At 35.2% G+C, this 144,179-nt stretch overlaps 3 protein-coding genes across 7 annotated transcripts; all 3 read left to right on the top strand.

The window, feature by feature from the left end:
- Nucleotides 1-12,340: 12,340 nt before the first annotated feature.
- On the top strand, nt 12,341-42,089 carry ints1 (integrator complex subunit 1). Its single transcript, XM_030141385.1, is given in 48 exon segments — nt 12,341-12,395; nt 12,988-13,278; nt 13,358-13,554; nt 14,181-14,318; nt 14,425-14,584; nt 14,693-14,798; nt 14,956-15,142; nt 15,872-16,017; nt 16,590-16,731; nt 16,833-17,009; nt 18,653-18,761; nt 19,957-20,077; nt 20,170-20,247; nt 20,340-20,497; nt 20,767-20,863; nt 20,955-21,046; nt 21,708-21,768; nt 21,847-22,044; nt 23,100-23,229; nt 23,438-23,617; nt 24,454-24,603; nt 24,705-24,884; nt 26,041-26,145; nt 26,252-26,419; nt 26,552-26,663; nt 26,777-26,935; nt 27,393-27,539; nt 27,626-27,724; nt 27,892-28,013; nt 28,829-29,083; nt 29,175-29,334; nt 30,724-30,855; nt 30,958-31,126; nt 32,943-33,069; nt 33,189-33,304; nt 33,436-33,523; nt 33,626-33,876; nt 35,593-35,692; nt 35,694-35,723; nt 37,168-37,301; nt 37,396-37,588; nt 38,278-38,402; nt 38,529-38,638; nt 39,194-39,307; nt 39,385-39,455; nt 39,554-39,645; nt 40,986-41,095; nt 41,251-42,089. Coding segments are annotated over 48 exon segments (6,558 nt in total). The 3' UTR covers nt 41,367-42,089.
- Nucleotides 42,090-63,128: 21,039 nt separating this feature from the next.
- LOC115423501 (paired mesoderm homeobox protein 2) lies at nt 63,129-71,287 on the top strand. 4 transcript variants are annotated; one of them, XM_030140346.1, is made up of 5 exons: nt 63,129-63,769; nt 63,900-63,941; nt 64,086-64,231; nt 64,519-64,676; nt 70,809-71,287. In XM_030140346.1, the coding sequence occupies exons 3-5, from the start codon at nt 64,207-64,209 to the stop codon at nt 71,226-71,228; spliced, it is 603 nt and encodes a 200-aa protein (XP_029996206.1). In that variant the 5' UTR covers nt 63,129-63,769; nt 63,900-63,941; nt 64,086-64,206; the 3' UTR covers nt 71,229-71,287. The 4 variants fall into 4 exon arrangements, with proteins under 4 accessions (XP_029996206.1, XP_029996204.1, XP_029996205.1 ...); XM_030140344.1 differs by having other exon boundaries at nt 63,900-64,231; XM_030140345.1 differs by having other exon boundaries at nt 63,129-63,941.
- Nucleotides 71,288-89,744: 18,457 nt separating this feature from the next.
- micall2a (mical-like 2a) lies at nt 89,745-129,379 on the top strand. Of its 2 annotated transcripts, none has more exons than XM_030140160.1 (17): nt 89,745-89,887; nt 96,464-96,512; nt 101,314-101,455; nt 101,779-101,945; nt 102,086-102,213; nt 105,292-105,789; nt 105,917-106,101; nt 106,783-106,840; nt 110,012-110,199; nt 116,925-117,032; nt 117,220-117,284; nt 117,463-117,586; nt 126,411-126,513; nt 128,102-128,175; nt 128,259-128,373; nt 128,490-128,536; nt 128,626-129,379. In XM_030140160.1, exons 1-17 carry the CDS (start codon nt 89,745-89,747, stop codon nt 128,703-128,705), a joined length of 2,274 nt encoding a protein of 757 aa, XP_029996020.1. In that variant the 3' UTR covers nt 128,706-129,379. The 2 variants fall into 2 exon arrangements, with proteins under 2 accessions (XP_029996020.1, XP_029996019.1); XM_030140159.1 differs by having other exon boundaries at nt 102,083-102,213.
- Nucleotides 129,380-144,179: the final 14,800 nt, after the last annotated feature.

The following is a 144,179-nucleotide window of genomic DNA, read 5'->3' as shown; positions in this document are numbered from 1 at the left end:
GTTACTGCAGATCAGGTTTATCCAGAACAGCAAAGTTACATGATGCATAAGTGTCCACTGTGTTGGCTGATATGGAACTAAAACAACAAAATCCATGAATATACGAGAGAGCAGCTTTGAATAGTTGTCCACTGTAGTGACCACTATGCATGACAGGGTTAATGACCTGCAGATGTTCTGTTAATTAATCAATTTTATTTATTTATTAGTTTGTACATGAAAAAAACACAGATTAAAACACAAAAGAATGTGTAGGTGAGACCAAAAATGTCAAAAGGTTGATAAAATTATCTAATCTGAGGAGGCGGAAACAAAAAAGACACACATTTTAAGGAAATGCAAAGTAAATAAAACACATACAAGACTGGAGATTATGCAAGAAAAGCCAAATATGTACAGATATACGACATATAGACACATATAACCTGAAATACACTCGTTGTGTCCAGCTCAACAAAAGCAGCCAACCATGTGTGGCAAAGCTGTCGGGTTCGCGTTAGATCAACTTACTGTGGGGTCTGGGTACTTAAAGGTCGTTTTGGATTACAGGAAGCAACATTGAGTCACTAATCTAGCTTCTTTCTGACTCAGACGGTTGAACTCAGAAATCTGATCTGGTACAAAGAGGCCCCCTGTTGTAAGGATGGAGAGCTTTCTTCTTTTTTTTTCCTCTAACAAACGTTCCAAATTATTAGCAAGTTAAAGGTTGATACAAACCATACTGATTTCATTTACTGAAATAAACCAGCGAGCCAAGTCTAAAAAGCAAAAACATCAAAAAAGTCAAATCACATGTTCTTGCCTCCAGATGTTTTTACATTGTTCAGGAATAGCAAATTGAGAATGCCTGACACATTAGACAGCTCCCACTGGCAGGACTCGGGCTGCGTACGTAATTTCACAAGTAAAAAGGATTGTTTTTGCAGATTTCTGGTCTTCCCATATGACACAAGATTTAATTTGGAACATTGACTGAACATTCCACTGACTTCACCAAAATGTGTTTCATATGAAAACACTTTACGTAACCAGCTGGCAGGTCGGAGCCGCATGGAAAACGAAACATGGTGAAGTTACAGTAGTAGTGGTGGAAGCAGCTGTTGGGCCTCTTTGTCATCTCAGAGTGAAGAAAAGAGTTTATTTAGCAAAAATTTTTAAAATTAAGGTTTGAGGAAACACTCAAGAGGAGCTCAACCCTTAAAAGCCTACTTTTTTTTTTTTTTTTTTTTTTGTGGCGACTTCTACATGAATTTTCCTCTATATCTAACCTTTCCTACAGTAAAAAAAACAAAACAAAACAATGTGTCAATTTAACTCTTAGAGAGTTGAATTTAACTCTGTTTCAGATAACATTTGGTCCCACTCAAAAATACAGTAAAATAAACTCTATGGCCAGTGTCAAATTTTCAGAGTTGATTCGACTCAGTTCAGTGTCAAAATTAGCAACGAAATGTGTTAAAATATTTAACACTTTGGTGTTTTTCACACTGTTGAGAGTAATATGATTATAGTTACTTAGCTATACTTAGCTATTTTTACTCCAAATTTTGTTTAAAAATGACTCCATAATGTTTTTAGTATTTATTTCTCTGCAGCATCATTTGTTTGCACCTTCTACTAATACTGAAACAACATAGAATTTTGGGGGGTTCCTGCGGGGGGGGGGGGGGGGGGGTTCAGGAAGGGCATATTTTTGCTCTATGGGAATTAATCACCCTACAATTTGCTTCTCCATTGACAGAGAAAAGTCCTCCGTATATTTATGGCAATTATAACATTATACACAGTAAATTTGCCGGTGTAAAAAATGCAGTGTCAAAGTATTTTAGTTCTTTTGGAGTTATTCCAACAATGGACAGAGTAAAATTTAACAAGATAACTTCCAGTGTTGGTGAAAATAATTGGAGTTTACAGAGGTTTTACACTGTCAGTGTCATATATTCAGTGTTAAAGTAAATTGACTCTCTCAAAGTTAATTCAACACCGATAAGAGCAAGATACCTTTCAGTGTTAAAAAATACTGACTCTGAAAAGCCCCGCCCACCAACCTCCGTGCTCAAACTGAGTGAGAAGTTGGACTCTGGCATCGCCATCTTCCTCGCAATCGAAAAATTGTGTTTGTAAGTTTGTGTAAATAAACTATTGCTTTTATTATTTCATCCAAGCAGATTCTGTGTGCAAGAATAAAGTTACATCGTCGTTGTCAATGTTGGGTACAAATTCAAATACCAAATTTCAAATGGAAAACATGATATCGGGTCGGTAGCTTTCATTTTACATGTCATTTTATGTTTACTTTTAATTGCAATATTTCATTTTTACTTAGAATAAATTGGGTCCAGAAATAATAGTATCTTTTTTTCACCCCTGCAGACACTGGGACTATAGTACATCACATGTAACACCGGTAGGAGGCAGTTAGAAATCAACACTCTTTGGAGTAATTTATTTATCAACATGTAGTGTTAAGTAGGTTTAACACTGGAAAAGTTATTTCTTAAAACTTAATTCTTCAGTGTTGAATGTGAATAACACTATGGGTGTTACTTCTCACATAGTGTAAAACTTGATTGACACTAAGTAGTGTAGTGTAGTGTAAAATATTAACTCTTACTAGAGTAAAGTTGACTCTGGAAATGTAACTCTATGTTCAGTGTAAATTTTACACTTTGTAGATAGGGACCATATGTTCACTGAGGTAGTGTTAAAATGAACTCGATAAGTGTTATATAAACACTGGCGATTTCACTGTGTATTGACAATCAGGTTTTGGATTGTTCTGCCTACAGGTTTGGCTAACGGTGTCACATTAATAAAAAATAATATATATATATATATTAAAAGGCCAATAAATGCTGTAAAACAGACACATTAACCTAAATAAACATTAGCATAAAACCTCCTTGAACCCCTGCACATAAAACAGAACACAAATACTAAAATGTCCAGTACCCACAATGCAATGCGGCAGACTGGTACTAATCATCACTCTGTTGAGTTGAATTTAACACTGCGTCTGTCCAGAACTTTACACTGACTTTTAACTCTACTGTTAGAGCTGGTTTACTCTCCATAGAGCCAAAAATACTCTAGGTTAACCCTTAAGGACCCAGTGTGACTTTTATGGCAGTTCTCAAATGAATTTTTCTCTCTATTTAACCTTTCCTAAGCGATTTATCACTATTTATTATAATATTATTCTCTGAATTTTGCATTTTTTCCAGTGAAAACCATCTATTTTCCTATTTTTCATTGACTGATCATGTAGCTGTCCATAAAAGTGCAGAGTAAATTCAAAGATTATTAGATCAAAACAGAAAAAAACTGAATAAAAGGTGACTTTTCAGTAAAATCTATCATTAACTGAACATAAAACAAACATTTCCATCCACTGTCATTGATTCAACTCCATGGGTTTTACTGATGAATCAATGTAGTAGAAGATGATGGTGTTTCCATGGTAACTACGGAGCCTCTGAATGTCCAAATGGGTCATATCTGATGACCATGAAAAGATGACAAACTGTATTTTACACCAATTATTTACACGTATTGATAGGATTAATGGATGAACAGTTTAGATCAGTAGATGTCTTTGGTCGACAGTGGATGTTTGGGTCTTTATGGGTTAAAATAGCTTGATTCTGAAATACTGACACTACATTTTTTACTATAACACTATTTATTGCTTTATTCTTTGCATTTTTCAGTCAAAATCTGTTATTTTCCTTATATTTCATTCACTGATCATGTAGATGTTCATAAAATCCAGAATAAATTCAAAGTTTATCCTATCAAACTAGAGAAAACTGAAGAAAAAGTGACTTTTTCAGTAAAATATATCATGAATTGAGCATAAAAACAAGTGTTATTTGTCAAACTCCGTGGTTTTTACCAGTGAATCAATGTTGCAGAAGATGACGGTGTTTTCAAGTTTACTACGGAGCCTCTGAACGTCCAAATGGGTCATATCTGACGAGCATGAAAAGACGACAAACTGCATTTTACACCAATTATATACATGTATTGATAGGATTAATGGTTAAACAGGTAATAAACATTTTAGATCAGTCGATGCTTCAGGTTTTTGAGGTTTAATTCATTCAAATTAATAAAGATGTATCAAGTCTCACTGTCACAGACATAGGTGGGACTGAAAATGGACACTTCTTTAATTGTTAATAATAATAATACATTTAAATATAAAGGTTACATAGGAGTTGACATAGAAAACGCGCTAAAGTAACATAAAAAACACAATAAAAAAAGGATAAAAGAGGCAAAGACGGAAAAACAGAAGCGAATAGCAGAGGTTTCTGTGAAGCAGCAGCGTGTTTCTGTCATGACAGTAGAAAAAGGTCTTTAAAGCAGGGAGTGTTTCAGGAGGAGTGATGTTGGAGGTGTTAAACTTCTTGCCAACTCTTGACTCTAGCTCTTAACTGACTTGGTTTTGTATCTGGTCCCTGTCTCAGTCCCGCCCTGGTCTTAGTCTTGTTTGGTCTGGTTTTGGTTCAGATGATGTTGACTTCATGGATCATGTTTGTTTTCAAACTGCCATGTAAAATTAGACAAAAGTGAAATTAACCCATAAGGACCCAGGGTGACTTTTGTGTCAGTTCCCAAATGATTTTTTTCCTCTATATTTAACCTTTCTTAAGTGATTTATCACCATTTATTATGATTTTATCCTCTGAATTTTGCACTTTTTCCAGTGAAAATCATTTATTTTCTTATGTTTAATTCACTGATCATGTACAGGGTGGGGAAGCAAAATTTACAATGAACATTTAGTTGTTTTTTTTTCTCAGCAGGCACTACGTCAATTTTTCTGAAACCAAACATATATTGATGTCATAATCATACCTAACACTATTATCCATACCTTTTCAGAAACTTTTGTCCATATGAGTAATCAGGAAAACAAACGTCAGAGAGTGTGTGATTTGCTGAATGCACTCGTCACACCAAAGGAGATTTCAAAAATAGTTGGAGTGTCCATAAAGACTGTTTATAATGGAAAGAAGAGAATGACTATGAGCAAAACTATTACGAGAAAGTCTGGAAGATACTATTAAAGAAGAATGGGAGAAGTTGTCACCCGAATATTTGAGGAACACTTGCGCAAGTTTCAGGAAGCGTGTGAAGGCAGTTATTGAGAAAGAAGGAGGACACATAGAATAAAAACATTTTCTATTATGTACATTTTCTTGTGGCAAATAAATTCTCATGACTTTCAATAAACTAATTGGTCATACACTGTCTTTCAATCCCTGCCTCAAAATATTGTAAATTTTGCTTCCCCACCCTGTAGATGTTCATAAAAGCTTAGGGTAAAGTCAAAGGTTATTCTATCAAAACAGAAAAAAATGAAGAAAAAGTGACTTTTCCAGTAAAATCTATCATTAACTGAACATAAATCCAGTGTCTCCATCCACTGTCACTGATCAAACTCATGGGTTTTACTAATGAATTAATGTTGTAGAAGATGACGGTGTTTCCATGTTCACTACAGACCCTCTGAATGTACAAATGGGTCATATCTGATGACCGTGAAAAGACGACAAACTGTATTTTACAATTATTTACATGGATTGATAGGATTAGTGGATCAACAGCTTAGATCAAGTGGATGCTTTTGTTCAACGGTGGATGTTTGGGTCTTTATGGGTTAAATATAAATACACAGTGAAATCTATTTTTGTATCACTAAGCTCTCTCGATGTAGAACTTCTCTGATGACTGATAGAAATCTGCATTTTTGAGTCATTTTGTTGATGAGTAGTATTTGAGTCCTGTGTGTCATTTGTGTTAGATATTAATCATGAGGTGTGTGATCTTTAACAGGTCAACACTAAGCATGTTTAAATCATATCTGTGTTTCTTTATGGTTTGTTTATTGAGGTTTATGTTCATTTTTATAAGATAAACTTCCAGTAAGACATCTTCAACCCACCCTGCACTAAGTCAAAAAAAAAGAAACCATTCAGCTGAATGAAGGAGGCTGCTGCCATCCAGTGTTCAACCAGAAGATCTGACTCAGAGTTCCGGTAAAAAAAAAAAAAAAAAAAAAAAAAAAAAAAGAGGGAGAGAGAGATTAGGTAATTCATCTTGACATTATTTAAATTTCCCCAAAGGTTAGTCATAAAACAGGACAAAATGTTTTCCACTGAACATGTATAACTATATAGAATAAGTATGAAATGATATCCAAAAAGTTACAAAATGATAAATGTTACTCATTTCAAAAAGTATTAAAACACATAAAATATTTTTGATCTGTGACTATTATATCACAATATTATTAAGATATAACACAAGTAATATAAGAGGATAATAAAGTCTGTGTATTGATCAAAATGTTCAGTTGGGAAAAAAGAATGAAACAAACCTAGTTTCAGGCTGAATTATACTGATATAAAATACATAATTTCTGTCTTTTTTTTTTTTTTTCTCATTTTGGATCAGTCTGGAGCTGTACTAAGATAAATGTAGGTCTACTGAATGATTACAAACCATGATAATGATCAGATATAGGGGTATTAGGTTTGGTTACTGACAAAACGGACAAAAGAAAGTGTTTTTTCCAAGCAAACATCGACTGAAATTCCGTAAAGCAATCATGTTTAATTAAAAGCATATGATGCCGTCAATATAACTACGTCTTCATGTTGCATTTGTTCACGAATACAGGAAATTACATCAAAACTCCCAAAAGGTTAGTCATAAAACAGGAAAAAATGTTTTCCACTGAACATGTATAACTATATAGAATAAGTATGAAATTATATCCAAAAAGTTACAAAAAGATAAATGTTACTCATTTCAAAAAATATTAAAACACATAAAACATTTTTGATCTATGACTATTATATCACAATATTATTAAGATATAACACAAGTAATATAAGAGGATGATAAAGTCTGTGTATTGATCAAAATGTTCAAATGGGAAAAAAGAATGAAACAAACCTAGTTTTAGACTGAATTATAATGATATGAAATACATAATTTCTGTCTTTTTTTTTTTTTTTCTCATTTTGGATCAGTCTGGAGCTGTACTAAGATAAATGTAGGTCTACTGAATGATTACAAACCATGATAATGATCAGATATAGGGGTATTAGGTTTGATTACTGACAAAACGGACAAAAGAAAGTACTTTTTCCAAGCAAACACTGACTGAAATTCCGTAAAGCAATCATGTTTAATTAAAAGCATATGATGCTGTCAATATAACTACGTCTTTGTTACATTTGTTCACGAATACAGGAAATTACATCAAAACTCCCAAAAGGTTAGTCATAAAACAGGAAAAAATGTTTTCCACTGAACATGTATAACTATATAGAATAAGTATGAAATTATATCCAAAAAGTTACAAAAAGATAAATGTCACTCATTTCAAAAAATATTAAAACACATAAAACATTTTTGAACTATGATTATTATATCACAATATTATTAAGATATAACACAAGTAATATAAGAGGATAATAAAGTCTGTGTATTGATCAAAATGTTCAGTTGGGAAAAAAGAATGAAACAAACCTAGTTTCAGGCTGAATTATACTGATATAAAATACATAATTTCTGTCTTTTTTTTTTTTTTTTCTCATTTTGGATCAGTCTGGAGCTGTACTAAGATAAATGTAGGTCTACTGAATGATTACAAACCATGATAATGATCAGATATAGGGGTATTAGGTTTGATTACTGACAAAACGGACAAAAGAAAGTACTTTTTCCAAGCAAACACTGACTGAAATTCCGTAAAGCAATCATGTTTAATTAAAAGCATATGATGCTGTCAATATAACTACGTCTTTGTTACATTTGTTCACGAATACAGGAAATTACATCAAAACTCCCAAAAGGTTAGTCATAAAACAGGAAAAAATGTTTTCCACTGAACATGTATAACTATATAGAATAAGTATGAAATTATATCCAAAAAGTTACAAAAAGATAAATGTCACTCATTTCAAAAAATATTAAAACACATAAAACATTTTTGAACTATGATTATTATATAACAATATTATCAAGATATAACACAAGTAATGTAAGAGGATAACAGAGTCTGTATATTGATCAAAACATTCAAATGGGAAAAAAGAATGAAACAAACCTAGTTTTAGACTGAATTATAATGATATGAAATACATGATTTCTGTCTTTTTTTTTTTTTTTCTCATTTTGGATCAGTCTGGAGCTGTACTAAGATAAATGTAGGTCTACTGAATGATTACAAACCATGATAATGATCAGATATAGGGGTATTAGGTTTGATTACTGACAAAACGGACAAAAGAAAGTGTTTTTTCCAAGCAAACACTGACTGAAATTCCGTAAAGCAATCCTGTTTAATTAAAAGCATATGATGCTGTCAATATAACTACGTCTTTGTTACATTTGTTCACGAATACAGGAAATTACATCAAAACTCCCAAAAGGTTAGTCATAAAACAGGAAAAAATGTTTTCCACTGAACATGTATAACTATATAGAATAAGTATGAAATTATATCCAAAAAGTTACAAAAAGATAAATGTTACTCATTTCAAAAAATATTAAAACACATAAAACATTTTTGACCTATGACTATTATATCACAATATTATTAAGATATAACACAAGTAATATAAGAGGATAATAAAGTCTGTGTATTGATCAAAATGTTCAAATGGGAAAAAAGAATGAAACAAACCTAATTTTAGGCTGAATTATAATGATATGAAATACATAATTTCCGTCTTTTTTGTCTTTTTTTTTTTTTCTTCATTTTGTCTCAGTCTGGAGCAGTACTAAGATGAATGTAGATAAATGATAATGATCAGATATAGGGGTATTAGGTTTGATTACTGACAAAACGGACAAAAGAAAGTGCTTTTTCCAAGCAAACATCGACTGAAATTCCGTAAAGCAATCCTGTTTAATTAAAAGCATATGATGCTGTCAATATAACTACATCTTTATGCTGCATTTGTTCATGAATACAGGAAATTACATCAAAACTCAAAAAGGAGTACTGTCCTAGATTTGAAGGGACAGCAATATGATTCATACTGATGATTATGTCATGTTGATGTGAGGTAATTATTTTTATTACAACTCAGGCCAAAAATAATGAATGTTTTATGAGCGGAAATGATGAGCAAATGGTCCAGAGAGACGACAAAAAGACGTGTCTGTGTTATGAAAGCAACTCAATCAATGGGGATTGAATTTTCTTTTCATTTTTGGTAATGTGTGATATTTATTAAACGTGTCTAATCGAATTATTTCCTGGACATTTTGATCCTGTTTTGTTATGGTCATTTCACTTCTAAATTCAAAGTGACCTTCATTCTTAAGTTGACTGTAAACACTGTCCTCTAACGTTAAAAAATCAGAACTACAGCTATTTTATATTTTTAATTACATATTTTTATCATCACTGTTGCGTACCTCTATCAGTATTTATGCAAGTACTTTAGCTTTACTAGTAGTTAGGGATGTAACAATATGAAAATTTCATGTCACGGTTATTGTGACCAAAATTATCATGGTTATCATTATTATCGCGGTATTATTGAAATTGTGCTCAAAATGTTCAAAAAGTACTAATGCACACACTGAAAGAATTTAACCAAGTTGTATTTAAAAATAAATAAATAAATAAAATAATCGGCACAATGTACCTTCTGTTGGCAGAAACATTCAAATATTAACCCTTAGTGGTCTGAGCCTATTTTGTCTGTTTTTCAGTACTTTTGATTTTGCCTTTATATACTATATAAACAAATGTTTACTGTGCCCATGTTTGGTATCTTTTTTTTCAGCACAACTTCATCTATATCATCTACATATTATTTTTTCACTTTAACCTACTATATCAACATAAAAGGCCAGAAAACACACAAAAATATATAAATCCGATTTGAAAAATGTATATAATTTATTGCATAAATAACACAAAGATGCTTAACGAACCTTATCAAAGACTTGAACCCTTTCATGCATGAATTATGAGAACCTTAGTCAAGATTTTTTTCTTGAGTGTTTTTATTCCTCCTTAGGCATAAAAAAAAAAAAAAAAAAACAAGGTGATTGAGTTTTTTTTTCTATAGAGTTACAAAAATATCCATGCATTTAATTTTTGAAGTAAAGAAAGATGTTTAAAACCCAATATCAGAAAGTGATATGAAAACAATGAAAAAAAAAAACATTTTTAACGCTGCTAATCTGATGTCTTCTCACATTTTAACATATTCTAATGCTAGTAATTACTCACTTCATAGGGATAATATGCAAAAAAAAACAACAACAACTTTTTGTCTAACAAATAACAATTGATTTCTACTCAAACATGTTACTGCAGATCAGGTTTATCAAGAACAATAAAGTTACAGTAATGATCTGAATTACAGTGTATGGGATGGTGCATAAGCGTCCACTGTGTTGGCTGATATGGAACTAAAACAACAAAACCCATGAATATACAAGAGAACAGCTGGAGAAGAACTGTCCACTGTAGTGACTTATGCATGAAAGGGTTAAAAGTGAATATTGATTCCAAATATTAGGTACATAAAATCAAAATTGTAATAAATTAAAACTATACTAAAATATTTGACATAAAATCATAGCTTTACATAGGGTTTTTCCCCTAAAAGTGCGATAATCAAACACGGTTATCATGATAATTAGAATTTAACCCTTTCATGTGTTAATTATGAGAACCTTAGTTAAGATTTTTTTCTTGAGTGTTTATATTCCTCCATAGGCATGAAAAAAAAAAAAAAATGTGATCAAGTTGTTTCTTTTTTTTTTTCATGGAGTTACAAAAATGTCCATGCATTTAATTTTAAAGTAAAGAAACGTGGTTAAAACCCAATAACAATGAAATAAAATCTGATGTTTTCTCACATTTTAACATATTCTAATGCTGATTATTACTCTTTTCATGGAGATAATATGCAAAAAAAAAAAAAAAACACTTTTTTTCTAACAAATAACAATTGATTTCCACTCAAACATGTAACTGCAGATCAGGTTTATCAAGAACAGCAAAGTTACAGTAATGGTATGATTTACAGTGTGTGGGATGATGCATAAGTGTCCACTGTGTTGGCTGATGTGGAACTAAAACAACAAAACCCATGAATATACAAGAGAACAACTGGAGAATAACTGTCCACTGGAGTGACTTATGCATGAAAGGGTTAAAAGTGAATATTGGTTCCAAATATTAGGTACATAAAATCAAAATTGTAATAAATTAAAACTATACTCAAATATTTGACATAAAATCATAGCTTTACATAGGGTTTTTCCCCTAAAAGTGCGATAATCAAACATGGTTATCATGATAATTAGAATTTAAAGGGTAATACTAACCGTCTTCAATTTTACCATAGTTTAACATTATACTGATAATCGTTACATCTCTATCAGTAGTATAATTATAACATTGTATAAAGGTGTTTTATTATATTGTTCTCTGTGTTTACATGGGAGTATGTAGAATTATAGGTTCTGTCGCCATCTGGTGGTTTTATCTAGAAACTACAACTACACTAGTTCAAGTTACAGTGCACTTCTGGTTGATTTATGGGGTTAAACTCTATCCTGTGGCCGCTTTAGGAACTTAAGATTCATAGTTTTACTTTTAAAAGCTTATTTTACACAAACACATAGTTGAATCTTCCATAAAATGCCCCCAGTGGCTTAAATTTTTCTCTGAACCAGACAGTACCTGGATTTAGCGGTAGGTGGCGGTATACATTCCTGCAGCTGCCGAATTATAGTCAACGAAGAAGAAGAAGGAGCCAAAGAAGGAGGAGAAGAAGAAGAATGGCTCAGACTGAATGGTACTTCATAGTAGTGATGATAATTGTTCATAAAGTACATCGTTCTGGCTAATTATTTACAGTTTTATAACAAACAAAAACAATCAAAGACGTGCATTGATTTTAAGTTTGTTTATTTGTGATAAAGCTCTGTTTCGATGAGCGCTGTTAGCTGCTATCATTAGCTTTAACGCTACCTAAGCTAACCTAAAGTTGCTAACCGGTAGCTTTAGCATCGCTCACTGTTGTTAGCCGAAGACTGTCCACTCCCTAGTTAGCAGAAAACTAGAAACTCACAGACTGTCAGCTGAGACCGGATAATATCCGTCTCTGTCTTTTGTCTTTATTGTCACAGCTCAGCCAGTTAGCTAGCTTTTCTTCGCTTTAATGTTAGCATCACGCTGCTGTGTTTCGTGTTTGTTTATTGTTTTTCCTGCATTCACAGATTTAGAAATGCTGTCTTTTTAAGCTGCTGAGAACCTGGTTTTCACTTGTGCAACTCCTTAAAGATGAATCGTCCAAAGCCTACAACTCTCAGACGCCCTAGTGCAGCAAAACCCTCAGGTATGTTTGGTGTAGAAGGCATGTAAGCATTGATGGTTGTAATAAATGTATTTGTATTTATTTATTTAGCACAATAAAAACAGTGCAGGGAGAGAATGAAGCCCAAAGGGCTTGCACAGAGTTCCACTCCCATCATCTACTATAATTAGAAAATAAAATGTACAAACAGAAGAAAACAATAATTAAACAACAAATAACAATATAGAAAATACTGAAAAAGTCAGGACAGGAGATGTTATTTCAGTGAGTTTTTGAAAGATGTAAATGACAATATAGACTTCAGAGACATGTCTAGATTGTTCCACAATTTAGGACATCTAAATAAAATATTAAATTGATGACCAGATGTTCGACAGAAGGGTAAATGAAGATTGTCGCTATGTCTAGTTGAGTATAAATGTAAATTGGATGAAAAATTTAAAAAAATTATGATAAGTATCCGGAAGATCTTGATTATTATTGATAAACTTGTGCACAAATAAACATGGGTGATAAACACTGAGTTCATGAACGGGTAGTATTGAATATTTCCTAAAAATTGGTGCAGATGCAAAAAATTACCTTAACTTACTCTTGATGCCTTATTTCACAGGTCATCCTCCACCAGGGGACTTCATAGCTCTGGGGTCAAAGAGTCAAGGTGGAGAACCCAAGGCCCCGGCTGTCCTCCTGAAGCCAGCATCCACAGGTTTACCCCCAGACCGTAAGAGAGAGGCTGCCTCATCTCTGCCCTCCTCATCAGGTCTATCCAGCCTTGCCAAGAGGCCAAAACTCTCCACTACCCCCCCAGTCAGTGCCCTGGGACGACTCGCTGATGTTGCAGCTGTTGACAAGAGGGCGATATCACCCTCAATAAAGGAGCCATCAGTGGTTCCTATCGAAGGTATGTTTTCTTTCCTCAGCTTTTTTAAAGCATGAAAATGGTTACATGTATGCGTTACAGTCTTTGTTTTTCATTGTAGTGTCTCCTGCTTTGCTGTTGGATGAGATTGAGGCAGCAGAGTCAGAAGGAAATGATGACCGCATTGAGGGACTGCTGTGTGGAGCAGTGAAACAACTCAAGATGAACAGAGCCAAGCCAGACATCACTCTGTATCTCAGCCTCATGTTTCTCGCCAAAATTAAACCCAATGTTTTTGCTACAGAAGGAATTATAGAGGTAAGAGTGAAATTCAGGGATGCATCAATAAATCAAAACTAATAGATCATCATATATAGCTACTAGTTCATGTTGCTCTTTTGTAACACTTTATTGTTTAAGGTTTTCACATGTTCAGACATTTTTAAAGTCTAATTCTAAAGTAATTTGATGTCTTAAAACCTTTAAAATGTCTTAAAAATGGGTCAAATCAGGACATTATTTTTAAGTATGAAGTCAGTAGAGTTGCATTGAAAGTGAGAAAAACATAAAGGTGTCATAAAAAGCCATTGAAAGGTACCTGCCATCACACAGTATTGTTTTTTCTTCATATTTGGAGTGTCATTAAATGTGGTTCCAGTGTGAAGGGATTTGAAATGGGTTTCAAATTGTATTGAAAGTCTCAAATTTAACTTACTGAAATCTGCAGAATCATTGTTTTTATGTTAATTTGCTCTCGAATCTCCCTCATGAAACTAATGTCTTTTGGAGGGAACATATATTACTTAGTATAAAAATGAGTAAAATAGTTGTTATGGAATACAGGAGTTGATAATTTTGCAAAGAAAATGCAATACATTTCTCTAAATTATCCACTGTTCTGTTGGGTTGTTCCTAACTTTCTACTTGTTTCATTCCCGTTCAAGGCCTTGTGCAGCCTCCTGCGTCGAGATGCTTCTATCAACTTCAAAGCAAAGGGAAACAGCCTTGTTTCTGTTCTTGCTTGCAATCTGCTTATGGCAGCCTATGAGGAGGATGAAAACTGGCCTGAAATCTTTGTCAAAGTGAGAATCTCTCACATTTTCAGTATACCTCAGACATTTGTTTTCTTGTTATAGTCAAGTGTGAATGATTCTCTAAAACCTCTTTTGATCTAAATTATATTTTCAGGTGTACATTGAAGACTCTTTGGGGGAAAGAATCTGGGTGGATAGTTCTCACTGTAAGAATTTTGTTGACAACATACAAACTGCTTTTGGCACCAAAATGCCTCCAAAGAGTATGCTGCTGCAGGCAGACACTGGCCGCACCGGTGGAGATCTCAGTGCAGGTAATTGAAGAAAAGTAACTGCTATTTTGGGGGTTAGAATTGCTTGTGTGGGAAATTACTTTTTTAGTTAAGCTGCTCTGGTTTTTCCGTCTTAAATTTTATATTTAGGAAGCAGTCCTCATCCTTCAACCCCAGATGAGGATGACAGCCAGACTGAATTACTGATAGCAGAAGAGAAACTCAGCCCAGAGGATGAAGGGCAGGTGATGCCAAGGTATGAAAATAAAGAAACATGTCACATTGGTGCTTTTAGAAGTTTTATTCAGATGTAAATTGTGATCTTGGATGATAAGACTATGGCATTTTATTCCTTATTTTTCCAAGGCTGTGAGCTGACACTTGTTTTTGTCCTATCCTCTCGTGTCTTTAAGGTATGACGAACTGGCAGAGAGCGTGGAAGATTATGTGCTCGATGTCCTCAGAGATCAGTTGAACCGAAGGCAGCCAATGGACAATGTCTCCCGCAACCTGCTACGTTTACTCACCGCCACATGTGGCTACAAAGAAGCCCGGCTCATGGCTGTGCAGAGGCTGGAGATGTGGCTCCAGAACCCAAAGGTATGCCTAATACATAGCGGTCAAAATATTATATGACAATCTTTGGGGTAGAATCATAATCCATGATCTGAAACCAATTTCATAGGGCAGTTTCACTTAATTTCCGGAGAGAGTTTTAGCTTTTTTGTTGTTTAACTTAGACCATCGAAAAATACTGGACTGTTATTAATATGCAGCATTAAGTAATTAGTTCGGAGAAACAAAAACATTGTAGTAGGCTCATATCCACATTTTCCAGGCTCATAGTATTTTACATTAATTACTTTGCTGTAGAGGCCTGTCATAGTTGAGTTTGTTCTGTCACAATTTCATAATAAACAGAAAATATTCACATTTCCCACAATGACATAAAAAATTACCTTAATGATTTGTGCCAAAACATTTGCACTAAATCAGACTTAGTCTATGCTTAGTTGTCCTGTAATCATGAATTTATCTCTTTAGTGTCAGCAAAAACACATCTCACACACTTCATTAGGGTCAACTGGACTAACTGACCACTTATATTACTGATATGTTATAAACTAAATATATGGGCTGATAATACAACTCTCTCTGTATAATACAATAATTTCAGTGGTACTTGAGCCTTTAAAATGAATATTTCTGTAGCTGGAAAGTTAAGATAATGGTTATTTATTTATTTATTTATTTAATAACCCTTTGTGTACCATTCTTCTGAATCGCATAACAGTGAACATCATGTTTTTTTATTTTTTGTTTTAACAGCTGACTCGACCTGCTCAGGACCTTCTCATGTCTTTGTGTATGAACTGCAACACACACGGAGCAGATGACATGGAGGTGATCTCCAACCTGATCAAGATCCGACTCAAACCCAAAGTTCTCCTAAACCACTACATGCTCTGCGTCAGGTCTGTGCTGTCACTTTTACAGGGTCCTTGCATAGGTCTTGAAAGTCTTAAAAAGTATGGAATTTTGAAACGCTGTTTTCCAGGCCTTGAAAAGTCCGGAATTTTGTGTGAAAGTCTCGATAAAGTATGGAAAAAGTTTCTCTCATAGTCAAATTTTAGAGTGTGGTCAAAGGCACATAAGAGATACATGAGGAAAGCATATAAAAACTTGATATGATATCACTAACTGGTCAGTACTGGAATAATTCTAGTGAAATTTGTTTGTGTGATATTCATGCACTTCTGTGATTTTCATGTTTTGAAAATGTTTCTGTCAGTAAAATATAATTTCCTGCCAATTATGCATTCATTCATTCATACATTTATTAAGATAAACTTTTCTTCTACACACAACAGGTACAATCTCAGCCAAAAAAGTAGACATTATGTATAAAAGTACATAAAATCAAGGTCTTGTGGAAGCAAATAGCAGTTTTGAAAAAGTCTGGCATTTTTTTTGATAAAGAGCAAGCACCGTTTTACCTCTGTCATTGTTTCATGCTCAGGGACTTAAACTAACTGTTGTTCACCAGGGAGCTTCTAAACGCACACAGAGACAACCTTGGCACAATGGTGAAACTGGTGATCTTCAATGAACTGTCCAATGCCAGGAATCCAAACAACATGCAAGTCCTCCACACGGTGCTGCAGCACAGCCCAGAACAGGCTCCGAAGGTGAAACTGAAACAATGGCTACATGGAAGTACCAATTACCTGTTTTAGCTGTTACATTTTTTTCACTTCTGTCGTTTCCTCCTGTTTCTTTGTGTGTCTAGTTCTTGGCGATGGTGTTCCAGGATCTGCTCACCAATAAGGATGATTACCTCCGTGCTTCCCGAGCGTTGCTGAGAGAAATCATCAAACAGACCAAGCACGAGATTAACTTCCAGTCCTTCTGCTTTGGTTTAATGCAGGAGCGGAAGGAGGCCAGTTACATTGACATGGAATTCAAAGTAAGAGCATCTAAAAATCCCTATATTCATCCCTTGCTTAAATATAGTTTTGTTGGTTGGAGAAGCAAACAAAATTAAGAGCGTGGAAAGTAAACAATGTACGGCTAAGGAAGGATGCAGCAGGTAAATGTATTATATAAAAAACCTCTCAAGTGCAGATATAGAGTATTTTCACTCCTTTCTGATCAGTCTGAATAAGGTGGATTTGTTCTTTTACAAGCCATCTTACTATTACTGCACCAAATGGTTAGTTTTTTATAGGTACTGCCTCATTCTGGTGTTTTATTATGCCAAACCTGTAGCTTTGTTGGGGCCTGGTCAGAAGACACGGAACCCTATAAATTCAACACTGGTTCAGGAATTGGTAGTTAAGTCAATACCTGTGATTTTTTTTACCTTTTGTTAGTGAAGGATTTGTTTCTCTTGTTGGTGGAGCTAAAATCCCAGTTAAGATACTTAGAGACACCACATCTTCAAATTCCTTTATAGTTGAGTCTGTATTACCATTTTTGCAAGAGTCAGATACAGGAGATAGTGCGTTAGCCCGAGGTTTTGGTTTGACTGTCTTGGTTGTCTTGTCTTCACTTGACAAAAAGCAACAAACAGAAGGTAAAGCCATGCAAATGTACTAAATGTAGTATCCACTAATACAGTTCTATATGTAAGATTTATATCTACCGGTACTTGTGTGAAATTTGTGTTGGGGTCTGTTTTACACTGCAATCTTGTCATTTATTGATGTTGAGTAACTTCATTACCATGCTAACAACTATTTCTATTGCCTACATCCATGATTATAGCCAAAATACACTGATTTCAATTTTGAGGTAGGGCATGGCAGTATTCATTCATTTTCTGAGCCTGCTTTATTCTCACTTGGGTCACGGGGATCGCTGGAGCCTATCTCAGCTACTTATGGGCAAAGGTGGTGTACACCCTGGACATGTCGCCAGTTCATCACAGGGCTGACATATGGAGATAAACAGTCCCTCTCACATTCACACCTATGGGCGATTTAGATTAACCAACCTATCTGTGCATGCCTTTGGATGGTGGGAGGAAGCCGGAGTATTGGTGTTGGAATCGAACCCAGGACCTTCTTGTTGTGAGGATATTATGAGTGCTCTCCACTGCACCACCGTGTTGGGCTGGGCAATGCATTGAATTAATTAGATTAATCAAAATTTTCCTCTGAAAATCGTTTAAAATGCCTAAAACGCAAATTTGAGATTATTCCCATGGAGACCTTTCTTGCTCAACAAAAATTAAAAATGCAACATGTTTGCTTCTTGGAATATGTTAATTGTGAATGTGTTTGTCCAGTCATTTAAGGCATATAGGTTTATTAAAGAATGTTTATTTGTGTTTTGTCTTCCATTCTTGAAGCCAAAAAACAAGTGATTAAATGAATGTAAATTACCCATATCTTTGAAAAGAAATCAAGATTTAATTTTCTGTCTTAATTGCCCAGCTTTAGGTAAAGGAGCAGCTCCCATCACAACAGGACACATGTCACTTAAACACACTGTCTTATAAAATCCCACATGGCGCATGTAAAATGACACTAATTCTAAACCTAAAGATCTAACCTTTAAATCTGTTTCCATTTACCATTGAACTGTTTCTCCTTGTTTCATCCTTAGGAGCGTTTTGTCATCCAGGTGACAGATTTGCTGACCGTCTCCATGATGCTGGGAATTACCGCTCAGGTCAAAGAAGCTGGAATTGCATGGGACAAAGGAGAGAAAAAGAGTGAGTAATGTTTATTTGTTGGGATGCAGCACAAAGTACAGGGACTTTCTTAATACAATTATACAATTCCTAAGTAATTCATAAGTGTACAGTCCCTGCACGGACTTAAAAAAATCTTAAAAATGTGCATTTAATACCTAAAAAAAGTCTTTAAAAGGTATTAAATTTGATGTGGTAGGTTTAAGTTATGTTTCCATAAACTTGTCCACTGTATTGTGTTTAAATGTGTCTGGAAAATGTCCTAGCTGGGAGAAAGTAACGTTAGTCTACTCAGTTCCACTTGTTCCGACCTGACAGTTTATATTGAAATTAGGAACCAATTATCGCTACCTTTGCAGCCCTCAGTGAGAAATGATTACAGATGTGAAAAAAATGAAAAGTAAGCATGAGGAAGTCCAAATTTAATAGTGCCTGGTTGGAGAAAAGATCATTCCCGAGCTGGTTGACGTGAGTGGAGGGGAACATGTTTAAAGCTCACGGCACCTTGTACAAGGAGTAAATGAGTATATTTTCCTAAATTCTAGGAGTCACAAATTTTTGCCAGTATGGCCATGAAATTAGATTGTGAAATGGGCATTAAATTCTAAGTAGTTTTTAAAAGTCTTATATTTAACTTGTAGAAACCTGTAGGAACCCTGGAAATAAACATTTTACGGTTTATGCAGTTACAGAAAAAATTATTAGACCACCCTTGTTTTCTTCAGTTTCTTGTTCATTTTAATGCCTGGTACAACTAAAGGTACATTTATTTGGACAAATATAATGATAACAACAATAATAGCTCATAAGTGTTTAATTTCAGAGCTGATATCTAGCCATTTTCCATGGTTTTCTTGATAATAACCAAAATTACTTCAGTTCTTACATCAGTAGCTATGGCATTGTACTGACAAAAACAGTGCTGTTAGGCATTCCATGTTTTCTTTTGTCTGTTTTAGTCGCACGATACACACAGGAGTTAGCACTTGATTACATAACCATTATGGTCTAATAATTTTTTTTGCAACTGTATTTTCCTAAATTCTAGGAATCACAAATTTTTCGCCAGCATGGTCATGAAATGAGCATTAAATTCTGTTCTAAGTAGTCTTAAAAAGTCTTATATTTAACTAGGAACACTGCAAATAAACATTTTACTGTTTATATTTACATGTATTATTAAATTTGTCTTGATTATGTCTTTGTTTACCTTCAGATCTGGAGGTCCTGAGGTCTTTTCAGAATCAAATAGCTGCCATCCAGAGAGATGCAGTATGGTGGCTTCACACTGTGGTTCCAACCATCAGCAAAGTTGGCTCAAAAGACTACGTTCACTGGTCAGTACAGGCACAATGTGATGTTAATGAAAAGGCACAAGGGTATTATGTATTCAGCTGAACTTAATATGAGATTTAATTCCTCTCCATAGCCTTCACAAAGTTCTTTTCACTGAGCAGCCGGAGACGTATTACAAGTGGGACAACTGGCCTCCAGAGAGTGACAGAAAGTGAGTCTTTCCCGGTGTTGACTGGTCACTTATTTTCCTCTGACTGTGAGAGTTCACTTACCTTTACCTTTTTTTTTTTCCCCATTTCCTAGTTTCTTCCTTCGTCTTTGCTCTGAGGTTCCTCTGCTGGAGGACACACTGATGCGCATTCTAGTGATCGGCTTGTCACGAGATTTACCTCTGGGCCCGGCCGATGCCATGGAGCTGGCAGATCACCTGGTGAAGAGGGCTGCCGGAGTTCAGTCTGACGGTGTGTTAAGATCCACGTCAGCTGTTTATTATTACAGTAAAAGCTGTATATATTAGTCACTGGCAGAGTATTTGTACATTTGTTAAACACATGTTCATCAGTTTAATGAACTGTCACAGATCCGTTAAGGGGCATATTCTTGTTTACATATCAACAGAGTGACTTCAGTATGACTGAAGGAAATGTGGGAATAGTTTGTATGTTTCCTTGGATGACTTTTGTCAGAAGGGTTTGCGGCCTCGGCGTTCACTGTCTGTTTTGTTTAACAGATCTCGAGGTCCTGAAAGTAGAGAGGATCCAACTCATTGATGCCGTGTTGAATCTGTGTACATACCATCACCCGGAGAACATTCAGCTGCCTGCGGGGTATGCCATCTTAACTTAACGGGCGTTCAGAAACAGTTACACCTCATGCATTTTACAGCCTTAAAATAACAAATGTCTCTTAATGTTTAAGGTACCAACCACCAAATTTGGCAATATCCACACTGTATTGGAAGGCATGGCTTCTCTTACTTGTGGTGGCTGCTTTCAATCCACAAAAAATAGGTAAATCAATGTATATATAATATCTACAGAGTGGGGAAGCAAAATTTACAATGAACATTTAGTTGTTTTTTCTCAGCAGGCACTACGTCAATTGTTTTGAAACCAAACATATATTGATGTCATAATCATACCTAACACTATTATCCATACCTTTTCAGAAACTTTTGCCCATATGAGTAATCAGGAAAGCAAACGTCAAAGAGTGTGTGATTTGCTGAATGCACTCGTCACACCAAAGGAGATTTCAAAAATAGTTGGAGTGTCCATAAAGACTGTTTATAATGGAAAGAAGAGAATGACTATGAGCAAAACTATTACGAGAAAGTCTGGAAGATACTATTAAAGAAGAATGGGAGAAGTTGTCACCCGAATATTTGAGGAACACTTGCGCAAGTTTCAGGAAGCGTGTGAAGGCAGTTATTGAGAAAGAAGGAGGACACATAGAATAAAAACATTTTCTATTATGTCAATTTTCTTGTGGCAAATAAATTCTCATGACTTTCAATAAACTAACTGATCATACACTGTATTTCAATCCCTGCCTCAAAATATTGTAAATGTTGCTTCCCCACCCTGTACATATACCATGTTTGTAGTTAAGCTTATATTTATGTTTTAACTATTTCTAAATGAATAAAAATTGGATATTTTTTACCTGTAGGGCTGGCTGCCTGGGATGGCTATCCTACACTCAAAATGCTCATGGAGATGGTTATGACAAAGTAGGTAAACATTTTCTCTATCAAAATAAATCATTTAAAGATGATAAAGGTTTAACACATTTCTCTCTGGCTTTCTAGTAACTATACGTACCCACCTTGTACTATTGCGGATGAGGACACAAAGAATGAGATGATCAACAGAGAGCTGCAGATTTCCCAAAGGGAGAAGCAGGAGATCCTGGCCTTTGAGAGTCATTTGGCTGCTGCGTCCACTAAACAGACCATCACAGAGAGTAACAGCTTGCTGTTGTCTCAGTTAACCAGTCTGGACCCACAGTAAGAGGAACTGCTGAATGTGACGTGTAACTTCAATGACAAATTTTATTGTAGACCAAGAAAGCTACTCACATACCTCGTTTTACCAGTGCAAGCCTCGTGCTTATTCTGCTACTTGTGCTTGTTAGAAGTTGGTTCAACAGGCTAGAAGCCAAGAGAACCATGGAACAGCTGAACCATTGTCTTACTAGTTAACATAGACTAGGGCTGGGCGATAAAACAATAACGATATATATCACGATATAACTTTTTCTCGATAGAAATATGACACATGCTTGATACAATTTCAATAGAATTCATTCGTCCATATTTTGACAGACGTGAGAAGAGCCAAACATAATTAAGTAGCGCCACACTGAACCAATCACGCCAGAGCCACGTCAAGTTAGGTTGACACACACAGCACAGGCGTAAGAGCCAGCCACAGCAGGGAGGGAGGGACTTCTCCATAAGTACTGACACATATGTATTTCTTTCTTCCTCTCTCTCTGATGTCTTTACAGCTGACTTATGATTAACAGAAAATTACACTTGACAAAAAATAGTGATTTGATTTATATCATGATACATATCGATATCGTCTGATTTGGAAAAAAAAAAAAAATTACTGTGATATGATATTTTTTTCCATATCGCCCACATATTACCTTTCCAAACAACCATACAGAAACCTACAGGTACAAGAAATTGGATAATTGAGGATATCTCTTTTTTTTTCCCCCTTGTTTTTTGACCAGGCAGACTAGACAGGACATTTAAGCATCACTTTAGTTGGCCTTGGTGGTCATGATAATTCTGCCTTAAATTAAGCAGTTCTTGACTAGCAAAGTGTTGGGGTCACTCTGTAACTAGTTTTACTTGCGAAGAGGAGGTTGTTTCAGTATCAAAACAGAATTTAGAGCCGTACAAGGTTAGGAGCTGGCGTTATACCGGCCTGGAACATGATGGTCTTGTTATTTACGCAGCTGTAAGTCAACAAGTCCTGTATTACTTTCATTGCATTTCAGGTGGGCGACTGCAATAATTTGTTTCTTGTGTTTTTTTTTTTCCCGCAGGGGTCCTCCTCGTCGACCTCCACCTCAGGTTCAGGAGCAGGTAAAAAGCCTGAACCAGTCTCTGCGTCTTGGCCATCTCCTGTGCCGTAGCCGCAACCCAGACTTCCTCCTCAACATCATCCAAAGACAGGTAATGCACATATCTCTTTAGTTTTAACAGTGCAGTTTTTCTTTTGTCTATTGGTGAGACAGAGAGATGTGTTAGCTGCTACATCTGTGGCCAGTGACAGATGTACTGACCCTAGATGGCCTGGCTCATGCAAGTGGAAATATAACATTACCTTTTTGTCAGATGACGGCTTTTCCAGTGACTGTACTCCATGTTCTATCGTTCACAGGCCTCCTCTCAATCCATGCCGTGGTTGGCTGATTTGGTTCAGTCCAGTGAAGGGTCCTTAGATGTTCTTCCAGTGCAGTGTCTGTGTGAATTCCTTCTGCATGACGCTGCAGATGACAGCCTGACGGTAGACGACGATGATGAGGGAGAGAGCAAAGAGCAGAAGGCCAAGAAGAGACAAGTACGTCAGTTCTTTTTTTTTTTTTTTTTTTGAAAAAGGTGACAAAATATCTCCATTATCATTCATGCAGATGTTATCTATTAGAGCCCTTTTCGTATTTCCTGTTTTATACATACGAAAGTATAAAAACAAAAAATGAACATATGAACTGGATACTTATAATTTTGGTATTTCTCACTGAAAAACAATCATAGTGTTACAATACCTCTGGGTTTATGCAGAAAAACATAAAACAAAGAATAAATACTGGGAAATTATAAAAAACAGAACATTTTTAGAGGAGTGATATAAATTGTGGGCGGCTAGAGGATACAAATTTGATCCACTTGTCCCAAATATAAAATTTATCCCTCTGGATTCTGATAGAGTAAGTCAATTGTTCCATTTTGAATATCTGCAAGATGATCTCGTACCAATCTTCTATTGTTGCTGGAGTTGGGTTTAACCACCCTCTTGTAATAGATTTCTTGCTGGCTACTAAAAGTGCCTGTAATAATTTTGTATCCTCCCTCCATTCTAGAATAGTGACATCACCAAGATATAGATTTACAAAGATATGTAATAGTTAGGTAATATGAAACTTAAAGACCGATTTTAAAGTTCCGTGGGTACCACTCCAATATTGGTGCATCTTGGGGCAGTCCCAGAGCACATGATAACAAGTCTGTCAATTCAAACCTCATATCTTACTTTTTGAGGCCATGAACCTAAAATAGTTATTATATTTTTAACATGACGTCTTTCTTTGCTATCTAAATCATTAATCATGCTTACTTGCTGCTGGGTGTAAAGTAGATGGGAGTCATTTCTAATCATAAATCCAAATTTCCTGTTAGAGACAACAAAAGCAAAGGCAGCTGCTCGGACGGCTCCAGGATCTCTTGTTAGGCCCCAAAGCTGATGAACAGACGACGTGTGAAGTGCTGGATTACTTCCTGCGCCGTCTCAGCTCTTCTCAAGTAGCATCCAGAGTCCTTGCTATGAAGGTGCAGTACTGAAATCAAATGATCCACACTCGCGTTGTGTTGTTTATAAAAAAAAATATATTCTAATTACATTGTATCTATTTATCTATATATGTGTATAGGGTTTGTCATTAGTACTGAGTGAAGGAGGATTAAAGGATGGAGAAGAGCGGGACCAGCCCATGGAAGAGGACTCAACTGATGCAGAGCTCTTGCCGGGGTATCAGTGGCTTCTCCAAGACCTTCCTAAACTCCCGTTGTTCGATAGTGTCAGGGGCATGACTTCCACCGCTCTGCAGCAGGTCAGTGTTTGTCACAGTTGGCTGTTAATGATGGCCATAGTATGTAAACAGTAAGGTAAAACGAGGCTATTTTTCACTCTGGACCAAGATTTATTATTTATGATAGATTCACTATTCATGACTGTGAGCTGTAATCTACAACTGGCAGACCCTCTTTGTAAGATGCGATATACATTGCACTTTATTTATTCATAAGGCCTCTAATGATGTAAAGTTAACCCATAAAGACCCAAATATCCACCGGTGACCAAAAGCATCTACTGATCTAAAATGTTTAATAACTTTAGACCCACTAAACCTATCAATATGTTGAAACAATTCAGGTAAAATTCAGTTTGTTGTCTTTTCATGGTCATTAGGTAAGACCCATTTGGAGGCTCTGTAGTGAACGTGGAAACACCGTCATCTTCTACAACAGTGATTCAACAGGAAAACCCATGGAGTTTGATAAATGACAGTAGCTGGAGACTCTTGTTTTTATGTTCAGTTAATGATATATTTTACTAAAAAAAGTCACTTTTTCTTAAGCTTGTGCTGTTTTTGATTCAGTAACCCTCAAATGTGTTGTGAGCATGATGATAAAAGTATGTGACCTGTAAATTAAATATAGAAAAATACCAGATTTTCACTGAAAAATGCAAAATACAGAAGATAATATTGTGATATATGGTGATAAATCACTTAATGATGGGTAAATTGTGAAAAATTAATTTAAGAACTGCCACAAAAGTAGCACTGGGTCTTTATGGGTTAATATAGGCCCCTATACAATGTCCTCAAATTAAAGTGTTATGTTGCAGGTGCCAGAAAATCAAGTTTTAGTCACTGTGCATTTTCACATTAAAACAAACTGCAGAATGATTTTATACTCATGTCATTTTTATTTTTGAAGTATTATATTTCTTTGTATGTATCACCTTTTACTTCACAATCTTCTTGTTTCATTTGGCTGTTTTGTGTGCATTTACTGCAGTTATTCTGAAAGTTTTATTATTTTACTGAATTTGGTTTATTTTGTTGTATTTTGATCATTTAACTCTGCTGTTTTTGAAACAAGAATTGCTCCAAAAATGTTGAATATAAGTCTGATCAGGATTCTGTAAGTAAAGAATAAGTTGTTGGTATTTTTTTTTTTTTTTTTACTTCTCCCCTGAAGGCCATTCACATGGAAACGGATCCACAGACGATCAGTGCTTATCTCATCTACCTATCCCAGCATGCACCAGTGGAGGAACAAGCTTCACATAACGATCTGGCTCTGGTAATGATGGCTTCTTTAAACTACAGCATACCATGATGTTTTTTTACTTACACTGATATTATTTTCCTGCTCTGTGTCTTCTTTTGCCAATACTAACTCTCTGCAGGACGTCGCACGGCTTATTGTTGAGCGTTCCACCATCATGAACAACCTGTTCTCCAAACACTCCTGCAGACCCGAGTCCGACGCTGTGCTCTGTGCTTTCCTCACCATTTTCTCCGCTTACATCAGGAGGATGAGGAAGACGAAGGAGGGAGAGGATCTATACAGCTGGGTAAACTATGCTTAGTCATGTTTCTAGCTATACTTTTAACATTTTTGGATCTTGTTTGATGACTATAGGGGGAACTGTAACTATTATAATCTTTTGATTGTTCTTGTACTTCTGTATGTCTTTGTTTTTCAGTCTGAATCTCAGGACCAGGTTTTTCTGCGTTGGACCACAGGAGAGACTGCTACGATGCACATCCTTGTAGTCCATGCCATGGTTATCCTTCTGACTCTGGGGCCACCCAAAGGTAGGTTTGTTCATTTTACAGTCTTCAGTTTGAAGTCTTTTCTGTGATGAAGATATAGAGACAACAGACTGTACTTCTGTCAATATGTGTTTTTTGTCCTCTTCTTATCACAGGAGAGAGTGACTTCTACAACCTTCTGGACATTTGGTTTCCAGACAAAAAGCCTCTACCCACTGCTTTTCTGGTCGACACCTCAGAGGAGGCACTTCTGCTCCCTGATTGGTTAAAACTGAGAATGATCCGATCAGAAGTCTCAAGACTGGTTGACGCAGGTATCCCTTTGTTATCCACAAACATGCAGTCGCAGAAAAAATTCTTAGACTACTCCTTGTTTTCTACAATTAATTGTTCATTTTAATGCGTGGTACAACTAAAGGTACATTTGTTTGGACAAATATAATGTTAACAACAAAAATAGCTCATAAGAGTTTAATTTAAGAGCTGATCTATCTATCTGTTTTCCATGGTTTTCTTGATAATAACCAAAATCACTTCAGTTTTTACATCAGTTGTTATGGCATTGTACTGCCAAAAACAGTGTTTTTAGGCATTCCCTGTTTTCTTTTCTGTCTGTTTTAGTCACACGATACACACAGGAGTTAGTACTTGATTCCATAACCATTGTTTTTGATGACTTTTGATGGTTTAATAATTTTTTCCGCAACTGTACATATTCAGTATAGGAAGACAATGTTACTTTTCCTGTACCAATGTGCCTGTTTCTTTCAGCTTTGCAGGACCTGGAGCCTCAGCAGCTGCTACTGTTTGTTCAGTCCTTCGGTATTCCTGTGTCCAGTATGAGTAAACTGTTGCAGTATCTGGATCAAGCTGTTTCACATGACCCACAGACGCTAGAACAAAACATCATGGACAAACGTAAGAGCCTGCTCTTCTGTTCTTGGAAAAAAAAGTGAATTTAAAAGGCTTGTATCATTTCTTACCATATGTTTGATTTTTAACAGACTACATGGCCCACCTGGTAGAGGTGCAGCATGAGCGAGGGGCCACTGGGGGGCACACTTTCCATGCATTACTGAGCTCCTCTCTTCCTCCACGCAGAGGTTTGTGTCTTTATCTAAAACTATTTGCTAAAAATAAGTATCACCTGGCTCATTTTACAGTCTAAAATAATTGTTTTTGTTTTTTTTAAGCATGATTAATTAAAATGACTTGTACTAGAATATATGCTGTAATCTGTTCCATGACCTGAATACATTCATCCTGACAGACTCTGCTGAAGCAAGTAAGGCCAAAGTTACAGTGGAAACACCCCACAGCTCGGTGAAGATGAGAGCCGCCAATCAGCTCGCTGTTGGGCCTGAGGATGATCTAACTGGCATGTTGCTTCAGGTATGACTCATGTTTTATGCATTCTATATTTGATTGTGTGTCTTTTTGTAACCTAAATGTTAATTTAATATTTTGATAAAACATTATACTATAATTATATACTTAGTGTTTGTTTCCACCTTCAATCTACGTCTCAAAAATCTCATAATCAGAATTTTATATGAAACAAATTAAACAGAGCTTGACGTGTCTAAAATTTAATTGGACTAGTGAGTTAGTATTACTTTTATGATGCTACTTTAAATTCAGTTTTTTAGGGGAAAATTACAATTGATCACATTTTAATAAATGCAAACTGTGCAGCCTTGTCAGAATTTAGCTTTTGCGTAGCAAAGTAGTGTGTGGGTAAACATACCATCTTCTGTCATCAAAAATAGCTACTTCTAGTCGTGATAAGTTAGTTATTTCTGTTAGTGTTACTTTCATCTAATGTGGGTAGATTGAACAAGATGTTGCTGAAGAACAGAGCATTAGTCCATGGTTGAATCCTGCTCTGTTTAGATTTGGAAGAATGAGTTGAAAAGCATTAGAATCTCAAGGGAAGTCAGAAAAATATAAAAAGCCTCCAGTAATACCTACTATTGTTCTGTATTTACATACTTAACTCCCACATACACAAGTAATTCTGGATTTTCCTTTATACACTTTATGCTTTATTTTGCCTTTATGGGTGTAAAATAAGAATAAGTCTTTAGTTGCATTTATAATCCATCCTGAAACCATCTCTTCTCTAAGATTTTGTCCTTTAATTTTTTTTTTTTTACTCTGTTTTCTCAATAAAGCTGAATAATATTTTTCTGCCCACATTCCCACAGATCTTCCCCTTAAAAGTCGACCCTCGCTGGCCTGGTCCTCCTCCCAGCCAACTCTCTCTGGCCTTGCAGCAGTCTCTGGCTAAAGAACTGATGAGGGCGAAGAAGGGCCACATCCAACAGGGTGGTTTGGCATTCTGCCTCCTACAGGCCATCGCAGCCCTGCTCACCTCTGCCCACGCAGGACCCATCGTCATGTCGATGCACCGTAACCACGCTCTCTCCTGTCCTCTCATGCGACAACTTTACCTCTACCAGGTACAGCAGAAAAAAGACGGCCGAAGCCTCGATTCAAGAAAGGTTGGACAGTAATATTTGTTACTTATTTCTGCTGCTTGGTTCTTTTCAGCGTCTCGTGTCCCAGGACATTGCTTTCTCCTCGCTGTTCCTCAAAGTCATTGTTGAGATGTTGATCTGGTTAGATAATCCAACTGTGGAACCAGGACCGCTGAAGACCCTGCTCAAATCCTTCGCTGGTCAGAACTCGCACAAACACAGGCACAGTGATGGTGAGTGAGCATTTCACTAAATATCTCGCTGTTTATTCACCAAATTCATGTAATGTGTAGATTAAACAGTTTTTGAAAGCCTCGTACATTTGTAATATACTGCATTAAGAATCAGTCTTAAAGTGTACATGTACTGGTCATGCTTACGACATTTATTGTGCTTTGTGTATTACTTATCAGCGAGAGAGGAACAAATTTAGTAAAAAATCGCAATACATGCACCACACTGGGCGTTTTCATTACATGAATTACATGTGGGGGCAGAACCTATGGTGATCAGCCATTGCCGGTGATCAAGTGTGAGTAAACAAGCAGCAGTCAGTGAGCAAAATTGAGTGGAAAGTACAAGTTCAAGAAGCAAACTGTGACTAGCAATTTTGAGGAAATGGGTGTAAATGGTTACCTCTTTCATCCAATAATGTCATCTTAGAGGTGGTGTCTACTGCAAGGGGTCAGTGATCGGTTCATCTCATCCCAGGTAAATCGGGCTAATCAACAAGTCTGCATCACTACCGGTGTTTGAACAGCCCATGAAGGAGGCAACATGTCTCTGATGATGCCTGACTGACAGAGAAGTGACACTGTACTCGTGCGGTACTTGACAACAGGCTATGATGAAAGTTACCTGACGGAACCGCTAGTATTATATGGGATCTTTTGAAATGGCTAGCAATGAAAATTCACTACAGGTCCCCTTTAAGTCACTGAACTCTGCCAGGTATTATTCCGTTCTCCATATCCTCCCTTCTGTTCCTTCGAGGTCAAAATTGGATGTTTCAGCAAAATAATGAAACACATCCAGGACATGACATATTGAAACTGTCAAGAATTTAGCTTTATTTTTGTCTTGTTACCAACAAGCAAAAAAAATTATTTGCACTTGTTTGTGTCCATCAGATGCAGCCCCACCTTTAGGAACATAAAAAAAGGTTATCCCGCCAATACAGAAAAAATTATTAGACCACCCTTGTTTTCTTCAATTTCTTGTTCATTTTAATGCCTGGTACAACTTAAGGTACATTTTTCTGGACAAATACAATGATAACAACAAAAATAGCTCATTAGACTTTAATTTAAGAGCTGATATCTATCCATTTTCCATGTTTTCTTGATAATAACCAATTACTTCGGTCCTTACGTCAATAGCTATGGCATTGTACTGACAAAAACAGTGCTTTTAGGCATTCCATGTTTTCTTTTCTGTCTGTTTTAGCCACATGATACACACAGAAGTTGCTTAACCATTGTTTTTGATGACTTTTGATGGTCTAATAATTTTTTCCATGACTATATTTCGTGATAATATTTGAGATGCGTAAAAGTTTAAGGGTGTCCAAAAACTTTTTCCACCTGTGTAAACACTGACTGAGGAGTGTCTTTGTCCTGCAGTACGTACAGGTTTCCTCCACCTTGCCGAGGCTTTGGCGTATCGTAGAGACACTGAAGTGCCCGTCAGAGCTGTCATAGCGATGCTGAAAGCTGGAGAGAGATGTAATGCAGAAGCTGAGCTCATTGGCAAAGGTATTAATGGAATCACCATGTTTATATTTAAATGCAAGAGAAAGTTAATGTCGATATGAGCAGCCCAAGTCGTCTTACTCAGCATTCTATCCCTTATTTCAGTGTTACAAGGGCTGATAGAGGTGAGGTCACCGTATCTGGAGGAGCTACTATCTCTGCTGATGTCCGTCAGTACACAGAATGGGACAGCCGGCCCTGTTGCCATGGTGATCTCCCTGTTGCTTCAAGAAAGTGAGGAGCGAGCCGTGAAAAAGGAAGCAGACTCAAACAAGTGAGCGGCACAATTCTATTTCTTTCTCAAGCCATGCAAGAAACGTTTTATATCCGACACGACTAAATGACAAACATCGCTGCCTGTGACAAAAATGGCAAAACGGCGCTCCCTGTCTGCAGCCTCGTACCGCTGTTGGATTTGGTTGAGGAAGGTTTAATTGGTTTTGAAGTTCTACCTTTGCTTTACAGATTTTCATGCTGCGGAAAACACGAAATGCACTATATGTTGAATTCACAGAAACACAGTCCAGCAGTGGCATGTGAACAGTTCTGTGTGCTCTGCAGAAACTGGATGTTTTAATCCAGCAGTAGAAGTCAGGCAGCTATAGTCAACTGAATATTTAAATATTTATTATGATGGTGTGAACTAAGTGAGACAAGTTCAAAGAGGTCAGAGAATGCTTTTTTTTTTTCCTAGAAATTGGGTCGTCAAGGGTGGGTAATCTGGCTAGAAGATCTCATCCTATTGTTTTCTCTAAATTTTGATTTTGATTACAGACAGATGGAAACAGATGATACTTTTTACCTTTTATTTGTACAATTAAATCACACTGTTACATTCAAGATACCACTATAGGTCATCATTTTGGTAGTAAAACAGTGATTTATATCTGGGTTGGATAATCAAAATAAAAAGTTACAGAGGTGTAACTGATGTTGGAAAAAACTGAATAATGAAAGTTAATTTAAGAGTTCTTTAAAAGTAGATTTGCAAATTATATCTGACCTTTCACTTTTTACATCTGACCTTCTATCAGGCATTTTTCCAGTGATCTTTTGTCAACACTCGGCATAAAAAAACTTTTAGTATAGTTTGTCATCTCATGAATCTGCTATCCTCTCCATAGACCATCCATGAAGGGTTGACAGCCTTGGGTCACATATATTTGTTGGTCTTACTTTGTCAATTTCTAAACACATCAGTTAGCAATAACCATTTTAGTTTTATAAGCAGGTCTTTGTCTAACACTCGATTCAAGATATGTTGTTTTCATCTACGTTGTATTAGAGAAGAAAGAGACACAAAGTAATGTTTCTAATCAGCAGAGCAATTAAATCAAGTTATATTCAGCTTCACAGGTGCATTATATGGACAAAAATACTGGGACACATCACACCTCCATCTTGCAGGACTTCCCATTCTTGTTAATTTGAAATATTATCTTCATGCCTGTTGTCATAAATGTCAAATCAATATTTCTTAAGTTTAAAGGCTGATTTATCTTCCTGAATGAGAATTGAATAAAACCAGTGGTTACTGATGGAAAAAAGTTATTATTTATGCTCAGAATGTCAGAAATATTTAAGAAATCTAAAGATGGAACATTTAAAAGGATCCCGATTTTTAAAAAAAAAAATCCAACATTCAGTAAAATTACACTAACCACAGACTCTTAAGAATTGTAAACAGAACTAACCCTAAACCCAAAATGAAAATGTTTATTGCAGTGTTAATTATATTAGGACATATGTTGTTATTATTTTCTAGCCCCAGCTGTGAAACACCTGGATTCAATATGTTCCCATACTTTGGTCCTTATAGTGTATGTGGTTAACATAACACAGACCCATGTTAATAAATGCTTAAAACTGGCATTTGATGACATGAAATGACATCATCTCCCACGATTCACAGAAATATAAGAAGAAATAATTATCTTCAGTTTGGTTTTGCTGGCTGAGATTAACGTGCTTATTTTTTAACATTTATTTTACATGTATTTTCATAGCTCCATTGTTTCTCAGTAGGTGTCCAGCACATTGAAGTTTGTAGATTCTCATTTGTATTTTCCTAATGGTTTAATCTGTGCCAGTAGCTGTGAGGTGACAAAGTCTGGACTGAGCTCCGGGCTGCTCGTGGACTGGCTGGAGCATCTCGACCCTGAAGTCACATCAGTGTGTCCAGACCTTCAACAGAAACTGCTGTTTTCCCTCAACAAGGTAAGACAGGCATCGTCTGGAGAGGAGTGCTGCTGTGCTTTGATCGCACCGGCTGACTGGAGTAGGTGTTTGTTGTTCGATGTGATTATGTTTCCTGTCTTTCTGTTTCTTTACTGAAGGCTCGAGGTACCCCTGCCTACAGACCCTATCTGTTAGCTTTGCTTACCCATCAGTCAAACTGGTCCACCCTCCTGCAGTGCATCAGCGCTCTCCTCGGCAAGCAAAGAGACCACAAGTATATCCTTTTAAACCTTTTTCCAGTCATTGTTTTGTTTAATAAAGAAGATTAATATGATTCCTAAGCAGCAGTTTGATTTGTGTGATGTTTTTCTGCAGGATTATGTTAATTTGTGTTGTATTTTTCAGACTGGACCCATCATCGGCTCTGGATTTTCTCTGGGCTTGCAGCCACATCCCACGTATCTGGCAAGGGCGAGACCAGAAGATCCCTCAAGTAGGGTCAAAAAGTCTTTATCTGTCACCCTTTTTCCAAAATCAGATGGTGCTAATTCTGTCAGAGCTAATGACTTCTGTCTCCTTTTTAATGTCGGTGCAGAAGAAAACAGAGAAGTTTGTGCTGAGACTTACTTCTGAGGAGCTCATCAGCCTGGTGGACCTGATCTTGTCAGAGTCAGAACTCAATAGTCGCGACTCGGCCCATGAAGACAAAAGCGCTGTGGACCAGGCCTCTTGTTCACTTATCCAGTCGAGGCTGCCGCTGCTGCATTCGTACTGCAATGGAGCTCTGGAAAACATTAAGAAGGTCTCAGAGTACCTCATCAGCTGCACGAAGAAATGGGATGACAGGTGAGATGTTTACATTCATTCTAAAGGGGGGGTGATATGAAGATATGCATCATGTGACAATAGAAAAAATGTTGATCCATAATATGAGACAGTAGTTTTATTTATTATGTATTTAAGTCAAAATGTAATAAGAAGTATGCTCTTCCTCAGGTTATTATACAGAAATTTTTTATTGCATTTACACAAAATATGTTATATTTTGATATGCATTACTGTCTGACATTTTGGCCATTTTGCACAGCCCAGCTATATATAGTTTATTTAATATTCATTGTTTTAAATGCCGGAATACAGATACTTTAATTCCTCAAATGGGCTTCCTTTGCATCGTCCCTCCATACTTGAAAACACATACTGTATTCTTATCATATTTTTGGTCGGAGGTTCACTAGAGTTCCCAGCTCATCCAGTTTGACACATTGTATTGTTCTTTCTAATTAGCCCACATGCTGAAAGTAATTTTTTTCCTGTGTATGCTGTGCTGATAAACTTGGGGTAAATCGCACTAGATTTTCCTTCTCAGTGCAGATGAACTTTTCAGACTTCCTCTGTCAGCCACAATGCTGTGGACCAGGGAAAACTCGATAATTAGGTCTATTGGTGTGAAATTAAAACCAGCAGAAGTCGTCTGTACTGTGATCTCTTTAAAAGCTCAGTGTATTATAATGAAGCCAAGAGGATTAAGGCTGAAGCTCTAAACTTGCCTGTGTTGTGAATTCCTGCTCTGACTTAGCTGTCAGAGATCAGGGTGCAACTCTTTGTGGAGGCAAACCCTCCTTTCATGAATATGTCTCTGGTTATTAAACCACTTTAATGAGGAAACTTTGGCCAAGGTCAAGCAAAATTAGCTTCCGAATTACCGTATTTTAAGTACAGCTAAGCTGTCTGGTAGAATGGTTGCTAGTGAAAATATAGCAGGATAAAAACACGTTGAAAGTAAAGGGTTTTGGCCTTGTGGTGAATAAACACATGATTGTATGTTAAGCATTCTTCTTGCAAAAGCTTGTTGTCAGATAAGCCGGTGTTTATTCCAATTACACACCAACTCTTTAACAGTGAGCACACTCTTTACTCTCAGTCAAGGTCGCCCTGCTTTGCTTAATGCATAGCTGTAATAAACTCTTCAGTTAGCAGAGAGTGCATCATTTGAGCCTGACAAGAGCCTTAGCCAGTAAGAGGATTTTAAGAGACTGCGGCGAGTTGAAGGCAAATACCTCAGAATTACATTAAACTATTCATGTGACTGGTTTGTACATTGTATACTGTACGTGCATTAATAGTCGCTGCACGTAGACAGAAACAACAAAGCACTTTTATCATGCTTTGTAATTTGTGACCCTATATCAGCCCTCTTAATCACTTGAAAGAGATGGAGAAAGTAAATCTGACTATGCAACTTTCCTTTGAAATTGGGAAGATTGTTTGCTTTATTGCCACTTTAGAATAATGCAAACTTCAGCTGAAAAGCTGTAACAAGCTTTGTTGGGATGCACAAAACTTGTCAACCAGTCACTGTCAGTTAAATTGCTTCAGGCCATACAACTTCACTGACAGGGATTACAGACCTGATTATTTTATTACTGAGCTTCTGGCTTTGCTATAGAATTGTCATGTTTACATTCACAGCTGAACTGTCTTAAGCCAGTAGTAAAATGGATTTCGATGTTCGTGCAGTTAGCAGCGTGTCTCTAGGTTTTGTGTATTTTGTCTTGTCAGTGCAATGAGTAAGCGATGCCAGAACCTGCTGCTGCAGATCTATCTGCACTTCCCCGAGGTCATCCAACACGTCACACTCCCCGAAGGCACCTTCAGCAGCGGGGGGGGCCGCAGATGGCAGCAGCTGCAAAGTAAGGATTTCATGCATGTTTCACAGACTATGTCATATACATGTAATGCAATATTTTATATACAACACAGGCTTTACATATGCATTAAGATTAGAGGATCAGAGGTGAAATGTAACAAAGTACAAATACTCAGTTATACTTTGTAGATACTTTATGAACTTCTGAAAGAAGCTTGATGTCAGAATGCCTTTAAGTGTTTTTTTCTTTTGAGGTCTAACGTGGCCATGCCAATAAAGGCATTTTAATATTTGTAAAAGAGAACACTTTGGAGTTCAGTACAGTTTCCTGAGTACATACATGTCCCAATCCAAGGAGAAGCTCTTACAAATCACATTTTTTAGTCCAAGAAATCCTCATTTCCTCATGTTAGATAGAGATGGAAAGTAACAGATTACGAATCCTTAGAATTCAGGTGTCTGTGCTTGAGGATTTATTTTACACCCTATTTTTAACGTGAATGTCTGTACTTCGTGTTCTTTACATCTTCAAAAAAGACTTGTTACTTTGGATTGAATGCATTTAAAGGGGAGTTTGGTTTATTATTTTTACTTTGCTTCATCAAGACAGATTTCTGCTGAATTATGTGGGACAATATCTATTAAAAAAAGGTGACCTGTTCATGTATAGAGTAATGGATATCATTTGTCAGATAAAGAAACAAGACAGACTTGACCACAAAAAACATGTGTTGTCTATTTAATGAGATGTCTGACACTAATGCTGGTATGGATGAAGTGAGGCTGTTAGGGTTAACAATTAGTAGAAATGTAGAAATATTTAGTATTATTTGTCTACATTAGAGCTTGTACTTTGCACTTTTACTCAACAAAAGAATTTGTGTGCTTGTGCCTCGTCTGACTGAAGTAGACATTAGAGAGTAGAAGCACAGATACAGGGGTTGGACAAAATAATGGAAACACCTTAAAACATCAACAAAATATAATTTAATATGGTGTAGGTCCGCCTTTTGCGGCAATTACAGCCTCAATTCTCCGAGGTATTGATTCATACAACTTGTGAATTGTTTCCAAAGGAATTTTAAGCCATTCTTCAGTTAGAATACCCTCCAACTCTTTTAGAGACGATGGCGGTGGAAATCGACATCTTACTTGAATCTCTAAAACTGACCATAAATGCTCAATAATGTTGAGGTCTGGGGACTGTGCCGGCCATACGAGATGCTCAACTTCATTAGAATGTTCCTCATGCCATTCTTGAACAATTCTAGCTGTATGGATTGGGGCATTATCATCTTGAGGTGAAGGTGTTTCCATTATTTTGTCCAACCCTTGTACTTGTTAAGTAACAGGAAAAGATGCGATTTTGACATTTGCTCACATCCTTAAATAGATTACAGATTACTGAAATATGCTCCTTTTGCTGAAAAATGGCCATGACATTGAAGAAGAGATTTGTTTTATATTGTGTTGTGTTCACTTCACAGCTTGACGTCTTGGTGCATCGTCTGGTCACGCTTCTGGCCGATATTGGAGACTCAAAGTCTGCGGAGAGTCGAGTGTCCGATGCCAACCTCGCCTGCAGGAAGCTGGCGGTGTCACACCCCGTCCTGTTGCTCAGGTGAAATAAACAAACACGCTCTTTGGAGTATTTTAGGAATTCAACCCCCAAACCTCGCCACCACGGGTCATCTTTGTCCGTTATTTCCATCCAGGCACTTGCCGATGATCGCGGGTCTGCTCCACGGCCGCATTCACCTAAACATCCAGGAGTTTAGGCAGCAGAACCACATGACGTTCTTCAGCAACGTGCTCGCCATCCTGGAGCTGCTGCAGCCACTTGTTTTCCACAGTGACCACCAGAGGGCACTTCAAGACTGCCTTCTGTCTTTTATGAAGGTCCTTCAGGTGGGCATTGCCACACTTTACACATTTATGACCTGATATCACAAAGTATGCCTCAAAGGGCTGTATGTCAACTAAAATCATAATGAAAAACATCAGCAGAATATATAAAAATGTTCCAATAGAGGTAAGTTATATATAAAACATTATAAACAACATGTAATAATATGATATTTATTATTTTAGAAGGGTTTTCCCTGTTGTTATAAGACTCTGGTGCGGCACCCACAGCATTTTTTCCCTCTATATAAGAAAAATCAATGTAAAACCAATGTGAGGAGCATCATAGCTTATCAGTGTGTTTTGTTTTTTTTTAAGGTCTAATGGTTGCAGTTTATTCAGTTGTAGCTGTTTTGGATGCTGTTGTTTTTTACACTGCTTTTGCTTTTATCATATTTCTTGTATGCAGATATTATGTTAATGTTCCATAATAATGTGAAATTTCAATTTTTTTTGTCCAAAATGTTTTTTTTTTCCACTCACGAGATGATCCCCAAACCCACTACCCATGCACCTAAAATACTGAAACACAAAACCCTGATTTATAATAGATGACAAAAATATACACATGAAATCCTTGTTTATTTAGATGGAAGAACACATTCATCATATACAGCATAGATGTAATCAGACTGTCCATAACTATGTTTTTGTGAGCTACAAGTCAGTTTCATGTGTGTCTGTTACTCTAGAACTTTCAGAGGACTCGCTCTCCGTTGGTGTTCATCAACAAATTCCTGCAGTTCACACAGAAATACATTACCCACGATGCAGCTGCAGCCATCCCTTATCTACAGAAGCACTCTGACATCTTGCAGTAAGCTTTGAAAACATACATATGTGAAATTATACATTATTATGATTTATTTATTTAGTTTTATTTTAGCATTTAGTAGATTTTGCCATAAAACTGGAGGTTTTGCTTCACTGTTATTTCTGCCAGAGGCCTGTGTGCAGAAAATCCAGACCTGGTGCAGCTCAAATCTCTTTTGGCCGGACTCACTTTGCCAGTGAAGAGCTCATCTGCTGAAGTCCCAACAGAAGAGAGGGATGGTAAGTGCAGTTCATTTATCAGGTTTTCAGGCTTGTCTGAGCATATGGATCTCACCTTGTAATATGACAATGTTCACTTAATAGTATTAGAAATTCAGTAACTACCTTGGATCTGTCAGAGTGTGTGTGTTAGAGGTAGACCGATATATTTAGATTTTTTTCAATATCAGTCTTAATTTTTTTTTTTTTTTTTTTTTTTGAAAGCCAATATTTGATCAGTTGTAAAAGTGTTATAAGATATTTGATCAGGCACCTGTGTGGGCAGCACTTGAAGTTCAGTAAATGTTAAAAGAGTACTATGTGTATATATATATATTCATAATTTCATTCATATTGCTGCATAAAAATCTTAATTATCTGAGTGTTTCAATTGTATTTTACAGTCAATGTGCTTAAAAAAAATATCGGCTATAGATATTGGCCATCTGCTTGACCAAATTTTTTAAAAAATCCGCCTTAGAAAAACCCATATCAGTCAACCTCTAGTGTGTGTTTACATCAGCAGCAGCTCTTGTACACTTCAGTTTTCTTACATAACATATTTTCTCTTCACAGACGACTTAGCCACCGGTTCCTTGCCCTTAGTCAACATATCCGCCTCGGTTTCACTTAGTGCAGCCGACATGACAATGTACCTGAAAAAGATGTCGCGAGGAGAAGCAGTGGAGGGTAAATAACGCACCGTTTCAACAGTTTGACGTATAAATCCAGACCTCAAATGACTAATGCCTCCTGATCTGCTGTAGATGTGTTAGAGGTGTTGACAGAAGTGGATGAGAAGTCGAGGAGAAGCCCAGAGATCATCCAGTACTTCATTGTGAGTCACGAACAACAGATGTAAAAAGAGGTCAAATGCGGTTCCTCTGTGTGTGTAACTGTAACGCGTCGATCATCACTTTGTGTCGCTGTTTACAGAACGATCTGCAGAGACTCATGGCTTCCTCGGAGGAGCTGTGTCGTAACATGGCCTTCAGTTTGGCCCTGCGCTGCATCCAGAACAACCCCTGGTACGTTGAGAACACTTTTACAAGGATATGAGCAGGAAACACAGTAGAGATGGAAAAGAAGAGAATGCAAAAGAAAACTAAAACTTATCTCGCAACTTAATAACAGAAATCAATAAAAACTACAGTAAGCTTTGTTACCTCCACCAAGGAGGTTATGTTTTTGCCAGGGTTTGTTTGTTTGTTTGTTTGTTTGTTTGTTTGTTTGTTTGTCTGTCCGTTAGTGTGCAACATAACTCAAAAAGTTATGGACAGATTTGGATGAAATTTTCAGGGTTTGTTGGAAATGGGATAAGGAAGAAATGATTACATTTTGGTGGTGATCGGGGGTGGGGGGGCCCACGGGGGGGGCCACTGATCAGCCTTAGCGGAGGTCTGCGCTCTCCGAGTGCTTCTAGTTTTTGCTGATTTTTCTTTATTTACACTGTGGTTTTTGTTTTACATTCACACTTTCTACTTTTCTCAGACACTTAAATTGATGCGTTTTAAGACCATAAGCTTGACTTTTGGACAAATCTTCATTTTTAATATCAACTAATACTTGTAAATGTAAACTTAAGTCATAAAGGTTGTATGTAGGCCTGTGCAGAAGTGGATTTTATGTGGGAATATAGTTCTTAGGGTGAGCTCCGCTAATCTAGAGTTTGTCAAGACAGCGTTAGGTTTAAGGGTAGATTTACTTTGTAACATCAGAAATGTGGAATTTTACACTCAAGAGCTTTATTCTTGACACAAAAACAAAACTGAAAAGTGAAATTTGGAGAAATATTTCTACAATTAAGACTTCACAAATAAAAATTCAGACTGATTAATAACCTAATACTTGAAAAACAGAATTGTTAAGGTGCTGCAGACAGCCTGAATTTAGTTGCACGAAATTGGACCTTTTAAATAACACTGGTTTTGCAAATCATATTGAATTTTTCAGTTGCTAGAAATCAAGGCTTTCTATATTTATTTATTTATTTATTTATTTATATTGTAGAAAGTATACATCATTTAAAACGGTCATACCATGCATAAAAATATAATACATATAAAATATACATCATTTAAAATGGTCATACCATACAGTTGGATAATCCAGTGTTGCATTTATATGTGAGGCATTCATTCATTATATTACTTAAAAAAACTGAAAAAAAGTCATATAACATGATTCCTCAAAATCATTAGAAAAATAAAACTTCCATGTGCTTGTTAAACTGACTAAATTATCTAGATTTCAATCAAACTGAAAAACTAAATGGAGATAAAAACTCATTTACAGCTATAATAACTCTTCCACATACCTTTTCATCACCTCATTGTCAATGTGTGACTGTATGTTTTCTCCGCCGCAGCCTGGCAACAGACTTCTTGCCGACTTTCATGTACTGCATGGGCAGCGGTAACTTCGACGTGGTGCAAACCGCTCTCAGAAACCTTCCAGAATACGTGCTCCTCTGTCAAGGTAAGGCGATACTCCTCAGCCACATCCCTGTCAACACATGAATATGAAGAACTCAGTCCCGTGTCATTTTTTCCTTCTTCCATCAAACGCTATTTTTTGATTTAAACAACACATGCAAAAGCCGACAAAACTCGATATGCTTCTTCCCTCTGCAGAACACGCAGACATCCTCCTCCACAAGGCGTTTTTAGTGGGAATCTACGGACAAATCGACACCAGTTCCATGATCTCGGAGTCGATGAAGGTCCTTCACATGGAAGCAACAACATAACAACAAAGCACACAACTCCACGCCTGATTTAAAAAACAAAAAACACACACAAAAAACAACTGTGTCATCCACTTCCTCCGTTCTAAAGCTACGTTATTTTTTCATCGCCTTTCCGAGTTCAAACATTGCTCTAATTTTATCGCGACAGATTAACAAACTCGGCGGCTCTTCAGTGTTACAGATTAAAGGCTCCTCCGGTCCTCAAGTAATAACTTCTGGATAATTTAGTGACTTCAAAGAATATATTGAATATCCTTCTTAGTAAATTGAAAAATTTAATTAAAACTGTAAAATTAGCCCCATTGTAATACGCTTACAATTAGCGCATTTATTATTTCTTAAGGAATGAAAATTATTTTAAACTAGTAATGTAATAATGCAGTCATTTACAGTGATAATAAGCTGTTTATTATAATTTAATGTGCAACAATAGCAGTCAACAATGAAAGGTCCTGTGATTAATTAAAATTATGACAACGCATTTGATAAATTAAACATTGAATGGGAGGTTTTTTGACTTCTGCAGTCACTAAATTACCAGTATAATCCTTTTAAATGGACCACAGTTTTTTATTTACAGTTTAACTAATATGGTTACAACAGAAAATCATTAAAACCAAAAGCAAATATTAATAAATATGCTGAATTATAATGCGAGTTGTAACTGTAACCTGAATAAGCCACGTGGATGTCAAAAGAAATAAAAACAACTTTTGGAAAATGTCTTTTTTTTTTGTTTGTTTGTTTTTATGTGTAACATTAACTAATAGGGAACGGGTGAAGTTTCAGATTCCAGTAAATGGCTGCTACAGCCCTCAGGTGACACGTCTTTTTTTTTTTTTTCATTGCTCCTTAATTTGGAAAGCGGTTAAACTTTCCAATTGTAAAATCAGAATTACACACAAACCAATTATTCCCTTTCATAATAATATTTTAGCACTTCAAACGAGATGGAAGGGAAAAAAATAGCTGTGCAGGGTTTGTGGCCTTTCATTTTATTCCAATAATTCTTGGATCCTGATAAAACTGGAAGCGGCTGTCATAGGTACGCCTGTTCTTCACTGGGGTGTTGCAGACAAATTAAAGGCACGATGCACACACTGGGATGGAAACCATTTTGCCATGAAAGTGCGAGTTGTTTTGCCCGGTGCCACTGACTTCATCTGAAAACCTCTTGATGGAGTCAAAGGGATAAGTTAAACAATGTCAAGGCATGCCGGTAAACTAGGAAAGTGGATGTCCCTATTTATGGTAAATTAACCATGGCGGTAATTGTTCAATCACAGACCAAAAGGGGGCTTTGAAGACGTGATGTGGGTTGGCCATTCTGCTGCGCTGTGGTGCTGTTGGTGTTTTGTTACACAGGGGAGCGTGAAGATGAAGCCTGAGTCTGGATCATCAGTGTGGATGAGACATGCCCACACTGGTGGGTCAGTGGAAACTGTCACTCAGTAAAGATACATGGGCTGCATGGCTAAAAGGTTCACTCACACCACAGCACACATTTCTGCAGCTCTTTTTTTTTTTTAATGTAATACAGTACCCGACTCATGAACAAAAACTGCATTGTGTGGAACATCAACAAAGAATATCATAGTATTCAGATAATGTCAGTACTCACAGCAATGAAAAACGCTTCATTACACTGCAAAAATCAAACTCTTACCAAGTGTATTTTTCTCATTTGTAGTCAAAATCCAATCCAATCCATCTTTATTTGTCAAGCACTTTAAAACAACCGCAGTGGACCAAAGTGCTGTACAGAAGAATAATTAAAACCAAAATAGAAGAATAAAATACAGAATAGATTAAAAGACATAGAACTGTACGAAAAAAGAAAACAGAGCTGCGCAGAAGGATAAATAAAACCCAAATAAAAGAACAAGAAAAGCACTCGGAGAGCGCAGACCTCCGCCAAGATGGATCTGCCCCCCCCCCCCCCCCCCCCCCCATCACCACCAAAATGTAATCATTTCATTACCAGTACTTTATTAATAATAAACTTATAGACTTACTATTGCTAATTCTCCTCTTATTCATAAATGTTAGTATTGTGGATCTAAAACAATAACAGCTGACACAAAAACACAAAATGTGGCAGTGGACGGATGTGACATGGTTGTTACAGATCCCATCATACTGATGCTCAGCAGCCATGTCACCGTTTCCACAAATGATCCCTGTGCAAAAACTAGGATCAGAATTATTTATTGTATAGTTTATCATCATACTAAAGAGGAAATAACAATATAGAATTGTTATTTCTTTATAAAAATGCTTATTATTAGAAAACTGTTGATTTAAAAAGTGACGTGTGACATTCTTAATGTATGTATTGGTGTAACACAAGCAGGATGGATCAGCACCATACTCCATATTGAACCTGTAAAAATAAAACGTGATATGTAGGATAGAATCTTGTAAGAAAAATTGGGGAATCTAAAAGAATAGAATATTTGTTTTTCAGGTAAATTCAGTTCAAATATAACTTGGCCATTTGTGACATAAAAATATAGCATTAATTGTGATGAAATTGGACATTTTTGACCTGAAAACATAGTTCATATGACCATTAACATGTTGCAACAGAACTGAAATCCTGTAAATTTGCATAACTTGCATTTATCAACACAAAGTTCCTTTGGGGATTCACTTAGATTGATTTCTTATGCACAAAAACACAAATAAGACCTCTAAGCAAATTTTAGCCGATTATCATGTTATTGTGATCCACAAATGTTAAGTTTTAGCAGAAGCATTAATACCAATACTACTAAAAGTATTTATTCAAGTAAAGACGTATAATGATGGGGGACATAGTACCGAAAGACAATTTGCAGTTGTTTTTTTTTCTTGAATTAATATTTCTAGTCGTATTGGTATTAATACTTCTGCTAAAAACATAACATTTGTGCATCACAATTCTAGTAAAAACTACTAATTGTCTATCTGTACTATGTCCTCCATCGTTAGTGTGTTTATATATGTATTATCATGTTATTGTGATGCACAAATGTTAAGTTTTTTAGCAGAAGTATTATTTCTCAAGGGACTTCCCGGTTAAATAAAGGTTAAATAAATAAAAAAAATAATACGAGTTCTTCCAAGTTAAATAAAAACATGCTGGACTTGCTGCTAAAGCCAATATTTGGATTGAGTGTTACTTTCCAGAGGAGTTTTCTAATGAAGAGTTTTCTAAATAAACACATGCATATCTCAGCGCCGCAGTACTCTTTCCTTTGTATGTACGAGGTCAACAAACAGTGCAAGAAACGCCCGAGATTGAAGCGTCAACTGTCCTCTGAACTATCACGCCGTCTCCAAATCCCGTTTAATGAATATGTATTCACACACCCCTTCCTATAATTAACTTGTTCATAGATAAACTCAATCACATCCTTCCCATCATGCACTCAACCTGCTAATCCTCGACTGCTGATCCCGTCTAAAGTGCTAATTGCACCTGTATGGTGTCCTATAACTCGCCGAAAGCTCTGTTTATGGTTTATCAATCAACTTTCTACACAAGCCTCAGCAGCCTGGGCTCTTGGTCGGGCGCCAGCTTCTTATTGGTCGGGCAGCAGTGAGGCGGAACAGAGATGAGTGACAGCTAACGAGGGGGTGGTGTGGAGGAGGGGTTGGGGGGGGATGGATGCTGAACAGACTGACGGATCACTGACAGGCTAACTGCCTTTATTCATCATACCAGCTGCTAACAACCAGTTATTATAGTCCTGAAGTTTTCATTTCAGTTTAATTTAAATTCACAAATACATGAATAGTTTTATGTTTATTTTCACACATTTACACTCTGCCATTATTATATTGTGAATGGCAATACTGTCAGTACTTTGGTCTAACATTTTTTCCTGTATTTATTTATTAATACTGTTTTTATTGAGAGCTGTTTTATATGATTTTTAAAAATATTTTGTATATATTTTTACACTTTATATCTTCACTTTAATACTTACTTTTAATATTACCGTCTTAAGTTGCCAAATACTGCAAATTAATGTATAAAACTGATCCAAAAAGTTAAGTTTGTGTTCAATTTTGTGACAACACAACAAACTCACTGCCCCCCTTGGATAAGAAACAACATGACTAAATCACTAAGTATAGCATAAATCACTCACTCGCTGCTGGCACAACACTCAAACCCATAGTATCACTTTTTAAAACAGCCATAAAATTTTTTGGCAAAAAACATTTAATTTCCACCACTGCATTGTTTTAGATCACAGGTGTCAAACATACGGCCCGGGGGCCAAAACCGGACCACCAAAGGTTCCAATCTGGCCTGTGGGATGGATTTGTAAAGTGCAAGTTAGGGCGCCAAACTAAAAAATAATATCATAACAACCTATAAATAATGACAACACCAATTTTTTCTCTTTGATTTAGTGCAAAAAACATTAAATTATGAAAATGTTTACATTAACAAACTATCCTTTAACAATAACGTGAATAACTTGAACAAAATGAAGAAAATTAAGTGCAATTTTAACAATTTTGTGCCTGTTACTAAATGTTTTGTGCGTATGTATAAATGATAAGTCAAGGCATAATATTGATAAAATTGTACTTATATTTCTTAACAAATTCCATTTTTTTCAGGTTATTCACATCCTTTTTGTTTGGATAGTTTGTAAATGTAAATATTGGCGTAATTGAACGTTATTTTTTGCACTAAAACAATTCGGAGTTGTCATTATTTATTGATTATCATGCTATTATTTTACTGATCCGGCCCACTTCAGATTAAACTGGACTGAATGTGGCCCCCCGAAGAAAATGAGTTTGGCACCACTGTTTTGGATCAATATAAATGTCTTAATTTTAAAAATTTTGTGAATTTTAAAAATGCATGCCTAATAATTAAAGTCTTGCATGGACTTGCCCCGCCTCCTTTGACAGATTTGATCAAATCCCGGTCTGTCAGTGGGAGGGGCCACCAGGGCCACAGCTCTAGGACACTGTGAGGTGCCACGCAGACACACTACTGTTGGACAAACTACACTTTCAGTCACTGGGACTGAATATTGGAACAGTTTACCACTCAACATAAGAGACTAACAATCTAAGCATCCTTCAAATCATAACTGAAACATTGGATGAAGGAAAACTAAGACTGTGACCATCAGTAGATTGTCCGTTCTGTGTTGTTTTGTGTGTTTTTATGATGTTTTATCTTTTGTCATTTGTCTTTCCTGTCACCTGACTAGGGACTACAGATGGAAATTAGCACTGTTGCAACAATCTGGCATATTTACAGCTACAATTGTTGTAGATGTTCATTGATATGCACTGTCCCTAATAAATAAATAAACAAATAAAATATATATATATAAATCAATCAATCAATCTGATATAATAGGAAAGTGCTGCTTTTATAGGGAAAGGGAGTTTAGTTGCTTTTTGTTTTGACAGGTCTCAAATTTTCATTACGCACATTACATTAATTATTTCGTCAGCCTAAAATTGAGTGACAGACGTAGCAACAACAACCAAAATGGGGCGGGGCTTTGTGAAGGGTCAGTTGTAGTTGTTGTAATTTATCAGAACTTGATGGATAGAAATGACAAAAATAGTGACTCAACCCAGATCACTATTTGAGGAAATGAGGTAATATCAGATTCAGAAAGTTAATTAATTAATTTTGTGACAACACAACAAACTCACTGCCCCCCTTGGATAAGAAACAACAAGACTAAATTATTAAATATAGCATAAATTTAATATAATAGGGAAGTGCTACTTTTACAGGGAAAGGAAGTTTAGGTGCTTTTTGTTTTGAAAGGTCTCAAATTTTCATTATGCACAGTTTAATTATTTCGTCAGCGTAAAATTGAGTGACAGACGTAGCAACAATAACCAAAATGGGGCAGGGCTTTGTGGAGGGTCAGTTGAACTAGTTGTAATTTATTTAATTTGATGGATAGGAATGACAAAAAAATTGGAAATGACAAAAATAGTGACCCAACCCAGGTCACTATTTGAGGAAATGTGGTAATATCAGATCCAGAAAGTCAAGTTTTATGTTCAATTTTGTGACAACACAACAAATTCACTGCCTCCCTTGGATAAGAAACAACATGACTAAATCATGAAGTATAGCATAAATCTGATATAATAGGCAAGTGCTGCTTTTATAGGGAAAGGGAGTTTAGTTGCTTTTTGTTTTGAAAGGTCTCAAAGTTTCATTATGCACAGTTTATTAATTATTTCTTCTGCCTACATTTGAGCGACAGACATGGCAGCAACAACCAAAATGGGGCGGGGCTTTGTGAAGGGTCAGTTGAAGTACTTTTAATTTTTCAGAATTTGATGGGTAGAAATGACAAAAAAATTGGAAATGACAAAAATAGTGACCCAACCCAGGTCACTATTTGAGGAAACGTGGTAATATCAGATTCAGAAAGTTAAGTTTGTGTTCAATTTTGTGACAACACAACAAACTCACTGCCCCCCTTGAATAAGAAACAATATGACTAAATCATTAAGTATAGCATAAATTTAATGTAATAGGCAAGTGTTGTTTTCATAGGGAAAGGGAGTTTAGTTGCTTTTTGTTTTTAAAGGTCTCAAATTTTCATTACCCACAGATTAAATATTTCTTCAGCCTACAACTGAGTGACAGACGTAGCAACAATAACCAAAATGGGGTGGGGCTTTGTGGAGGGTCAGTTGAACTAGTTGTAATTACCTCCGCCAAGGAGGTTATGTTTTTGCCAGGGTTTGTTTGTTTGTTTGTTTGTTTGTCTGTCCGTTAGTGTGCAACATAACTCAAAAAGTTATGGACAGATTTGGATGAAATTTTCAGGGTTTGTTGGAAATGGGATAAGGAAGAAATGATTAAATTTAGGTGGTGATCGGGGGTGGGGGGGCCCACGGGGGGGCCCACTGATCAGCCTTGGCGGAGGTCTGCGCTCTCCAAGTGCTTCTAGTTTATTGAATTTGATGGATAGAAATGACAAAAAAATTGGAAATGACAAAAATAGTGACCCAACCCAGGTCACTATTTAAGGAAATGTGGTAATATCAGATCCAGAAAGTTAAGTTTTATCTTCAATTTTGTGACAACACAACAAATTCACTGCCTCCCTTGGATAAGAAACATGACTAAATCATTAAGTATAGCATAAATTTAATATAATAGGCGTGTTGTTTTCATAGGGAAAGGGAGTTTAGTTGCTTTTTGTTTTTAAAGGTCTCAAATTTTCATTACCCACAGATTAAATATTTCTTCAGCCTACAATTGAGTGACAGATGTAGCAACAATAACCAAAATGGGGCGGGGCTTTGTGAAGGGTCAGTTGAAGTACTTGTAATTTATCAGAATTTGATGGGTAGAAATAACAAAAAAAATTGGAAAAATTGCAGATTGAGGTCAAAATGGCAGACTCCTGTTGGGCTTAGGGTGTGCATACCCAATTTGATGTATCTAGGGCTTAATTTTTTGCGGCGCATTTCTTCCCTGGTTTCCCAAGACTCCATAAATCAGACTTTTTTTCTCCACTTCAGATTTTTGTGCAAACCTTCTGGAGCAGGGGTGTCAAACTCATTTTAGTTCAGGGGCCAGATTCAACTAAATTTGATCTGCAGTGGGCCGAACCAGTAAAATAATAACATAATATATAAATAATGTCAACTCCAAACTTTTCTCTGTTTTAGAGCAAAAAAAGTAAATTTACATTGTGAACAGGTTTGCGTCTACAAACTATCCTTTCAAAAGATGTGGATAACATGAGCAAACTGAAAAAATAAGTGTAATTTTAACAATATTCTGCCTCAGTTTATCATTTACACATGTATTTTATAACTTACAGATCACAGTAGGTCTACGAACACACAAAACATTTAGTAACAGGTGGAATACTGTTAAAATTGCACTTACTTCTCTTGAGACATTTCAGGTTATTCACATTTTTTTGCAAAATTGTACTTTGTTTTAGCGTAAATACATGAAAATACTTACATTTACAAAGAGAAAAATTTGGAGTTATGACTATTTCTAAGTTATTGGGTAGTATTTTACTGATCTGACACATTTGAGATTGAATTGTTTTGAATGTGGAACCTGAACTAAAAGGATTGTTAGTATCTTAGTGGAATTTTAGCATTTCACAAATTCATCCTATGGGCCGGACTGGACCCTTTGGTGGGCCGGATTTGGCCCCCGGGCCGCATGTTTGACACCTGTGATCTAGGGCTTAATTGTTTTTTAGGTGTATTCCCTCCCTGATTTCCCAAGACCCCATAAATCAGACTTTTTCTCACCACTTCTGATTTTTGGGCAAACCTTCAGGAGTGTAGTAGCCCCTCAAAACATAATTCTCTGGAAAAAAAAATCCAGCTACAAGAAGATCTTTGCATCAGTGGGTACTTCAAGTCTAAAATTCCTACTCCCTAAGTGAATTAAATTGAGAAATACCGTTCCATAGAGCAGGGACATGGTTGCCAATGTGTCTTCACTTTCCCATGTGATAGTGGACAGTGAATGATCAGCGAGCAGGAATGCAACCGGCGGAGGCTTCTCGGTGTCACTCTGAGCTACAGGAGGGGCCCTGATGTGCCGCTACCTGCCCGCGCACATCTGTCTGCTTTCCGTCTTCCTCTCAATGGCACCTTCGCCTTAGATCATCTCCTCTTCCTCTACGCTTGAGTTGCGCTTGGCTTGCGTGGAAAAAATGTGGACCATCTCTCGCCTCTCTTCTCCCTGGCACTTTGATGTCTCAAGTGTGATTGCTCTTGGATTGTGGCCGCTTTCCCTTGAAGGTTTTGACATGAAAAGCAGGCTAGGCTCTCAGGTTTATCCCATGGCCAGTGATCCAGGACTAAAACAATCATCCTGCTCAATGTGGGATACTATTACCAGGGAGAGTGAGGCACCAACCATAGGGGTTTCCTCAGCCGTGAAATACACTTTTCTTCTAAGTCCCAAACAGATTTTAGTCGTCTTGAGTGAATTATACTAATCCATGTTTACATAAGTAGCTGACACTAAACAAATACACAAGCAGACCAAGAACATATATCACTCATGTGACAAAAAATCCAACATTTGTAATGAATTAAAAAAAAAAAATGAGACCAGTAAACGCAGTTAAGATTGACCCAATCTGATAAGTATGATAATGTGACATGTCATTAACAGCAGAGGCATAAGTGACAACCCTTAAGCCTCACTTACACTTTCATTAAATATTGATCTTATCTGTGCTCATTGCTGTTCCAGCCTGCAAATTACACCAGATAGATATATTCCCATGACAGCCAAGATGACGATAATCATCCCTCTTTGCATGACATTTGGCAGAACTCTTGTTTTATGAGCTAAAGTGCCATTGTAGCAGATGAGAAAGAATAATAATATGCAGTGTTCACCATCTCCATTATGTCAGGCCGTATCTTAACACGCCGAGGGGCAGAATGTGATAGTTAATCCACTTCAGCCACGTCTGTCAAGGAAGAAGGGGTAAATATCTTGCATAATTCGATTCCAATTTCTCTGAAAGTGCAACAAATTCAACTCAAGCAACTTTTCTGAATCAGTGCGTGCGCCTCAGGAACCATATTTTACTGAAAAATTAAAGTTAGATGTGATTCATTGTTGAGAAACTCTAAACCACAGGTGTCAAACATGTGGCCCGGGGGCCAAATCCGGCCCGCCAAAGGGTCCAATCTGGCCCGTAGGATGAATTTGTGAAATGTAAAAATTACACTGAAGATATTAACAATCCTTTTAGTTCAGGTTCCACATTCAGACCAATTCAATCTCAAGTGGGTCAGACCAGTCAAATACTATCATAATAACATAGAAATAATGACAACTCCAAATGTTTCTCTTTGTAAATGTAAATATTTTCATGTATTTACAGTAAAACAAAGTATAATTTTGCAAAAAAAAAAAAAAAAGCGAATAATCTGAAATGTCTTAAGAGAAGTAAGTACAATTTTAACAATATTCTGCCTGTTACTCAATATTTTGTATATTTATAGATCCATTGTGATCTGTAAGTTATAATGTACATGTGTAAATGATAAACTGAGGCAGAATATTGTTAAAATTACACTTATTTTTTCAGTTTGTACATTAACCCTTTCATGCACAGTGGTCACTCCAGTGGACAGTTCTTCTCCAGCTGTTCTCTTGTGTATTCAGGGTTTTGGTTGTTTTAGTTCCATATCAGCCAACACAGTGGACACTTATGCACCATCCCATAATACACTGACATTCAGACCATTACTGTAACTTTGCTGTTCTTGATAAACCTGATCAGCAGTGACATGTTTTAGTGTAAATCAATTGCTAATTGTTATTAGACTGTAATTGACAGGTATTTTTTAAACTTTTTTTTTTTTTTTTTGCATATTGTCTCCATGCAGTGAATAATAACTAGTATTAGAGTATGTTCAAATGTGAGAAAACATCTGATTAGCAGCATTAAAAATGTTTTTATTGCATAGTTTTCCATATCATTTTCTGATATTAGATTTTAAATACACATTTCTTTGCTTCAAAAATTAAATACATAGTGTCCAGCTGAGTGGAAATTTTTGTAACTTTTTTTTTTAATCAATCAGATTGTTTTTTGGGTTTTTTTTATGTCTAAAGAGGAATAAAAACACTGCAGAAAAATATCTTGACTAAATTTCACATAATTACTGCATGAAACGGTTAACAGTCAGTGGTGTAAAAATCCTTTTAATTCAGTTTCCACATACAGAACAATTACATCTCAATTGGGTCAGACCAGTAAAATATTGTCATAATAACCTATAAATAATGAAAACTGCAGATTTGGTCTTTGTTTTAGTGTAAAAAAAAAAAAAAGTACAATTACATGAAAATATTTATATCAACAAACTATCCTCTTACAAAAAATGTGAATAATCTGAACAAATATGAACAACCTGTAATGTCTTAAGAGAAGTAAATGCAATTTTACTAATATTCTGCCTGTTACTAAATGTTTTGTGTATTTGTAATTGTAATGTAAGTTTTTGTTTTTTTTTTGAACAAAATTTTATTCATATTTCAAGCTTTACAATATGTACAATCCTTACATATTCTTAATGTAGAAAGCTACATATCTTTTGTAACATAAAAAAAAAAAAACAAAATAAATAAACAAATAAACATAACTTCTCGGCAAACTGGTACCTCAAATCAGTGTACTGTTACAAGGTCTAATTTGCATACCTAATATATCTGCCTACAATTATTTTAATAATTACATAAAAATACAAATAATATCCCCCCAGCGCCAGACTCTCAAATGCTACAATATCAAATCCAAATGGATTATCAAAGGATTCCACCTCTTCTTGAACAAATCAGTGGTAAGGTTTAGGTTTGCTGTTATTTTTTCCATTGTATAGATCCTCACAATTCTTTCCTTCCACTGATTTATTGTTGGAGGAAGTGGTTTATACCAGGATACAGTTATCATTTTTTTTGCTACCAAGACAAGAATTTTCAAAAGATATTCTTTATCCTTATTTAAAAAATTAGCAGGGAGCACTCCAAAGATAAAAATCAGTGGGTCAAATTCAATGTAAGTGTGTAGTATTTTAGAAAGTTCCCCCCTAATTCCCTCCCAGAAAGACTTAAGTTTTGGACAATCCCAAAAAATGTGTGTGTGATCTCCAATTTGTCCACAATGTCTCCAGCATAAATTTGTTACCTCCGCCAAGGAGGTTATGTTTTTGCCAGGGTTTGTTTGTCTGTCTGTTTGTCTGTCTGTCCGTTAGTGTGCAACATAACTCAAAAAGTTATGGACAGATTTTGATGAAATTTTCAGGGTTTGTTGGAAATGGGATAAGGAAGAAATGATTAACTTTTGGGGGTGATCCGGAAGAAATCCTGGATTCTGGATCACTTTGAAATTTTCATTAACATTGTGGTAAATGGGGCCAAAATTTTCGTTTCCCAATATCTCGCTTAATTATTGACCAAAACTCATGAAATTAAACTCAGGAATTGACAATGGGGTCCTCTATCACATTTCAAAGGCTGATCCGGATCTGATCCAGAAGGCGGATTTTATTTTAAAAAATAAATGTAGGATTTGTATTACCGATTATGTGGGGAATTTTTGCGCTTGGCGGAGGTCTGCGCCCTCCGAGTGCTTTTCTAGTTTTAGTTTGTAATGTAAGTTTTAATGCACGTGTGTAAATGATGAACTGATAAACCGAGGCAGAATGTTGTTAAAATTGCACTTAAGACATTTAAAGTTGTTCATGTTATTCAGATTTTGAAGGAAACGTTTTAGATGTTAACATTATCATAATATAATTTTACTTTTTTCACTGTTATTATTTTACTGGTCAAGCCCACTTGAGATCGTATTGGGCTGAATGTGGCCCCTGAACTAAAATGAGTGGGACACCCCTGCTTTAAACAATACATTCGAAGGAGATTTCAGATCCCCCCCCACCCACCCACCCTTTCCCTTCAGATTCTGATGAGTGAAAGCAAGCTCCAACAAGTCTTTTTTCAAGTTAAAGCCATCTAAAGAGCGTCCCACTGGTGGCTTTCTAAACCCACATATAAAGCACATGTCCCTGCAGCTGAAGGTCTTGCTAATGATACGATGATTGCTGTTTTAGCTGTGGATCTGCCGTGTTACCTTGTCATCCAGGGAGCTCGGAATACCTGAGAGACCAATAACACCTGGCATTAGCCATTACCATTGTTGTCTTAATGCCTCCTTCAATTATCCTCAAACAGATCTTTTGAACAACTACTGTCAGACCCTCCCCCACTGGTTTTTCACCAATTTTGTCCCTGATTATCTGGATCAATGGGCATTAAAAGACCCAGGCACAGACAAACACTCTAGTTTGGATGGAGGGGAGGGGGGGTCTACTTTCAGACAGGCCAAAAATCCCTGTAACTACCTGAGCGCCAAGGACAAACGGAGATGGCTATTCAGGCGTCAGTCCCACCACACACTGTGTTTATTTAGCCCCAGCTCAAACCAGACACTTGTAATCTATTTTTCTTTTACCCCCACAGAACTTGCCAACCCAAAGAAATAATTTCTTTCAATCTTTTTTTTTTTTTTTTTTGTCTTTTCGCCTCTAGACAATCTTCACGTAGAGACAAAGAGGCAAAAAGTTAAAAGCTGTTTTTAATCACCTAGTTGCACCATAAACAACAAGGAGCTGACTTTAACCCTTTCATCCATTGTGGTCACTCCAGTGGACAGTTCTTCTTTCTTTCAGTTCTGTTCTCTTGTATATTCATAGGTTTTGTTGTTTTAGTTCCATATGAGCCAACACAGTGGACACTTACGCAACATCCCATAATACACTGCAATTCATACCATTACTATAACTTTGCTGTTCTTGATAAACCTAATCTGCACTAACATGTTTAAGTGTAAATCAGTTGTTATTTGTTAGACAAAAAGAGTTGTTTTTTGCATATTGTATGAGGTAATAACTAGCATTAGAGTATGTTAAAATGTGAGAAAATATCAAATTAGCAGCCTTAAAAATGTTTTTATTTCATTGTTTTCATTTTACTTTCTGATATTGGGTTTTAAATACATATTTCTTTACTTAAAAAATTAAATGCACGGACATTTTTGTAACTCCATGAAAAAAAAACTCGATCGCAATTTTTTTTTTTATGCCTAAGGAGGTATAAAAACACTCCAGAAAAAAAAAATCTTGACCAAGGTTCTCATAATTCATGCATGAAAGGGTTAATATCCATTTCAGCGTGGTCTAGTCTTTCATGTGGAGTTAGTTGTCCGATGATTTTCCACATATGGGTCGCTATTGCTTAAAGCAGGGGTGTCAAACTCATTTTGGTTCAGGGGCCATATTCAGCCCAATTTGATCTCAAGCGGGCCAGACCAGTAAAATAATGACTTAATAACTTATAAATAAAGACAAATCCAAGTTCTTTTTTTTTTTTTAGTACAAAAAAAAACACTTAAATTATGAAAATATTTACATTTTACAAAAAAAGATGTGAATAAACTGAAAAAACAGAAATTTCATTTGAGAAATTAGTGCAATTTTAACAATATTATGCCTCGACTTATTATTTTTACATGTACATTTATACAGTGTTACATAAACATTTGGTAACAGACAGAATATTGTTAAAATTTTGGAGTTTGGAACTAAAATTTGAACAATTTTTACAATATTGCATCTCTTATTATTAACACAACTACAGATCACAGTGGATCCGTAAATGCACAAAACATTTAGTAACAGGCAGAAGATTGTTCAAATTGTACACTTCGGGTTGTTCATCTTTGTTTTTATTTATGTATTTATTTGCATTTTATTGTGAAAAAGTAGTTTTGTAAATGTAAATATTTTCACAGTGTAATGTAATTTTTTTCACATAGATTTTTTCCACATAATTTTTCCTAAAGAAGATTTGTAGTTGTCATTATTTATCTGTTATTGTGTTGTTAATTTTGCTGTAGATCACATTGGTCTGTATGTGGAACCTGAACCAAAATGATTATGACAACTTTGACTGTTCAGGTTCATTTTTAAACTTTCATCCTGCGGGCCGGAATGGAACCTTTGGCGGGCCAGATTTGGCCCCCAGGCCGCATGTTTGACACCTGTGGCTTAAAGGTTTCATTAGATTTATCCCAGTGCCATGAATAGGGGTTAATGCAGTTTGCTCTTTTAGGGTTTACGGTGGTTACCATTACCACACATACATATATATGTATTGTTATTTGCTTATCTCTCTCTACAATTGGGACAGTAAACAAGTAGACCTGTTTTTAGTGGATCTCCAATTTGCAGATCGAAAGACAACAAAGATAACATTGCAACACTATGTGAACTAATTAAAAAAGCATGTTTTTGCTACATCAAACCCTTCATATGTTTTTTATGGGAAGGTGTTCAGTAGTGAAAGGTTAAAAAAAATTCTCAAATGTTTTCCCAAAGCCAAGAAAAGCTTGTTCTGTTGATTTATTGGTAACTTGTCCATGGTTACAGTGAATTTTGTAAGTTATTTTTGACATTCTCAGTAGTTTTTCACTTGTATTTTAGGAAGCATTGACTCAACACTTTTTTGACTGTGGAAAAGTCAGAAATTTCTTTAAGTTTAGATCAAGGTTATAATAGTTTTGGATTTTTCATTATAGTTTAGTTTTATTTAGTTTTGACTTTTTTTTCTCTAATTCAGTTAGTTTTAATTTGTTTTTAGAGCAGGTTTGCAAGTTTTTTATTAGTTTTCATTTTTTTCTAAATGCTTAGTTTTAGTTTAGTTTTAGTTTTGTCGTATCTTTTATTTTCTTCTCCGTCCTATTCAAATAAATCCCAGATAGGACTCTGCTGCTTTCTCCCAACTTTAGTCTCCATGTTTCCAGGTAGAGTGGGGACCGGAAGACGACTGTAAACCACAAGTGACGGACTGTTAAATATCATCAGCTAAAATTGCTCGAGCGAAATAAATCGCTTTCGTATCAATCCGACGTTGACAAAGACGAAAACTAAGGGAATTTTATCCTTAATTTTTATATGTTTTAGTTAGTTTTGTAAACACACAATACAGTTTCAGTTAGTTATCGTTTTTTCCTTTTAATTCTCGTTTTTATTTATTTCAGTTAACGAAAATGTTTTTTCAATTCTAGTTTTCGTCATTTCGTTAGTTTTCGTTAATGATAATAACCTTGGTTTAGATCCTGGGGGATGCCAAATTTCTCTTTTCAGTCTCAAACTGAAAAAGTTTAGCAAACCCTGATCTAAAACAATGAAAAATAGAAACTCACTTGTGCATCCTTGTTTTTCTCTTTCACTGACAATATCAGAAATGAAGTGGTCCATTTACCTAAGCAAAACTTTTTAGATCAGTGGTTCTTAACCTCGGTTCGATCGAACCCTAGGGGTTCAGTGAGTCAGTCTCAGGGGTTCGGCGGAGGTCAAGACACACACTCGACTCATTAGTCAGGTGTGTGTGTCGGGCTAGGTCCATGTATGTAAACAAACGGCTTCGGAGACTCTTTCTCTGATTGACATCCAATATACGTGGTGTATTGTTGTTGCTCATAGCACTACAACACATCCGGAAGTGTTTATAATCTCTTCCACTTGTCTAACGATGAATTATTTGAGTATTTTCCACATCGTTATGACTTTTGCTACTTCCTGTTAACCACGGAGGCAGCCATGTATAGCGTTTGTTTACATTTTTCGGTCACCACACTGGTCAGTTACAATCATGTGACGACCGACGCACCGTCGCGGATGGAGAAATCGTATTACACTAAAGCTGAGCTAGTGCCGTAATAAAACAACGATCACAAAAATACTGAAGGAGTACAACGAGAACTTTTTTTTGATACACTACATGCAATTATCTTTTTTTTGATGTCAAAATTGCGTGGTTCGGAAAGTTCAGAGCGAGATGAAACGAAAACTGGGTTGACCTGACGACCTACATATGATTCGTGATGTCATGCCCCGCTTGGCCATCACTAAAGAAGGGTTCGGTGAATGCGCATATGAAGCTGGTGGGGTTCAGTACCTCCAACAAGGTTAAGAACCACTGTTTTAGAGGTTCTGATGCTTTTTTCCTGAAATTGGAGATATCTATCCATCCATTTTCCACTCATTTTCCCAACTGCTCAGTTCTTGAGTGGTACCTTTGGGTGAAGTCAGGGTACACAAGTTATACATTCATTCATTCATTCATTCATCTCCTGAACCCGCTTTATCCTCACTAGGGTCGCGAAGGGTGCTGGAGCCTATCCCAGCTACCTCTGGGCGAAGGCGGGGTACACCCTGGACGAGTCACCAGTTCATCGCAGGGCTGACATATAGTGACAAACCACTAATCACTCTCACATTCACACCCATGGGCAATTTTAGGTTAACCATTTAACCTATCAGTGCGTGTGTTTGGATGGTGGGAGGAAGCCAGAGTACCCAGAGAGACAAGTTATACAGCTTTCTAAATAATTTAATTTATTTCCAAATGGGAAACGTTTACATATGCTTCCACTGAATCATGAGAAATCATAATATCGTAAACCAAACCCACCCAAAGTTTACACATCACTGATGACTGATAATGCTAGTTGTGTTACAGTGATATTGTGAAACAGTGATTCTCTGTTACAGTTATTGAACAGTGAAAACCACATACCATTGCAACCGTTGCCAGGAAACAATTTCACAGGGAAAACATGAATATTTGTTGTAAATTTGACATGGATACAGTAAATTTACATATCAGCATTCAGCATCAAAACAGATTTTAATGTAAACCAGTGTTTTTCAACCTTGGGGTTGGGACCCTATGTGGGGTCGCCTGTAATTCAAATGGGGCTGCCTGAAATTTCTAGTAATTGATAAAAAAAAAAAAAAAAAACTTACTAATAAAAAATAAATGTTGAGTTGAGAGAGACAATCCCAATACATAAAAGACATGACAAAACTGTGAAGCAGAAACTGAAGCACTGTGGTTCTGTTTATCTTTCAAATGTTCATTGTGGTCAGTTTCAGACGCTGCAGCTCTTTCATAATTCATAGTTTGAGTTCTTGTTTGTTCAGTATTAATTGTCAGCCTTGTAAATCCAAGCTGGACTGACTGTACATATCCTGACCAAGGAAAATCAAATTATTGTTTTTTTTTTTTTTTTCAGTGACAATAGTACGTTTTATTCATTTACAACAGACTTTATAACAAATGACCAGAATATCTTAAACTATAAAGATCCATTGCTTCTTTTGTGTTAGTTCCCAAACGAATTTTTCTATTTAATCTTTTTTTTTTTTTCATTAGTGATAGTTAACAAGACAATGTGGACAGAAAAACAACACATGAACAAAGGGAAACTCAAATAAACAAACCAAAAACAACAACAATGACAGAGTATTGACAAACAACAACAACGTCACGAAAATAAAATTCTCACTTTGTGCAGTAATCTACACCTGCCTTTTCTAGCTCCGTCCATAATAATATACATTATATAGACTAAATGTCGTCTAAAATTAACATTTATTTGCAACATAGTATAGCAAACTATTCAAAAACAAATTGATTTTAGCAAAAACAAAAAAAAAAGTCTCTATTTTGAATATCAGGGGTCGCCAGAAATTTGTTGGGAACCACTGCTGTAAACCTTCTTCGTGATGTGTTTATTTCCTCCGCAGAGGCATTAATTTGGTGTTTAAACAGGTGCAGATAAAAGGGCCACAGGTGAGGAATGACCATCCTGTGACTCACCTGAGCTCTGACCAGCTGCCTCCTGCTCAGCTCCGCCGGCTGATCAAAGACGCCTCAGCCCAGTTCAGCGGTGACAACACTGACAGCGTGTTTTCACCGCCGTCTGAGGTGATGAGCAGTTAGCAAGATGCATTGTTAGGTGTGATATGTATCTGCGGATTATTTGACACACCTGTGTTTAATTCACGTAGGCAGCGCTGGCGATCATCTCATCAGACGTCCGTCATCGCTGAGCTACAGCTGCGTCTTAGTAAAAAAAAAAAAAAAAAAAAATGTTAATAATCTTCCTGTCTTGGCAGTTAATGTGTTGAGTTGTATGCTTTGATGTGAAAGAACAAAATCCTGTAAAGTGTTTGGTAACACTTTGAGCGCTGATTAGGGAAAACACTTTTCAACATTTAACATAACATTAGTGCAAAATATTAGGTCGCATTAACAAATACACATTAGCAGTTTGAACCCTTTTTTTTTTTTTTTTCACATTTTACTAAAGGTTTGTGCTAATGTTTGGATCCATGCAGCTTATTTAACTCATTTTTAAGTGTTAGCTGCTTCAAAACTATTAATTATTAAGGCTGGGGTGTCAAACTCATTTTAGTTCAGGGGCCACATACAGCCTAATATGATATAAAGTGGGCCGGACCAGTAAAATACTATCATAATAACGTATAAATAATGACAACTCCAAATTTTTCTGTTTGTAAATGCAAATATTTTTATGTATTTACACTAAAACAAAGTATAGTTTTGCCAAAAAAAAAAAAAAAAGTGAATAATAGGATAAGAACTTAGAAATAATATCAACTCCAAAGTTTCCCTATGTTTTTGAGTGAAAAAAGTCAAATTCCGTATTTAAAATGTTTACATCTACGAACCGCACTTGAACGTAACATGAACAAATATGAACAACCTGAAAATTCTTCAGAAAAATAAATGCAATTTTAGCAATGTTACACTTTAGTTTATCATTTATACATGTGCATCACAACTTACAGATCACAGTGGATCTACAAATACACAAAACATTTGATAATAGACAGAATATTGTTAAAATACCACATACTTCTCTTAAGACATTTCAGGTTGTTCATATTTTTTGTGTAAAGTGTTTTTTTGTGTAAGTCTGTAAATGTAAACATTTTTGTGTAATTTTACTTCTTTGACACAAAAAAAAAAATAGAAAAATTAGCTTTTTTTCATTATTTATAGGTTATTATGATAGTATTTTACTGGTCTGACCCACTTTAGATTGAACATCCTTGATTGTTCATATATTCAGTGTAATTTTTGCATTTCACAAATTCATCCCAAGGACCAGGTTGGACCCTTTGGCGGGCCAGATTTGCCGCCTGTTCCACCTCACCCACCCTCATCTACCTTGTCTCATGTGTTTTCTTTTCCGTATCTGTCTCTACCTTTTTGCTTTTGTTCATTGTTTGCCCTTTTGTATTAAGTCTGTATCTGTTTTACCCATTTGTTGTGTGTTCATCCCTTGGCTGCTTATTGTAAAGCATCTTTAAGTACTTAGAAAAGCGCTATATAAAACCGATGTATTATTTTTACCTCCGCCAAGGAGGTTGTTTTTGCCGGCGTTGGTTTGTCTGTCTGTCTGTCCGTGTGTAAGATAACTCAAAAAGTTAAGGACGGACTTGGATGGAAATTTCAGGAAATGTTAATACTGGCACCAAGGTTATTATCGTTAACAAAAAGTAACAAAATGACGAAAACTAGAATTGAAAAAACATTTTCATTAACTGAAATAAATAAAAACTATAATTAAAAGAAAAAAAACATAACTAACTGAAACTGTATTGTGTGCTTACAAAACTAACTAAAACGCATAAAAACTATGGATAAAATTCCCTTCGGTTTCATTTTTGTCAATGTCAAATTGATATAAAATTGATTTATTTCACTCTGTCAATTTTAGCTAGCGGCACCATATGGTACTTCACGGTCCGTCATTTGGTTTAGAGTCGGAAACATGGAGACTAAAGCAGCAGAGTCCTGTCTGGGATTTATGTGAATACGACGGTGAAGAAGAGAAAAGATATGAAAAAACTAAATCTAATACTAGAACTAAACTAAAACTAAGCATTTAGAAAAAAAATACAAAAACTAATAAAAACTAGCAAACCTGCTCTAAAAACAAATAAAAACTATCTGAATTAGAGAAAAAAAAAGTCAAAACTAAATAAAACTAAACTATAATCAAAAATCCAAAACTATTATAACCTTGACTAGCACAAGGATCAAATGATTAGATTTTGGTGGTGATGGGGGGGGGGGACTGATCTGCCTTGGCGGAGGTCTGCGCTCTCTGAGTGCTTTTCTAGTTATTATTATTAATAATTTATTGGGGACAACTGATTAAGCATAAAATTATCATGATAATATTTTTTTCAGTGTGCTGAACACATATTGCACACATTGGTGTTCCTCTGGGGTCAGTTTGACCCCATGTTGTTTTATCTGTGTAAAACGTGTCTGTCTGTGTGTGTGAGACCTAACATCTCCACACCTGCAGGTGCACAGTTGATACTTTTGAGTTGATACATAACAGGGGGGTGGGGAAAACAACTATTCCCAAGAGAACTTTGATACTTCTTGTGGTGTGGACATGTGGGAAACAACCTGACTTGTGAACTCTTGCCAGAATGAGGAAACCAATGTAGGCTCGCGAGTTGATCACATCTAAGTTTTTCCAACTACACATGCCTCCCCTTGAAAATTATCATCTCAAGTACAATATTATAATAATAATAAACAAAATGCCTTGGCCAACAATTTTATGTAAGTCAGGGGTGTCAAACTCATTTAGTTCAGGGGCCACATTCAGGGAAGTTTGACCCCAAGTGGGCCGTAACAGTGAAATAATAACAATGATACATAAATAATGTCAACTCCAAACTTTCTTTTATGTTTTAGAGTGAAAAAGGTCAAAAATTACATCATGAAAATGTTTACATCTACAAACTATCCTTTGAAACAATGTGAATAGCATAAACAAACTAAAATTTCTAAAGAAAAATAGGTTCAATTTTAACAATATTATGCTTCAGTTTATCATTTACACATGTACATTAAAACTTACAGATCACAGCTGATCTACAAATACACAAAACATTTAGTAACAGATAGAATATTTTAAAATTGCTCTTCTTAACACATATCTGGTTGTTCGTACTTCTTCAGGTTATTCATGGTTTTTGAGAAAATACAGTAAAATTTATAGGAAAATATTTACATTTTTAAGGAAATGCAATTATTTATACGTTATTGTGACAGTATTTTACTGGTTCTGATCCAGTTGAGATTGAATTGGTCTGAATGTGGAACCTGAAATAAAATGATTGTTAATATTTTCAGGGTAATTTTTGCATTTCACAAATTCATCCCACAGGCCGGACTGGACCCTATGGCGGGCCAGATTTGGCCCCCAGGCCGCATGTTTGACACCCCTGATGTAAGTCATTTTCTGGAGGCAAGCGTAAAATGTGTCAGTAATATTTGAGGGTTAAAATTTTCACACGCTGCTATTTGTTGGTTTGGGAAAACAACATTTGAAAAACTTTAGAACAATAAAACTGAATCAACAGCAGATAAACAAAGGGTTACTAGGAAGGTTTCAGGTTTGTCATCGTTATCAGGAGGAGTGTATTTATCCTGGAACCTGCTGTTCAGGGTCGACTGCTTTTGCGCTTGTTTTCGTCTCTGCTGTTTAAAAGAACTACTCGTGTTTTCATTAAGACGCCACTGGAAATAATTTGTTCTTGTTAGACTTGACAACTGTTGAACAGGTCACAGTGTTGTGTTGATCCTTAAGGTGCGCGTTTGGAGACGAACATACATAAAGACATTTTCCACAGAAGTCTCATCCATCTCACTGATTGAAATGTCACAAGCCAAAGATGTCGGAACATGCCCCGTGAAACCAGGGAGAGATGAGTTATAAGAAAAAAAACAACCTACCACAACAACATATGAAACCGATTTTTGCTGCTTATGTAGTCAGGAAAGTGATGACGAATACAGTAAACAGTGATGGGGTAATACAGATAATCCAGGAAGATGAATCACAGCTTTGCACCTTCGTCATATAAACCTGGCCTTGCTGATTGTCTGGAAGTCATGTGACTGAGAACAGAGGGAGGAGAAGCTGCAAGCTAAGGTGAGACCACCTCCACTCAAGTCTTACCTTTCCTCTCCACCCGATACCTTAAATCTTGCTGAGCCACAAACAGAGGCTGACCAAAGACCCAACACAACGGCTAATTTCTTAATCTTTTCTTCTACTTCAGCACAAAGGGATGCCTTTCAGCTTTCCGCCAGCATCACTATAGGTATGATCCTGGCGTTTTTGACACATTGATGCTTAATAGTGGACTCCTAATAGACATGTTCGGCCCAGGGCAACTGGTTTCTACTCTGCTGCCTGCAGTTTTCCACTCACCTGCAGCTCATTTTTTCCCTGCCTTCCCAACTAGACTTGGCTCTCAACCTCAAATTTTGATCCCTGGGCCTTTTATCAGCTATGAATCTTTAAGGAATTACCTGCAGCCAGAGCCATGCAAGGAAGCTCTGCTGCTGGCCACTCAGGCAGTCGGGATGGGGCAGCTCACAGAAAGCCTAGGTAAGTTAAATCCACTAAGTCTGATCGTACGATTTGAGGATTTAAGATGTCGTTCGCAGCCTAACTGGCAGCATTTGACCACAAATTCTAAGACAGTCAGGAAGCGCCATCTGACTGCAGTGTAAATGTTTACAAAAGATTGGCTAACAGCTCGTAACTAACAATCAATTATCAAGCAGTGTTAAAGTGTGCCTAATGATCGCTGTGCTAATTATCCAATCTAGAGCCATTAGTTCCTTGTCACCCGTTGGCAATGGTGTAATTGGTGCTTGCGCTGTGCTTTCCAGATGAACAGAGGCCAGTGAAGCAGCGTCGTGCACGGGCCAACTACAGCAGCTGGCAGCTGGAGGAGCTGGAGAAGGCCTTCGAGACCACCCACTACCCAGACATCTTCATGAGGGAAGCCCTGGCCCTCAGACTGGACCTGATCGAAGCCCGAGTGCAGGTATCTGTCGTGATGTGTCAGCGTTTACAGCACTGGTGTCAACAAACATGGGGCCCGGGGGCCAAATCCGGCCCACCAAAGGGTCCAGTCCGGCCCTTGGGATGAATTTGTGAAATGCAAAAATTACACTAAGATATTAACAATCCTTTTAGTTCAGGTTCCATATTCAGACCAAGATGATCTAAAGTGGGCGGGACCAGTAAAATACTATCATAATAACATATAAATAATGACAACTCCAAATTTTTCTGTTTGTAAATGTAAATATTTTCATGTTTTTACACAAAAACAAAGTATAATTTTGCAAAAAATGTGAATAACCTGAACAAATATGAACAACCTGAAATGTCTTAAGACAGGGGTTTCAAACTCATTTTAGTTCAGGGGCCACATTCAGCCTAATATGATATAAAGTGAAGTGGGCCGGACCAGTAAAATAATTTATTTAGTAGGATAAGAACTGTTGAGTGAAAAAAGTTAAATTCCGTAATGAAAATGTTTCCATCTACGAATTGTACTTGAACATAACATGAACAACTAGAAGCACTCGGAGAGCGCAGACCTCCGCCAAGGCTGATCAGTGGCCCCCCCCCGTGGGCCCCCCCACGCCAAGGAGGTTATGTTTTTGCCAGGGTTTGTTTGTCTGTCTGTCTGTCTGTCTGTTTGTCTGTCCGTTAGTGTGCAACATAACTCAAAAAGTTATGGACAGATTTTGATGAAATTTTCTGGTCTGCGCCCCCCCCTGTGGGCCCCCCCACCCCCGATCACCACCAAAATTTAATCATTTCTTCCTTATCCCATTTCCAACAAACCCTGAAAATTTCATCAAAATCTGTCCATAACTTTTTGAGTTATGTTGCACACTAACGGACAGACAAACAGACAGACAGACAAACCCTGGCAAAAACATAACCTCCTTGGCGGAGGTAAATATGAACAACCTGAAAACTCTTTAGTAAAATAAGGACAATTTTAACAGTATTAGCCTTAGTTTATCATTTATACATGTGAGTCACAATTTACAGATCACAGTGGATCTACAAATACACAAAACATTTAATAACAGGGAGAATTTTATTAAAATTCCACATACTTCTCGTAAGACACGTCAGATATTCACATTTTTGTTAAAGGTTAGTCTGTAAATGTAAACATTTTTGTGTAATTTTACTTTTTTTACACTAAAACAAAGAGACAAATGTGCAGTTTTCATTATTTATAGGTTATTATGGTAGTATTTTGCTGGTCTGATCCACTTTAGACTGAATTGACCTAAAATGATTCTAATATCCTTGATTGTTAATATCTTCAGCGTAATTTTTCCATTTCACAAATTCATCCCAGGGGCCAGATTGGACCCTTTGGCGGGCCGGATTTGGCCCCCGGGCTGCATGTTTGACACCTGTGTCTTAAGAGAATAAAGTACAATTTTAACAAGTTTCCGCCTGTTATTAAATGTTTAGTGCATTTGTAGATCCACTGTGATCTGTAAGTTATAACGTACATGTGGAAATGATAAACTGATGCAGAATATTGTTAAAATTACACTTATTTTTTTCAGTGTGTTCATGTTATTCAGATCTTTTGAGGGAATAGTTTATAGATGTAAACTTTTTTATAATGTAAATTTACTTTTTTCGCTCTAAAACATAGAGAAAAGTTTGAAGTTGACATTATTTATATATTATTTTATTATTTTACTGGTTCGACCCACTGCAGATCAAATTTTGCTGAATGTGGCCCCTGAACTAAAATGAGTTTGACACCCCTGGTTTATAGCATTTTCTTGTTTGGGACAGTTTGTAAATCCAACTCTGCAGTTCTACAGACTCTTTTAGAGGTCACATGGTGTCATTTGGCGGTTAAATGTCACACAGATATTCAAATCAAATCAAATTTTATTTACATAGCGCCAAATCATAACAAAAGTTATCTCATGACACTTTACATAAAGAGCCGGTCGAAACCAGACTGTCGAATTCACTGAACTGCATTAACGCTACATATCATCGCTGTTGGGTGGAAACTTTGTAAGTCAATTTTTGGTCTTTTTTTTGTCATAAAACGATTATATCGGTCAGTCTTCATGTTTAACCAATGAAAAGTGTTGAAAACAGCTTGTGACTACATCTCTTAACTCCATTAATTTATTTAAAATATATCTTTTTTCCAGTTTTCTGAAAAATAACCATTTTGGACATAAGAAGTTTCCACCCAACAGTGATGATATGCAATAATAAATAATTTGTACATTTAAGGAGTTGGCTTTTTTTTTTTTAAGACTTTCTCTTCTACATGCCATAAACAAAACATACATTACACTGTAAAAGACTGAATATCATCCAAGGGTACATCCAAGCCTGGTCAGCGTTTTGTTGAGGTATTTACAGGGGTTGGACAAAATAATGGAAACACCTTCACCTCAAGATGATAATGCCCCAATCCATACAGCTAGAAGTGTTAAAGAATGGCATGAGGAACATTCTAATGAAGTTGAGCATCTCGTATGGCCGGCACAGTCCCCAGATCTCAACATTATTGAGCATTTATGGTCAGTTTTAGAGATTCAAGTAAGACGTCGATTTCCACCGCCATCGTCTCTAAAAGAGTTGGAGGGTATTCTAACTGAAGAATGGCTTAAAATTCCTTTGGAAACAATTCACAAGTTGTATGAATCAATACCTCGGAGAATTGAGGCTGTAATTGCCGCAAAAGGCGGACCTACACCATATTAAATTATATTTTTTGTTGATGTTTTAAGGTGTTTCCATTATTTTGTCCAACCCCTGTATATAGAACTAATTTTCAGAATGGCGTCAACTTTTCACAAAAAGACTACACTGTAAGACCAAATAAGTTGAGTTCACTTAAAAAATTTGAATAAATCGATTGCCTTAAAAAATTTAAGTAATGAGTAATAAAAACTTGAGTGTATTATACTTAAATGCTTGATTTGAATGGAATTGCTAATTTAAATACAATACACTAAATGCCGAGTTAATTTAACTTAAAATTTGTTACAGTGTCAATTGCTTTATATAATTATTAGACTTAATATCATCAGTTTATTGTACTCAATTCCAAGTTGATTTAAACTAAAATCTTTCACAATATAAATTTCTTTGTATACAGGGTGGGGAAGCAAAATTTACAATATTTTGAGGCAGGGATTGAAAGTCAGTGTATGACCAATTAGTTTATTGAAAGTCATGAGAATTTATTTGCCACAAGAAAATGTACATAATAGAAAATGTTTTTATTCTATGTGTCCTCCTCCTTTCTCAATAACTGCCTTCACACGCTTCCTGAAACTTGCGCAAGTGTTCCTCAAATATTCGGGTGACAACTTCTCCCATTCTTCTTTAATAGTATCTTCCAGACTTTCTCGTAATAGTTTTGCTCATAGTCATTCTCTTCTTTCCATTATAAACAGTCTTTATGGACACTCCGACTATTTTTGAAATCTCCTTTGGTGTGACGAGTGCATTCAGCAAATCACACACTCTTTGACGTTTGCTTTCCTGATTACTCATATGGGCAAAAGTTTCTGAAAAGGTATGGATAATAGTGTTAGGTATGATTATGACATCAATATATGTTTGGTTTCAAATCAATTGACGTAGTGCCTGCTGAGAAAAAACAACTAAATGTTCATTGTAAATTTTGCTTCCCCACCCTGTAATTACTAAACTTAATATATTGTAGCATAGATAGAAGTTAGGCAGGAGGTTTACTCACTGTAATTTGCAAGGCATAAAGATTTACATTGAACGAGAACAATAAAAGATGAACATTAAAGCCATTGTTCGTCCTATGGCTCTCACTCATGGTGCAGCTCTACAAAAATACAAAAACAAACACGAAAAGGCCAATAAACATTGTCACACGCACATTAAGTCCAAATTAACACTAACACCACAACCCCGCTGAACCCCTGTACAGAAAAATAACACATTTTCAACAACATGCCCAATACCCACAATGCAATGCTGAGATAAAAAGGTGTGGTCATGACTAAAACTTAGTGATTTAAATCCATTCAACTGAAACTGTTTTTGTACTTTCGACTACATCTACAAATTAGTAGAATATACTTAATATTTTATAGTCATGTAATAAAACTTAAATCATTTAAGTACATTGGAATTTAAGCATTTTAGTAAATACAAAGTCCGGGCTTACAGGGTAGGTTTTTTTGCCACAAAAATGTTATTCAGAGGATGAATCCAGCACACAGTCACTCTTTTATGTGTAGTACATACAGATGGGTGATGAATGGAAGGAAAAACCTGATTGGATGGGTTTCAGATGACAATGCCCTCATCCCCTGTGCAGAGGGAACGGATATTAATATGATGTGAATCATGTTCTGTGGCTTTGTAGTCACCAGATCTCACCATAACTGAACACCAACTGAGATGTGTTCCATCATCAAAACACCAAATGAGGGAATATCTTTTGGGAATCAGTTGTAGAATCAATGCCAACATGCACTGAAACTGTCCTGATGAAACTGTTTGTTATTTTAGTTAATGACCCGTCTTTATGTCCATGCAAAAAAAAAAAAAAAAAAACAGAATCTAAACCACAGGTGTCAAACATGCGAAATGCACGTGAAATGCAAAAATTACACTAAGATATTAACAATCCTTTTAGTTCAGGTTCCACATTCAGACCAATATGATCTAAAGTGGGCAGGACCAGTAAAATAATATCATAATAACATAGAAATAATGACAACTCCAAATTTTTCTCTTTCAAAATGTAAATACTTTCATGTATTTACACTAAAACAAAGAATAATTTTGCCAAAAAATATGAATAACCTGAACAAATATGAACAACCTGAAATGTCTTAAGAGAAGTAAGTACAATTTTAACAAGATTCTGCCTGTTATTAAATGTTTAGTGCAGGGGTGTCAAACTCATTTTAGTTCAGGGGCCATACTCAGCTAAATTTGATCTGAAGTGGGCCGGACCAGAAAAATAATAACATAATAACCTATAAATAATGACAACTCCAAATTTTTTATCTTTGTTTTAGTGTAAAAAAAAAAACAACAACATTAAATTCTGAAAATACTTACTTTTATAAATTATCCAAAAAAAAAAACTTGAAAAAAAGGAAATTTAAATTAAAAAACATAAGAAAATTTAGTGCAGTTTTAACAATATTCTGCCTCCACTTTTCATTTGTCCATGTGCATTATGGATCAGATCTACGAAGACACTAAACACTGAGGAACAGGCAGAAAAGAGTTCAAATTGGGCGGAATTTTCTACAGACATTTCAGGTTGTTCATATTTGTTCAGGTTATTCACATTTTAGTGTTACAGGATAGTTTGGAAATGTAAATATTCTCATTATTTAATGTTATTTTTTGCACTAAAACAAAAAATAGAAGTTGTTAATTCTAGATTTTTTTTGGCTTAATTCAAGATTTTTTTTTTCTACTTAATTGAAGATTTTTTTTTTTTTTACTTAATTGAAGATTTTTTTTGGCTTTCTTCAAGATTTTTTCCTTAATTCAAGCCAATTTTTTTTTTTTTTTTGCTTAATTCAATTCAAGACTGTGGAATTTTTGCACTTGGCAAAAAACATCCCAGGGGCTGAACTGGACCCTTTGGGGGGCCGCATTTGGCCCCTGGGCCGCATGTTTGACACCCCTGGTTTAGTGTGTTTGTATATCCACTGTGATCAGTAAGTTCTAATGTACATGTGTGAATGATAAACTGAGGCAGAATATTGTTAAAATTATATTTATTTTTTCAGTTTGTTCATGTTATTCACATTGTTTGAAAGGATAGTTTGTAGATGTAAACCTTTTCATAATGTAAATTTACTTTTTTCGCTCTAAAACATAGAGAAAAGTTTGGAGTTGACATTATTTATATATTATTATATTATTACTTTACTGGTTTGGTCCACTTCAGATCAAATTTAGCTGAATGTGGCCCCTGAACTAAAATGAGTTTGACACCCCTGATCTAAACAATCAGATCTAGATGTTTTTTTGTCTTCTTTTTTTTATCTGGATTACAGGGATTTGAAGCTATGAAAACTACCACATTTCTAAAAGTTTCTCATTTTTAACTACATAAATTATACGTGTATTTCTTCATTTATTCCAGGTTTGGTTTCAGAACCGTCGTGCCAAAATGAGGCGGCAGTTGAAACTCCAGGGCCAGCTTTCAGGGCCTTATGTAAAAAGAGACAATGATGAAACATCTGAGAAAGGAGGCAGGAGTTTCAAAGAGCAGACGGAAAGTTCTGACAGTGAGCGCTGGCAGAGACGACCGGAAGGACAGAACTACCCGTGGACTAAAGCTCCGAGCGCTACGCGGAGCCTGTTAACGCAGTCCGTGACGGGGAATTCAGGGAAGTGGGAGTGTCCGGAGGGGCCGAGTTCAGAGGAGCTGCGATCCTGCAGCATCGCCAAACTGCGAGCCAAAGCCAGAGAGCACAAGGCCGAGATCCAAAGCACTGTAAACATGTCAGGAGGCGACGTGCAGCCGCAAACACAGGAAGACGATGCCATGCACAGTGATTGATTGTTTTCCTTCTTCCTGTTTGTACAGATAATGATGATAAAAAAACAGGGTCAGCAGTATGTATAGAATAACATCTGAATTTGGAGGATTGGGAGCTTTATTTTTAGCTAGTACAGATTCTGTTTTGCAGTATAAATTTTTTTGGTTATTTTGGTCAGTGTTATTGACTTTTATCTTTATTGTAAACCAGTGGTTCCCAACCTTTTATGGCTCGTGACCCCATTTTAACATCACAAATTTGTGGCGACCCTAGACATTCAAAACGGAGACATTTTTTTGCTAAAATTAATTTGTTTTTGATCATGTAATAATTTGCTGTAATATGTTGCAAATAAACGTTAATTTTACATGACATTTAGGTTATATAATGTAAATTTTTATTAGTAAGTTTTAATTTTTTTTTTTTTTTTTTTTTTTTATCAATTACTAGAAATTTCAGGTGATCCTATGTGGGGTCCAGACCCTAAGGTTGAAAAACACTGCATGAACTGCTACCAATCCCCTTTTTAAGTTGTTTAGTACAGTCTGTTCTTTCTCAATCTGATCAAATCTTGCACCACAAACATCTGAAACCAGTGTTCAAGGGGTTCAACTGAAATGAGGAGGAAAGAGGGTCTTATTTAGAGGTTCACCTGGGGTCTATATCCACCAGCAGCACCAAAGTTTGCATTATAATAATGTCGATCCTTTTACAGTGAAACCTTGCCACTTTAGTAAGTTTTTTTTTGTCTTTTTTTTTATTTTTTTTTATTAATTACTAGATATTTCAGGCGACCCCATTTGAATTCCACATGACCCCAAGATTGAAAAACACTGTTGTAAACTAAAAGAAACTCCTGTAACGGCATTTTCATTTAAATACAACTTCTAAAGTTAGTTTTAAATGTTGGAATGCCTGATAAGAACCCCCCCCTCCTTTTTTTTTTTTCTGTTTTCAGTTCAACTCTATAAAAAAAAAAAAAAAAACACAGTATGCTCTTCAATACATCTGTTAATGTTCATAATTACATCATATCACCCCCTTCCTAACATACATTTTTTGACAATTTTTTTTGCCTGACTCATCACTGTTTCCTGTAAAATCTGAAAAAAAGTTTAACAATTATTTTAGGTTGGTGATGCTATATGAGTGCAATTGGTGTCTTTGTAACCACTAAACTATACTGTGCAGTATAAATAAGCTCATCAACACAGTTAATGATGCCATGCACAGTGATTGATGGTTTTGCTTCTTCCTGTTTGTACAGATAATGATGATAAAAAAACAGGGTCAGCAGTATGTATAGAATAACATCTGAATTTGGAGGATTGGGAGCTTTATTTTTAGCTAGTACAGATTCTGTTTTGCAGTATAAATTTTTTTGGTTATTTTGGTCAGTGTTATTGACTTTTATCTTTATTGTAAACCAGTGGTTCCCAACCTTTTATGGCTCGTGACCCCATTTTAACATCACAAATTTGTGGCGACCCTAGACATTCAAAACGGAGACATTTTTTTGCTAAAATTAATTTGTTTTTGATCATGTAATAATTTGCTGTAATATGTTGCAAATAAACGTTGATTTTACATGACATTTAGGTTATATAATGTAAATTTTTATTAGTAAGTTTTAATTTTTTTTTTTTTTAATTTTTTTATCAATTACTAGAAATTTCAGGTGATCCTATGTGGGGTCCAGACCCTAAGGTTGAAAAACACTGCATGAACTGCTACCAATCCCCTTTTTAAGTTGTTTAGTACAGTGTGTTCTTTCTCAATCTGATCAAATCTTGCACCACAAACATCTGAAACCAGTGTTCAAGGGGTTCAACTGAAATGAGGAGGAAAGAGGGTCTTATTTAGAGGTTCACCTGGGGTCTATATCCACCAGCAGCACCAAAGTTTGCATTATAATAATGTCGATCCTTTTACAGTGAAACCTTGCCACTTTAGTAAGTTTTTTTTTGTCTTTTTTTTTTTTTCTTTTTATCAATTACTAGATATTTCAGGCGACCCCATTTGAATTCTACACGACCCCACGTGGGGTCCCGACCCCAAGGTTGAAAAACACTGTTGTAAACTAAAAGAAATACCTGTAACGGCATTTTTATTTTAAATACAACTTCTAAAGTTAGTTTTAAATGTTGGAGTGGTTGATGAGAACCCCCCCTTTTTTTTTCTGTTTTCAGTTCAACTCTATAAAAAAACACAGTATGCTCTTCAGTACATCTGTTAACTTTAATAATTACATCATATCACCCCCTTCCTAACATACTTTTTTTTTTTACTTTTTTTTTTTTTTTTTTTTTTTTTGCCTGAATCATCAAACACCATTTCCTGTAAAATCTGAAAAAAAGTTAAACAATTATTTTAGGTAGGTGACACTATATGAGTGCAATTGGTGTCTTTATAACCACTATACAAGGGATGTCAAACTCATTTTAGTTCAGGGGCCACATTCAGCTTAATATGATCTCAAGTGGGCCAGACCAGAAAAATAATAACAGTGGAAAAAAGTAAAAATAACTTATGAGAATGTTAACATCTACAAAAATCTGAATAACACAAACAATTGGAAACATCTTAAGAAAAACAAGTCCAATTTTAATAATATATAATTATTAAATTTTTTTTTTTGCTTAATTTTAGATTTTTTTTTTTTTTTTGCTTAATTCAAGATTTTTTACTTAATTCAAGATTTTTTATTTTGCTTAATTCAAGATTTTTTTTTTTTTTGCTTAATTCAAGATTTTTTTGCTTAATTCAAGATTTTTTTCTTTAACATCTACAAAAATCTGAATAACCCAAACAATTGGAAACATCTGAAGAAAAACAAGTCCAATTTTAACAATATGTAATTATTATTCTATTTTTTTTGCTTAATTCAAGATTTTTTTTGCTTAATTCAAGAATTTTTTTTTTTTTTTGCTTAATTCAAGATTTGTTCTTGTTTTTTTGCTTAATTCAAGATTTTTTTTTTTGCTTAATTCAAGATTTTTTTTTTTTGCTTAATTCAAGATTTTTTTTTTGTTTAATTCAAGATTTTTTTTTTTTTTGCTTAATTCAATTTATTTATTTTTTTTTTTTGCTTAATTCAAGACTTTATTTTGGTTACTTCAAGATTCTTTTGCTTAATTCAAGATTTATTTTTTTTTTGCGTAATTCAGGATTTTTTTTTTTGCTTAATTCAAGATTTTTTTCTTTAACATCTACAAAAATCTGAATAACCCAAACAATTGGAAACATCTGAAGAAAAACAAGTCCAATTTTAACAATATATAATTATTATTCAATTTTTTTTTTTGCTTAATTCAAGATTTTTTTTTTTTTGCTTAATTCAAGTTTTTTTTTTTGCTTAATTCAAGACTTTTTTATTTTGGTTAATTCAAGATTTTTTTGCTTAATTCAAGATTTTTTTTGTGCGTAATTCAGGATTTTTTTTTTGCTTAATTCAAGATTTTTTTCTTTAACATCCACAAAAATCTGAATAACCCAAACAATTGGAAACATCTGAAGAAAAACAAGTCCAATTTTAACAATATATAATTATTATTCGATTTTTTTTTGCTTAATTCAAGATTTTTTTTGCTTAATTCAAGAATTTTTTTTTTTGCTTAATTCAAGATTTGTTCTTGTTCTTTTGCTTAATTCAAGGTTTTTTTGCTTAATTCAAGATTATTTTTTTGCTTAATTCAAGTTTTTTTTTTTTTTTTTTTTTTTTGCTTAATTCAAGACTTTTTATCTTGGTTAATTTAAGATTTTTTTGGTTAATTCAAGATTTTTTTTTTTTTTGCGTAATTCAGGATTTTTTTTTTTTTTGCTTAATTCAAGATTTTTTTCTTTAACATCTACAAAAATTTGAATAACACAAACAACTGGAAACATCTTAAGAAAACAAGTCCAATTTTAACAATATTATGCCTCAGATTATCAGTTTATCATTTACACATGAGTTTTACAACTTACATTAGAATTACAAATGTATGAAGCATTTAATAACAGGCAGAATACTGGTAAAATTGCATTTACTTATCTTAAGAAATTTTAGGTTTTTCACATTTTTTTGTAAAATAACCGTTTTTAATATAAACATTTTCACGTAATTTTACTTTTTTTTTTTTTTTACACTAAAACAAAGATAAAATTTGCTGTTTTCATTATTTATAGGTTTAATATGATAGTAGTTTACTGGTTCTGACCCACTTGATGTCTAATTGGTGTGTATGTGGAATCTGAATTAAAATGATTTTGACATCCTCGATTGTTAATGTCTTCAGTGTAATTTTTGTATTTCACAAATCCATCCCACGGGCCAGATTGGATCCTTTGGCGGGCCGGATTTGGCCCCCGGGCCGCATGTTTGACACCTGTGCACTAAACTATACTGTGCAGTATAAATAAGCTTATCAACACAGTTAATGTGGCTGACACCGTCTGACCCTGTTCTGAATTGATGGTGCATCCTGTGCAGTACACAGGGTCAGTGACAAATGACATATTCACTACATCATGTATTGTATATACCGTGCGCAGCTGAAATGAGATGCCGTCACATTATTTCTAAGTGCTTTCAGTAATGACAAACTCACCCTGACCTTCGCAGACAGGCAGGATGTCTGCATGCAGCCACACGTCCTCACAGGAAACAATGGAAATAGCTGAAAAATGAAATCACAAAGAGTCAGGAATAGTATTTTTTCTTAAACTATATGCATCAAAAGCGTAAAGTTTTATATTTTGTTTCTATTAACTGATTATATGAAGAGAAGAAAAACAAATGAGTTGTGAATCTAAGTAATTTTAAAGTAATCTTGCAAAAAAAAAAAAAAAAAAAATGTGTTAGGGAAGTAATAACTTACAACTGTGGAGCACTGATTGTGCAGAAAGGAAAGGTGACCAAGTCGTGACTGTAGTGTCTTTAACATTACAAAATGGTGAATAAGTTTTGTTAAATGCACGTCTCAAAACCACATATTTTATTTATATGAGGATAAATCTCATATGACAGTGAACTATCACTATTTTCACACTTAATTAAGCAAAAAAACAGCATTAAATCTGGGTGCATTTCATAATCCTGTGATCCTTTACAACACAGGTGTCAAACATGTGGCCCGGGGGCCAAATCCGGCCCGCCAAAAAGTCCGGTCCGGCCCTTGGGATGAATTTGTGAAATCCAAAAATTACACTGAAGATATTAACAGTCCTTTTAGTTCAGGTTCCACATTCAGACCAGTTCAATCTCAAGTGGGTCAGACCAGTAAAATACTATCCTAATAACATATAAATAATGACAACTCCAAATTTTTCTTGTTGTAAATGTAAATATTTTCATGTATTTACATTAAAACAAAGTATAATTTTGCAAAAAATGTGAATAACCTGAACAAATATGAGCAACCTGAAATTTCTTAAGAGAAGTCAGTACAATTTTAGTAATATTCTGCCTGTTACTAAATATTTTGTGTGTTTGTAGATTCACTGTGATCTGTAAGTTATAATGTACATGTGTAAATGGTAAACTGAAGCAGAATATTGTTAAAATTACACTTATTTTTTTCAGTTTCTTCATGTTATTCACATCTTTTGAAAGGATAGTTTGTAGATGTAAACCTTTTCATAATGTAAATGCATTTTTTTTTTTTTTCGCTCTAAAACATAGAGAAAAGTTTGGAGTTGACATTATTTATATATTATTGTGTTATTATTTTACTGGTTCGGCCCACTTCGGATCAAATTTTGCTGAATGTGGCCCCTGAACTAAAATGAGTTTGACACCCCTGGTCAAGGGCATCAAACTGAAAAATAACAGCATAATAACCGAGAAATAATGACTCCAAATGTTCTACTTGGTTTAATGTGGGGGAAAAAAAAGATATTATGGCTCTAAATAATGGCAACACTATTTTTTTTTCTCTTTGATTTATTGCAAAGAACATTAAACTCTGATATCCTTTAACAATAAGATGTCAATAACCTGAACAAATATGAACAACCTGGAATGTCTAAAGAAAAATAAGTGCAATTTTAACAATATTCAGCCTGTTTTGTGCCTTTGGTAGATCTGATCTGTAATGCACATGTAGAAATCATAAGTTGAGGCATAATATTGATAAAATTGTACTTATTTTTCTGCAGACATTTCAGTTTTTTCCAGTTATCCACATCTTTTTTGTTTTGGATAGAAATACTTTCATCATTTAATGTTGTTTTTGGCACTAAAAAATTTAGAGTTGTCATTTATATGCTATTATTTGACTGGTCCGGCCCACTGGAGATCAAATTTGGCTGAATATGGGCCCTGAAAGAAAACGAGTTTGACACCCCTGCTGTAGAGTAACTGTCCACTGTAGTGACCACTATGCATGAAAGGGTTAAATTCTAAATAAAACCTTGTATATGTTGATATTTTTAATCATAGTGATTGTGTGTATGTGCATGTATAGTTCATTTATGTAGACAGTAGTGTGAGGCTGCCCCCTTCTGGGCAAGTGGTCTCGGACAGGAGGATTCAGACAATAATTTAAACAATAAGTTTAAGAGCAAATACATAGATTTCCTTTCATTTGACTGGAATTCAGTGATGTGTGTCTCATTTTGGGTGTGAGTTTCTTTTATTTATTTATTTTTTTATAATGTTTTACCCTCTTATTGTGACAATTAATCAAGAGTTCATGTCTGAAAGTATCTGTGTCCTATTTTAGTGAATGAGGTCAGTGTGGGTCACTCACATTACACAGACTCAAGTTTAACTGTGGTCTCGCACTAATTACATTCCCTGTGTCACTCCCCTGATGAGGTCTGTGGGTCAAATTTTAACCTACTTTGCAAAAGCGGTCAGTGAAGCCCTGGAAGTTTAGGGTTTACGGAAATTCAGTTTGGTCAGACATCCCAGTGGAAGTTAAAAAGCAGTTAGGCCTCACATATACTATAGATAAATGCGTGAAATAAAAGACATATTCTCTATTCTAGGTTATTGTTCTACTTCACAGGTGTCAAACATGTGGCCCGGGGGCCAAAACCGGCCCGCCAAAGGGTCCAATCCGGCCCGTGAGATGAATTTGCAAAGTGCAAGTTAGGGCATCAAACTCAAAAGTAATATCATAATAACCTATAAATGATGACAACACCATTTTTTTCCCCTTTGATTTAGTGCAAAAAACATTAAATTATGAAAATGTTTACATTAACAAACTATCCTTTAACAATAACATGTGAATAACTTGAACAAAATGAAGAAAATTAAGAGCAATTTTAACAATTTTCTGCTTGTTACTAAATGTTTTGTGCATATGTATAAATGATGAGTCGAGGCATAATATTGATAAAATTGTATTTATATTTCTTAACAAATTCCATTTTTTCAGGTTATTCACATCCTGTTTGTTTGGATAGTTTTTAAATGTAAATATTGGCATAATTGAATGTTATTTTTTGCACTAAAACAATTTGGAGTTATTATTTACTGGCTGTCATGCTATTATTGGACTGGTCCGGCCCACTGCAGATTAAATTGGGCTGAATGTGGCCCCTGGAAGAAAATGAGTTTGACACCCCTGTTCTACTTGATACTTCTAATAGTAACGGCCAAAGTAAATGACTGTGAGATTATGCCATAATGGTCAGAATTATTTAAATGTGTGAAATATAATAAGAGGTTACAGAGCAATTTTATACATAGAGCTTCGATATGTGGCTGTATATTGCAGAAAATTGAGTAAACCTTATCTAAACTGTGTTGGAAGGGTTGTGAAGTCGAGGGTGCACCCATGAACAGTTTGGGATTTTCTGGATGTTACTGTAAAGTTGTAATGCCTGTAAAGCAGCAGCAGACCTCCCACTGACTGAGTAGGAAATGTCCAAGTGCTTATTTTGTGTATTCGTTTCTAGGTTTTTTTTTATTTAATCTTGTTTTTTTATGTTATTTTCTGTATTTTTAAAAATATATATATTATGTTTTTTTTTTCAAAGTTTATACAAATGTGCAATTTTATTAAAGTTTAGATCTTGTTGATATTTTTTTTATTATTTCTAATTTTTCATATGAATGTGGAGGGTTTTTTTTGTTTTTTGTTTTTTTTTTTTTTTAAACACACCAAACCTTTGTCAATTATGTCTATTCTGCAAGTTAGTTTCTTCTCTGCTTCCATAACATAAGCACAGACAGTAAGACCTGTGATCGCTGACGCAACATTTTGAGAGTGACGACTTCGAAACTTTGAAAGAGACCTGAACACATGAAGACTGAAATCATGGCAAATGGTAAGTGTGAACATGTCGGGAATTGAAGAAAAAACAAAACAAACAACAACAAAAAAACAGCAGAAAAAGATGGAAAAAAAACAAAACAGCAGATTAATTTCTGGGTTTTTTTTGTTGTGTATTTTATTTTCTGTATTAAAAAAAAAAAAAGCTTTTTCAAAGTTCATACAAATGTGCATTTTTTTTAAACTTTAGAACTTGTTGACATTTTTTTTCAATTTCTAATTATTCATATAAATATAGAGTTTTTTTTTTTTTTTTAAACACACCAAACATTTGTCTATGGTGTCAGGCATTTAGAATTTTTACTTTATATCTTGGGAAGAAAATTCTACCAGTTAGTTTCTTCTCTGCTTCCATAACATAAGCACAGACAGTAAGACCTTTGATCGCTGACGCAACATTTTGAGAGTGACGACTTCAAAACTTTGGGAGAGACCTGAACACATGAAGACTGAAATCATGGCAAATGGTAAGTGTGAACATGTCGGGAATTGAAGAAAAAACAAAACAAACAGACAAAAAAAACAGCAGAAAAAGATGAACAAAACAAAACAGCAGATTAATTTCTGTTTTTTTTTTGTTGTTGTGTATTTTATTTTCTGTATTAAAAAAAAGTTTTTTCAAAATTCATACAAATGTGCATTTTTTTTAAACTTTAGAACTTGTTGACATTTTTTTTTCAATTTCTAATTATTCATATAAATATAGAGTTTTTTTTTTTTTTTAAACACACCAAACATTTGTCTATGGTGTCAGGCATTTAGAATTTTTACTTTATATCTTGGGAAGAAAATTCTACAAGTTAGTTTCTTCTCTGCTTCCATAACATAAGCACAGACAGTAAGAGCTTTGATCGCTGACGCAACATTTTGAGAGTGACGACTTCAAAACTTTGGGAGAGACCTGAACACATGAAGACTGAAATCATGGCAAATGGTAAGTGTGAACATGTCGGGAATTGAAGAAAAAACAAAACAAACAACAACAACAAAAAAACCAGCAGAAAAAGATGAAAAAAACAAAACAAAACAGCAGATTAATTTCTGGGGTTTTTTTGTTGTGTATTTTATTTTCTGTATTAAAAAAAAAAAAAGCTTTTTCAAAGTTCATACAAATGTGCATTTTTTTTAAACTTTAGAACTTGTTGACATTTTTTTTCAATTTCTAATTATTCATATAAATATAGAGTTTTTTTTTTTTTTTTTAAACACACCAAACATTTGTCTATGGTGTCAGGCATTTAGAATTTTTACTTTATATCTTGGGAAGAAAATTCTACCAGTTAGTTTCTTCTCTGCTTCCATAACATAAGCACAGACAGTAAGACCTTTGATCGCTGACGCAACATTTTGAGAGTGACGACTTCAAAACTTTGGGAGAGACCTGAACACATGAAGACTGAAATCATGGCAAATGGTAAGTGTGAACATGTCGGGAATTGAAGAAAAAACAAAACAAACAAACAGACAAAAAAACCAGCAGAAAAAGATGAAAAAAACAAAACAAAACAGCAGATTAATTTCTGGGTTTTTTTTGTTGTTGTGTATTTTATTTTCTGTATTAAAAAAAACAAGTTTTTTCAAAGTTCATACAAATGTGCATTTTTTTTCAACTTTAGAACTTGTTGACATTTTTTTTCAATTTCTAATTATTCATATAAATAGAGTTTTTTTTTTTTTTTTAAACACACCAAACATTTGTCTATGGTGTCAGGCATTTAGAATTTTTACTTTATATCTTGGGAAGAAAATTCTACCAGTTAGTTTCTTCTCTGCTTCCATAACATAAGCACAGACAGTAAGACCTGTGATCGCTGACGCAACATTTTGAGAGTGACGACTTCAAAACTTTGGGAGAGACCTGAACACATGAAGACTGAAATCATGGCAAATGGTAAGTGTGAACATGTCGGGAATTGAAGAAAAAACAAAACAAACAAACAGACAAAAAAACCAGCAGAAAAAGATGAAAAAAACAAAACAAAACAGCAGATTAATTTCTGGGTTTTTTTTGTTGTTGTGTATTTTATTTTCTGTATTAAAAAAAACAAGTTTTTTCAAAGTTCATACAAATGTGCATTTTTTTTCAACTTTAGAACTTGTTGACATTTTTTTTCAATTTCTAATTATTCATATAAATAGAGTTTTTTTTTTTTTTTTAAACACACCAAACATTTGTCTATGGTGTCAGGCATTTAGAATTTTTACTTTATATCTTGGGAAGAAAATTCTACCAGTTAGTTTCTTCTCTGCTTCCATAACATAAGCACAGACAGTAAGACCTGTGATCGCTGACGCAACATTTTGAGAGTGACGACTTCAAAACTTTGGGAGAGACCTGAACACATGAAGACTGAAATCATGGCAAATGGTAAGTGTGAACATGTCGGGAATTGAAGAAAAAACAAAACAAACAACAACAACAAAAAAACAGCAGAAAAAGATGAAAAAAACAAAACAAAACAGCAGATTAATTTCTGGGTTTTTTTTGTTGTTGTGTATTTTATTTTCTGTATTAAAAAAAACAAGTTTTTTCAAAATTCATATAAATGTGCATTTTTTTTCAACTTTAGAACTTGTTGACATTTTTTTTCAATTTCTAATTATTCATATAAATATAGAGTTTTTTTTTTTTTTTTAAACACACCAAACATTTGTCTATGGTGTCAGGCATTTAGAATTTTTACTTTATATCTTGGGAAGAAAATTCTACCAGTTAGTTTCTTCTCTGCCTCCACAGCATAAGCACAGACAGTAAGACTCTGATCGCTGACACAACATTTTAAGAGTGGCAACTTCAAAACTTTGAAAGAATGAAGTCATGGCAAATGGTAAGTGTGAAAAGAAGAAAAAAGAAAAAGACAAAAAAAAAAACAGCAGAAAAACACAGAAGAAAACTTGTTGACTCATTAAAAATAAAGGAAAATCCCAACAACACAGCAAACGGTAAGAACAAAGAAAATGGTTTAAAAAGCTCAAACATCTGTTCCTATAGTGCGTCTGTGGACAGTCCGTCTCCTCTGTCCGTCCCCCACACCCACAGGCTGCTGTGGTTCAGTGCCTTTCACTACTGTAATCTCCTGTATGTCACTGAAAAGTCCATTCTTCCTGCAGGATTTGAAACTTTTCCAATTACACAAACAGTGACAGAATTACGGTCGTTGAAAGTGCACTCATACTGATGTGTCATCGATGACACATTTGGTTTTAAAGAGTTGAAGCGTTTCTCAGTATGCGCTCTTGTCTGTTCTTCTATTCTTGTGATCTCATGAAACGTCATCAGTCGAGACCCAAGTTCTGTTTCATTTAAAAGTTTGCGCAACCCAAGATCAGATGGAATTCCTGAGTGTTGCTCTTGTCCCGATCCTTAAACCAAGGATGCCCCGGTTGGTGATTCATATGGATTTGGCAAATACCCTGAGATGGCAGCTTGTGTGTCAACTGCTGAGGAGAGGACCCACATTTGTAAGTTTTTTCTTTATGGAAATACTTCTCGGTTGTTGTTGTCATCTTATAGAAATCATTATATGTTTTGGAATAGATAACTGAACTGGTGATCTCGCAGCCTCAGGACCACCCAGGACTTGCGGTCTTGGACAAAAAACTAAATATTTATTAACCTCCCTCAACAGTTCAACCTTCATCAAAGCCTACCATTAACATCAAAGCTAAAATTGTATAACTTTTGTAACGATAAAGCTAACTTCTCACAAATTACACTGGTAATGATAAGGATCAGTTAGTCTGAGGTCGTCTTAGCCCTGAGAAAGTTAAGTTTGGCTGCATTTTAATTGAAACACAGCTCAACATATCATTGTATGTTTCTGTCACGATAATGTTAACGTCACACCGCTAGCTGTGCTTCACTAAACAAACTGCTAATATTAATATTACATGATTTTATGGACTCCTGCGGAAACCCGAGCCCTTATTGTGTCGAGGGTGGCCCATGAATGCTTGTTCACAGGCAGGAGAAATTCCTATAAAAGTGCATAGGAGTGAGTGTCTTAGTGGTTCGTTATCCATTAACTTACTAGTGTTGTTGGCATCAAGTACCGTAAAAGTTGTCAATAGACATGTTAACATCATTATCATTATTGTCATTATCATAAAAATACTAAACATTTCCTGATACTGAATCATCTTTTCTTGTGTGTCTTCCAGAGTATTTGACAGCACAACAGGCTTTGCACACAAAAAGAACAATTTTAAAGAAAAACTAGAAGCACTTGGAGAGCGCAGACCTCTGCCAAGGCTGATCAGTGGCCCCCCCCATGGGCCCCCCCACCCCCGATCACCACCAAAATTTAATCATTTCTTCCTTATCCCATTTCCAACAAACCCTGAAAATTTCATCAAAATCTGTCCATAACTTTTTGAGTTATGTTGCACACTAACAGACAAACAAACAAACAAACAAACTAGAAGCACTCGGAGAGCGCAGACCTCCGCCAAGGCTGATCAGTGGCCCTCCCCGTGGGCCCCCCCACGCCAAGGAGGTTATGTTTTTGCCAGGGTTTGTTTGTCTGTTTGTCTGTCCGTTAGTGTGCAACATAACTCAAAAAGTTATGGACAGATTTTGATGAAATTTTCAGGGTTTGTTGGAAATGGCCCCCCCCCCCCCCCCCCCCCCGTGGGCCCCCCCACCCCCGATCACCACCAAAATTTAATCATTTCTTCCTTATCCCATTTCCAACAAACCCTGAAAATTTCATCAAAATCTGTCCATAACTTTTTGAGTTATGTTGCACACTAACGGACAGACAAACAAACAGACAAACAAACAAACAAACAAACCCTGGCAAAAACATAACCTCCTTGGCGGAGGTAATTACAAGGTACGTATTGGTACAACATGTTACAACACACAACATCCCACCAAGGGCCAGTGGGGTGGAGGAAGGGGGTGTCACTGCTACCATCTGGCATTGGTATACTCTCATGGCTGCTGCACTCGGGGGCAGTATTCCATCCCCTTCACACTCTCTTTGTCCTCCATTCTCAACTTCCCTGCATCCCCTCACCCTTCCCAGGATCCCATTCCCCTTGTCCCCCATGATCCCCTTCCCCATCTTCTTGTCCCACATGATCCCCTTACTTGCATCCCTTCACCTCCCAGGATCCCCTTGCCCAATCCAATCCCCTGCCCCTTCCCACTTCCCTCTTCCCCATGATCCTCTTCCCTGTATCGTACAACCCCTCATCTCCCATGACCCCCCCCAGGTCCCCGAGGATTCCCTTCCCCCTCCCTAAGTCCCCTGTGGTCCCCTTCAACCCAGGGATCCCCTTCCTTGCCCCACATGATCCTTTCCCTGCATCCCATCACCTCCCAGTGTCCCCTTCCCGCTCCCCTCATCCTGCATGATCTTCTTCATAGGATTGGAAAGCGCTTGTAGGAGACGGCCAAACTACATTGCTAAAGAGTACTAAAGTATTCTGCAAATACACTCTAAAGAGCCTGGATCTCATCGAATGTATTTGCTGAATATGCTCCAAAAAATTCAGTAGAACTTTGAGTTGACGACTCAAAATTATCAAGCCTGATTTGAATACATTTCCAGGAACTTTGTGGTGTGGTGGAAATGCAATCCGTGCAGTTTACCAGGAATTCTTTCACCCAGGTAAATATATTCCTGGCTGGTATGCTACTGTATCTGCCTGAAGGTGGTGCTGAGGTGAGGATGGGGGTGTAAAGATGTGTCTGTCCAGGATTAATGGAAGTTTGATGTAGCTGGGTATGTTCAGGATGGGGTCGATCTGGGTGTCTTCATTGTTGGGCTGTATCGTCGGGCTCTATCTCCTAGGATGCAACATTGTTATCTTCAGCTTTTTAAATTTTATATTCTCTTTGAAACTCTGCACTGCAACTTTTACTTTAATATGTGTGTGTTTTTATTTTTTAATCTTTATTTTTTATTTATTTATTTATTTATTTATTTATTTATTTATTACCTCCGCCAAGGAGGTTATGTTTTTGCCAGGGTTTGTTTGTTTGTTTGTTTGTTTGTTTGTTTGTTTGTTTGTTTGTTTGTCTGTCTGTTAGTGTGCAACATAACTCAAAAAGTTATGGACAGATTTGGATGAAATTTTCAGGGTTTGTTGGAAATGGGATAAGGAAGAAATGATTAAATTTTGGTGGTGATCGGGGGTGGGGGGGCCCACGGGGGGGGGGGCATTGATCAGCCTTGGCGGAGGTCTGCGCTCTCCGAGTGCTTCTAGTTTTTTTTTTATTTTTTTATTTTATGTGTTGTTTTCTTACTTGCTGTTTTTAATCACCTTTTATATGTTTCTTTTATAATGTTTTAAATGTGTTTCTTTTTGTTTCTTTTATTTCAATGTCCTGTGTGAAGCACCTTGAATTGCCTTGTTGCTGAAATGTGCTATGCAAATAAACTTGCCTTGCCTTCAGCTGGTTTGGTGTTGGTAGTCAGCAGGTCGTTCAACATGTCATTGAAGAGGAGGAGTTGGGCCATCCCTTCATCCTCCAGTGCAACCATTTTCTAATTTCGTATGTACTTCACGATTAAGTCATAGAGGTCTGGTTCACACATGTCATCTACACTGTATGCTGCCGCCATCGTCGATTGAACTTGCAACTGTCATCAGCTGACACATTCAAACTGGATTGTCTCTTCTGGATCTTAAAGACTAATATCCGAAGTGCTGTAACTGGAGCTATGTTGACATTACACAGATGGCCTATGCTCCCTGGATGATGCTCTAGTTGCAGCCTATTAAACAGTGCTATTAAATCCCAGACGAGCCCCCAGTTGTTACCAGCACCAAACCTAGGGCCTATCTGGACCAGCAGTAAGGGTTACAGGCTATGAAAACACCTGGGATGCATAAAACTTAAAACAGAGTTGAGTTGACCAAAAGACAGAGGTCTGAAGTACTTACTAAGTTAATTATTTCTGAGCACAATGTAATTCACATATTTTTTAGGGATGCACCGATCCGATACCAGTATCGAGCATTGGCTCCGATACTCAGTGTGTGTACTTGTACTCATACTCGTAAAAGTAATCTGATACAAATTCACTGATACCACTTACGGCTGTGTAACATTCATAGTTGAGTGCAGCAGGTACGCGGTGGTGGAACAATGTGTGGGGAGTGTGAAGAGTGTGGAGATTTTTTAAAATAAATGACGGTGATAAAAGTAACGCTGACTGCCAGTAACGTTAAAGACACAGACAGATACGGACAGAGCGTTCTGTCCGTCCTCTGTGTACATTCCATCCGTTTTCCAGGTGCTCATGGACGCGTACCCAGACAGAGAATACCAGCGGGAACTGTGGAGGTAGAGGATCTGTTCAAAGAGCGACTGTGTGAGTTAGAGAAAAATTACTGACAGGTTTATGACAACTACTATTGTTCCAGATTGCCATCTACTGCCGAAAAAAGTTAAATTACTTTAATGTCAGGTCTGTTCATTATGTCACCTTAAACTTAGAGCTGTTCAATTATTTAAAATAAATAAATAAATAAATAAAAAAAGGATGTTCCCTAAAATAAAAACTGAGTATAGCATTTCTAGCCTACGTAGGCATAGATTTCAGTGAACCCCAATTACACCAACTCTGTGTTTTCTTTTTCATAAATACTGACATTATTATTATTATTATTATTATTATTATTATTATTATTATTATTATTATTATTATTATTATTACAGGGTGGGGAAGCAAAATTTACAATGAACATTTAGTTGTTTTTTTCTCAGCAGGCACTACATCAATTGTTTTGAAACCAAACATATATTGATGTCATAATCATACCTAACACTATTATCCATACCTTTTCAGAAACTTTTGCCCATATGAGTAATCAGGAAAGCAAACGTCAAAGAGTGTGTGATTTGCTGAATGCACTCGTCACACCAAAGGAGATTTCAAAAATAGTTGGAGTGTCCATAAAGACTGTTTATAATGGAAAGAAGAGAATGACTATGAGCAAAATTATTACGACAAAGTCTGGAAGATACTATTAAAGAAGAATGGGAGAAGTTGTCACCCGAATATTTGAGGAAAACTTGCACAAGTTTCAGGAAGCGTGTGAAGGCAGTTATTGAGAAAGAAGGAGGACACATAGAATAAAAACATTTTCTATTATGTCAATTTTCTTGTGGCAAATAAATTCTCATGACTTTCAATAAACTAATTGGTCATACACTGTCTTTCAATCCCTGCCTCAAAATATTGTAAATGTTGCTTCCCCACCCTGTATTTGGTAGTAGTGGTAGTATCAGTAATATTTGCATCTGTTTTCATTTTGTATTATCAAAACTTAGCAGTAACTTAAAGACATATTTTCATTTAACCCATTCAGTTTGTCTTTACATGCTGACTTTTTAAACTCATCACTGTATATGCAGCCATGTACAATATTCCTTTAGATTCTACTGGGACTTTTCTGGGTTGTATGATACTTTTCACTATTTTAAAAAGCTCAAAACTTTTGTCTCTAATGAAATCCCCCCAAAACTAAAAAAAAAAAAAAAAATCAAAACCTATCCTCTGTGATTAGAAGATATCAATAAAATAAAGCAAAACTGCATTTGCAACAGTGTGGTTGTATCCATGTGCTGTAAGGGCAACTTAAAATTAGGAAAAAATACTGCAGATTTAATCATCAAAAGATTTGATTTTCCTTTTGTTGAAAAATATCTACTTTCTGCAAGACTGGGGTTGATGCACACTCTGATGTGACTTTGATAATTGTATTGTTACATGTCTATATTATTAGACTTTATCTGAGCCTCAATTCTATTAAAGTTATTTACCTGTGTAGAAATATGAATGAAATCCTAAAAAATGTAAAAAAAAAAAAAAAGAAACAAAACAAAACAGAATGTTTCCTCTGTGATTAAATGGTATCAATAAAATAAAGCAAAACTGCCTTTGCTAAAGTATGAGTGCAACTTTAAAGAAATTACTGCAGATTTAATCATCAGAGGATATGGAGTGATTTGCTTTTGTTGGGGATTGAAATCTGTTTTCTGCAGAACTGGGGTTGATGCACACTCTGATGTGACTTTGATAATTGTATTGTTACATGTCTATATTATTGGACTTTATCTGAACTGTGCATTAATTAATTACTACAGGACATATTTCTACATTTAAACCACCCTCTATTCTATGAGTTATTTACCTGTGTGGAAATATGAATGAAATCCTAACAAATGTTAAAAAAAAAAAAAAAAAAAAAAGAAAACAAAAGAAAACAAAACTGACCCTTTCCTCTGTGATTAAAGGATATAAATTAAAAAAAAAAAAAAAAAAAAAAAGCAAAACTGCTGTTGCAAAAGTGCAACTTTAAAGAAATTACTGCAGATTTAATCATCAGAGGACATGGAATGAATTGCTTTTGTTGGGAAAAAAAAATCTATTTTCTGCAGAACTGGAGTAGATGCACACTCTGATTTTAAGTATAATAATAAGTAATTATGTGATAATGATAACTGTATAATTACATGTGTATATTACTGGATTTTATCTGAAGTGTGCATGAATTAATTACTGCAAGACATATTTCTACATTTAAACCAGCCTCTATTCTCTTAAAGTTATTTACCTTTGTGGAAATATGAGTGAAATCCTAACAAATGTTAAAAAAAAAAAAAAAAAAAAAAAAAAAAAAAATAATAATAATAATAATAATAATAATAATAATAACTGAACCTTTCCTCTGTGATTAAATGGTATCAGTAAAATAAAGTAAAACTGCCTTTGCTAAAGTATGAGTCCAACTTTAAAGAAATTACTGCAGATTTAATCATCAGAGGACATGGAATGAATTGCTTTTGTCGGAAAAAAAAAAATCTATTTTCTGCAGAACTGGAGTAGATACACAATCTGATGTTAAGTATAATAATAAGTAATTATGTGATAATGATAACTGTATCATTACATGTGTATATTACTGGATTTTATCTGAAGTGTGCATGAATTAATTTGTGCAGGATGTACTTGTAGATTTAACCCAGCCTTTATTAAAGCTATTTACCTGCTGTGGATGTAAACAGATGTGAGCGTGTGTGAGGGTTAATTAGTTTAATGAGCGCACAAACACACAGCAGCCCTTCCCACAGTCCTGCCGGTTCATTCAGGTAAAAAAGAAGGAAACAGGACGCAGCTGCAGCTCCGCAGTTCACGGTCAAATCCCGAACAGAGACGGTTTGTTTTCACCTCCTCTTTCCTCCTCCGCTCCGCCTGTTGCGCCTGTTGCGCACTCCGCCTGTGCAGACTGCGGACGGACGGAGCGGCCATGGCTGCCATCAAGGCTCTGGAGCAGTGGTGCAAAGTGCAATGCGAAGGATACCGAGATGTGGCCATCACCAACATGACCACTTCATTTCGGAACGGAATGGCTTTCTGTGCGCTCATCCACAAGTACAGACCGGATCTGATGTGAGTATTTGAACAAAAGAAACTGGGCTGGAGGATGTTTGTAATTACACTGGTCTACAAGTAGGGGTACTTTACCAAATTTGAGTCACTAATAATGAAAAATTAAGTCAGAAATGTTGGTTGGTTGAAGTTTCTAAAATACAGCCATGCGTCAAAATGAGAGATATTGAGAATTAATGAGAAATGAATGGGAAAAAAGGAAAGTTTGTCTGTGCAGATCTACCTCAAAACACTGTCTGCACATTAAAATATATTCACTTTAAAGGATCTTGCTAGTGGAAGATCTATAAAGCTATTGTATAAATGTACATAAACTAATATATATATGTGTAATAACAATCATATATACTGAAAACATCAGATAAGTAGCACTTTTGTCATTTTTTCCCCCAATTCATCTTATTAAAGTATGTAAGATTTAGCAAATTTTGTCTCTGAAGCATATAATTCCTATAAAATAACAAGAAAATGCAGTTGTGAGTATTTGAACAAAAGAAACTGGGCTGGAGGATGTTTGTAATTACACTGGTCTACAAGTAGGGGTACTTTACCAAATTTGAGTCACTAATAATGAAAAATTAAGTCAGAAATGTTGGTTGGTTGAAGTTTCTAAAATACAGCCATGTGTCAAAATGAGAAATATTGAGAATTAATGAGAAATGAATGGGAAAAAAGGAAAGTTTGTCTGTGCAGATCTACCTCAAAACACTGTCTGCACATTAAAATATATTCACTTTAAAGGGTCTTTCTAGTGGAAGATCTATAAAGCTATTGTATAAATGTACATAAACTAATATATATATATATGTGTGTAATAACAATCATATATACTGAAAACATCAGATAAGTAGCACTTTTGTCATTTTTTCCCCCAATTCATCTTATTAAAGTATGTAAGATTTAGCAAATTTTGTCTCTGAAGCATATAATTCCTATAAAATAACAAGAAAATGCAGTTGTGAGTATTTGAACTAAAGAAACTGGGCTGGATGATGTTTGTAATTACACTAGTCTACAAGTAGGGGTACTTTACCAAATTTGAGTCACTAATAATGAAAAATTAAGTCAGAAATGTTGGTTGGTTGAAGTTTCTAAAATACAGCCATGTGTCAAAATGAGAAATATTGAGAATTAATGAGAAATGAATGGAAAAAAAGGAAAGTTTGTCTGTGCAGATCTACTTCAAAACACTGTCTGCACATTAAAATATATTCACTTTAAAGGGTCTTTCTAGTGGAAGATCTATAAAGCTATTGTATAAATGTACATAAACCAACATATATATGTGTGTAATAACAATCATATATACTGAAAACATCAGATAAGTAGCACTTTTGTCATTTTTTCCCCCAATTCATCTTATTAAAGTATGTAAGATTTAGCAAATTTTGTCTCTGAAGCATATAATTCCTATAAAATAACAAGAAAATGCAGTTGTGCGTATTTGAACTAAAGAAACTGGGCTGGAGGATGTTTGTAATTACACTGGTCTACAAGTAGGGGTACTTTACCAAATTTGAGTCACTAATAATGAAAAATTAAGTCAGAAATGTTGGTTGGTTGAAGTTTCTAAAATACAGCCATGCGTCAAAATGAGAAATATTGAGAATTAATGAAAAATGAATGGGAAAAAAGGAAAGTTTGTCTGTGCAGATCTACCTCAAAACACTGTCTGCACATTAAAATATATTCACTTTAAAGGATCTTGCTAGTGGAAGATCTATAAAGCTATTGTATAAATGTACATAAACTAATATATATATATGTGTAATAACAATCATATATACTGAAAACATCAGATAAGTAGCACTTTTGTCATTTTTTCCCCCAATTCATCTTATTAAAGTATGTAAGATTTAGCAAATTTTGTCTCTGAAGCATATAATTCCTATAAAATAACAAGAAAATGCAGTTGTGAGTATTTGAACTAAAGAAACTGGGCTGGATGATGTTTGTAATTACACTAGTCTACAAGTAGGGGTACTTTACCAAATTTGAGTCACTAATAATGAAAAATTAAGTCAGAAATGTTGGTTGGTTGAAGTTTCTAAAATACAGCCATGTGTCAAAATGAGAAATATTGAGAATTAATGAGAAATGAATGGAAAAAAAGGAAAGTTTGTCTGTGCAGATCTACTTCAAAACACTGTCTGCACATTAAAATATATTCACTTTAAAGGGTCTTTCTAGTGGAAGATCTATAAAGCTATTGTATAAATGTACATAAACCAACATATATATATGTGTAATAACAATCATATATACTGAAAACATCAGATAAGTAGCACTTTTGTCATTTTTTCCCCCAATTCATCTTATTAAAGTATGTAAGATTTAGCAAATTTTGTCTCTGAAGCATATAATTCCTATAAAATAACAACAAAATGCAGTTGTGAGTATTTGAACAAAAGAAACTGGGCTGGAGGATGTTTGTAATTACACTGGTCTACAAGTAGGGGTACTTTACCAAGTTTGAGTCACTAATAATGAAAAATTAAGTCAGAAATGTTGGTTGGTTGAAGTTTCTAAAATACAGCCATGTGTCAAAATGAGAAATATTGAGAATTAATGAGAAATGAATGGGAAAAAAGGAAAGTTTGTCTGTGCAGATCTACCTCAAAACACTGTCTGCACATTAAAATATATTCACTTTAAAGGGTCTTTCTAGTGGAAGATCTATAAAGCTATTGTATAAATGTACATAAACTAATATATATATGTGTAATAACAATCATATATACTGAAAACATCAGATAAGTAGCACTTTTGTCATTTTTTTCCCCCAATTCATCTTATTAAAGTATGTAAGATTTAGCAAATTTTGTCTCTGAAGCATATAATTCCTATAAAATAACAAGAAAATGCAGTTGTGAGTATTTGAACAAAAGAAACTGGGCTGGAGGATGTTTGTAATTACACTGGTCTACAAGTAGGGGTACTTTACCAAATTTGAGTCACTAATAATGAAAAATTAAGTCAGAAATGTTGGTTGGTTGAAGTTTCTAAAATACAGCCATGTGTCAAAATGAGAAATATTGAGAATTAATGAGAAATGAATGGGAAAAAAGGAAAGTTTGTCTGTGCAGATCTACCTCAAAACACTGTCTGCACATTAAAATATATTCACTTTAAAGGGTCTTTCTAGTGGAAGATCTATAAAGCTATTGTATAAATGTACATAAACTAATATATATATATATATGTGTGTAATAACAATCATATATACTGAAAACATCAGATAAGTAGCACTTTTGTCATTTTTTCCCCCAATTCATCTTATTAAAGTATGTAAGATTTAGCAAATTTTGTCTCTGAAGCATATAATTCCTATAAAATAACAAGAAAATGCAGTTGTGAGTATTTGAACTAAAGAAACTGGGCTGGATGATGTTTGTAATTACACTGGTCTACAAGTAGGGGTACTTTACCAAGTTTGAGTCACTAATAATGAAAAATTAAGTCAGAAATGTTGGTTGGTTGAAGTTTCTAAAATACAGCCATGTGTCAAAATGAGAAATATTGAGAATTAATGAGAAATGAATGGAAAAAAAGGAAAGTTTGTCTGTGCAGATCTACTTCAAAACACTGTCTGCACATTAAAATATATTCACTTTAAAGGGTCTTTCTAGTGGAAGATCTATAAAGCTATTGTATAAATGTACATAAACCAACATATATATGTGTGTAATAACAATCATATATACTGAAAACATCAGATAAGTAGCACTTTTGTCATTTTTTCCCCCAATTCATCTTATTAAAGTATGTAAGATTTAACAAATCTTGTCTCTGAAGCATATAATTCCTATAAAATAACAACAAAATGCAGTTGTGAGTATTTGAACTAAAGAAACTGGGCTGGATGATGTTTGTAATTACACTGGTCTACAAGCAGGGGTACTTTACCAAGTTTGAGTCACTAATAATGAAAAATTAAGTCAGAAATGTTGATAGGTTGAAGTTTATTAGATACAGCCATGCGTCAAAATGAGAAATATTGAGAATTAATGAGAAATGAATGGAAAAAAAGGAAAGTTTGTCTGTGCAGATCTACCTCAAAACACTGTCTGCACATTAAAATATATTCACTTTAAAGGGTCTTTCTAGTGGAAGATCTATAAAGCTATTGTATAAATGTACATAAACCAACATATATATGTGTGTAATAACAATCATATATACTGAAAACATCAGATAAGTAGCACTTTTGTCATTTTTTCCCCCAATTCATCTTATTAAAGTATGTAAGATTTAGCAAATTTTGTCTCTGAAGCATATAATTCCTATAAAATAACAAGAAAATGCAGTTGTGAGTATTTGAACTAAAGAAACTGACCTGGATGATGTTTGTAATTACACTGGTCTACAAGTAGGGGTACTTTACCAAGTTTGAGTCACTAATAATGAAAAATTAAGTCAGAAATGTTGATTGGTTGAAGTTTGTAAGATACAGCCATGGGTCAAAATGAGAAATATTGAGAATTAATGAGAAATTAATGGAAAAAAAGGAAAGTATGTCTGTGCAGATCTACTTCAAAACACTGTCTGCACATTAAAATATATTCACTTTAAAGGATCTTGCTAGTGGAAGATCTATAAAGCTATTGTATAAATGTACATAAACCAATATGTGCAATAACACTCAATCATATATACTGAAAACATCACATAAGTTGCATGTTATAGTAGCATCATCTTATTGAAGTATGTAAAATTTACCACATTTTGTCTCTAAAGCACATAATTCCTATAAAATAACAACAAAATGAAGTTGTGGAAAAAAACATTATTAGACCACCCTTTGTTTTCTTCAATTTCTTGTTCATTTTAATGCCTGGTAAAACTAAAGGTGCATTTGTTTGGACAAATATAACGATAACAACAAAAATAGCTCATAAGAGTTTAATATCAGAGCTGATATCTAAGTAGTGGAACTTCACCGAATTTGAGTCACTAATAATGAAAAATTGTCAAAAATGTTGGTTGGCTGAAGTTTCTAAGATACAGCCATGCATCAAAATGAGAAATATTGAGAATTAATGAGAAATTAGTGGAAAAAAAGGAAAGTTTGTCTGTGCAGATCCACTTCAAAACACTGTCTGCACATTATAATATATTCACTTTAAAGGGTCTTTCTAGTGGAAGATCTATAAATCCATTGTATAAATGTACATAAACCAATATATATGTGTAATAACACTTAATCATATATACTGAAAACATCAGATAAGTAGCACTTTTGTCATTTCCCCCCCCAATTCATCTTATTAACCTTTTCCTGCATGAATTATGAGAACCTTATTCAAGAGTTTGTTTGTTTTTTTTTTCTGAGTGTTTCTATTCCTCTTTAGGCTTGAAAAATTGAAAAATTTTTATGAACCTAATATTCATGGAGTTCCAAAAATATCCATTCAGCTGGACACCATGCAAACATGTATTTACTGATATACTGCGTCAACACTAGGAAATAAAAAACATGTTTAATGCTGCTTTTCTCACATTTTAACATACATGCATGGAGATAATATGCAAAAAAAAAAACAAAAACATTACAATCTAATAAAAATTACCAATTTTTATACTCAAACATGTAGTTGCAGATCAGGTTTATCTTGAACAACAAATTTACAGTAATGGTATGAATTACAGTGTATGGGATGATGCACGAGCGTCCAATGTGTTGGCTGATATGGAACTAAAACAACAAAATCCATAAGAGAACACTTTTGAACAGCTGTCCACTGTAGTGACCACTATGCATGAAAGGATTAAAGTATGTAAGATTTAGCACATTTTGTCTCTGAAGTACAAACTTTATGTAAAACAACAAAATACAGTCATGGAAAAAAGTATTAGACCACGCTCTAACTCTCTCTTTTAAACTAATGTGCTGTAATATATTGTTGTTTTAGGGTGCCTGTTGTCATCAGGCCAGGATATTAACCATGTTGGCTAAAGCTGCCCCTTTTTACTGTTATTAATACAGTTAATTAATTGGGGTTGTCCACAATAACTAATAAACTAAAACTAAACCCTTGTTATCTTCCATTTCTTGTTCATTTTAATGCCTGGTACAACTAAAGGTACATTTGTTTGGCCAAATATAATGAGAATAACAAAAATACCTCATAAGAGTTTAATTTCAGAGCTGATATCTAAGTAACATTTTCCATGTTTTTTTTTTTTTTTTTTTTTTTTTATAATAACCAAAATCATTTAAGTTCTTACATCAATAGCTATGGCATTGTACTGACAAAAACAGTGCTTTTAGGCATTTCATGTTTTCTTTTTTTTTTTTTTTTTTTTTTGTTTTAGTCGCATGATACACACAGGAGTTGCATAACCATTGATTTTGCTGACTTTTGATGGTCTAATAATTTTTTCCGTGAATGTATTAGAATAAAGAAGTAGAGTTTTTTAGATAAATAATAGCTCTCATGATAAACTTTACAGCTGAAATGATAAGAGTTTTAAAAGCTTTCAACGACCTTTTTGTAATTTATCAGGAGCTGACACCACCTCTTCTATTTGTGTTTCATTGTATTTCTTTCTTTCTTTTTTTTTTTTTTCCTTCAGAGATTATGAGTCACTCAGAAAGGAGGATGTGTTTGAGAACAACAGGCTGGTAAGACGTCAACTTGTCAAATCTTTGTTTTACTGAGCAGAACAAACTTCATACTCAAACTGCAAAAAATCCCACGTATCACACAACATCCACTTCATTAACCCCAGACACATGAAAGGCACACCCACCAACACGTACAGTATTTGATCTTGCTTTGGCATTTATGCAGCAGACTGGTTAAATATTTTAGCAGAAGTGTTCGTAGATGAAGCAGAAGCTACCTGGCAGAAAGTGCATTTTCACCATTTTTAGACTCAAACGTCTGCGTCTTGTCTTTTCTTCTGTCCACTTGACCTCATTTATTTTCTTAACCCCTACATGACCTGAACTGCACTGCCGGGGCCTTTCTATTATTTAGTCCTCTTCCTTTTGACCGGCTTCCTCTGAGGATTACAAGCCCCTCGGAGTGCTACAGTATTCACTCTGTATGAGTTGTCTGAAAAGGCCCGCTTCCTCGTTGTCTTGGATGATTCAGACAAACCTGAGCTCACGGGAGGTTCTCCGGGGTCATGCATTTTGAATGAGCCCCGATGTCATTTGCCATCCAATCCTCAGGATGAAGGTTCGCTCGTAGACACTCACTGTAAACTACTCCTCGACAGTTGTGCAAGAGGAAGAACTTTAAACCAGAGTTGTGGTTAGATTGTAGTGCGCTCCAACAGGTTTAGGTTTTGATCAACTCTTGAAGATGCTCCCGGTATAGAAACATGAGAATGCACCATTAGAAACTCACACCCGTCTATATTTCATGAATAGTATCAGGTTTCCTTCACGGTTATGTCACGAGTTGAATTAGAAATCGTCCTTATGCTTACTGCAAAAACCAGCCTTGTATACATGCACATCAAGGTTCTAATAGTTTTGGATTTTTCATTATGGTTTAGTTTTATTTAGTTTTGACTTTTTTTTCTCTCTAATTCAGTTAGTTTTAATTATTTTTTAGAGCAGGTTTGCTAGTTTTTATTAGTTTTTGTTATTTTCTAAATGCTTAGTTTTAGTTTTTTTTTTTTTTTATATCTTTTCTCTTCTTCAACGTCAAATTCAAATAAATCCCAGACAGGACTCTGCTGCTTTCTCCCACCTTTAGTCTCCGTGTTTCCTGGTAGAGTGGGGATGAAAAGATGACTCTAAATGACAAGTGATGAGAAGTGATGAACTGTTAAATGTCATATGGTCAGTGACGATTTCTCATAGACTGCAAGGGAAGCCCGGCTTCCCCTAAAATTAAGAAAATTAACCCTTTCATGCACAGTGGTCACTCCAGTGGACAGTTCTTCTCCAGCTGTTCTCTTGTATATTCATGGGTTTTGTTGTTTTAGTTCCATATCAGCCGACACAGTGGACGCTTATGCATCATCCCAAACACTGTAATTCATACAGTTATTGTAACTTTGCTGTTCTTGATAAACCTGATCTGCAGTAACATGTTTCAGTGGAAATTAGTTGCTAATTGTGATTAGACTGTAATTAACAGTTTTCTGAAACAATTTTTTTTTTTTTTTTTTTTTGCATATCCTCCTGAGACTCAGCAATGTATTTTGTCCTCTGTAGGGGACAAAAGTTTGATAGTTTTATTCAAAAAATGCTGTTCATTACAAAGGATATTACATTAAAAAAATCAATCAATAAATAAAAATTATTTTAAAAATGTATCTGAAAAAAACTGTTGCATTATGCAGTTTCCAATCAAGACAATTTTTTAATGTAAAAAAGCTAAAATTGTCAATTTCCTGGGTCTCAGGAGCATATTATCTTCATGAAATGAGTAATAACTAGTATTAGAGTATGATAAAATGTGTGAAAACGTCAGATTAGTGGCATTAAAAATGTTTTTGTTTCATTGTTTTCACACAGTATATCACTTTCTGATGAGTTTTAAATACATGTTTCTTTGCTACAAAAATTAAACACATGGTGTCCAGCTGAGTGGACATTTTTGTAACTCCACGAAAAATAGGTTCATAAAAAAAATGTCCAATTGCCTTGTCTTTTTCATGCCTAAAGAGGAATAAAACACTCAAGAAAAAAATATTGACTAAGGTTTTCATAATTCATGCATGAAAGGGTTAAATGGTTAAATATGTTCGGTTGTGTTGACATTTCATTGACTACAAATGTGTTAGAACACGTTCATCTCACAGACGAGTTCGTTCAGAATCAGCTTTATCACAAATCATCAGACTCGATGTTGTTCACTTCTCATACACTTCCGTTGCGCTGTTTTCCCATTCGATCTCTGCTCAGTGCATTTGTCTGTAGATGCTCAGCGTCCATGCACTTCAATGGGACTGAGTGGAACAGTTTTTTTCATTGCCTCAAAACTGGACGGAAATTAGATAAATGCCATGATGGTGTTCCGCCCCCGGACGCCGGGCGTCTCTGGGGGTGAATGGAGCTGTAGGCGGAGCTCAGCCGGGCTGGACGCTGGGCTACCACGTGCTGATTGGAGGATCAGTCGAAAGGCTGAATCCCATTTGACTGACAGCTATTTTCAGATCTACTCCTTCACTGACACAGTTCAGTTTAATACCGTCACGCATTCTACTGTGAAATCAAGAGAGAAACCACTACGAAATTACTTGTTCATTTCTTGCACTGTAAATAAAACACACTCATTGTACTTCCTTGTTTCAATTTAACATAATTTCAGCGTTTTCTTGTTTACTTGGTACGATAAGGTCACTGACCATTTTCTTAAAAAGGAACAGAGGGCCGAATTTATGTTTAAATAACTTGACTTTTTCTTTTTTATGTAAGCCAACAATGAGCTTTCCCTGTCTGAAAGATGAGCAGCTGCCACTGCATATGGTGTCAGCAGCTAAAATTGCTTGAGGGAAATAAATCGTTTTTATATCAATCCAACATTGACAAAGACGAAAACGAAGGGAATTTTATCCAGAATTTTTATACGTTTTAGTTAGTTTTGTAAACACACAATACAGTTTCAGTTAGTTTTCGTTTTTTTCTTTTAATGATAGTTTTTATTTATTTCAGTTAACGAAAATGTTTTTACAATTCTAGTTTTCATCATTTCGTTTGTTTTCGTTAACAATAATAACCTTGATGCACGTCACAAGCAGAAATGTGTTTTTATTTTAGGAAGGCTTTGCTTTAAGTGTAATGAGCGTTCCCAGGCTGATCCTAAACAATACCCCAGTATCCTGCTCCCTCCATCCTCTTTCTTATCCCTGCTAGCTCACAGGAAGTGCTCTATTCATTATACAGCCCTTTTCAGACCTCTCTGGGCTGAGTCACAGTATTCTGCTTGTCTATTTAAAGGAGGTCGTATTGTCTGACATTTTTACACATGCTGGAACTGTAGGAGCTGACATTATTGTACCATTCAAAGCTATGTTTTCATTGGGCAAAACCTTGGTCCTTCCCTGCTCCATTCTACTTTTAACCTTTTATCAAGCAAGTCACTATTTTTGGTTTTTTTCTGGATAGGTAGACCGATATATATTGATTTTTTTTTCAATATCAGCCATAATTTTTTTTTTTTTTTTTTTTGAAAGCCGATATTGGATCAGTTGTAAAAATGTTATAAGATTTTTGATCAGGCACCTGTGTGGGCAACACTTGAAGTTCAATAAATGTTAAAAGAGTACTATGTGTACATGTATTAATAATTTCAATTTTATTGATGCATAAAAATCTTAACTCTGTAAAGCCTGAACCAGTAAATCATTGACAGAAAATTCCAGTTCTTTGAAACTGGAGCCTTTATTGGTCCTTCTAAACAACCCCAAAACATTTTTTTCAAATATCAGTTTCCATGTATGAGTTATAATTTTGTATCATATTTGATGCATCGGGTGTCAATGCTCAAATATTATTATTGAGCAAACAAAAACATAATATAACACAACAAACATGTCTGAAAAATTGGTAATTCCTTTTCAAAATCGTCAAAGTTCTGCCTCCTTCCTCATTAATGACAGTCTTGTAGTGTCACTGGAAAGGCCTCTGGTGAATGAATTCCTCTCCCTGGTGGATTATCTGTGTATTGCATGTATCTAATTGTATACATCAGGTTTTTCAAGAAGAAAATATCACATCGATCATGTAGAGGGCTTCAAAACTCATGTATCACATATGATACATTTGGCGTTATAGGGTTAATTATCCAAGTGTTTCAATTGTATTTTACAGTTAATGTGCTTTAAAAAAAAAAAAAAACCTGCCTTAAATATCGGCTTCAAAAATCAGCTATTTATTTTGGCCATCAGCTGACCAAATTTTTTAAGAAAAACCCATATCGGTCAACCTGTATTTCTGGACACATTACAAGACAGTGAGGACAGTGAGTCAACAATCTCAGGTCCAATGTGGTCTACAGGGTCTGTAAGGTCCCCCTCTGCATGAACAGTGAGTGTACCTGCTTTGTTAGGTACCATGAAGTAATGGTACTAATGTAAGGAATGATGTTCAAAGGGAGAATGTGGATGTGGACAGGGGTCTGGATCAGCACTTATGATGGTCTAATGTTCTAAAAATGTCCCAAAATACATGTTCCTTTCATGTTATATGTATTTTTTCTTGTATTTTTTATATATATATGGAGAAAGTACTTCTTGGATTTTATTTTGACACTTATGGGCATGGAATCAAATATGGTAACTTCACTGACCTTGATTTTCTACCTGACAATAAACATATTTCATGAAAGTAATAAAGTCTTGTTAGGTCCTCCAATAACACACTAAGGTTGAAATTTTTAATTTCAGAGTATTTCAATGATCAATGTTGGCAGGAACAGAAGGTTGTTGGTTACACTTTTTTTTGTTCTTTCTTTCCAAAGGCTTTCCAGATTGCAGAGGACAAGTTGGGGATTCCAGCTTTGTTAGATGCAGAGGACATGGTGGCTTTAAGGATCCCAGACAGACTCAGCATTCTTACCTACGTCTCCCAGTACTACAATTACTTTAAAGGACGACCTCCTAGTGAGACTCACATATCTTAAGTGTTCTTCAAACGTATAACTTTTTTTTTTTTTTTTTTTTTTTATCAATCTAGCATAGTTTCTTTCCCATGTCTTACATCTCAAATTCCTAAAGTTAAGTGAAATGTGAGCATTCAGTCTTCCGTGACCTGGAAATATGAGATGTGTCAGCTTATTTTTTTTTTTTTAATTCTTGATGTGTTATACAGGTCAAGTACTGTTTTGAGGAGTTTATTGTTCAAGTGTGACCTCCTCCTCTATAGCAATATATCACTTTAGGTTTAAGTCTGTGTTTGACATTATGTTTTGTATAATTTCCTTAAGTGGGAGGTGTAAAAAGGCCAGCAGAGGGCTCCAAGGAAGAGCCATCAGAGAAGAAAAATCTGCCAGTGGTTGCCAAAACCTTTGTCTCTAAAGCTGCCATTGAGAATCGTTTACCTCCTACACTTAAAGATCAGACCTCGCCCAAGTTGGCCAGAGCTGCTGTTCAGGTCAGTACACGTCACTGAACATTTACAATGGTGCGGCAGCTTGGTGGAGGAGTTGTTGTTTGATTGTTTTTAGGATAAACAGGTAAATGTGCTATTTCTTTGGACAGCTGGTCGCCTAATTTGATTTTCTCTCACAGAAGGTGGTTCTGACTGAAAGTGCCAACAAAAGTGGGACACTGAATAGCAAATGTGTTGCGTGCAAAAGCCACGTTCATCTGGTCCAGAGACACTTTGTGGAAGGCAAACTCTATCACAGAAGCTGCTTCAAGTAAGAGTTTAGTCTGTTTTTGAGCTCTACTTTTCTATTATGCATGTATTGCATTAGTTGTTTCTAGGGATGCACCGATACCGATACCAGTATCAGGTATCGGGTCCGATACTCAGCATGTGTACTTGTACTTGTACTCCTTAAAGTACTCCGATACAACCGCACCGATACCACTTATGGCAGCGTGATATTCGCAGTTAAGTGCAGCGGGTACGCAGTGGAGGAGTAATGTTAGCAGTGTGGAGATTTTTCAAAATAAATGACGATGACAAAAGTAATGCTGACTGCAAGTAACATTAAAGACACAGACTGATATGGACGGAGCGTTTTGTGCATCCTCTGCGTACATTTCATCCGATAATACCATCGGGAACCGTGGAGGTAGTGGATCTGTTCAAACAGCAACTGTTTGAGTCAGCGAAAAACTACTGACAAATTTATGACAACTACCCTCATCAATATTAACATCAGTATCCACATTAGTGTTACTTCTGTCATCTCCAGGTTTATTATTACTGACCGTCTTCTTCTGCGTCTCAAAAAACTTTACTCTTCTTCGTGGTATTCGGCTAGTATGGTTATTTAAGAGCAGCGCCCCCTGGTGGATTGATGAAATGATGATGATGAAATTCTTTATTCAGTCACCACATAATAATACAACCAGTGTCAACACTACAAACATTACCAACAGGTTAATGACTGAAAAGGCACAGGCAGAAGCAAATTGCTTATATTAATGCCTTTCCTACATAACAAATTTAGTTACCTCGCATTCAATATAGGAAAAAGAAAAAACAACAATGCATATAACCAAATAATCAAAAACATAAAAAAGTGAAACTAAACCAGAAAAATAGAAAACTTAACCAACCAAATTAATGGTAATTTAATGTAGAATCGAAAATAAATGATTTACCTATTACTTATTAGATCTTAACAATTGTATCCTTCAAAAATTGCCTTACGTACCGTTTTTTAAATATCTAAAATGGGCTACACATTCTTAAATCCATGCTGGCCTCATTCCATAGTTTAACTCCAACAACAGATATACATCTTCTTTTAGTCTCTTTTTTAGCTTTTTGTACAACAAATTTACAAACATCTCGCAAATCATATTTAGACTCGTGTTGAAAAGAACCTTTGTACACAGACAGGGAGTGTTGAGCCGCATTATGTAATAAATTCCCATTATGTAATAAAAGTTCAGAATATAATAAGAATGTCACGTCATCTTGTAATAAAGCCGCATTATGTAATAAACTGACGCATTTTGTAATAAACTACATCAACGCATTATATAGTAAATTTTTGCACATTATGTAGTAAGTTATTACAATTTGAGAAATTTATTACAAAATGTGCTTGACACATTTTTATTTAAAAAAAAAAGTAATATTATGGTTCACTTTGTAATAACAATCCAAATTAATATAATTTCAGAGCAATTTAGGAGAAATTAGTCACAGGAGCTACAGGTAATGTAATCAGAACTTTAACCACACAGTTTAAAGATTAATTTAGCACATTACATTTTCCTGAAAATAAAAATGTGTCAAGTGCATTTTATAATAAATTTCTCAAATTGTAATAACTTACTACATAATGCGAAAAAATGTACTACATAATACATTGAGGTAGTTTATTACAAAATGCGTCAGTTTATTACATAATGCGGCTTTATTACAACATGACATGACATTCTTATTACATTTTGAACTTTTATTACATAATGGGAATTTATTACATAATGCGGCTCAAAAGGGAGTAACTTTAATTTGGCTTTATACATTATTTGCATTATTTTATAGTAAACCAAATCATTAAATTTCATAATATGGGATTTCATAAACAATTCATTAGTATGTTCATAGTAACCGGCCTTATTAATAATGCGATGACTGAGAAACGATCATTCCGACGCATTAAATGTCAGTTACAGTCAGACTAAAGACATTGACAATAAAGTACATTTTCAAAAGTAATTAAGAGCTATAATGGTATTGTTAAGTACTGATATCGGTACTCGGTATCGGCAAGTAATAGATAGATAGATAGATAGATAGATACATACATACATACATACATACATACATAGTGTGTAATCCTATACATATACACATTGGCTAAAATTTACTTAAGGGGTCAAATGAGTGGCCATTTTTGTCAAAAAAAAAGTTGTAAGAAATGCATAGAACTGTGTTGAAATAATGCTAATACATTTGTGCACAGACTACTGATATTATTTGACAGTGGAAGCTATATTTTCAGAAATATTGGATTTTGAATAGCACGTGTATGTGAAAACTTTTGCTGGTGGACGGACGTGACATTACCCATGATGCTCTGGTCAGTACCAGTACTTTATTAGTAATAAACTTATATACTTACTATTGCTAATTCTCCTCTTATTCATAAATGTTAGTATTGTGGATCTAAAACAATAACAGCTGACACAAAAACACAAAATGTGGCAGTGGACGGATGTGACATGGTTGTGACAGATCCCATCATACTGATGCTCGGCAGCCATGTCACCATTTCCACAAATGATCCCTGTGCAAAAACTAGGATCAGAATGATTTATTGTATAGTTTATCATCATACTAAAGAGTAAATAACAATATAGAATTGTTATTTCTTTATAAAAATGCTTATTATTAGAAAACTGTTGATTTCAAAAGTGACGTGTGACATTCTTCATGTATGTATTGGCGTAACATAAGCAGGATGGACTAAAGACAATGACAATAAAGCACATTTTCAAAAGTAATTAAGAGCTGTAATGGTATTGTTAAGTACTGATATCGGTACTCGGTATCAGCAAGTAATAGATAGATAGATAGATAGATAGATAGATAGATAGATAGATAGATAGATAGATAGATAGATAGATAGATAGATAGATAGATAGATAGATAGATAGATAGATAGATAGATAGATAGATAGATAGATAGATAGATAGATAGATAGATAGATACTTTATCGATTCCCTGAGGGGAAATTCAAATGCAAGTACTGGAAAAAAGTGGTATCAGTGCATCCCTAGTTGTTTCATATTAATAAACTTTCCTTAGATGCAGCGAATGCTCCAGTGTTCTTCACCCAGGAGGCTACAAACCTGGGAAGGACCCAGACTCCTTTGTATGCACTTCCCACCAGAACAGTTGCAAACCATCCTCCTCAAAGGCTGGGACCAGAAATGGACCTGTCATCTCATCCGGCCAAAGCCAGACGACACCAAGCCCCTCATCTGTTCTGTCTGCCCCGTTGAATATTGTACTGAAGCCAGTCAGTCCTCCTCCGCCCTCGCAGTCCTGGACCGCCTCAGCCCAGAAGACCCAGGCAGCCCGGCAGAGGTTTTTCCAGGCTGCGCCGCCAATCACAGAACCCTCTACAAGCAACAGTAAGCCCGCAGGACCGGCAAATGTTTTAGGGAGGGCGAAGGCGAAGATCCCGCTAAGTTTTGACGAAGACAAGAGCCGAGCCAAGACAACGACTGGAAAGAAACTAGCGGAGGAAAACTGCAACAATAATAACAAGAGGCCGTTCAACATCAGATCAGCAGACAGACGGTGAGCGCCGGATCTGTTTTTGGCTTTGAGCAGTGTTTTACTACTAGTAATCTATCGCGCTGTCGGTGTGGTTTTGTAATTACTTTTCTTATTAAGGCTGAGGGTGAGGACTGTTCTGTCTGTGCAGGTTTGGAGATGAGCCAAGTTCTGCTGACAGCCCCAGTTTGAGATGGGATAAATGCAGCCAAGGCCCAGCAGGAAACTGGGCAGGACGACTCTCCACCGGCCAGACAAACAATAAGGAATCGCCATGTCGGGAGGCCATCAACAAAGACAACACAAGGCCAACAACTGTACACACAACCGCCAAAGGCAAGCGCTACTAAATTCATCTCACTTGTTCTTGATCCATTATTTGACACTGAGCCAACATCCACCAACCCCCCATTTTTGTCTGTCTCGCAGCACATTCACAGAAAACAAAGCCCTTTTGTCGTTTTTTTTTTTTGCCCTATTTACACAGTCGGTGCATCTAGAATAATGTGTCTGACATTTTCATTTCTTTCTCACAGTTCTAATGAACTTTCATAGTTGAGCTGTCATTCTCTTGGGATAGTTGTGCATGAATGGGTGCAAAGTCAGTCAGCGGCTTCGCGAGACAGAAGCAGAACCGCTGTTGGTTTTAAAAATAAACTTTTAATGTCGGCAATTACGGAGGTCTCGCTGTCATGCAAATTAATTTTCGTTGCCTCCTCTAGTAAAATAGGCATGCATTATCTCTTTAAAAACACTTTATCTCGTGCACAATTTGGAGCATCCTCTGGGTCATTAGTGCAGATGTGCAGGTGAACATCAGTTTCTGCAGTGCATTGTTGTGACAGACAGTCCCAGCAGAACAAATAGCAGATCATTATGACATGAAGAAGAGTCGAGGGAGTCTATTGTTTGTTATTGTGCAGGAGCTGCTTAAATGCACACCTAAGAAGATGCCAAATTAAACGTGATGTGTTCATTTCTCTCTGAGGTTTCCTGTTGAAATCTTTTTATCTGCAGGTGCTATTTACGAGTGGCAAACAAAACCCAAACCTGTGAAAACTGATCAAGGAATAAAGTAAGTATTGTCCGTCATATTAATGATCACTATGACTTATTAACCCTTGTGTTACCCTCTGTGTGCTGCTGGACAGGAACTGTTTTGTTTTTTTTGTAACAAATCTTTATTGATTTTTATGGACAATTATAACCGTAACCAAAAAAAAAACAAAAAAAACAAGAGAACAAATGTGTACAAAAGAAAACAATACGCCCAGGTAGCAACAGTCAGTCTATTGATTTTGTGTAAATATATTCCATTTATTCCACTTTTTATCCAGTTGTGGTTCTTGCAGTCTCAGTCTGTGCGTTATTTTTTTCATTAGAAATATTTCTTCAATTGTGGATATCCACTGGTCCATTGATGAGATGGTTGTCTTCCCCCAGTTCTTTGTTATACTTTTTTTTTTTGCAGCTGTTAAGAGTATTTTAATTAAATATTTGTCCTTTTTAAAAATGGTAGTGTTCCAAAAGTTACAACGATATAGAACATCAGGAATCAGTGGAATCATCTTCCAAAACACAATAATATATGGACATTTCCAAAATATATGTGAATGGTGGACAGGTGGACAGACAGGAACTGTTTTACAGCAGGGGATGAATAAAAAAAAAGGAATAAAAGAAATTAATATACAGTATATAAATATTATAAATATTGTGTGCTTCGTAACTATATATATAATATAATACTTCTTTCTCATTTGTACACATCTACTGAAGCTTGATATGTTATATGAAGTCATTGCTCAGCCTCATTTGAGACAGAAAACAGAATTTGGAAAACAGAATAACAGACAACTTTTTATTCTCAAAAGATGGTTTTCGAACATTTTTATCTTAGACATTTTTTCTTCACTTACCTCTTATTTTATTCATATGTTCCATTAAATTTGTGGAGCTAAAACTTTGGTAATGCAATTTCCTTGCACAACTGGTGTAATGACAATAAAGCCTATTCTATTCTATTCTATTCTATTCTATTCTATTCTATTCTATTCTATTCTATTCTATTCTATTCTATTCTATTCTATTCTATTCTATTTCTTTCAATTCTACTATTCTATTCTACTTACTCTACCCTACTCTACCCTATTCTATTCTATTCTATTCTATTCTATTCTATTCTATTCTACTTACTCTACCCTACTTTACTGTACTCCACTCTATTCTATTCTATTCTATTCTACCCTACTTTACTGTATTCTATTCTATTCTATTCTACCCTACTTTACTGTGTTCTATTCTATTCTATTCTATTCTACCCTACTTTATTCTATTCTATTCTATTCTACTTACTCTACCCTACTTTATTCTATTCTATTCTATTCTATTCTATTCTATTCTACTTACTCTACCCTGCTTTTCTCTATTCTATTCTATTCTATTTCTTTCAATTCTACTATTCTATTCGACTTACTCTACCCTACTCTACTCTACCCTATTCTATTCTATTCTATTCTATTCTATTCTATTCTATTCTACCCTACTTTACTGTGTTCTATTCTATTCTATTCTACCCTACTTTATTCTATTCTATTCTATTCTATTCTACTTACTGTACCCTACTTTATTCTATTCTATTCTATTCTATTCTATTCTACTTACTCTACCCTGCTTTTCTCTATTCTATTCTATTCTATTTCTTTCAATTCTACTATTCAATTCGACTTACTCTACCCTACTCTACCCTACTCTATTCTATTCTATTCTATTCTATTCTATTCTATTCTATTCTATTCTATTCTATTCTATTCTATTCTAATCTACTTACTCTACCCTACTTTATTCTATTCTATTCTATTCTATTCTATTCTATTCTATTCTATTGTATTCTATTCTATTCTATTCTACTTACTCTACCCTACTTTACTGTACTCTATTCTATTCTATTCTATTCTATTCTACTGTATTCTATTCTATTCTATTCTATTCTATTCTATTCTATTCTATTCTATTCTATTCTATTCTACCCTACTTTATTCTATTCTATTCTATTCTATTCTATTCTATTCTATTTTATTCTATTCTATTCTACTTACTCTACCCTGCTTTTCTCTATTCTATTCTATTCTATTCTATTATATTATATTATATTATATTATATTATATTATATTATATTATATTATATTATATTATATTATATTCTACTTACTCTACCCTACTTTACTCTATTCTATTCTATTCTATTCTATTCTATTCTATTCTATTCTATTCTATTCTATTCTATTCTATTCTACTTACTCTACCCTGCTTTTCTCTATTCTATTCTATTCTATTCTATTCTATTTCTTTCAATTCTACTATTCTATTCTACTTACTCTACCCTATTCTATTCTATTCTATTCTATTCTATTCTATTCTATTCTATTCTATTCTATTCTATTCTATTCTATTCTATTCTACTTACTCTACCCTACTTTACTGTATTCTATTCTATTCTATTCTATTCTATTCTATTCTATTCTATTCTATTCTATTCTATTCTACTTACTCTACCCTACTTTACTGTATTCTATTCTATTCTATTCTATTCTACTTACTGTACCCTACTTTACTGTATTCTATTCTATTCTATTCTATTCTATTCTATTCTATTCTATTCTACTTACTCTACCCTACTCTACCCTACTTTATTCTATTCTATTCTATTCTATTCTATTCTATCACAGAAGATTTGAAAATTTTCACAAATCTGACTTCAAGCGTTCAACTTTTGGGCTAAATTCTGTCTTTCTACAGTGCTCTAGGACTAAAACAGGTCTCAGTTCACATAAAGCTGAGATTGTCCTGAATATTTCGATATAAAACACTCAGGTATTGCATTATTTACCCTTCCTTAAAAAGGTGAATTTAAGAAAGCATGTAGAAATCATGAAAATCCCCTTGGAACTCTAAGGGTTAAACATGTACTTTTCTGGAAGCGGTGGAAATCATGCATTTGGACAAAAAAAAATCTGTGTTTAAAAACTCCAGTCTTTTAAGCTCATTCCGTCCCCAGAATACAGAATAATGGAACATCATCTTATCTCTGTTATTATTGATTGACTGTTCTATCATATCAACCCTCAACAAGTACCACAGCTGAACTCTTTGCCATTACAGACTAAAGCTGTTTTAATCGAACTTTTTCCTATTAATTTGTACAAAAAAAACACATCAGTAAAAGGAGTTGTGGATGTTTTGCAGAGATGCTGAAATGGTCATAACAGAGCAACGTAAACCTGGCTTCGTGTCCACGGCTTCCTCTAATGTCACAATAAGTAGAACAAGGCCTCCCTCTGCTCCAGCATCTGCCGTCCCTCCAGTTAACGTTGCTCCGTTCAGACCTGCACAATTAATGGATGTTTCACCCCAGACCCCTCAGTCCAACATGGGTGAGTAACTTCTATTATAGTGTTGTTTTATCAAAAAGTGGGAACATATGAACCCTTTCATGCATACTGGTCACTACAGTGGACAGCTATTCTTATACAGGGTGGGGAAGCAAAATTTACAATATTTTGAGGCAGGGATTGAAAGACAGTGTATGACCAATTAGTTTATTAAAAGTCATGAGAATTTCTTTGCCACAAGAAAATTTACATCATAGAAAATGTTTTTATTCTATGTGTCCTCCTTCTTTCTCAATAACTGCCTTCACACGCTTCCTGAAACTTGCGCAAGTGTTCCTCAAATATTCGGGTGACAACTTCTCCCATTCTTCTTTAATAGTATCTTCCAGACTTTCTCGTAATAGTTTTGCTCATAGTCATTCTCTTCTTTACATTATAAACAGTCTTTATGGACACTCTTTATGTACAAACTAGAACACTGAGGTCATCAAACGCAGGGTTACTAGCGACTCCCAGAAATATTACAAAGAAAATGGGGGACGCAGCCTTTACTAACTATGCACCAAAGTTATGGAATACAATTCCAAAAGACATTAGAGAAGCCAGTTCATTGAATATATTTAAAACCAAATTAAAAACATTTTTATTCTCATTAGCCTTTGAAAGGAGATAAAAATGGGGTCACAATTCAGGAACCAGGAATGTGCGTTTTTTTATTTTTTATTTTTATTTTATTTTATTGTATTTCTGTTTTTATTTTTTATTTTATTGTATTTCAAATTTCATCTTATTTCTTGCACTTCAAAAATTCTATGCATAATCAAATATTTTAATGTGCGCTGCTTTTATTCTTATTTTTATTTTATTGTATTTCTCTCAAATTTCATCTTATTTCTTGCACTTCAAAAATTCTATGCATAATCAAATATTTTAATGTGCGCTGTTTTTATATTTATTTTTATTTCATTGTATTTCTAATCAAATCTTAATGTATGTTAATATTGTATTTTTTTCAATCAGTGTGAAGCACTTTGGGCTACAATTTCTGTATGAAAGGTGCTATACAAATAAAGCTTATTATTATTATTATTATTATTATTATTACTCCAGCTATTTTTGAAATCTCCTTTGGTGTGACGAGTGCATTCAGCAAATCACACACTCTTTGACGTTTGCTTTCCTGATTACTCATATGGGCAAAAGTTTCTGAAAAGGTATGGATAATAGTGTTAGGTATGATTAGGACATCAATATATGTTTGGTTTCAAAACAATTGACGTAGTGCCTGCTGAGAAAAAACAACTAAATGTTCATTGTAAATTTTGCTTCCCCACCGTGTATATTCATGGATTTTGTTGTTCTTTTCGTTTTTTTTTTTTGTTTTTGTTATTTTACACATATCTTTATTAAAGTTTTAAGACATAACATATCTTTTCTGACATGAATTGGTAACATTATGTAGATCTCTCCTGAGTATAAACCCCCAGAATCACAAGCCCTCCCCATAGTTTTTACACAATTTATCAGTAAATACATATTTCTGTGTGTCAAAAATTAAACGTGTGGTGTCCAGCTGAGTGGACATTTTTGCAACTTCATGAAAAATAGGTTCATAAGATTTTTTTTTTTTTTTTCATGTATTTTTTTAAAAAAAAATTAAAAATTATTTTTATTCATTTATTTTTTACATTTATTTTTCAAAAGAAAATTTTCAATTGCATTGGTTTTTTTCATGCCTAAAGAAGAATAAAAACACTCAGGAAAAAATTTTGAGTAAGGTTCTCATAATTCATGCATGAAAAGGTTAAACATATTCACCGTTAACTTGTTGTTAATTCACTTGCATATTAATACAATATTGGCCCTTTATGTGTCATTGTAAAATGCATTATAAAGCATTATTCTTATGTTGTTGTTTTTTTATATTTTATTTATTTGGCATCAATGTTACATAGTGCATATATACACATGGCACATAGTGTTCATATAACAATCATATAAAGTCCTTCAAACAATGATTATCCCTTTTTTATTTTTATTTTTTATTTTTTTCCCTATAATTCACCCCCACCTCCTCAAGAACATACAGGACACCATGTTGAGCCGCATTATGTAATAAATTCCCATTATGTAATAAAAGTTCAAAATTATGCAATAATTATGCATAATTACGCATTATATAATAAACTGACGCATTTTGTAATAAACTACGTCAACGCATTATGTAGTACATTTTTTCACATTATGTAGTAAGTTATTACAATTTGAGAAATTTATTACAAAATGCACTTGACACATTTTTATTGAAAAGCTGTAATAGCATGGTTCATTATGTAATAACAATCCAAATTAATATAATTTCAGAGGAATTTAGAAGAAATTAGTCACAGGAGCTACAGGTAATGTAATCAGAACTTTAACCACACAGTTTAAAGATTAATTTAGCACATTACATTTTCCTGAAAATAAAAAAGTGCATTTTGTAATAAACTTCTCAAATTGTAATAACTTACTACAAAAATTTACTGCATAATGCACTGAGGTAGTTTATTACAAAATGCGTCAGTTTATTACATAATGAGGCTTTATTAGAAGATGACGTGACATTCTTATTACATTTTGAACTTTTATTACATAATGGGAATTTATTACATAATGTGGCTCAACACACCAACCCACAGAGGAAAAAAAAAAAGACAATACCGTATACATAGATTCACCACTGCTAAATAGGCACGGTTTTAAGTTTACTCAAATGTGTCAACACAAGATCCCATACAGAAAAGAACTTAACCCCAGATCCTCTGAGGGTATATTTTAATGAATGACTATATTTTTTATTAATAACCTCCTAAGACCCATCTATGGGTTTTCTGTCCATGTTTGTGGAGAAGAATTTCACAGCTTTATGCGAAAAAAACCCAACAAAACAACTGTCCACCGCAAAGGACATTCCATAAAAATAAAAAAATGCATCTGAAAAAACTGTTGCATCATGATGTTTCCAATACAGGCAATTATTTAATTTTAAAAAAAGCCAAAACTTGTACTTTCCTGACATTTCCTGGGTCTCCGAAAGGCTAGAGCATTTACTACTAACAATATTCTGCAACAACCTCACTATTACCGTACTTTCCAGGTTATAAGGCACACCGGAATATAAGCTGCAGGTGTCTACATTGTGACACAGAAAGATCATTTAAATATTTATGTACATACCTTAACTGCTTTTTTCCAAACAGTGCCTGTAACACGGCAGGAACACAGCTGGTTAAAAAACCCAGAAAAGTCATTGATCTCTACCTTCATCTTCCTTCTGCTCATTGAAACCACTGCAGTCGTCTTCTTCAGTGTCGGAGTTCAAAGGCTCTGTCACACTCCTTCTACGTCTCTCCTCCGTTGTTGCTCAATGGCACTTCCGTGCAGCAGCTTTATTTCCTTCTTTACAGACGCATCGATTGCTTTTAACTTAAAAGCTGCAAAATATGCATTTCTTCGTGTGTTTTCCATGATGAGGGTTTGTGCATGACACGCAAAATGATTGTTAAAAGTTAAGATTAAAACTTCTTCTCTTCATCACCTCTTGCACCCGTCTGTCTCACTTTTGCGCTTCCTGCTAGAGCGCCCCCTGGTGGCCGTTAGCCGGTATAAATCTATACTGGAGCTGCATCGCTGTATAAGCCGCAGGGTTCAAATCGAGAAAAAAGTAGCGGCTTATAGTCCGGAAAGTACGGTATATACTGGGGCGCTGATAAGGGGGGGTAAACATGACAAATTCATGGGGCCCAGCATTTGTGGGGGGCCCATAGAGCAGAGGAGGGGATCCAGTGGATACAGGATAGAAGCTGTTAAAATTTCTTGTAAGATCCACTGTATAAGAAAGGCATCGAAGTCGGGAGTCAGACATTGAGAAGATGCTAAGTTTCAGTTTTGTTTTCATGCTAGCGTAAGCGACGTTATGTATTGACCACACCCCCCACATACACTCCATAAACCCCCCCCCCCCTTCCGACAGACTGACAAGACACTGAATTTTTATGAAAGGGTCTACAACGTTTACCTTTCATGGGGACCACAATTGGTAGCGGCACCCCTGAGTATATAAGCTATTGAAATATTAGCTTAATGTGCTCTAGTTATTGAATTGGGCTGTATGTTGCACCTGCACTAAAATGAGTTAAAGGGGTCATATTTTGCTAAATCCACTTTTATTAGTCTTTGGTTCATTTATTTGTGTATTTGGACCCTAATAGTTCATAAAGTTTGAATTTGAACCCTCCAGGTGCTGCAAAGCTATCTTTATATTCGTTTTGGCAAAAATCGAGTGGATTTCTACAACCGGTTTTAATTCCTGCTTAAGTTGTTGTGTCTATAACTAGTTACATCACAACATTTGCACATATAAGGTCAAGACTTCCCACGAACATTTCTCCGAGTACGACATAATTGTTTGTCAGCAGCAGCGGTTGTAGTAAAAACTGAAAATATGTCCAAACTTTGAGCTGATTACCTAAAATATTCAGTTACTGGTTGAATGCACAGGTGTCAAACATGTGGCCCGGGGGCCAAATCTGGCCCGCCAAAAAGTCCAGTCCGGCTCTTGGGATGAATTTGTGAAATGCAAAAATTACACTAAGATATTAACAATCCTTTTAGTTCAGGTTCCACATTCAGAGCAATTCAATCTCAACTGGGTCAGACCAGTAAAATACTATCATAATAACATATATGTAATGACAACTCCAAATTTTTCACTTTGCAAATGTAAATATTTTCATGTATTTACACTAAAACAAAGTATAATTTTGCAAAAAATGTGAATAACCTGAACAAATATGAACAACCTGAAATTTCTTAAGAGAAGTACAATTTTAACAATATTCTGTCTGTTACTAAATGTTTTATGTATTTGTAGATCCACTGATCTGCAGCTTCTAATGTACATGTGTAAATGATAAACTGAAGCAGAATATTGTTAAAATTACACTTATTTTTTTCAGTTTGTTCATGTTATTCACATCTTTTGAAAGGATAGTTTGTAGATGTGAACCTTTTCATATTGTAAATGTATTTTTTTTGCTCTAAAACATAGAGAACAGTTTGGAGTTGACATTATTTATATATTATTGTGTTATTATTTTACTGGTTTGGCCCACTTCGGATCAAATTTAGCTGAATGTGGCCCCTGAACTAAAATGAGTTTGACACCCCTGGTTGAATGGGACAGAGCAGCACAGCCAATAACCTGGAGGGGGTGGGGCCTGAAGTGGCTCATTTGCATTTAAAGGACCTTTCTGGTGTCATTACTCAGAAACAGGGTTGAAGATGGACCTGTGGAGTTGAATTAATGAAGAATTCAGACCCAAGCATAGCATTTACAGTTCATGTAGACCACAGGGCAATGTTTTAAAATGCATAATTCCATTTAAAAAAGCAAAAATATTACTCCTTTAACCCTTTCATGCACGAATTATGAGAATGTAAATCAAGATTTTTTTCTTTATTCCTCTTTAGGCATTTAAAAAACAATGAGAATATTTATTTTTTTCTTTTTATGAAGCTACTTTTCATGGAGTTGCAAAAATGTATGTTTAATTTTTAAAGCAATCAAACATGTATTTACTGATATACTGTGTGAAAACTATGAAATAAAAACATTTAATGCTGCTAATTTGATGTTTTCTTCACATTTTAGCATACACTACAAACAAAAAGTTATGGATATTTAAAAATTTTTGGGGCTATTTTTTTCAGTTGGGATTTTTTACTCAACGCTGTTTACTTTTTTTGTGTGTGAATTGAATTGAAACACAATTTTTTTAATGACCAGACATAGTTTTATTTGCAAATGGCAAAAATGACAAAAAAAAAGACAAAAGAAAAAAGAAAAGAAAAGAGATATCCTTAACTTTTTGTTTGCGGTGAACTCCAATACTAGTCACTTCATGGAGATAATATGCCAAAAAAAAAAAAAACAAAACAAAACTTTTGTTGTTAGATTACAGTCCAATAACGATAACAAGGAATTGATTTACACTCAGACATGTTAGACTTGGTTTATTAAGAACAGCCATGTTACAGTAATGTTATTAATGTCAGTGTATTGTGTATTGTGTTGGCTGATATGAAACTAAAATAACAAAATCCATGAATATACAAGAGAACAGCTGGAGAAGAACTGTCCACTGGAGTGACCACTGTGCATGAAAGGGTTAATATCTTCAATGTAATTATTGCAGCACACAAATTTATCCCATGGCCCGGACTGGACCTTTTGGCGGCCTGGTTTTGGTCCGTGGGCCTCATATTTGACACCCCTGCCCTGTCACAGAAAGTATACATTTTAGGCGTTTACTCTGTGACGTAATAACAGAAGTTGTAAACTCAGTATCATCTGGTGTTATTTTAATTTAGCCCATTTCATTTGGTACCATTAGTTTTAACTATGTGCTAATTTTTAGATACAGTAGTGGTGATGACTTTTTGTTTTATGTTTTATCACATTTCAAAGGATTCAAAGGAGTTTATTTTCTCATTCCATCACAAAGAAAGAACGGAACTGGTTACTGAGGACCCGTATTAGCCATATTAAAAGAATAAATAACTAATAAATAAATGAATACTTTCAAATCGACTAAAATCTAAGGCTAATTTAAAAACAAAAATTGAATAGACAATTTGAGAGAGTGGAGTAATTTAAGCAGACAACATAAAGAGTAAGCTTCTGGCAGATCTACAGCACTAAAGCCTTCCTGTCCTTATTTTAGGTGTTAAACATGGGAATCACCCGCCTGTAAAATCCCCACCCAGACGGCCAGCTGTGGAATCTATTAGCTCTTCAACCACTGCTCCAGCCAATCACGGAAATCCGTCAGGTTAGTTCACAGCTTCTTAAAACATGTCATCGTCCACGCCACACGTTCCAAGTCCTCAGCCATGTTGTTGATTTCATATAAGCAGTCATTTTTACTGAAAATATATCAGGTGAAGTCACATGTGACAATGCTTTTTTGAAAAGCTGCCATGAAAGGACTATCTAATCCTATTTTATCTACCTCTTAGGTGCTAAAAAGGGAAAGTATTTGTCACCCACCAACGCCTCCAAGACTGAAATGAGGTCACCCTCTGTAAGTTCCCTCCATTAAGTCTCTTAAGAGATTAATTAACAGCTCTACAAATATGCTTTCATTACATTTGCAGCAAAAAAATGGACGACCTTCTTTACATGTCAATGTCCAAAGTCAGAAATTCATATTAAAGTTATCTTAACCGGACTGATTCTGGAAGTTCTTTGTTCTGTATCAGGTGAAGTCTTATCATATCCCAGTGCTGCAGATTGAGAGGGAACTGAATGATATTGAGACAAACTTGGCTCAGCTGGAGAGGGAGGGTGTGGAGCTGGAAAAGAAACTCCGCAGCTGTGAACAAGGTATTTTTCCTCTTACAACCCACCCTTTCTTGTGGGTATTTTTAGCCACTAGAATTCAGTGTTGGCATGTTAAAAAACAGTATTTGTTGTAAACAGTCCCTGAAAACATGACACAACTCATTCTGAGGCTGAAAATGTTGAGTATAAATACCAGTAATCCATTTTATTATAGACACATAAACACATTGTCTTGTGTTAAGCCAGTGTTTTTCAACCTTGGGGTCGGGGCCCCACGTGGAGTCGCCTGGAATTCAAATGGGGTCACCTGAAATTTCTAGTGATTGATAAAAAAAAACAAACAAAAAAAAACCGTACTAATAAAAAATATATGGTGATTTGAGATAGACAGTCACAATCCATAAAAGACATGACAAACTGTGAAGCTGAAACTGAAGCACTGTGGTTCTGTTTATCTTTCAAATGTTGATTGTGGTCAGTTTCAGATGCTGCAGCTCTTTCATAATTCATAGTTTGAGTTCTTGTTTGTTCAGTATTAATTGTCAGCCTTGTAAATCCAAGCTGGACTCACTGTACATATCCTGACCAAGGAAAACAAAATTCTCACTTTGTGCAGTAATCTACACCTGGATTTTCTGCCTCCGTCTGTAATAATATACATTATATAGACTAAATGTCCTCTAGAATTAACATTTATTTGCATCATAGTATAGCAAACTATTACATGATCAACAACAAATTAATTTTAGCAAGAAATTTGATGTCTGGGGTCGCCTGAAATGTATGATGTTAAAATGGGGTCACAAGCCAAAAAAGGTAAAACTAAAGGTACATTTGTTTGGACAAGTATAATGACAACAACAAAAATAGCTCATAAGTGTTTAATTTCAGAGCTTATATCTAGACATTTTCCATGTTTTCTTGATAATAACCAAAATCACTTCAGTTCTTACATCAATATCTATGGCATTGTACTGACAAAAACAGTGCTTTTAGACATTCCATGTTTTCTAATCTGTCTCTTTTAGTCACATGATACACACAGGAGGTAGTACTGGATTGCATAACCATTGTTTTTGATGACTTTAATGGTCTAATAATTTTTTCCGCGACTGTATGTGTATTCTTGTTATCCTATTGTAATCACTTTTAATGAGCATTACAGTATTTTGCAGTATTCCTTTCAAACTGTACTTCATATTTTACTTTTTGGTTCTGCTGAAGACTCGCAAATTAGCATTCACTACAAACACTATGACACATGCATGAGATTAAATTTCCATTTTTCTTTATACATGTATCTGTCTCTATTAAATAAACCATGAATAAATAAGCATTTCCAGCATCTGGGCAATTTAAAGTTGATTTACTTTCACTGATATTAGTTCAATAGCTTAGAATAATCTCACAAAATACCAGAAAAAAGCCTCGTTTTAGATACAAATGTGACTCATAATTCTAATTTGACCTGTTGTTTGTCTTAGCCTGCTTATACTAGTTACACAAAACATGTTAAACTGATGACTTTTGATGGTCTAATAATTTTTTCTGTGACTGTACTCCCTCCAGGTATACCATGATATTAGAATTAATAAACAGGTGTATCTGAAAACACAAATCCTGACTCAGTAGTTGAAATGGCAGAATATTCAATCCAACTTTATTTATAAAGCACTTTAAAACAACCACTGTGGACCAAAGTGCTGTACAGAAGACTAAAATCACAACAAAAAATTAGTAAAAGCATTATGAAACGAGAAAAAGCACTCAGAGGGCGCAGACCTCCGCCAAGGCAGATCAGTCACACACACACACACCCCCCCCCATCACCACCAGACAGACAGACAGACAGACCCCAATGAAAACACAAGTGTTCAGAGAACGCAAACCTCAACCAAGCACCCCAAATGCTGTGCATGTGTGGATCAACTATTTCTTTTTAAACTATGGATGTGTAAAACAAATTTCATAATGATATTTCATGAATTGCATTTTTTATGATTTTTTGAAAATGGTGCATAAAAAATAACAAAAGTCCACAGAGCGCAACGGAAGAAAAATGGAGCGGAATGATATTTCGTACAAAATTGAAGCTTGGTACCAGTCATGTGTATGTCAAATTATATTAAATTCCAATCAATATCTGTTGAGTTATAATGAAAAATGTGTCATAAATGGGATTTTCAATGTTAAATTGGAATGTCCACAGAGTCCACATTCCACAGTGGATGTGGATAATTTTGTGCCAGATACAAGATATCGTTATAAGCTACGGGTGGATCAAATTGGAGGCTAATCGGAGTCGTTTTGAATTTTTTATGAATTTTTGAAAATTGAACAATGATGAGAGATAGGAAAATTTGAGATTTTGTGACCTTGCTGTGTGACCTTGAACTTTGGCCTACTTGGCCCAAAATTTAATGGGTTTGTCCCAGGGCCTAGGCCTATCTGTGGATAAAATTTGATAAAGATGGTTGGAATAGTTTTCCCGTAAAGTTGCTAATAAACAAACAAACAAACACGCAAACAAACACACAAACAAACTAGAAGCACTCGGAGAGCGCAGACCTCCACCAAGGCTGATCAGTGGCCCCCCCCGTGGGCCCCCCCACGCCGAGGAGGTTATGTTTTTGCCAGGGTTTGTTTGTCTGTCTGTCTGTCTGTTTGTCTGTCCGTTAGTGTGCAACATAACTCAAAAAGTTATGGACAGATTTTGATGAAATTTTCAGGGTTTGTTGGAAATGGGCCCCCCCGTGGGCCCCCCCACCCCCGATCACCACCAAAATTTAATCATTTCTTCCTTATCCCATTTCCAACAAACCCTGAAAATTTCATCAAAATCTGTCCATAACTTTTTGAGTTATGTTGCACACTAACGGACAGACAAACAAACAAACAAACAAACCCTGGCAAAAACATAACGTCCTTGGCGGAGGTAACAAGAAAAGCACTCGGAGAGCACAGACCTCTGCCAAGACAGATCTGCCCCCCCCCCATCAACACCAAAATTTACTCATTTCTTCCTTGTGCCACTATCAATATTTCCTGAAAATTTCATGTAAATCCGTCCATAACTTTTTGAGTTATCTTGCTAACAAACAAACAAACACGCATGCACGCACACAAACACACAAAGTAAAGTGATCACAATACCTCCTGGTGGAGGTAACAATACAATTAAACCAAATCAAATAGGTAAAACAAGTTAAAATATAAAAACAGAAACAAAATGTCAACATTGCAAGAGTGAGAATATACAACATATTATAAAAATCTCCAGATGTGCCTTTGATATAATCCAGATTCTTGCAAAAAAAAAAAAAAAAAAAGTGTGTAAGTGGGTAACTGTGGATTGTTGGGCTTTTGTTGCAGTGAAATAACCTCAGCTGCTTTCATATTTTATTCCATTTGTTTAAACTGCTGCTTCAGTGAAGGCATCCCAGTGTGGAGTTGTGTCCTGTTTGCTTCACGTGGGGGACACACTCCCCATCAGCTGGAGGTTTGTGTGAGAGTGTGGGGGGGGAGATTTACCCACCATTTCTATTACTGTTTCTGCAGCCAAATGAGAAGAGAGGCACAGAGAGCCCACAGGGATGTTGCTTCTCTTTTGAGGGAGTGGGAGTAGGAGGCCTGATTGCTTTGCTCAAGGTCAACATGACTTGGGTGTAGTAATATATATTCTGGTCAATTGCGTACTTCTTTTTCATACACCACCCTGGAACCCTGAGCATGTGAGAATTTGACATCAATTGCACACCACCTAGGAGATCATCCGCTTCTCAACTGGAATTTATCGACGTATAAACTAAACCTCTACGCTCGGGTTCAACTCGGAACAGTATGTTTATTCGTATAACGTCAGGATGCTCCTTTTTGTCCTCAGTGTCCAGATAAGATAACGCTTTAGTGCACAGGTGTCAAACATGCGGCCCGGGGGCCAAATCCAGCCCGCCAAAGGGTCCACTCCAGCCCTTGGGATGAATTTGTGAAATGCAAAAATTACACTAAAATATGAACAATCCTTTTATTTCAGGTTCCACATTCAGACCAATTCAATCTCCAGTGGGTCAGACCAGTAAAATACTATCATAATAACACACAGGTGTCAAACATGCGACCCGGGGGCCAAATCTGGCCCGCTAAACGATCCAATCTGGCCCGCGGGATGAAAGTGCAAAAATTAACCTGAACAGTCAAGGTTGTCGAAATCATTTTGGTTCAGGTTCCACATACAGACCAATGTGATCTCCAGTAAAAATAGCAACACAATAACCCATAAATAATGACAACTACAAATTTTCTTTGAGAAAAATTAAGTGGAAAAAATTTAAGTGGAAAAAAATAACATTACACTGTGAAAATATTAACATTCACAAAACTATTCTTTCACAATAAAATTTTAACAATTTTAGCAATTCTAACAATATTCTGCCTGCTACTAAATGTTTGGTGCATTTATGGATCCACTGTGATCTGCAGTTGTGTTAATAATAACAAATGGAATATTGTAGAAATTGTTCAAATTTAAGTTCCAAACTCCAAAATTTTAACAATATTCTGCCTGTTACCAATTGTTTATGGAACACTGTGTGTAAATGTACATGTACAAATAAGTCGAGGCATAATACTGCTAAAATTGCACTAATTTTTCAAATGACATGTTTCTTTTTTTTCAGATTATTCACATTGTTTTTGTAAAATGTAAATATTTTCATAATTTAATTGGGGTTTTCGTGTTCTAAAACAAAAAGAAAAACTTGGATTTGTCTTTATTTATAGGTGATTAAGTCATTATTTTACTGGTCTGGCCCACTCGAGATCAAATTGGGCTAAATATGGCCCCTGAACCAAAATGAGTCTGACACCCCTGTAATAACATATAAATAATGACAACTCCAAATGTTCCTCTTTGTAAATGTAAATATTTTCATGTATTGACACTAAAACAAAGTATAGTTTTGCCAAAAATGTGAATAACCTGAAATGTCTTAACATAAGTACAATTTTACCAATATTTTGCCTGTTACTCAATGTTTTGTGTATTTGTAGATCCACTGTGATCTGTAAGTAATAATGTACATGTGTAAATGATAAACTGAGGCAGAATATTGTAAAAATTCCACTTATTTTTTCAGTGTGTTCATGTTAATGTAAATGTAAATTAACTTTTTTCGCTCTAAAACATAGAGAAAAGTCTGGATTTGACATTATTTATATATTATTATGTTATTATTTTACTGGTTCAGCCCATTTCAGGTCAAATTTAGCTGAATCTGGCCCCTGAACTAAAAGGAGTTTGACACCCCTGCTTTAGTGCACAGTGTCCGGTCACTAATCTGGATTGGTGAATTTTCTCGCTAAAAATCAATTGATCCACCTACTCAGTTTTTTAATTCTGACCCTGTGAAGCAAAAACAAGCTGTCAACACTTCCACTCTGTGCTACGCTGCATTGTATATAACGCTACGCCGAGCCAAAGAACTCACTAAGCTGTGTATATGGAAATAAAAATAGTAAGTAAAATATTTGAGCAGTTTTTAATATGTTCGGCTCATGTATTAATCACTGTGGGTGTCATAGCTTTGGCAGGAGCTCTCCTTTTTTTTTTTCTTTTTTTTTATAAATTGTAAAATACATGAAAAGACAAATAAAACTGAAATTAATCCGTGCAGATTTTTAATTAAATCATTATTAAATAAGTGATAGTGACAAATGTGCACTTCATCGTGTATTCCCTGTGTCACTTTGTATTGCTTAAACTTTAACTGCGTGTTAGAACAACATATGGGAGCTGTTGTTGAAAGGTTTTCTTTTTCATTATGTCATAGCCTCCGTGTTATTGTTTTCTAATGTTGTAGTGAAGTGATTCTATGTTTGAATTCATGTATGGATAACAGCAGGGGAATAGTTATTGATAATGGAGGTAAATTTGGTGCAAACTGTGTAGATCTTAGAGTTTTCCTGGGTTTATAATTACGAGGTGGCTTTTGATAAAACTCTGTTGAGTCTTTTCTGTTCGTGTTGTAATGGATGTTAATCAGCAGAACCCATTCAGAACAGGATGATAAAACTAAAATGAAGAACAGAATGGTACAGGAAGTAATTTTTGGAAACTGTCATCAGACTGTTTAGTAGAAACAAAACCTGTATATGTATATGTATATGTATATGTATATGTATGTGTATATATTTATGTATGTGTACAGGGTGGGGAAGCAAAATTTACAATATTTTGAGGCAGGGATTGAAAGACAGTGTATGACCAATTAGTTTATTGAAAGTCATGAGAATTTATTTGCCACAAGAAAACTGACATAATAGAAAATGTTTTTATTCTATGTGTCCTCCTTCTTTCTCAATAACTGCCTTCACACGCTTCCTGAAACTTGCGCAAGTGTTCCTCAAATATTGGGGTGACAACTTCTCCCATTCTTCTTTAATAGTATCTTCCAGACTTTCTCGTAATAGTTTTGCTCATAGTCATTCTCTTCTTTCCATTATAACAGTCTTTATGGACACTCCAACTATTTTTGAAATCTCCTTTGGTGTGACGTGTGCATTCAGCAAATCACACACTCTTTGACGTTTGCTTTCCTGATTACTCATATGGGCAAAAGTTTCTGAAAAGGTATGGATAGTAGTGTTAGGTATGATTATGACATCAATATATGTTTGGTTTCAAAACAATTGACGTAGTGCCTGCTGAGAAAAAACAACTAAATGTTCATTGTAAATTTTGCTTCCCCACCCTGTATATGTATGTCAGCTAAAATTTGCTTAGAGGTCTTATTTCTGTCTTTGTGCATAAGAAATCAATAGAAGTGAATCCCCAAAGGAACTCTGTGTTGGTAAATGCAAGTTATGCAAATTTACAGGATTTCAGTTCTGTTGCAACATGTTGATGCTCATATGAACTATGTTTTCAGGTCAAAAATGTCCAATTTCATCACAATTAATGCTATATTTTCATGTCACAAATGACCAAGTTATATTTGAACTGAATTTACCTGAAAAACAAATATTCTATTCTTTTAGATTCCCCAATTTTTCTTACAAGATTCTATCCTAGATATCACGTGTTTTATTTTTACAGGTTCAATATGGAGTATGGTGCTGATCCATCCTGCTTATGTTACGCCAATACATACATGAAGAATGTCACACGTCACTTTTTAAATCAACAGTTTTCTAATAATAAGCATTTTTATACAGAAATAACAATTCTATATTGTTATTTACTCTTTAGTATGATGATAAACTATACAATAAATAATTCTGATCCTAGTTTTTGCACAGGGATCATTTGTGGAAACGGTGACATGGCTGCCGAGCATCAGTATGATGGGATCTGTAACAACCATGTCACATCCGTCCACTGCCACATTTTGTGTTTTTGTGTCAGCTGTTATTGTTTTAGATCCACAATACTAACATTTATGAATAAGAGGAGAATTAGCAATAGTAAGTATATAAGTTTATTACTAATAAAGTACTGGTACTGACCAGAGCATCATGGGTAATGTCACGTCCGTCCACCAGCAAAAGTTTTCACATACACATGCTATTCAAAATCCAATATTTCTGAAAATATAGCTTCCACTGTCAAATAATATCAGTAGTCTATGCACAAATGTATTAGCATTATTTCAACACAGTTCTATGCATTTCTTACAACTTTTTTTTTGACAAAAATGGCCACTCATTTAACCCCCTAAGTAAATTTTAGCTGATGTGTATATGTATAGGATTACACACTATCTATCTATCTGTCTATCTATCTATCTATCTATCTATCTATCTATCTATCTATCTATCTATCTATCTATCTATCTATCTATCTATCTATCTATCTATCTATCTATCTATCTATCTATCTATCTATCTATCTATCTATCTATCTATCTATCTATCTATCTATCTATCTCTGCTTCATTTTTTGTCAGTGAAAAATCCCTGGATCTTGACATTTAACGCAAACAGTCGTTACCTACAGCCTTTTAGACTGCATTTGAAGCTGCAGTTTTGTGTTTTATTTGCTGCGGCAGTGCAGTTTAATATGTTTTGTGTAACTAGTACAAGTACGCTGAGACAAACAACAGGTCAAATTAGAACAATGTGTCACATTTGTGTCTAAAAGGAGGCTATTTTGGAAGATTATTCTGAGATATTGAACTAATACCAGTGAAAGTAAATACATTTTAAATTGCCCAGATGCTGGAAATGCTTATTTGTTCATGGTTTATTTAATAGAGACAGATGCATGTACAAAAATTTAATCCCATGTATGTGTCATAGTGTTTGTAGTGAATGTTTCAGCATAATCAAAAACTAAAATATGAAGTACAGTGTGAAAGGAATACTGCAAAATACTGTAATGCTAATTAAAAGTGATTACAACAGGACACTAAGTATACTCATACAGTTGTGGAAAAAATTATTAGAACATCAAAGTCAGCAAAAACAATGGTTATGCAATCAAGTCCTAACTCCTGTGTGTATCATGTGACTAAAAACAGACAGAAAAGAAAACATGGAATGCCTAAAAGCACTGTTTTTATCAGTACAATACCATAGATATGATGTAAGAACTGAAGTGACTTTGGTTTTTATCAAGAAAGCATGGAAAATGATAGATATCAGCTCTGAAATTACAATCTTATGAGCTAATTTTGTTGTTATTATTATATTTGTCCAAACAAATGTACGTATAGTTGTACCAGGCATTAAAATGAACAAGAAATTGAAGAAAACAAGGGGTGGTCTCATAATTTTTTCCACGACTGTATACAAGATAATGCATTGCAGACTCGTCTAATAAGAGCATCGACAATAAAAACAAAGCAAAAGCCAGTTGTGTGTATTTCAGAGGGAGAAGGGGACATCCTGATGGACCCACTGATGGTCGACTGGTTCAACCTCATCCGAAAAAAGCAGATGTACATTAGAAAAGAGTCCGAGCTCGTCTACATGTGAGTATAAACACCTTTATAGTTTCATCTTTAAGAACAAATATGGCCATTCACTTGTAGGGATGTAATGATTCCCGGAATAACGATAAACGGCGGTAAAATTGCAGACGGTTAGTATTACCGTTTAAATTCTAATTATCATGATAAACGTGTTGGATTACCGCACTTTTAGGGGAAAAAACCTTTATGTAAAGATATGCTTTTATGTCAAATATTTGAGTATAGTTTTAATTTAATACAATTTTAATTTTCTACACCTAATATTTGGAACCAATATTCACTTTTAAATTCTTTGAAAAGGTTCATTAACCCTTTCATGTATGAATTATGAGAGCCTTGAACAAGAGTGTTTTTATTCTTCTTCAGGCATTAAAAAAAACACAATGTGATTGAAAATTTTTTATGAACCTGTTTTTCATGGAGTTGCAGCTGCACACCATGGGTTTAATTTTTGAAGCAAATAAACCTGTATTTACTGATATACTGTGTGAAATCTATGAAATAAAGACTTTTTTAAAGCTGCTAATCTGATGTTTTCTCACATTTTAACATACTCTTAATACTAGTCATTACTCACTTCATGGAGATAATATGCAAAAACAAACACATTTTGTTTAAAAAATTGCAGTCTAATAACAATAACAAGCATTTGATTTACACTCAAACATTTTAGTGCAGATCCGGTTTATCAAGAACAGCAAAGTTACAGTAATGGTATGAATTGCAGTGTATGGGATGATGCATGTTGGCTGATACGGAACTAAAACAACAAAATCCATGAATATACAAGAGAACAGCTGTAGAATAGCCGTCCACTGTAGTGACCACTATGCATGAAAGGTTTGTTAAGCATCTTTGTGTTATTTATGCAATAAATTATATACATTTTTCAAATCAGATTTTAAATTTTTTTGTGTGTTTTTTGTCCTTTTATGTTTTTATAGTAGGTTAAAGTGAAAAAAATAATAGGCAGATAATATAAATGAAGTTGCCCTGAAAAAAAAAGATTCCAAACATGGGTATAGTAAACATTTGTTTATATAGTATATAAAGGCAAAATCATAAGTACAGAAAAACGGCCAAAATAGGCTCAGACCACTAAGGGTTAATATTTGAATATTTCTGCCAAGAGAAAGTGCATTGTGCCGATTATTGTATTTATTTATTTATTTTTTGTTCAAAATACAATTTGTTTAAATTATTTCAGTGTGTGTATTAGTACTTTTTGAACATTTTGAGCACAATTTCAACAATACCGCGATAATAATGATAACCGTGATAATTTTGGTCACAATAACCGCGATATGAAATTTTCATATCGTTACATCCCTATTCATTTGTTTTTACCGCTAAACTAATTTGCTTTTCTTATTGATTCCTGCAGCTTGTAGCACATTTATGTTTTACTTACATGTCATTTGATTTAAATTACATTAACACACCTTTCACACCCCCACCCCAATCGATTTCATTATCCCTGCTAATTTATTTAATATCACGTGTTGAATAAGGTTTGGGGAAATATGTGATAAGCATAATGGATCAGCTTTGTCTGTTTGTGCATGCGATTAATGAATGCACACGTCAGAGCCAGGACTCAGGAGCTGGAGAAGCAGCAGCCAGGTGTGGAGTGGGAACTTCGCAGGCTACTGGAAAAACCAGGTAAGAGATCGAAGCTTCTCTGAGCAAAGCGGAGCCTATATTCTTCCTCTTTGTACAAAAAATGCTAAATTCTTTTATCGCAGATCATTTAAAGTCCAGGGAGGAACAACAGCGAGAGAAAAAGCTAATGCAGAGACTGGTTGAAATTGTGGACGGCAGAAATGCAATCGTGGAAGGTCTGGATGAAGACAGACTGAGGTAACAACATTCTTTTATAATTATTTCAACATAACAGGAGAAATACTTTTAATCCAACCCTTTTAAAACTCTAACAAAAGCAAAAGCTGAACTAGAATATTTCCAATGAATTTCAGGGAGTTTGAAGAAGACCAAGAGTTAAATGAAATGATGAAAAATCTCGGTAAGTATAATGTAAAATTGCTTTCACATATTTTTTTTTTTTTATTTTAATGCTTCTTCTTTCTAATATCCAATATTTTTGGTGAATAGGGGTAAAGAAAGCCAAAACTAAGAGGAAATCCTCCATCTCCAAACTGTTCAGGCGAAGAAGTAAAAGACGAGTGGAGTGATTATTTTTACAAAACTGGAAAAAAAAAAGTGGAAAAGTTCATGTATTATTAATGCTTTTTTTTTTTTTTTTTTTACAGTTTTATATGTATATATAACTGCAGCAATACATGGTGCGTTAACAGGAAGGCAAAGGAAAAGATGTCAGACTAGGAAGCAAACTGTAATAAATGATTTGTTTGTCTCTGGTTGTGGTTTCAGAAAATGTCTAATTAAATGTTATGTTTGTTGAAGATTCATCTTCAGATCTAGGTTTGCTGTCACTTATGTAAAATGACTGCTTTCTCTATGTGATTCTGTGTTTTCACTTTGTTTTTTTGTTTTTTTAAAGAAGAAGGGATTTAATTATGTTCATGAAATTGAAAACACTATTATGGTCATTTGGTTTATTTGTCTTTCACAACAGTCACAGGACAAATACCCCCACTGATGGATATGATGTTTTTTTTATGTATAATGGGTCAAAACAAATACATGTTTAGAGTTTGCATCATAAACTATAGTGGTTTCCAAATTACAGACTGTTTTATAATATAAAATAAGGATCCTGCAGTGTGTAATCCTTCAACAGTCTTGATCCAGAATGAAATTGGTTCAGTGTTTATTAAAAAACGGATTTTAATAAATTTCCTTTAAGGATATTAGCAGGAAAAAAAAAAAAAAAAAGCCTTGACAATTATGTGTGAGTAGCTGTGGAGTGTAAAACAGAGAGCCACACATGTTGAGTGGCTGCTTTCAGACTGTAGCTCCTCTCTCTTACTGTACTGTAGGTGGCAGCCTGGGTATGCTGTATCGCAAGGCAAGAACTTGAAAATCCAATTTGCCACAGTACAGACAGTTAATTTCTTTGCTAATTTTATAAATGCTACAGAAATGTTCGGCTGTGCTGATGCAATAATGTTATGTGAAAGAGGATTAGGTAGAGCAGTAGCTTATGGCCGGGAAAGGCTTATAAACTATAGGTTGTATTGAGCTCTTTATCTGCAAACCTGGTTTAATTAAACATTACTCTTTACTAATATCTGCATCAGAATTGCTCGGCACCTGAGCTATTAAAATGTTCAAACGTGTGGAGTCGCTCATCTGTGAAAATGGCTTTCGCAGTGTTTGTAAGGACTGTACAGTAATGTTGCATTTGAGGAGTGTTATTGAATGGTATGTACTCTATTTATAGTATTTTTAAACTTCAACTGTTGTCCAATAAATCCTTTGAAGATTAGTGTGTGTGAGAAGAGGGTGAATTATTTACTTAATAACTGCTTCTTTTGGCACACATGTTCCTGCTCTAACACATCCCTGAACTGAACTTTTTTTTTTTTATCATTCCACTCGCTGTGTTACAAGCCTCAGCAGTGACTGTTGATTCAGTGGTTGCCAAGATGAGACCATGCTTTCAGTAAAAAAATAAATAAAAAAAACCCACAATACTGCGGCTCCTTTGCATTAACGCTCTGAAGTGATCACAGAGCTGCATCAATGTATGCTTTTAATAAGGCTTTTTAAGGACGGCATCAAGATAATTCACTAGGCGTCAATATACCGCCGCTGCGTATAAACTACACATCTCTCATTTTGAGATGCATGAAATTGTGATCATAAACTTGGAACACAATCTTTCTAGCTGAGCAGAGTTGGGGATGATATTGGTACAAAATGCCATGTGTGATGTGGGTGACAGTCGAGACTGAATGTGTGATATTAGAGTTAATTAAAGCTTTGCGCCCCATCTACTGCAAATGCTTGCACTTCTGCAATTAAGAATCAAAGGCGAGGGCTTAGTGTCAGGGGGGTGTCTAATACATGGTTTTAACAGGAATGGGACCTGATTTGCCAAGCTCCTAGCGACAAGCATTAACAACAGCCTCAAATTAGAGGGACATTAATATTCATAAGTAAAACAATTCATCCTGTGAATGTGTGATGAAATGGAATCCTCTGAGGTGAGCTCTTGTGTCCAGGCTGCCATCGTTCATTAAAATATGCCATTACCCATGAAGTGCTTAATCTTTATGAAAGGGTGGTAAAGTCAGTTTGAACTGCACCGACAGAAAAGGTGGAAATTGTAATATTATTCAGCACCTTACATTATGTTAATCCTGTACATTTTTAAAGCAGGGAGTTTGTGTATATATGTCATTAATTAAAACCATTTACGCCGCATGAATGAGAGTTTTCAACGCCTTTGTTTGCGGACTGTTATTCTATTAATAAGTGCTTCATGATGTTTTAGGTTAGCTTTTGTATGTGCCACTTGCAACACGATCTAAATTGTGTGTCTGTGTGTGAGTGAGTGTGTGTGTGTGTGTGTCGTCTTATTCCAATCCCTGCCAGAGTCTTTGCCACTAGCCTGTAATTATGATCCTCGAGGTAATTTTATCAGGCTCATTAGCTCTGATGAGTAAACGAGAAGCGTGCCTCTAATTTATTGGCCATCCAGGCTGGAGACTTAATTCTCATCAGAGAGATCATAATATTTGTATAGAGAGACAGATATACAGTACGTATACTCTGCTACAATACAAGGCTCCTAGAGGAACACTGAGGGTGAGACTTTTGTGACTTAAAAACCAGTAATTACACTCATAACATGAAGTCTGTTTAGATAATTTGGCACGTGCTAAAAATTATTTCAATAGATGCCACCAAACATTGTCTTTTCTTTCTTTTTTTTTATTTGTCTGTGATTCAGGCCTGATTTCTAAATGAAAGCTATTGTTTGTATTCTACCGAGTCTTGTGACTTTATCTTCTTGCACAAAATTAGATTTCTCACACTTCTGCTAACAAAATTGCATTGTTTTGTTCCCAGTTCAATAGAGATGATCCATTTTCTGTGTCAGAGAATGTGTTAAGGGAGCGGGGGTAAATATGCTCACAATTTTCAGTGTGTAGAAATTTGCATTGAGGGGAAATTATGCATGCTGGCTACTGGAAATGAAATGTATAAAGTGCATGACTGGTAGACTTGACAAGTGCAGCTTTCATCCATCTCAAATGAATAATTTTCACTTCCCTTAAACATCCTTAATCCAACCATGTTATCAGCGGGCATGCAGGATTCTGCCAGACTTTCTCCTTAACGGCACAGCAACTTTCAACTTGCCTGAGATTCTGCACTGCAGTTGCTTACCACATGGTCTTAGGGACTCACTCTTATCCTTTCCTGCTGGTTTTGTGGATCAGTAAAATTCCTTCAAAACACAATATATACATAACGCAAGTCTTAATAGATAGCAGAATGTCTCACTCTACCCTCCTCTGTGCTGCCTCAGAGGTCGACTTAATGCACTGTATTTTACCTCTGATTCACATTGGCAGAGAACTCTGAGGATGGTGTCTAAAAACCTATTTTCTCGGTGGCCCTTTGTCCTCTATTTCAAATTTCACTGACAGACCTTTCCATGCTAGTATAACATGGTTTGGAAATTCATATGGCCATAAAGGGATAGAGAAGGATATTCATGGTAAATTACTCATTTACAGCATAGCATTCAGCATTTTGACTTGTTATTTTTGGGGGTATTTTCTTTCTTACAGCCTCCTTTCGTTGAAATACATATATCCCGATGACAATACGTTATGGCACGTTTCCCCTCTGACTCCCAATCCTTTTAATTTATGCATTGTGGCATGTTTTCTAAATACCACTGACAATAAACAATTAAATGTGTAATTGGTGTTTATGCTGCTAATCCTTGTGATAGCCTCTAATATGAAGGGTTACCTGGCTATTTTCAATATCCACTTTCACAGAAGCCTCAGTTTTGCGATAAGAATATTAACCTCATCAATTTCAGGTAACTTTCAACGCTTTAACATCTTGTCTTAAAGACCTACGTGTTAGCTGGAGTCTCAGCCTTGGCATTTAGTGACATTTTAAGCCTTTTAACAGAATCCAGACAGGGATTTGCAGTTTCCACCAAAGGAAAATAATTTATATCCTACTTTCTGAGAAACTGTGGGTAGAGGGATTAAATGCACCAGAGAGATTTGTATGTGGTGCAAGTAAAACAATATTGTGACTCAGTTAATACATTTCCTACCATCTGCTTTCATGCTTTGAGGAAGTTGGGATTTGTTACTCATCTGACTGAAGTTGGCTTTGATGCTCTTCTTGTTTAATTTTCTCATTCATGAGATTTTCAGAACATGGGTCACAGCGATGGCAACCTCGTGCACCTGAACTCCTCGTCTGAAAGTGCTACGAGACGACACAAATAAGTGTCGGCACTGAGCCCGAGGCAATGAAGAGTCAGACCCGGAGCAATTATTTCCATTCCTTCCCAAATGAAACTCTCTTAAAAGCTTTGGAACAACTAAATGTTTTCACCCCACTCACTTAGAATTATATTTAAAACATAATGATGTCTTGTGTGTGTGGGGAGAAAAAAAAAAAGAGCGTTTCTGAATGACAGTTTTGAGAACACAAAAGGCCTTTTCTGCATGTTGGATGGGCTGTGGACTGTGTATCTGCCAGTGTGTGTGATGGCTGCTGTGTAGTGGAGACATGCAGGGCTCTGTTCTCTCTGTGGGCAAGCAGCTTTGATGCACTGCCTCTCTTATCTCATGCCTGGCAAGGTTAATGAAGTGGTGGCACTTTTGGAGGAAGTAGAAATGGGATGAGTAGCAAAGACCAGAGGAAGCTTGGAGATGAAACGTCCTGCTCTTAGCGGCTGTAAGTGGCAATTTTGGTGAATTACATAGACAATAAGAAAGAGGGTTGTCATCCTCTTAAACACAACAGTGGTCAGAATCAGGGATGGTTGATTGCATCTCTTTCAGCCTGGTTCATATGAAATTACATTAGCATTTAGCCATCACTTGTAACATGATCTATCTCATATTAAACATCTCCGTATAAAGGAATGTTTCTATGCAAGTTAGTTTTTTTTGTGCTTTAAAATGCTAAGAATTGTATTCGTGTGTAGACTATTATAAAAAAAGGAAATTATTAAACCTGAAATATGACTGTTTTGAAGTTGTTTTTCATGTTTCCGTGTCAGATCATTGCTCGTTTCATTGCGCATGAGCCTAAAGAGTATGTTCTAGTCTTCTAAAAACAGACTTCTGAAAACCCACTACACCAGGGGTGTCAAACTCGTTTTGGTTCAGGGGCCATATTTAGCCCAATTTGATCTCAAGCGGGCCAGATGAGTAAAATAATGAGTTAATAACCTATATATAATGACAAATCCAAGTTTTTCTTTTTGTTTTAGTTAAATTATGTTAAATTATGAAAATATTTACATTTGAAAAAAAACACAAAACTCATTTTCTTTCGGGGGCCATATTCAGCCTGATTTGATCTAAAGTGGGCCAGACCAGTAAAATAATAGCATAATAACCTAGAAATAATGACAAATCCAAATTTTTGTCTTTGTTTCAGTGCAGCCCCCCCCCCATTAAATTCTGAAAATACTTTTATAAACTATCCAAACAAAAAAAGATGTGAATAACCTGAAAAACAGAAATTTCATTTGAAAAATTAGTGCAATTTTAACAATATTATGCCTCGACTTATTTATACATGTATATTTACACACAGTGTTACATAAACATTTGGTGACAGGCAGAATATTGTTAAAATTTTGGGTTTTGGAACTAAAATTTGAACAGCTTTTACAATATTCCATCTCTTATTATGAACACAACTACAGATCACAGTGGATCCATAAATGCACCAAACTTTTAGTAACAGGCAGAATATTGTTCAAATTGCACATTTCGGGTTGTCTTTGTTTTTATTTATGTATTTATTTCCATTTAAATGTGAAAGAATAGTTTTGTAAATTTAAATATTTTCACGGTGTAATGTTATTTTTTTCACTTAAAATTTTTTCCACATAATTTTTCACAAAGAAAATTTGTTGTTGTCATTATGTATGGGTTGTTGTGTTGTTATTTTTACTGTAGATTACATTGGTCTGTATGTGGAACCTGAACCAAAATGATTTGGACAACCTTGACTGTTCAGGTTAATTTTTGCACTTTCATCCTGCAGGGCCGGAATGGAACCTTTGGCGGGCCAGATTTGGCCCACAGGCCGCAGGTTTGACACCTGTGCACTACGCCTTTCTCCAGGGAAAAAAGTCTTACTTAAGTGAAAAAATTGGCTTATTTTATTTGCAGTAAGTATGTTGGGAAATGGATCGTGGTTACAGCTTAAAGAAAGGGCAAAACTGCCGTCCTAATATAAATATAATGACAGGTGATGTACTGCTAATGCTCTGTATTCCTCAGCTTTTTGGTTTTAATATTCCAATTCCCTTTGCATCTATAAAAAAAGTCACTTTTTTGTGCTTTAAAATGCTAAGAATTGTATTCTTGTGTAGACGATTATAAAAAAAAAATGATATTATTAAACCTGAAATATGACTGTTTTGAAGTTGTTTTTCATAGTTTTGGTGTCAGATCATTGCTCGTTTCATTCCACATGAACCTAAAGAGTGTGTTCTAGTCTTCTAAAAACGGACTTCTGAAAACCCACGTCTTTCTCCGGGGCAACAAGTCTTACTTAAGTGAAAAAGTTGGCTTATTTTATTTGCAATAAGTATGTTGGGAAATGGATCGTGGTTACAGCTTAAAGAAAGGGCAAAACCACTGTCCCAATATAAATATAATGACAGGTGATGTACTGCTAATGCTCTGTATTCCTCAGCTTTTTGGTTTTAATATTCCAATTCCCTTTGCATCTATAAAAAAAAGTCACTTTTTTGTGCTTTAAAATGCTAAGAATTGTATTCTTGTGTAGACTATTATAAAAAAGGGAAATATTTAAACCTGAAATATGACTGTTTTGAAGTTGTTTTTCATGTTTCGGTGTCAGATCATTGCTCGTTTCATTCCACATGAGCCTAAAGCAGGGGTGTCAAACTCTTTTTAGTTCAGGGGCCACATTCAGCCCAATTTGATCTCCAGTGGGCCGGACCAGTAAAATAATAACGGTGAAAAAAGTAGAATTATATTCTGATCAGGTTTACATCTACAAAGTTTCCTTAAAAATCTGAATAACATGAACATCTTAAGAAAAACAAGTGCAATTTTAACAATATCATGCCTCGGTTTATCAGTTTATCATTTACATATGCGCGTTACAATCGCACAAGACATTTAGTAACAGGCAGAGTATTGGCAAAATTGCATTTACTTTTCTTAAGACATTTCCATTTGTTCATATTTGTTCAGGTTATTCACATTTTTTTTGTAAAAGTATAGTTTGTTTTTTGGTGTAAAAAAAAAAGTAAAATTACATAAAAATGTTTGCATTACCAAAGAGAAAATTTGGGGTTGTCATTATTTATAGGTTATTATGATAATATTTTACTGGTTCTGACCCACTTGAAATCTAATTGGACTGTATGTGTCTGTATGTGGAACCTGAATTAAAAAGATTTTGACACCATTAATTGTTAATATCTAAAGTGCAATTTTTGCATTTCACAAATTCATCCCACGAGCTGGATTGGACCCTTTGGAGGGCCGGATTTGGCCCCCGGGCCGCATGTTTGACACCTGTGGCCTAAAGAGTGCATTCTAGTCTTCCAAAAACAGACTTCTGAAAACCCACTACACCTTTCTCCGGGGCAACAAGTCTTACTTAAGTGAAAAAGTTGGCTTATTTTATTTGCAGTATGTTGGGAAATGGATCGTGGTTACGGCTTAAAGAAAGGGCAAAACTGCCGTCCTAATATAAATATAATGACAGGTGATGTACTGCTAATGCTCTGTATTCCTCAGCTTTTTGGTTTTAATATTCCAATTCCCTTTGCATCTATAAAAAAAGTCACTTTTTTGTGCTTTAAAATGCTAAGAATTGTATTCTTGTGTAGACGATTATAAAAAAAAAATGATATTATTAAACCTGAAATATGACTGTTTTGAAGTTGTTTTTCATAGTTTTGGTGTCAGATCATTGCTCGTTTCATTCCGCATGAACCTAAAGAGTGTGTTCTAGTCTTCTAAAAACGGACTTCTGAAAACCCACGTCTTTCTCCGGGGCAACAAGTCTTACTTAAGTGAAAAAGTTGGCTTATTTTATTTGCAATAAGTATGTTGGGAAATGGATCGTGGTTACAGCTTAAAGAAAGGGCAAAACTGCCGTCCTAATATAAATATAATGACAGGTGATGTACTGCTAATGCTCTGTATTCCTCAGCTTTTTGGTTTTAATATTCCAATTCCCTTTGCATCTATAAAAAAAGTCACTTTTTTGTGCTTTAAAATGCTAAGAATTGTATTCTTGTGTAGACGATTATAAAAAAAAATGATATTATTAAACCTGAAATATGACTGTTTTGAAGTTGTTTTTCATAGTTTTGGTGTCAGATCATTGCTCGTTTCATTCCGCATGAACCTAAAGAGTGTGTTCTAGTCTTCTAAAAACGGACTTCTGAAAACCCACGTCTTTCTCCGGGGCAACAAGTCTTACTTAAGTGAAAAAGTTGGCTTATTTTATTTGCAATAAGTATGTTGGGAAATGGATCGTGGTTACAGCTTAAAGAAAGGGCAAAACTGCCGTCCTAATATAAATATAATGACAGGTGATGTACTGCTAATGCTCTGTATTCCTCAGCTTTTTGGTTTTAATATTCCAATTCCCTTTGCATCTATAAGAGCTAATAGGTAAACAGTCCTGAATTGAAGAAATGAAGCAGGTCTACATGCCAATGAATTAGCATATAGATGAGTTCATCTCATACAAATAGTGCTCTTTTGCCCAGAACTCCCTGTGCTGAGCAAAGATCATGTATGTAAAGTATGCATGCAGAAAATGTAAATTAATCCATTTCAATCATCATTCAATCTAATAAGTTTTTTTCCCCCCCTCCCTTCTCTCATTTGTCCCTCGTTGCTCAAATGTCCAGAAATATTGAGAGGGCGGTCAAACTATTCCCCCCGAAGCAGCTTAATTGTTTAATGGAAAAGAAAGAAAAAAAAAAACACCCCAAAAAACAATGAACAAACACAGAAGGATAGCACACGTAAAATTGATGTCAATTACAAATAAGCGCAGAGATCATTTGCATGGAGATCCGGCAAAAGCTGAATTCATTTACATAAATAAACTGCAGCCGTGTTGCTGAAAATCAAAAAAACACTTTGATTTTTACCAAAGCAGATGTTCTGTAAAAGAAGTGCCATTGACCGTATGTTTTATATTTGATCCTCATTATTGTAATTCCATAAACAAACACCGTCTCTGTGAAACACAACTATTTGTTACATAGCTCTTGCTAATATGCTAAAAGAAGCTTATAGAATTGGGTCAGCTAATTAAGCAATTAGCTTATTTCAGCTCTGTGGTCAGGCTGTTACTAATCTATGGCATTGTGAGCCCAGATCTGCCAAAACTGAGAGGCTTGTGTGTCTGTGTCTCCCATCCCGTCTGACAAAGGATCATGTTTGAAGCCATCCTTCCCCTCGGCAGAAAGGCTGAAGACTTGTCTCTGTTCACTAATGCTCACGTTTCTAATGCAAATCCCTGGAATTGAATAGGTTGTTTATTGTCTAGTTAATATATTGAGACATTTATGTAGTGCTGTTGAAGTGTTTGCTCTCTGTATTTTGTAGCTGTGTTAACACACATGAAATCCCAGACAGATTAGAGTTTGATAGCATTAAAGCCACGATGAATGTTGGTGGCTTTTAGCAGAGCCCACCACGTGGCTTCTTACCATCGCGGGTAGAGCTAGGCAGCGTGACTGTGGAACGTTAAATACATCAATGGTGTCATTTGATGAGACTTTCTTCTTTGTGAGCAAGCCAGTTGAATTTTCTGAAACTTATGTGTCCAGAGCTAGCGGCTGTTCATGTGGGCCTTCACTTCCAATCCTAAAACTTAAAAGGATGAGTCAGTTTTGAGGATATTGATTTGATTGAATAATGATAATGATAACTTTATGTTTGTATGTTATAGACTTAGCAAGAACATGCAAAACCTTTATACGCTAAAACTTTAACCCATAAAAACCCAAACCGACCAAAATCATCTATGTCAGTGTTTAACCCTATGACGCCAAACGTATCATATTTGATACATGAGTGTTGAAGCCCTCTACATCAGGGGTCTCAAACATACGGCCCGGGGGCCAAATGCGGCCCGCCAAAGGTTCCAGTCCGGCCTGTGGGATGTTTTTGCCAAGTACAAAAATTCCACAGTCTTGAATTGAATTAAGCAAAAAATATTTAGCTTCAATTAAGGAAAAAAAAAATCTTGAATTAAGCCAAAAAAAAAAAACAAAAAAAAAAAACCTCAAATGTAGTAAAAAATCCTGAATTAAGCAAAAAATGTTGAATCAACAACTTCAATTTTTTTCTTTGTTTTATTGTAAAAAATAACACTAAATTATGAGAATATTTACATTTACAAACTATCCTGTATCAATTAAATGAGAATAACCTGAACAAATATTAACAACTGGAAATGTCTACAGAAAATTAAGCATGATTTTAATAATTTTCTGCCTGTTACTAAGTGTTTAGTGTCTTTGTAGTTCAGTTCCATAATGCACATGTATAAATGATAAGCTGAGGCATAATATTGTTAAAATTGCACTTATTTTTCTTAAGAAATTTCAGTTTTTTCAGGTTATTCACATCTTTTTTTTGTTTGGATAGTTTATAAAAGTATTTTCAGAATTTAATGGGGGGGGGGGGGGGGGTTGCACTAAAAAAAAAAATTTGGATTTGTCATTATTTCTAGGTTATTATGCTATTATTTTACTGGTCTGGCCCACTTTAGATCAAATCAGGCTGAATATGGCCCCTGAAAGAAAATGAGTTTTAGACCCCTGCTCTATATGATCAGTGTGACATTTTTTTCTTGAAAAACCAGATGTATACAATTAGATACATGCAATACACAGATAATCCACCAGGGGGAGGAGTTCATTCACCAGAGGCCTTTCCAGTGACACTACAAGATTGTCATTAATGCGGAAGGAGGCAGAACTTTGCCAATTTTGAAAAGGAATTACCAATTTGTCAGACATGTTTGTGTTATATTATGTTTTTGTTTGTTCAAAAATAATAACATTTGAACACTGAGACCTGATGTATCAAATATGATACAAAATTTAAACTGATACATGGAAATTGAAATTTGAAAAAAAAAACAAAAAACAAAAAACATTGGGGTTGTTCAGAGGGACCAATAAAGGCTCCAGTTTCAAAGAACTGGAATTTTCTGTCAATGATTTAATGGTTCAAGTTTTACAGGGTTAATACCTGTTGATCCATTAATCCTATCAATACATGTAAATAATTAGTGTAAAATGCAGTTTTTCATCTTTTCATGATCATCAGATATGACCCACTTGGATGTTCAGAGGCACCATAGTTACCATGGAAACACCATCATCTTCTACAACATTGATTCATCAGTAAAACCCATGGAGTTGGATCAATGACAGTGGATGGAGACAATTGTTTTATGTTCAGTTAATGATATATTTGCTGAAAATTTAGCTTTTTCTTCAGTTTTTTCTGTTACTGACATAATAACCCTCAACTTTAATCTGAGCTTTTATGAACATATGCATGATCAGTGAATTAAAAATGGGAAAATACCAGATTTTCACTGAAACATCATAAAATACAGAGGATAATAGTATAATAAATTATGATAAATCACATAAGAATGGTTACATAAAGAGAAACTACCACAAACGTAACACTGGGCCTTAAAAAATTAAAGGGGTAATATGTAGTACTGAGTAACAAATCAGAGGATACTTCAGACCAAAACCTCCAACAAGTCACTGCTACATATCTACTGACTGCATCACTCACTGAATAAAGAACAAATGTCATTGTTTGCCGATATCTGTATTATGATATCATTAAGTTTTTATTTTTCAAGCTAAAACTGATAGTAGCTTATTTTAACAGTCAGTCAAAAATAACACTGTGTCTTATAATCGTCACGTGCTGTAACAGCTGATAGTTTACATTATAGCTCTGTTAGCTTAGCTCTGTTAGCTCAGCTCTGTTTTTAGACAGAAAACAGCCACAGTAAAACCACAAATCACCTCTGTTTTCTGTACGGTTTGTGTTATCAGTAGCTGAACCAAAGATCTGTTTGGAATCGAACAAACAAGGTCAGAACTGTCACTGTTTAGTCTGAACTGTGGATCAACAAGCAACAAGTTAGCGAAGATAATAACATGACATAATAACTATACCTTCAAACTCACCTGTGCAGACAAAACGTTTCCATTTCAGCATCAAACTCCATTCTTTTCATTTACAGCTGTGTCCAGTGGTGAAAACAACAACAGAACTTCTAGCTTTTATCATTTCGTCACTTTCTTTGGCGCTAAAAGTTGTTTCTTAATGGTTCTCATCCCATCTTGCCACTTTCTGACACTTTGGTCAAATGCCACATGGTGTTACTTTTCCTCACCATAGGAGACCGGCAGAGTGACTCACTACTCCCTCTAGTGGTCACATAAGTCAGTGTTAATACAGTATATTTGCCTCCACGAAGGAGGTTATTTTTTTGCCAGGGTTTGTTTGTCTGTTTGTTTGTCTGTCCGTTAGTGTGCAACATAACTCAAAAAGTTATGGACAGATTTGGATGAAATTTTCAGGGTTTGTTGGAAATGGGATAAGGAAGAAATGATTAAATTTTGGTGGTGATCGGGCGTGGGGGGGCCCATGGGGGGGGGGCACTGATCAGCCTTGGCGGAGGTCTGCGCTCTCCCAGTGCTTCCAGTCAGTTCATACATCAACAATTTAAAACATTGGCATCTGTTGTATAACTTTAGAGTTCTTTTTTCTGAATCCTACTATAACACTGGGTTACAAAAAAATATTTTTTGCAAGTTGTCTAGGTTTTTTCAACTGAATTAGGACCATTTTGCACCGCTAAATCCAAAAATGACATTTGTTTTTCTCAATCAGGTCAGGTTTTTTTTTGCTAATTTGATTTTGAAAAATTTGATCTTCTCACAAAATTGATAACATTTTTGTAAACTTTATCTTGGTCACCAAGTTTAATACCAAAATAAGATTGGTAAGCACACTTTATGAAACTTGTGACTTGATTCCTGTTAGGTACAATGGTGTATTCACCGCAGATGTAGCAGAATATGTCAGGCTTATTTTTGCAAGATCTTCTAGTCGAAGCCATTTCATTCACCTGTAATATTAAAAAAAACAGTAATCATAAATTGGCAAAAGTAAAATCTTCAGAACTCGTTTATTGCAAGAAATATGAAAGAATTTTATATCATATGATGTGAAAATGCCCATAAATGTAAGCAAAAATGTTAAAAAGCCAAAATGTAGCATAGTTCAGAAAGTTGACCTGATTGAGCCAAATTAATGTGATTTTTGGATTCAGCACACCAAAATGATCCTAAATCAGCTCAAAAAACTTCAACAATAAATTTGTTGTTGATCAGTGTAATGGATGTTCTGTGTCCGGCGCGTGTTTGTCCAACATGTGTCCGGATGTTGCAGCACAGGAGGGCGTATGGGTGCAATACCGCTGTTGCACCACGGGAGGGTGCTGTTGCACCACGGGTACAATGCCGCTAGTCTAACAATAATTTGAGGTAATTTTTTTATATTTGAAAGTAGAAGTATTACATATAACACCTTTAATACCCCAAAGACTGGGTTCAAGACTGCAAAATAAATTCTCATCCTTTTTTGTTTGGTTCGCTTTTAATTTGTTGTGAAGGTGAAACAGTAACTAGTTCAGTTATAAACTTAAGTTACTTTAAATGTTGGTTGGGGTTGTTGAGGTTTATTCTTTACATGACGTGGATTTGCTCATAATGCCAGTCTGGTCCGTCTTTCAAAGGTACCCGCGCTGACCTCGATCTACTACAGGTCACAGATTTATACACCTGGATTTGATGTTTTCGGGTGTAGCCTCATTACCACAAAGCAATAACAGACATAAGAAAAATGGAGTTTTCTAATGTGTCAGTTTTTCTCTTTCTATGTGGATGCACACAAATTTTAGTTTTTCCATAATCTCAATTTCTGTAACCCAAAACACTCTTTATATGTAGACAAGAGGCCCAAATGTGGAGGAAAGTAATATACTTTTTGTAACATATCCAGATTAGCATGGATGGGCGTAAAGTTGCACTTCAAGAGGAGGTGAGATGGTCCAGATTTCTTTAACTGCAGTTAAATTTCACCTGTCTTTGCTCCAAAATCAGGAAATGACAAGACGGTAAAACATCATACCGATTTATATTCCCATAAAATTAAGGTTCATGTTTCATCCTATATAAGAGTGTATTGTAAAGAGGAGGTGATTACATTATTTATTTTGTTGTCGTTGTTGTGTTTTGTTTTTTTTCTCTTTTTTTTGTGTTTAGTAGGTCTGTAGGTTTGTTGTATAATTTGTTTTGTTTTGTTTTGTTTTGTGTCTGTGCGGTTCCTTACGTCTAAGTACATTTATGTAAATGTATAATTTAAAATAATAAAAAAAAAGAACGTTAATATTATTGAAAGATTCTGTTGACTGTAAGAGGTTGCGCCAATAAACGATAGTCTTACCTTGTAAATCCATTGTTTTCTGCCTTTTTTGTTCTTAAAGTTGTATAAAAGTGTGTTTTCATTGTAGCTGCGATCATTACTTACATTTAGGATAAAACATCCACAGTGCAGAAATTGATATATAACATTAGTCCCTGTCATTCTGATGGTATTATTGCTGAATGAATATGTGACTCGCCTGTGTGGACATTGGTGTTCAATTCAGGAGGAGCATGTGTTTTATTCAATTCCAGTTTGTAGTTTCAGTTTCTAAAATTTAAGAAAGAAAACAACTTATTTAGATTTTTGTGGAATTTATTTGCTTGTCTTTTTGGAGGCAGCCACAAAACCATTGGACACCTACAGTTGCGGAAAAAATTATTAGAGAACCAAAAAGTGATCAAAAACAATGGTCATGCAATCAAGTACTAACTCCTGTGTGTATCATGTGACTAAAACAGACAGAAAAGAAAACACGGAATGCCTAAAAGCAGTTTTTGTCAGTACAGTGCCATAGATATTGATGTAAGAAGTGAAGTGATTTTGGTTATTATCACGAAAACCATGGAAAATGGCCAAATATCAGCTCTGAAATTAAACTATTATGAACTATTTTTGTTTTTATCCTTATATTAAATAAATGAATAAATAAAATTAAATAAATGTACCTTTAGTTGTACCAGGCATTAAAATGAACAAGAAATTAATGAAAACAAGGGTGGTCTAATAATTTTTTCCATGACTGTAACATTAGTCTCTGTGATTCTGATGGTGTTGTTGCTGAATGAATATGTGACTCGCCTGTGTGGATATTGGTGTTCAGTTCTTCTGAGGAGCATGTGTTTTTATTAAATTCTAGTTTGTAGTTGCAGTTTCTAAAATTTAAGAAAGAAAACAACTTATTTATTTATTTATTTATTTATTTATTTTCATTTGTTTGCTTGTCTTTTTGGAGGCAGCCACAAAACCACTGGACAC

Source organism: Sphaeramia orbicularis, chromosome 8 (genome assembly GCF_902148855.1).
Source record: "Sphaeramia orbicularis chromosome 8, fSphaOr1.1, whole genome shotgun sequence".
Lineage (NCBI taxonomy): Eukaryota > Metazoa > Chordata > Actinopteri > Kurtiformes > Apogonidae > Sphaeramia > Sphaeramia orbicularis.
This window is presented reverse-complemented; position numbering and strand designations above follow the sequence as displayed.

Bases quoted from the DNA above. Each gene is read 5' to 3' on its own strand.
- LOC115423501 (XM_030140344.1), top strand. From the start codon at position 63,970: ATGCTTAATAGTGGACTCCTAATAGACATGTTCGGCCCAGGGCAACTG. The intron at 64,232-64,518 runs GTAAGTTAAATC...TGTGCTTTCCAG, and splicing joins GCAGCTCACAGAAAGCCTAG to ATGAACAGAGGCCAGTGAAG. The intron at 64,677-70,808 runs GTATCTGTCGTG...CATTTATTCCAG, and splicing joins TGATCGAAGCCCGAGTGCAG to GTTTGGTTTCAGAACCGTCG.
- micall2a (XM_030140159.1), top strand. From the start codon at position 89,745: ATGGCTGCCATCAAGGCTCTGGAGCAGTGGTGCAAAGTGCAATGCGAA. The intron at 102,214-105,291 runs GTAAGAGTTTAG...AACTTTCCTTAG, and splicing joins TATCACAGAAGCTGCTTCAA to ATGCAGCGAATGCTCCAGTG. The intron at 117,285-117,462 runs GTAAGTTCCCTC...GTTCTGTATCAG, and splicing joins CTGAAATGAGGTCACCCTCT to GTGAAGTCTTATCATATCCC.